Raw genomic sequence first — 143607 nt, forward strand, 5'->3', positions numbered from 1 at the left:
CAGCGTATAGCGCTGCTGCTTTACTGCGCCTGCATGGTGCAAGAGGACAGGGGTTTGATCGCTGCTCAGTCTGTGTGGAGTTTTAATGTTCTCCCCATGTCTGTGTGGGTTTCCTCCAAGTGCTCTGGTTTCCTACCACACTCCAAAGACATGCTGTTCAGGTTCACCCGTAGTGTGTGAGTGACAGAGAAAGTGTGTTCCACTGATGTATGGATGAGTGACCCAGTGTAAGTAGCGTATCTAGCAGTGTAAGTCACCATGGTGAAGAAGGTGTGTGGGCTCAGAACACTACATAGAGTTCATTGGAAGTCACTTTGGAGAAAAGTGTCTGCCAAGTGAATAAATGTAAAATTTCAGTATATAAATGACTTGACTCTTGAGATCAGTGTACATTTCCAGTAAAAGGTCTAACAGCAGTGCTGTATACTGTAGGACACTATGATGGGGCAATAAGGCAGAGCCTGCTATACAGTCATGGTCAGGTAGTAAAGTGAGAGAATCGAATTGGCGAAAAGCGTCTGCTAAATAAATAAGCGAAAAATTGCAACACTGCTCCTCCCTATCTGCCGTCCTGTCAGCTTTGTGTTGTAAAGTTTACTACAAGTGGGTTCTCACTGGGGTTATGGTTGGGGGGTGGCTGGTACTGTAGTGGTTAGAGCTACGGCCCTTGCATCAAAAGGTCGCTGCTTTAAATTTCACCTCCAGCTGTAGCACCACTGAGCAAGAAACCCACCCCAAACTGCCCCAGCAACATTACCAACCCATATACCAACCCAGGTAAATACTTGTTGGTAGATCAACATTGTAAGTCACTTTGGTGAAAAGCCTCAGCTTACAGAATAACTGTCAGTGAACTTACCCTTATCTTGAATCTCTCCCTAATGCCCACACGCATGGCAAACGTGGACCCAGGGAGCAGCGGAAGACACAAACACTCTCCATACTGGTGCGCCAAATTGAGGTCCAGGCAGCAGGGGACAAAGGCACCTAGGAGGCCTGAAAGACAACATCAAAGATAAGTGGAGATGTACTGAAACACTCTGAGATCACTTTATACGGAATAGTTTGGGTTTTTGGGCACAGTTATTAACATAAAAATAAATATGTGGAGTGCTATTTAAAGGCCGCAGACTTTTACATTACATTTATTTATTTAGCAGACACTTTTGTCCAAAGCGACTTCCAACGAACTCTATGTAGTGTTACCAGCCCACACACCTTATTCACTGCGGTCACTTACACTGCTAGATACACTGCTTACACTGGGTCACTCATCCATACATTAATAGAACACACACACACTCTCTGTCACTCACACACTATGGGGGAACCTGAACAGCATGTCTTTGGAGTGTGGGAGGAAACCAGAGCACCCAGCAGAAACCCACGCAGACACAGGGAGAACATGCAAACTCCACATAGACTGAACGGAGATCGAACCCACATCCTCTCACACCACCCGGGCGCTGTGAGACAGCAGCACTACTGGCATTCGTATGTTGTGCCTAATTAGGTTGATCTCGCTCATCATTTGTAGGGAAATACGGAAAATGTGAAGTTGGCCTCTTACATGTGGTCATGTCCCCACACACGTTAAAGAGCCCCGTGCTCCAGCCACCTCCGGTCTGAGTTATGGTTGTCATGGTTGTTGTGGTGACTCCCAGGCCAGGCTGCTCAGTGACGGTTAGGTCCACCTTGCCTCCCGGTTGCTCCTGCATGCTCCCTGTCTGAGAAGCAGCTTCTTCAGCTGCAGCGCTGGTGGGGAAGTCACCCGAGGTGCTGAGAAAATAGAGGTCTGGCTAAGATTTCCTAAAAGCAGCATTTCTAGACAAAGACTTTCACTGTAAATAAAAATGGCGCAAAGAGAAATGTATAACACGAGTAAAGATGAGCCAGCGCATAGACATAAATACTAAATCAAAACTGCATTCTTCAAATATGCCTGGAGACTAATAAATAACTGAAGAACAAAGTATATTGTTTTGCATAAAACGATGGTTAGTGATTATACGCTATATGAAAAATGCACGGCTCACCTGATGAATCTTAATAAACAAACAAACTTACGCCATTATTGCCGGGATGTCTTCGGTGTCCTGCATGTTCTCTCTCTCTCTGAGGGCTTCGGAGAAGAAGGGTCCGTTCCCGAAGGCGAGGGGGGTACTGCACCAGGGTCTGCTAGTGCTGATAGGGAAGGGATGCGAGGTCGTGCCGGAGCCTGTCTTACACAGATATCACGCTCGTCTTGCCCTGTCATACTCCGGCCCACTGCTACAGCACACCAGGCCGTACCTTCCTGGCTTCCTGCCCAAAACGGACCTAAGGAGGACAGCGCTGAAGGCCTTCTATATTCTACACGCACATTAGCCGAGGCCGCTCGTCCCAAGCGGGGTCGCTGTGAGCCGGAGCCTAACCGGGCAACGCAGGACGTAAGGCTGGAGAGGGAGGGAACACACCCAGGACGAGACGCCAGTTCGTCACAGGGCACCCCAAGCGGGACTCGAACCCCTGACCCCCCAGGGAGTGGGACCTGCGCCCCCGCGCCCCCGCGTCCCCCTTCTATATTCTAGTGTTTATATTTATTCATTTATCTGACACTTTTCTCCAAATGTTACAAAACTATTACATGCGGTAGTATAGTGGTTAGTACTCCTGCCTTTGCTCCAGAGAGTTACAGGTTCAAATCCCCCCTACTGTTGTAGTACCCTTGAGCAATGTACTTACTGTAGAAGTGCTGCAGTACAAATTGCCCAGTAGCATAAAGGGGTGAATAACTATAATACCAACATTGTAAGTTGCCTTGAAGAAAAGCATCAGCTATATGAAATCTACTTACACAGTGGGGTAATTTCACTGGAGCAATTCAGGGTAAGTACCTTGTTCAAGGGTACTAGAGCCAGAGATGAGACTGAAACCTGTAACTTTTGGGTCTAAAGGTAGCAGCTCTAAGCACTACGCGACCAGTTCTACTACACTCTAGACATGCTTCGGCACTGAGGGCTGCCCCACGTGATCCCTAAAACAGAATTTTTTTTATATTCACTGATTATTCATGTAGTAATATAACAAAACACAGTCTTTCACAGTTTCACTCCAATGCAGCCCAAACATGGTAAGACACATTAACCGGTGAAAAATAAACACATAAATAAATGGTCGCATCACCATCACCATCACCATCAAGGCCTCCGAAGGGCCCTCTTTTAAACAATGGTATCCCGACGTCGTCACGTTTCAAACAGATAACAGGATGAAGAGCAAATCATTTCATTGTCATCGGTGAGATTTGGAGCGTTTCGGACTTTTAAATAAAACGTTGCCTGCTTACCCCGAGCACGGGCCGTGGTTGAGCGCGACACACAGACAGAAGACACAACTGCTCTTTTTCACTTTGTTGCAACGGTTTCCCCCCCAGATGCACGTACTCCTGTGGTTGCTCTCACACACCATTTCCTCCTGAGGCGTGTACACTACGCATAAAGCTCGTCCAATTTTGGAGCGCAGTGTCACAGTCGGTGGCAGTCAGACCCACAATATAATGACCTAACTTTTCTTTTTTAAACAGCTTTTATTTCAAGACAAAACACTCCGAAAAAAAAAAAAAATTGTTGTGCAGACAGAAGTTTGTCTCTCTCGCATTTTCCAAAATAAGTGTTCTTTGCTGGAGCTCCATTCAATCCCAAGATCATGGCACAGGTGTCCCCAGCAGCTTGGTGGTGTGAGAGGTCATGGGTTCGATCCTTGCTGTCTGTGGAGTTTGCATTGCTCTCCCCGTGTCTGCATGGGTTTCCTCTGGGTGCTCTGGTTTCCTCTCACACTCCAAAGACATGCTGTTCAGGTTCACCCATAGTGTGTGAGTGACAGAGAGTGTGTGTGTGTTCTATTAATGTATGGATGAGTGACCCAGTGTAAGCAGTGTATCTAGCAGTGTAAGTCACCATGGTGAATAAGGTGTGTGGGCTGATAACACTACATAGAGTTCATTGGAAGTTGCTTTGGACAAAAGTGTCTGATAAATATAAGTATTGGGGAAAAGACACAGACAGTCGTTTAAATCCGCTGAGTGGAATCAGAAAAATGTGTAAGGAGTACATATCGGGAGCATAGATTATATTTACAACAATGTGTGACATCGCAAGCAAAGCACTCAGGTTCTCTTTCTGTCTGACTGAACCGTTCATGACTCATTTTTCAGTTCCCTCACTGAAAAAGCTAAAGAATCCCATAATACTTTAGTTTCTCATTTGACCTGGAGAAGCAGAAAAACCTGTTAAAAAAAAAACGGGAAGAAATAATGTGGCTCAGCTGATGATTTCATCAACTTGCCTCTTTTATTACATGCGCAGAAAGTAAGTTCTATAATGCATATATTGATCTTAATTACTCTTAATTCTGGCAGCTGTCTAGTTATTATTATTATTAATTCTCCATTTATCTGACATTTCTTTCCAAATGAGCTTAGAGTGTCTACAGCAGCTCTCTCGGATATCAGTCTTGGGGAAGAAAACCATCGACCGGCTGGAGTTTAGCAGCAACATGAGGACACAGGCCTTTAGAAATAGCCTCAGAATATAGAATTAAAGCAGTCGGCTCGAGCGCTCGGACTGTTCACCTTCCTCAGAACAGGAAATGGGCCGCCTTGCAGACAGGGTCAAAGTTATTTGCCTTTAAACTACGCAGATGGCTCGGTATGAGTGTGAGCTTCAGCTAATCCAGTGGTGTAAAACCATGAATCAGAGTCAGCTGGCTGCCTTTCACAAGTCAGCTTGGCAAAAACAATGCAGGACATAATTGAAATAAAGCACACTTGTTTTCCTGCCACTGAAGGCGATGAATCAGATGTCAAAAGTGAGACAGGCTTTCATGGCAGGATGAGGGCTGAAATGAGGGCTTTGTTAGTAATTACTTAGAACAGTTTCCCTGGGCAACAGACCTCCTTTATTTTGTCATCTGCTTCTGATGAAACACAATATCTACGTGATGCAACTGCAGAGAGAAAGAGAGAGGAACCACTACATTTTAAAGACACTATATAGTATATTTATTCATTTAGCTCAGACTTTTCTGCAAAGAAGCTTAGAATTTTAGTCTATTTACAATTATTTACCCATTTATATAGCCGGGTAGTTTTACTGGGGCAATTCACGTTTATTCGACACGTTTCTCCAAAGCAATTTACAATGTTAAAATTGTTACAAGTATTTGCCCAGTTCTACAACTAGGTAATTTTTACTGGAGCAATTTATCATAAGGACCTTGCACAGGGGTACTACAGCCAGAGATCAAACCTGCAACCTTTAGAATCAAAGGCAGCAGCTCCAACCACTACACTACCAGCTGTCGCAATCAAGGGTAAGTACCTTGCTCAAGGGTACTATAGCTGGAGATGGGATTTGAACCTACAACCTTTGGATCCAAAGAGAGCCACTCCAAGCACTACACTAACAGCTGCGCCACAACCAGGGCAAATTAGAAACAACATGGCAAATTCAACATGAGAGACACTTGATCGATTGACTGCTGCAGCACAGGGCGCAGAGGGTTCATCTCGACAGAATTATCAGGTATGAAAAGAAATCATTTAGAAATGATACGGCACAGGGACTTAAGATGAGAGCGCTGTGAAAATGATTTATGTTGGCTGTCTCTGTGAGATGCTGGGAGGATCTGATCACGTTCCGGTCTGGCAAAGCAGCAACAGGCTGTGAGACCACCTTGGTGTTCAGGGGAAGAGCGACACTGAGCGAAGTGCAGGTTCAACCAGAAAGGCGGTAGATGGAATCAACCACGAATGACTCCAATCGCAACGGGTGCTTGGAATTTCTCCCAGGCCAGAAGAAGCTCATGGTGATTGCTATTAGCTCTGACTTCACAAGGAGAAGGTATGAGCGAGACAACCCTTTCAATAATTCACTGAACAGAAAGATGAAGAAGCACTTTTTCATGCTGCCAAGGAGCTACAGCTTCATTTACAAAAGCGCCCGGAAATATGTTGCTTGGGGAGCTGCAAAATCTGTCCGATTTTCTGATCAAAATAAAAGCTGAAACTTTATAAACTCTTTAGCCGCATGCTGTATGGGCATGCAAATTTAACACATTGAAAGGGAGGAAACAGAAATGTTTCTGACATTTTTTAAACCTTCCAAGGATGTTTACTGTTCTTCAGTCATTGACCCAACACAGTTTAACAGGCAAATACTGCAGAGCGGTGCCACACTGCCACCTTCTGTACAGCGCAGGTAATGATAGGACTCAACATCTTGGACAGGACTGCAGGGTTTTTTTTATTATTATTCTGTGTGCTTTTATGCAACGTATGAAGGTGAAATACCATTTACTACCACGTAACATAAATTGAAACAAAATGTCTCTATTTTTACAATATTTGACATGCAGGCTGCCGTGCAATTGAATGTAATCAGAGGCAGTTGCTGTCACAGTGCCTTTGGACCCGTATATGATTTATACGAAAAAGATCATTTTATTTTACATACTTGAAGACTTTGTTTTATATTTAGACCTTTGTTATAAGTATAAAATGCAAGAATGCCCATTTAATGAATGCGTATTTGCATGTTCGTCCGATTGAGGACTCTGATTGGTCAATGAGAAAAACGCCCCTTCCAGAAAGGTAGCTGATTGGCTGTTGCTGTGGCACGCTCTGCTCCACGCCCCGTTTGAATGCAGGTCCGCGCCGAGGCGGAATGCCGGCGGTTTGCGAGTGACGGGGACCGCGGAGGTGTCGCTGTGGACACGTGTCTGAACGTTACCGACGATGCGGAGTCACCGAAATCCGGGCTGCTGGTGTCAAGCTTCTTGGGATCCATGTGGGTAGGAAGTGAACAGAGACGGAGACGTGCGCTGTGCGTGTGGACAGTTGTGAGAAGGACTGCTGTGTGTACCGCGTTTTACACCGACGCTGCCGGTTTTGTGCACCTTTTTGTGAAATTTAGTGTCGAAAGTGGTTTCTGGTGGTGGTTACGTGGTTGGATCGATTTGCCGAAGTTACTTCCAGGTGTACATGATTACAGTCCCTGTGTGGTACCTGCCTGGTTGCGCGCGTGAGCTCCTTTTTACTATTTGCGACTCGTGCGAAAAATTGTCACCCTGTAACTGTTTAACACCCGGGTTTTTGGATTTTTAAAATCCAGGAAAATATGTTTTTTCGAGACATTTTTTCCCCGGATCGATTCAAACAGAATCTGGCAACAGACAGTTTATGATCATTTGTCTTCAAGTGTTACATGTGTTATTTCCATGTGACGTGCTGAATAATAATGAAGTAACAGTTTACTTTTCAAATAAGAGTTGTGCAGTAATAGTCCTAATTAACAGACGTACGCGGGGAATGAATCTCTTTCATTATTATTATTATTATTATTATTTTTATTATTATTATTATTATTATTATTATTAACATTATTATTGTTGTTGTTGTTAGCCACATTTTAGACTCTGTAAACCCCCCCGTGCTTGTCAGTGACGCAGCGGTTGCCATGGGTTACGGCGGGATCATAACAACTTGTGAGGTATTGAGGGGACCAAAAAATAGCCATATACACAAGTTAAAACACAAGTGTCTGGGGGACCCGAGGCTGCAGTGGAGGGATTGCACTCACATACTGCCGCTTCTGCTTCCATATCACATCTGCATCTTGAAACACTTCACACAAGGCCAGATGTTCACCAGCAGATTTCATGTAGATTTCAGAATTTTATTATAGAGTTTCATCACTGGAAGGACCGGGTTTCCTGGTCAGGGCTTGCCGTGAGTTTCCCAGTTTTTTTTTTGTGTGTGATAGTTGGAGGATATATTTTGTAAAGTGTGCCAGTCGTGTTTGTCCTATAAGGTGCTTGTGTATTAACTTTTTTTTTTTTTCTCTTCCATAGAATCGCTTTTGGGGGAAAAGATCAACCAGAAAAACATCCGAAGGCTCCGTGTGCTGATCAGCTGGATCCCTTCTTGCTGAAGGGTAAATAACTGGGTCCTTATTCAACTTTTTTACTGTTTTTTTTTTTGGAGGTCAGTTCATTTCTCTTTCCGGCACCACTGGTTTTGTTGAAATTCTTTGGCAAATGTTCAAAAAAGGTGTTTTAAGAGATTCCAGAAGCGGAGGCGAAATTCTCAGCGCAAAATCCATAGGGAAGAAAGGAGGTTCAATCTCTCCATGCTATGTGCAAGTATTTGAAATGACTCACGGAACTCCCTACTGCCTTCGCGTTCGAGCTGCATAGAAAAGCGACGAAATGATAATGTTTAATGCTGGTGATGTGTCTCTGTGGCTCAGGTCATCTCGTCACCAATATCGTGCCTTGTTTTCTCATACTGTAGATATGGCTGAGGGTAGAGATGACAGAAGAAGTCGTCCTTCGAGTAAAATGTTTGACAATGAAACGAGGTTCGTTTCCTTCCTTCTTTCTTTTTGCTCTTTAATTCATCACACTATGCAGTTACATTTACATTTATATTTATTCATTTAGCTGACGCTTTTCTCCAAAGCGACTTACAATGTTGAGGTTACAATTATTTACCCATTTATACAGCTGGGTAATTACAGTCCTACTTTTTATAAGGTGATCTTTCTTTTAGCATATGCTTGTGATATGAAAACAGAATAACTGAAGTGTTTAAGACGTATGGATGAGTGACCCATTGTAAGTAGTGTATCTAGCAGTGTAAGTCACTGTAGTGAATAAGGTGTGTGGGCTGATGACACTACATAGAGTTCATTGGAAGTCGCTTTGGAGAAAAACATCTGCTAAATATGCACACACACTGGCTGAAGCCGCTTGTCCCAAGCGGGGTCGCGGCGAGCCAGAGCCTAACCCAGCAACTCAGAGCACAAGGAGACACACCCAGGATGGGACGCCAGTCCATCGCAAGGCACCCCAAGCAGGACTTGAACCCCAGACCCACCAGAGAGCAGGACCCAGCCAAACCCGCTGTGCCACCGCGGCCCCCGTGTGCTAAATAAATAAATGTAAATGTAAAATGTGTAAGCAAGAATGTTAAGTTACTTTTATTATTTTTAATGTACAAACCGTACTTTCTGATGTCATTCTCAAACTCACGATGCTACTTGTGTTTGAGTGCATCAAAACCATTCTCAAAAATGGAACGTAGGATTATATTGGAAGTGCTGGTGTCCGATACACACCTTCTTTCTATTGTGAAAATTATTCTTTTATAGCAGAATATGCTTATGCTATGTGGGAAGGAAACAAATGTGTTGGTACCCCCCTCCTTTCCACACACACACACACACACACACACACACACACACACACACACACACACTCACTGTCTGAAACCACTTGTCCCAAGCGGGGTCGCGGTGAACCGGAGCCTAACTCAGCAACACAGGGCACAAGGCTGGAGGGAGAGGGGACGCACCCAGGACGGGATGCCGGTCTGCCGTAAGGCACCCCAAGCAGGACTTGAATCCCAGACCCGCCATACTGTCCACAGAACCCAGTTATATGAATTTCAAAACAGTTAAATTGTATGTGTAAAAATACCTATTAAATGGGCAAAACCCCCATTATATTGGGCCAACGGCCTGTTTTTGAGACAGAGGATACTTGTTTTCATATGCTGCTACAATTCTGCAGGGAATGAGTATATCTATGAATTATAATTCATACATAATTATGTGAGAATACACTGCAGTGCTGATTAATCTAAGGGTTGCGTGGGTGCATAGGGCTCTCTGCAATTGGAAGAGACTTGACCGCAAAAGAAAGTGCCACAGGAAGGGCAGCAAGGGGTACAACCAGCGCAAGGGCGTTTGTGGTCCGACTCGGAGCAGGAGCAGGAGCAGGAGCCGAGGCAGGAGCAGGCGCAGATGCAGGAGCAAGGGCAGGAGCAGGGGTAGGAGCCGGGGTAAGAGTTCAGACCGGGAGAGGACTTGTGGGATAATTGAAAAAGCCCCGGGGGACCAGCACCACCACTAATCCTTCACAAGACAGTTACAGTAGCTGGTGCAGGAATGACAAACGCGGTACAGGTTTCTCTTGCATAATTCGCATAATTCATTCCTGGTAATTTGCCCGTGAGGTGAATTGTTGGCTTCCCCCCAGATGCTCTGGTTTCCTCTCATCGTCCAAAGACACGTTTCACCTTGTGTGCTGCTCGATGTTATGCAATGAGTTGACAGCTTATTACGGTAGTATAGTGGTTAGAACTGCTGCCTTTGGACCCAAAGGTCACAGTTTCATATACCACCTCCAGCTGTAGTAGCCTTGAACAAGGTACTTATCCTTAATTGCTCGAGTAAAATTGCCCAGCCGTATCAATGGGTCAGTAACTGTATTTTAACATTGTAAGTCACTTTGACGGAACGGTCAGCCGAACGAATGTAACATTTTACATTTGTTAGGGTACAAATTACATGTGCTTGTAAGCTTGTGAATTTTCTTAATGTGAGAAGGAAGTCTATCTGGGGAGAATGAAGGTCTCTTCTGGACATGGTAGCCTGTAAAGCAGAATGGTGAAGCCTTATTTCTGCTCTCTTTTCTATTAAGTTTGTGTAGAAAGTGCATTTTGTGGAATGTTCCTGAAACAAACCAGCACTAAACAGGGCTTGAATGAAATGTAAATGTTTTAGTACTACAATAGTGTTCTGGGGCTGCAGTACAGGAGGGTATAGATTTTTTTACGTTTCTTTTCTGAGTTTATACGTAGGTTTTTGTGTAGCGCGTGCCGTTCAACAGGCAAACTATTTGCAGCGTCTGTTGGCCATTTATGTGTTTGTTCTGCAGAACATCGGTCCCAGACCAGCTGGAAGAAAAGGGATCCAAAGGGCCGTAATCCCCTGAAGCCTCTTCCAGCCATGCCATCCACTCAGTCCTGGGTCTCCTCGGTGGGGCTCACCGCAAGCAGCTCCGCCGAGAGCCGGTCTCGTAACCACACCGTTCCAAACGGGGGCAGGAAGGCGGCGCTCAAGCATTGTTGCCGTTACTATGATGGTGAGTTCCAGTGAACTCTATGTAGCGTTATCAGCCCACATACCTTATTCACCGTGGTGACTTACACTGCTAGATACACTACTTACACTGGGTCACTCATCCATACATCAGTGGAACACACACACACACACTCACTCTCTCTGTCAGTCACACTATGGGGGGAACCTGAACAGCATGTCTTTGGACTGTGGGAGGAAACCAGAGCACCCAGCAGAAACCCACACAGACACAGGGAGAACATGCAAACTCCACACAGACTAAGCAGGGACCAAACCCATGTTCTCTCGCACCACTCAGGCTCTGTGAGACTGCAGCGCTACTCGCTGTGCCACCGCTGCCCCTCCAATGGATTTGTTTTTGTGGTTTTTCTTTAGGTCTTTCTGCCGTAATGTTATGACACTAAACGAGTTTCATTTTTTTTAGGTGCGTGTTTGTGCTCATCTCCATTTTTATATTGATTTTCCTCTCTGTAGTGAAGGGAGTCAGTGTCCATGATGAGCTGTGTCCTTTCGATCACGGCAGTGAGTCCATAACAGTGGATGACAGTGCATCGCCCGTGATGAACCCTTTACTGCCTTGGTCCAGCATGTCCTTGCCACCCATTACCACTCTGCCTGTTGGGGTCAGGATGCCAGCAACTCCTCACAACCAGCCCCTACTGCCTGACCCGTTTCCTGGATCTGGTGAGCAAACCCTAAACATCCCACTTTCCTCCCAGAGGAACGATTACCATTGTGCATCAATGCCAGATTCCTTATTGCCTCCCAGTGGGGAAACGCCTTCACATTTATTTAATTTATAAATGGGGTTCGAACCAATGTTTTCTCCGTCATTGGAGACCGAACGGGGTGGTATAGTGGCATGGTGAGTAGTGCTGCTGTCTTCTCTAATGCAACTTCCAACAAACTCTATGTAGTGTTATGAACCCACACACCTTATTCACCACGGTGACTTACACTGGTAGATACACTACTTACACTGGGTCACTCATCCATACATCAGTGGAACACACACACACTCTCTCTCTCTCTGTCACTCACACACTATGGGTGCTGAGCAGCATGTCTTTGGGCTGTGGGAGGAAAGCCACACAGACGGGGAGAGCATGAAAACTCCGCACAGACTGAGCAGGGATTGAACCCATGTCCTCTCACACCACCCAGACACTGTGAGACAGCAGTGCTACTAGCAGTGCTACTTGCTGTGCCAGTGTCCCACCATCCCTCCCTATCTCCTGTATTCCCCTGAGCAAGGTACCTATGCTGGAATGATGCAGTAAGAATACCCTGCTGTATAAACTGGACAAAGGTATCAGTTAAATAAGTGGGTGTGATGGCACAGCAGGTTTACCTGGGTCCTGCTTTTTGGATGGTCTGGGCTTCGAGTCCTGCTTGGGGTGCCTTGTGACAGACTGGTGTCCTGTCCTGGGTGTGTCCTGTCCCTTTCCAGCCTTATGCCCCGTGTTTCCAGGCTAGACTCCAGTTTGCTTTGGCACAAGCAGCTGTGTGTATGTATGTATGTATATATATCATTTAACTAAAGTTACGTACTGTTGGAAGGATGGCAGGCAGTTAAAATTCTTGCTTTAGCATCTGAATAAGTGGTTGCATCCCATGCAGTTTTTTTCCAGCTGTGTAACAGCTCCTTTCTCTGGATATTTTAACTCGCTCCGAAAACTCGGAGGTCAGGAGTCCACGTCTGTGGCCACACCTCGAACCACAACAGCAGGCGGAAGGGCGAGAGGAGGCCCCTAGAGACCCCCGTGCACTTGCCCCTGGAAAAGCTTTGGATGGACAGGTATTTACAGCCCACTTTCTGGCATTTTAATCAAAAATCCTGCACGTGAGCAATATCGTAAATGTCGCTCATTTCCTGAAGGGTGTCAGAAAAAACTTGCTTTGTCTGATTTGATGTTGTTCCCTTCAAAGAGAACTCAAGAGCCAAAATGTAGACTAAAAAACAGTCCTTTATTGGGCTCTTTGTGACACACAGATAAAAAACATTAATCTGCTGATTACAAAAGGCAGGTGCTGTATAGATGAATTATTTTTTTCTCTGAAATTATCCAATGAATATCTATAGGGTGCATGTGTTATGCCTAACTACACTACATAAAGATGGTATTTGTTTTCTTTGTGTAGATTTAAGTAATTCATGTGATGTTTAAATTTTAACTCTGGTATGAGTGTGCATTTCATTTTGGAAAAAATCCCCAGCAATTATGCAACATTTCTAACGTAAGGTCAGCAACAGAAAAAAAAAACAAAAACTGTGTTCTAATGTCATTCTGTGTAGGAAAATTAATTTTCCTCCCCCCCCCCCCCCACATTAGACAAAATTTCAGTGATCAACACATGGACAAGCATCAGAAGCATCGCTGTACGAACACGAAGCTTGAAATCTGCGGAATCCCAAGAGATCTCAACAATGTCAAAAAACTAAATGAATACTTCAGCAAGTTTGGTACCGTCGTCAGTATCGAGGTATGGTGGCTGCCCGTTCTCGCATTGAGTGACACACTCCCAGTTGGTATTTGCAGACCAGTGGAAAGTTGGCAAACATTTTCCTGTTCCCTGCAAACATTTTTCCATCACTTAAATCTGAGATTTAACACAGCGCTACGGTTTGAAAAATGGTCGGATTGCGACTTTATTCAGCCCATACCTGCACCGCGTGGCAATGAGAAGACATTCTGCCTGCCTTTAAAATGAGAGACGTGTAAAAAGTAAACTTGAGGGCAGCAGGGTGGCACAGCAAGTCTCACAGCACCTGGGTGGTGCGAGAGGATGTGAGTTTGATCCTCACTCAACCTGTGTGGAGTTTGCATGTTGTCTGTGTGGGTTTCCTCTGCGTGCTCTGGTTTCCTCCCACACTCCAAAGACATGCTGTGTGTGTGTTCCACTGATGTATGGATGAGTGACCCAGTGTAAGTAGTGTATCTAGCAGTGTAAGTCACCACGGTGAATGAGGTGTGTGGGCTCATAGCACTACACAGAGTTCATTGGAAGTCACTTTGGAGAAAAGCATCTGCTAAATAAATAAATGAAATAATAATGATATGCATATACCAGGTAATGCTCGGTGGCAACCCAGAGGCAGCGCTCATCGAGTACGCAGCCAACGAAGAGGCGGGCCGGGCCATCTCCAGCACAGAAGCTGTGCTCAACAACTACTTCATCAGGCTCCGCTGGTACCAGGAGGACAGTGAGCAGTTGTTTCTGCTGCCACAGCAGAACGTTCCAGTGCCCTGCAGTAACTCGGTCGTGGAGGTGACTTCAGAGTCATCTGGGGAAACTGTTAAAGCTCAGAAAGCCAAGAAGAGGAAGCAGGTAGGTTCCGAACTGTGAAGCTTGGAATTTGTGCAATGCGTTGTATTATTGGCTATAGGTGCATACAGAGAGTAACGTGTGCACACGAGTGTACTTAGCAGTACCAAGACAGGTGCTGAAAGGGTAAGTCCTTAACAACATGGCCTAGTTGGTAGTGTAGAGGTTTGAGCTACTGCTTTGGACCCCCAGGTTGCAGGTTTGATTCCCACTTCTGGCTATAATACCTGTGAGCAAGGTGTTTACCCTAAAAAATGGCTCCTGTAAAATTATGCGATTGTATCAATAGGTAAATCGTTGCAAATTGCTTTGGAGAAAAGTGTCAGATAAGCGAAGTTCTCTTAATGCAGATGCATGGATGACCTCACTACTACATGGATACCATTTGTGCTGTTTAACGCCTATGACAGTTGGTAGAGTAGTGGTTAGGGTTGCTGCCTTTGGATCTGCAGTACCCTTGAGCAAGGTACTTACCGTACATTGCTCCAGAAAAATTACCAAGCTGTATAAAGGAGTAAATAACTACAACTTTACCACTATAAGTTGCTTTGGAGAAAAACCCCAGTTAAAGGAATAAATGTCAATGTTTAGTTACGCCCTTTCACTTGCAGAAATGTGCGTAATACTTTCTGGTGACTTTATCTACTATTCTTGTACTGCAATAAGTGTGTTAGAGAGTGGTTTTGGTCTTGCTTCAGGACACATTAAAGTTACACCAGTACAGGACGAAGAAGAAGCAGGAGATGCTGGAAATTCAGATAAAATGTCAGAAGGTCAGTGGGCTGCGGTGCGGATCTTGTTTAGAAAGGACACTGGAGTCATTTTTAAGTCAACGCAAGTTATTATTGTGCACTTTTGCCCTTCGTCAGCTCGGTTCCTTTTCGTGTCACTTTAGCACGTGTGTTTCGTTCCGCTTCCCAGGCACTTATTAATAAGCTGCAGAAGAACAAGGACATGACGCCAGAGGAGAGAGCCAACGTCATGAAGACGTTCAAGGAGCTCATGGACAAGATTTCCCTGTTAAAGGAGGAACTGAAGCAAGCAGCCAAGACGAATGTAAGTCTCTCTCTGTTCCATGGCATCGCTGTTTTTTTTGTGATCAAACAAGTCGAATAATTTTGCTTTTATAATAAAGGCGCACGGGAGACAAAACTCGGGTGGAGGGACATCCCAGCTTTTTGTCCCGCCATCAGTTTCTCCCACTGCCATGGTGCACTGTGCGCATTTTGGACAGCGTGTTTTTTAAATGCACACTTTTTATACAGGTGGTGCCCGACTTATTATTACGTTCTGCGAAACCCGTCGAAAACATCGTAAGTCGAAAATGCATTCGATACACCTAATGCACACCCCTGCGTGACAGACTGGGAGATGCGAATCGCTGCCGCTGCCCAGCATCATGAGAGAGTATCGCACCGCATATCGGTTGCCCAAGAAAAAAATCAAAATTCGAAGTAGGGTTTCTACTGAACGTCTATCGCCAACTCAACGTCGTAAAGTCGGAAAAATCGTAAGTCGAAACATCGTAAATCGGGGAGCACCTGTACTTTTTTACTATTTTTTGATGATTATATTTGTTTTCCACTAGGCTACCGATGTGAGAGTGAATCCTCTGGGCTCCAGGAGGGGCACGACAGGACAAAGCGGGGGAAATCCTATGGTTGTCGATCACCGTCCTCGTGCACTTACCGTCACTGGAGTGACCGAAGAGGAGCGGGTCGAACTGATAGCTCACTTTATGGTAAGGCCAAACTTTGACGTCGGTTATCATTCATTCTTTATCGATAAGCGCTTTTCCAGTGCGGGGGAGCTGAGGTTGAGGTTCTCTGAGAAACACAGTGACTGAGATAGGCTGTACCCTGGAGGGAGACGTTCTTATTGGTCGTTACGTACATAGTTGCAAGTTATAATTTGTCGTCTAAATCGCGAGCGTTCAAACGGCAGCGTTTTACACGAGTTAAAAGAGGTTTCATGAGTCCTTTGTGACAGGAAGAAATATCTACCTGAAGGACTGATTGCCGAGGTCTTGTTAATCTATTGGTGATAGACAGTGTTTCAAAAAGATGGCTTTTCGTTTATTTGTTTAGTGGATGTATGGAAGGGTTTCCAGCTTTTGTCCATTACGTGCTTCTCTATCGTTTTTTCAGCAATTTGGTGAGATGGAGGAGCTTCACGATCATGATGCCGCCAACATTGTAATGATCTTCAAAACCAGGAACGAAGCAGCGAAAGTATGTCCTGCGAAATGTGAACCTTTATGTAGACAGTGTTTTATTATATGTAGTATGTGTTACGTAAAATAAGAATCGTCCATCCAAGAACTGAGCAAAGAAATATGAGCCTTAACTGTAATCTACCTAAATCTTTTAAATAATTTTATGTCCTTACATATATTTATATGTCAGTGTGGATTCATAAGCTATATATTGTCTCCCTTCTACTTTTCATTCTTTGTTAAAATTAAAAGGTCTAGGTAACTGTAGGGGGATATAAGACTTTTTTTTTCAGTATTCATTCAGAAATACCACACACACACACATACTGTATGTATGTACATATATATATATATACACACACACACACTTTCAGAACCGCTTGTCCCATACGGGGTCACGGGGAACCGGAGCCTAACCCGGCAACTCAGGGCGTAAGGCCAGAGGGGGAGGGGACACACCCAGGACGGGACGCCAGTCTGTCGCAAGGCACCCCAAGCGGGACTCGAACCCCAGACCCACCGGAGAGCAGGACTGTGGTCCAACCCACTGCGTACACACACACACACACACACACACACACACACACACACACACACACACACACACACACACACACACACACACACACACACACACACACACACACACACACACACACACACACACACACACACACACACACACACACACACACACACACACACACACACACACACACACACACACACTACTGACAGTCAGGCCTTATGAAACTTGATAACTGGACCTCCTAGGAAGTAATTTTTAATACTGTATAATAATATCACAGTTGTTCATGTTTGGTTCACTTTTGAATGAACTAGCATTGGCCCAGGAAAGCATTATCTCCTGTAAGAAATAATGGGAATAGCTTCACTGGTATCCAGACACCCGCCTTACAGATGAACTATCAGTACCATATTAGGTTCTGATACCCAGAGCAGGGAATGATTTGAGAAATACAGGCTCTGCAGAAATAACACCAGGTTAATCAGCAGAGGCTCCTATTAAGGTGAAGTCAGAAAAATTTATAAAATAAAATCTTTTGTTTTTCCAGGCATTAAACCAAGGTGCAATGTTCAAAAATCGCATGCTACACATTTCCTGGTGCAAACCTGAAAGTCCACCCATGCCTACTGCACCAAAGGCAGAAGCATCAAAAGAAGAGGTTAGCAATTTTGTAAATTCCAGTATTCTTTAAGTTATAGAAAAAAAATCGATTTCTTTTCCTGTATATACAGATTTCCCTTAAGGCTCGTTTTACAATTATTTAGACTTAAAAGCAAATGTAATTTGCACCATCAAATCTGAACGACAAGAAATCAACTCACACTTACAAGTAACATGAGAACAAAAATTTTAATCCAAAATATGTGCCTTTGTGACATCCAGCACCAGACAAGGAGAGCAGAACCCCCCCCCCCACCCACCCACACGCACACGGGCTATGACTTTGTCTGCAGTCTTTGTTTCTTTGTAAAACGACATTTTCATTAGAACACGAATTCAGAATTTTAGACCATGCAGCTTAGTATTCTTGACGCAATGTCTGTTTTTCCTCTTTGACTGGGGTTTGGAGTAATTTTTTTTTACATTTACATTTATTCGTGTAGCTGACGTTTAACTCCAAAGCGACTTATAGTGTTAAGCTATTTACAATTATTTACCCATTGGTACAGCTGGGTAATTTTACTGGAGCAATTTAGGGTAAGCACCTTTTTAAACTTATATAAGGACTAGAATGTTTATTATCAATGCATTACTTCCAACGGGGGGGGATGCAGCAGGCTTGGCCAGGGCCTGCTCTGTGGTGAGTCTGGGGTTCGAGTCCTGCTTGGGGTGCCCTGTGATGGACCAGCGTCCCATCCGGGCTAGGCCCCAGCTCATCGCAACCCCCTTTGGGACAAGCAGCTGCAGACAGTGTGTGTGTGTGTGTATCCAGAAAATCCAGTTAGCGCTTTAACATTTTGCTTTATCTCTGCTCAGCTTATCTCTGATGTTTTTATGTCTTCAGGAGTCCATCAGATCAACCTGCTTTACTGAGGAGGAGGAAGATGATGAAGATGACGATAAAAATGAAAGCCGTTCATGGAGAAGATGAAATAATTCACATTTTATTTATTTATTTATTTTTTTTAACTTATTATGAAAAGACATGTAATTTATTTAGAATGGATAGTACTTAAGAACTACTTAATTTTTCTCCATTTCTCTCCTATTGTCCAGTTCATGAACTTTAGACTAATTCTTTCCTCCAGCAGGTTTGGCTGAATAGGAAGGATTTAATACCACGACGGAAACGTGAACTTGAGCAAGAAGTGAGAACATGTCCTTGAATGGGGTGCTGTCAGTCCTCTTAGGCAGGATCATTGAAAATAACCTTTAAGTATCATCAACATAAACTGCACTTTGTCACCTTTAGAGGGCAAAATGCCCAATGAAACTTAAAGAAACTACTTAACAGAAGTTTTACACAGGTTTCCCCCACTTAACAGGTATAGTTATTTCTGTGAAATCACCCCTGTTATGTGATGGACTGTTATCCATGGCTCACTGCCATAAAAATAATGTATCCATAGTCCTATGCCTTTAAATTGCAGCTGAAAATTATTAAAACAGGAAAAATAAAAAAATGCAAGCAATAGTAGCACTTTATACACACTGTTCTGGAGACACATACTCTGGACCATAGTTTAAATGGACTGTTTAAGTGAAGTGTCACTTTTGCACATAATAAAGACAAAATGTGTATAAAAATCATCATGTACTGTCGTGAAATTATACATATGCGCATTAACACATACCACTTCTTAAGCTGGAAGTTGTAAACATTAAGGAAAGGCCCGCCTTTGTTACTTCTCTATTTTCAAAATATGTGTGACAATAATTATTGCACGGAATCCTTGTTTTTGCATTGCCAAGCAGTGTAGCTAATGTGCGGTATTTTTACCATGATAGCGAGTTGAATGCACTAGTCAAAATCAGTGCTGTAGTTACATCTGCATTTACTCATTTGATGCTTTTCTCCAATGCAACATGGGTTTTACATGCAGGGTTTTAGATGCAGACAAGGAATTGTAGAAGTACAGTCAGTATCCAGTATCGCTGTTTCCCCACCATACATTGAATAAGCAACTGCCTGTAGCACTGATACGAAATACAAAGGTGATGTGATAGATTCTGTAAAAATTTCTGAAGCTCTCAACTGTTATTTACAAGACGTGCTCATCCGCTACACCCCAACTAGACCCCTTTGCTCGTCTACTTCTGCTCGCTTGGTGGTCCCGCGCACGAAAGGTAAAGGACGGGGCTTCTCGGTTCTGGCTCCGTTGAGGTGGAACGACCATCTCCTCTCACTCAGAACTGCCGAAATTCTGTCTGCATTCAAGAAGGGCCTGAAAACTCACCTTTTCCAGAACCATTTCGCCCAAGATCTCTCCAGCTCATGTGCGGTGTATATGTTTGTGCACCATAACTTTATGAGCATCACCAGATAAAGCCTTTATTCAGCCACTACTCCGGCATTGTTTTTGCCTGCTTGTGTATTATTTAAAAAAAAAAAAAAATGGAAGGAGGGTATCAGGATTTGTCTATCCTGTGTTTTATGCACCTACTTGAACGATGAACCTCGGTGCAGCAAGTGGTAGGGAACAAACTAGGTTTATCTGAGTCACATGTCTGTAGCTATGTCTCCTTCTCTCAATGTAATGCATAAATTGTACTTTTGCTGGGATGTACATTGCTTTGGACAAAAGTGTCTGCTAAATGAATAAATGTAAATGCAGGAGAGAGGATAATGAGAAAGAGAGAGAAGTGGAGCTAAAAGAAATGTATCTTGAGACCTGTCCTTAATGCTGAGAGAGGTACAGCAATAAAAAAAAAAAAAAAAATCCCAAATGGTGAAAAAATCCTACTACGTTGAGCCAAAGGACTTTTCTGTGAGCCAACAGGTACCTATTTTCATTTACCGCTCTATGACATTTTCATTAAGTTAGACCCTGTTTCAGGGTGAGGAGTGAATCTTAATTTCTTAAAGACCCTGGCCGTACTAATAAATAAGCAATACAAACAAAATAGTAGAATCAGATTCTGGGTCAGTGTGGTACTGAATGAACAATTACAAAAATATGACTAACATAATGGTTTTTATTTAAAAAAATTAAATTTGTCTTTCTTTCACGGTAAACTTGTAGGTTTGTGTCAGACTACGGATAAACTGTTTGGCCTACAGACTCTGTACCAGGCCAAGGTGGTGAAGTCGGACCTGATTCCTCTGACTCAGCTCTCAAATTTGCCGGTCAGTTTACATTCCCATCCTCACCTGCGACCGTGATCTTTGAGTAGCGACTGAAAAAAATAAGACGGCAGCAGGGATGATGTTCCACCGCAGTGTAGTTGGCCTCATTCCAGGATGCAGCAAGGAGTTCAGCGACCAAGGAGACTATTCTAGAGTCAAGCTGCTGCCCATCCTGGATGAGAGGAGCCAACTGAGATGGGTTGGGACCATAGTGAAGATGCCCCCTGGGTTCCTGCAGTGGGAGGGGTACTTGTCACTGCTGGAAAGAGGCCCTCTATTATTAAACACTTTGCTTTGATTTAATGCAAAACTATTAAGTTCCACGTGAAAAAGTTTCTATAATAAATCCTCAATTTATCAGTGCAAAAAGTCTCAGACGTGTTGGTAAGTCAATTGTTCATAACTTGAAATTTACTCATTGCTGGCAATATACAAAATACAGCGATATAAACAGGTGATGTCTGCAAATTTGTCACATTGCCCAATGTTTTTATTTATACATTTCTTTTTGTAACATTGTGTCTCTTATTACATCTACTATCAGCACTTTTCAGACATACTGCATTAGATTAAGCACAAAAGAGACACCGCAGGAATAAACACCAAGTTGCAACAACTGGTGGATCTGCTACAAAATGCTGTTTTTAATAACAAAGGTGAATTTATAAAAGGTACAGGGAACTGAACATACATCCAGGTTTGTTTGTGTCTCTTAAGTGTGCAAGTTGAAAGTTTGTAAGTTCAGCACTTACTGTACTTTTTTTTCCCCCTGTATCTTATTTGTTGTCTTGAGACATAAGTGGCCATTGAGATAGATTTGACATTTTTTCACACTTGGAAAGATGTGCAGATTTTTATTCTAGTTTTCTTATGTTTTGGATTGGTTATCTATGTAATAGGTTTTCCGCTTGGATACAGCCAGCGGCCTAATTCTTCTGATTAATAAGGAAAGAGAACAAGGTAACGGATGCCTGCCACGTACCTGCTGAATTATTCACTGTCTGGGGAACTAGAAACCTCACACGGATCAAATGGAACAAGCTTGTCACGGACCTAACCGCCTTCTCTTTCTGCACCGCAGAGCATGGAAACTACTGTAAAGAGGTGTTTACTTGAATCCATCTCACTTCTGAGAGTCAAACTATGATCTGAACGCATTAGCTCAGCCATCAAGACTAAGTGACCCTTCACAGACAGCAAGGTCTGGTTATGATTTTGGTTGCTCAGCTGATGCTTTTATCCAAAATGACTAAACGATTTAACCCATTTGTCAAGGTAGATCTTTAATGAGAAAAAAATGGATTAAGGTCATTGATGAAGACATAATGTTGTTGTTTTTTTTTGGAGGAATCACTGATACAATTGAAATGGTCCGCCCCAGCTGTACAGGTGCCCATTTTTAGTTTTTGAACCAACAGCACTTGAACTAATTAATATGAAGAAAAGTTACATGAAATCACCCAGATTAATTATTGGCATCTCTTTGAACGGGGAATCTAACTAAAGCACAAAGAATTACATCTTCTGAGTATCCATGTTACCTTTTATTTTCAGTATATTTATACAGCATAGTATGTACCCAAAAGTGGGGCAGATGGCAGTGTAGTGGTGAGAGTTGTTGCGTTTAGACCCCAAGGTTGCAGGTTCAAATACCACTACTACATGTAGTACCCTTGAGCAAGGTACTTACCCTAAACAATCCCAGTAAAATTACCCAGCTCTATAAAGAGGTCTATAATTGTAAGGAGCTCAACACTGTCAGTTGCTTTGGAGAAAAGCATCAATTGAATGTATATTTACCAAACTGTCTGTAAATGTAATGAGTCATTTCAGTGTGGCATGGTGCCATGCGAGTAGCTCTGCTGTCTCACAGTGCCTGGGTGGTGTGAGAGGATGTGGGTTTGATCCCTGCTCAGTCTGTGTGGAGTCTGCATGTTCTGCGTGGGTTTCCTCCAAGTGCTCTGGTTTCCTCCCACAGTCCGAAGACATGCTGTTCAGGTTCACCCATAGTGTGTGAGTGACAGAGAGCGTGTGTGTGTTCCATTGATGTATGGATGAGTGACCCAGTGTAAGTAGTGTATCCAGCAGTGTAAGCCACCATGGTGAAGAAGGTGTGTGGGCTGATGACCCTACACAGAGTTCACTGGAAGTTGCTTTGGAGAAAAGTGTCTGATAAGTGAATAAATGTAAAGTTTCAGTATATAAATCACTTGACTCTTGAGATCAGTGTACATTTCCAGGAAAAGGTCTAACAGCAGTGCTGTATACCGTAGGACACTATGATGGGGCAGTAAGGCAGAGCCTGCTATACAGTCATAGTCAGGTAGTAAAGTGAGAGTCGGTTATATGGGTTTAGATCGTCAAAATGACTCTCCAAGGCACACACACACACACACACATTTTCAGAACCGCTCGTCCCATACGGGGTTGCGGGGAACCGGAGCCTAACCCGGCAACACAGGGCGTAAGGCCAGAGGGGGAGGGGACACACCCAGGACGGGACGCCAGTCCGTCGCAAGGCACCCCAAGGGGGACTCGAACCCCAGACCCACTGGAGAGCAGGACTGTGGTCCAACCCACTGCGCCACTGCGCCACCGCGCCCCCCCCTCTCCAAGGCAATGCATTATTTATTAATTTGATAAGGTCTTATTCTTTCTCCAGTCGTCACACTGACTGTAGTTTTTTTCTCTCTCTCTCTCTCTCTCTCTCTGTCCAACTGAATCAGTGTTTGTGTCCCTTTCCATCGCAGGTCATTATTTAGTGGACGCAGTTCAATTTATGAAAGAGTTCACCAAATCCGTACATCAAAACAGGCGCGCGCACGCGACGAATTTGTCACCAATGTTTGCCGCTGTCCGTTGGCCGGGCGCGCGCGCTCGCGCGCTAAATATTTCAGAAAGTTCGAAAGTTAATATTTATTCATCCATTAATTACCGCCTCCGAGCAAGAAAAGGCGTTAAATATAGTTGCGCCTCAAATCAAACTTTCATGGTACTATTTAGACTTTATAAAATATAAATGGTGTAAATATTTCATGCATAATCAGAGCCCGTGGGAATGTGAGTGGACGTCGGTCGCCTTCCGACGTGACTGGAGCTCAGATTCAAGCGTTTAGTTCCATTTCAACTTGTACGGCTTAAAAATCGGCGCTCAAATGGTTTCAATACCAATAGACTGTAAAAAAAGTGCGCGACAAAACACGTCACGTGTCACTCACTGTCATCCCATCGAAATATTTTCCAGTATTTTTGATCTCGAAACTTTAGATCAGTCTGAACTCACTTTTCTAAGTTTGTGTGTGAAAATTGAGCTGTGCAAGCACTTATGAGATTTGTAAGGAGCACTTCTTTGCGCATTTAAAATTTTCACTCATTAAGATTATGATGCCTAGAATTAAAAATCAGCTGCGTGTAATTTGCATAAGAATTACATGGATTCTCAGGGGTTACGGAATAAATGCAGAATAACGAGAATTAGTATAAATACTCTACGCAATCGAACAGAAGAATCAAAAAAAAAAAACTGCTGGTCCTCGTTGTTCTTACGAAACATCCAAGATTCACGTGCTTTGAGACATGGATGGATTTTTTAAAATTTTTTTAAAATCATAATTACAGGCAACATGAGAAGAGGCACGGCGCACGAGCACGGCCACAGGTTCACCAATTTGCACACGAATACACAACACAAAGTGTAAGAGACCACCGAAAGCCACGACGATTTCCGCAAGCGTGCAATGTGCGAAACCCGCGCGCGCGCATGAGAGCGCGCAGACCGCGCGACAAAAGTTCCTGAAACCAAAACTCCCGTTGGCTTCGCCTGTTGCGGATGCCGCGCATGCGCAGTGCCGGCCGAGCCGTTCCCGGTGCGAGGTGCGCGATGCTCAGTTAAGCGGCAGGTGCGGAGCAGAGCGACGCAGAGAGCGGCTCTGTAGTGTCCCCGAACGGAGCGTCACAGCGGCCCCGCGGGCAGAGCACCAGGTGTCTGTGCCAGGGCCCACCTGGGTTCAAGGTGCGCCTGCGAAATGATGTCCATGAACGGCAAGCAGCATTTCTCCATGCACCCGGTGATGCAGGAGCCCAAATACTCCACGCTGCACTCGGGTTCCGAGGCCATGCGCAGGGTTTGCCTGCCGACCCCACAGGTATGTATGTGCGTGCTGAACTGCTACTAGGCACAGTTTTATGTGGAACAACATTGATGGATCAGTCATCTTCTGCTCCCCTCGCTCCCCCTTCTATCTTTTTTATCCACTTCTATTTCAGAACACACACACAAACACACACACACACACACACACACACACACACACCTTCCATATTAATTTTTATGGCCTGTGCTTTGAGATCTTTTTTTTTTCTCTTCTTTTTTTATTTTGACTAAATTCCCCCTTGATTTTGTTTTTCCCTGTGTGTGTGTGTGTGTTCTTTTTATGCTAACAGCTCCAGGGCAATATATTCGGGGGCTTTGATGAGAGTCTGCTGGCGCGTGCCGAAGCACTCGCGGCCATTGACATTGTCTCCCCCGGCAAAAGTCACCCTTTCAAGTCAGACGTGACGTACCACACCATGAGCTGCGTGCCTTGCACGTCCACTTCCTCCCCGGTGCCCATCTCCCACCCGTCCACGCTGACCTCCCATCACCACTTCCACCAAGGCTTAGACGGGGACCTCCTGGACCACCTGTCCTCGAGCATCGCAATGAGCGGAATGGGGGCCCCGGACCCATCGCTCATGTCACAGCCTAGCCACCAGCATCACCTCCAGACCGTGGGTCATCTACACCAAGCCGTGGCCATGGGACACCCGCCCTCGGCACACGGTGGACTGTCCGCCGTTAGTAACGTGGAATCCGATCCACGGGAACTGGAAGCGTTCGCGGAGCGTTTCAAGCAGAGGAGGATAAAGCTCGGGGTCACGCAGGCGGACGTGGGGTCGGCCCTGGCCAACTTGAAGATCCCCGGGGTGGGCTCCCTCAGCCAGAGCACCATATGCAGGTTCGAGTCCCTCACCCTGTCTCACAACAACATGATCGCTCTGAAACCCGTCCTGCAGGCCTGGCTTGAGGAGGCGGAAGCGGAGGCGGCGAACCGGGAGAAGAGCAGCAAACCGGACTTGTTGAGCGGCAGCGAGAGGAAGCGAAAACGCACGTCGATAGCGGCACCCGAGAAGCGCTCCCTGGAGGCCTACTTCACCATCCAGCCCCGGCCGTCGTCGGAAAAGATTGCGGCGATCGCAGAGAAGCTGGAGCTGAAGAAGAACGTGGTTCGCGTGTGGTTTTGCAATCAAAGGCAAAAGCAGAAGCGGATGAAATATTCGGCAGCGCATTAGCTTCATTCCCTGACCCTCAGGAAAAGATAGATAGATAGATAGATAGATAGATACTTAAAATTTATATTAAGTATTTCATACTGAAAAATTGCGTAGTTGTGCTTGTGTTGTGTTTTCTGCGCATATATTTTCTCAGACACAATTTTAATATCAATAAAATATTTACTGTGCACTAAACTAGTCTACTGGTTACTTTAAAGTGGGTCAATTCTAGATACTTGATCCTCTAAATGTGCTGCACATAGTTTTTTTCTGTTTGTCTTAAATTAAAATTGAATAAATGGATACTTTATTAAAAGGTATTGCACAATCTAAGAAGGATCTTAAGTTCTGTCACCTATTTTACAAATAAGTTTTACTGTAGTGAGCACTGGAACACTGGAAAACATTATTCTGTACCAGAAAAGTTCTTTTAACTCCATATCTCCAATAAAAATACTGTATATTGGAAATTGCTTTATTCATTAAAATATAGCCTATGTTGCCTTACCTTGATATTCACCTATTCAGATCTACACAGATGCTTATCTGAAACATACATATCACTGAAATGATGTTCTTCTTACCAAAAAATTGAGTTTGAAAATGTATTTAAACAAATAAAAATAAATAATTATAGGTGGGACCATGGTCTGTGCAAAAGGAACAATGGACAAGGATTCACTAAAATGACTGTGTTATTATGTGTTTTATTTTTCTTTTGGTATAGAATATTGGAGCTGAATGTATAACTTAGCCAAACGACATGACATGTATAACGTTCGATACATTTTGATTTTAATAAGATATCTCGTTTTGAACATATGATTCTCATGTATGTTTGTCATATACAATTTTAGTTAGACAAGTCTGCATTACTTACCCACGCAGCAATTGTGAAGAAAAAGGTTAGAATAAATACTGTCCCAGATCTGTATGTAAATCTTGTAGTTTGAAACTGAAATGCATGTAAACTGCCATACTAACATGACAATTGTTAGAAATATGGAATATGTTTATTAATCCTAAATTGTCATTGTGATGAGAAATTTTATATGAAAATTTAATAATTCACTACTTACCTTTATTACTTACATTTACATTTATTCATTTAGCTCATGCTTTTCTCTAAAGCGACTTACAATGTAAAGGTACTTACAATAATTTACCCATTTATGCAGCTGCGTAATTTTACTGGAGCAATTTAGTGTAAGCACCTTGCTCAAGGGTACTACAAGAGTATAGTTGCACCTATCCATGTATTTCTTAATATTTCAGTGTACTTGATAATGGTGTCTGCAATGTTTCTGTTGTTCCGTGTGTAATATATGTCTACAGTGACTAAGAATCTTTATTTTGACCGAATTCCAGTGGAAGTTCCCTACATGGGCCTTAGCCACCGGAATATTTCTAAATTGCTTTATGTGAAGGAAAAGAGTTGATGTGGAGAAGAGAAATACAGAACACATGAATGTCTCAATTAAATCCAGGCTAATGAATTAGAGTAAGAGTTTCCCTATATTATACATAAAGATATAAAAATGATATTGATGAACTACTCTAAAAAGCATCCACCTAATTCACAGGCTTCAGATTATTTTAAATAAATATTTAAGAACTAGGTCTCTCCCACTTGTTTATGTTAGAATCATTAAATACACTGTGGAAATATGGACACGTTCATTAATTTATACTCGCTGCTTAATAAAAACACTAGTTACAAATCTCATAAATTGACTGCATTTGGTTATGAAAGATACACGATCTGTATAAATCCCACACGGATGAGCACAAGGATACATAGCGTATTAATTTATGAAAATGGCTCAAACAGTATATTGAGCATGTCTTTAAAATGACAGAAAAATAAATACATCCCATACATCTTGTTGCATTTTCTTAAGATATACTTGGGACATTAGGTGCACATACTGCACCGTTCAGTATTTGAAGTACAATTCACGTTTCTCCTTTAATATGACCATATCTTCTGGCACAGTTGAGACAACCTTATTCTAATTATAAAGATATTACATTTTAATATGATATTTTTAGGCAGGCTACATCATGCTCCACATCTGACTCCAATGAACATACAATAAAACATCTATGAATCCATCTAACGCTATAATATAAGGCACTCTAATAAATGTCAACTTCAAATACGATGAAACGGCCGAAGAGAAAACAGACAGGAAGGTGTACAAACATCCTACTTTCATTTCCACAAACAACAGTACAAATATATGGATCTTTGCTTTATTTCAATGACTTCACCTCTAGAATGTCTGCAGTAAATATAGGGTAGAATGTGGAATTATTTCCCTCCCTTTTTAAATGACCAACTTGAACAAGACAGCCAGGGTAACATCTTGAATAATGATACCGATCCACAGTGCAGACATTTAGTAAATAATGCATGCCATATTCATACTTAGTGATAGGTACAGTATTTCACACAGTACAGCTCAAACAATGAGAAGGAACTGTCAAACGGTGTGGGTTAGGTCTTCCTAAACAGGTATAGACAGTCATGAAATATTTATAGTTATAATACCCCCACCGATATCGTAAAACACTTGGTAGGAGGTAAGCTGAGATGACGTTTAGCACTGACCAGGAGCATGTGGGAAGTGAGGGAAATCAATTATTCATGTCGGATTGAAGGTATTACTTTTTCACATGCAGACCTCAGCTCACTGGACACTTTGTACAAATGTGACTGTTTTCTGTTTTGTCTGACTGACATTAATATAATCAATAGTGTAGAACAAAATTTGTTTTGCAGTAAGTATATGGCAGATAGTGGTAGCACAGGTTATGAGAGAGGGTCAAAAGTTTGCTCGAGATGTTTTCTAAGGGGAAACAGCACTTGGCGGAATAGTGATGGGAGTGCAGTCTCCCTCTCCTCCACTGATGTTAGACATGTTTTGACATCAGGAGTCACTGGGAGTTTGACAGAGAGAACCAGAGATGTAAATTATTCATAAAGCACCAACAGTATAAAAAATAAAAAAAAAAAAAAAAAGAGACTGTGACCAGTATTGAGGTAACTGCTTTATTCTTAATCTTCTGTTATCAAAATACAGGTAGTCACATCAGAATGAACAATTTCTTCATTGACCATAGCCCAAGCATCCATCAGAGGGACACTGTGTGGTTGGCCTTTTTATGGTGAAATTATCCTGCTTTATTTACGGTTGTTTGATTTACAAACTGAAGTAACCTGAAAAAGTAAGTGTAAAAATCAAGGTACAGTTAATGAAGACATTGAATAGTAATGAATATTAAACATTATGCTAGTATCTGAATTTATATATTAAAAATGGCAGAATTTCTCATCAAAACATTCTATTCTAATTGTTCCTCAGAATCTTGGCTCATTATGCAATATTCTAATTCATAGCTAGTGGCTTTCATGATGAAAAGCGTTCCATTTGCTTAACTTGCTCGCTTGTAGAAAATGGTTACGCAAAAGTACATAACTGATTTCCTTCATTTTAGAAAGGAGACTGAATGTGTAAAATAATATAACTCAGAAATAAGCGATATCCTTGATGTGTGTATCATCTTTGGGGAAACTGCATCCCGTATTTGGAAAATAAAGAAAAGACGACAGCATACGGAGGGAGATTATCCCCTTCAAACATTCCTTGTGTAAAGTATGATTTGAAAAAAAATCTGAAAAGGTTTAAGTGAAACAATATTGCGGAATGGGCTCTTCCTGATTCCCACACGTCTTCAAGGTAACACTACCGGCAGCGGTTGATGGTAAAACAGTGTAACAGCAGTAATCACCCTTGGGCAGCCAGCTGACTGCGAGAGTGACTGCTGATGATTCGCTATCCATCGGCTCAGAAGCTGTCAAAAACAAAGCATGCGAGAAAATCTGCAGAGGGTTTGAGAACGTCCCACCGTAGACGCGGGAACCACACTCATGGCCATAGACTAGCAGGGTGCGTGTAGCAAAATGTTATTTTAGAAATATAGCCACGAACAATTTAATAATTCACAAACACTCTGGCAACCACCTTGAAAAAAATTGTTGCAATTTTTTGAAAGATTTAAATATATTTTAATTTCAGTATACCTTTATATGGGGTTTTTACAGAACCCAGTTCATGAACTGGTAAATATGGTGTTGTGAAGATTAACAAGCTTGTCGTATGAGACAAAGAGTATTTTTTAATACATAGAAACCCAGTTTTATAAGAGATGAGTGTATTTCCCAGGACAAGACCGCAGTCAGTGTTAGGAAAAAGAGCGGAACTGGGATGGACTGGCACCCTATCCAGTATGTATCCTCACTAGTCCTGAGGCAATTGGTTCCAGGATAGGCACCAGACGACCACTACCCTGACTCGGACAAGCTGCTAACATTTACATTTATTGTCTCTCCAGAGCAGCTTACAATTATTGGCCCATTTATACAGCCACTTTATTTTTCTGGAGCAATACAGGGGTAAGTACCTTCATTAAGGAGAGGATAGCTGGAGGCAGGATTTGTACCTACAGCATTTGGGTCCACAGACAGCCAATCGAACTATTACACCACCAAATCTCCCACAAGAGGGCAGAGGATGCGCTCCCGCCACCTGTAGTACTCTACCAATCAAGCTAATCCCCACCTAACCAGTGACAAAGGTGATGAAAACATTGGAAGGAATTAAATCACATCAGGAAATGTATAAATATAGCTGATTGGTTTACAAACACACAGTCTGAACTGCTTGTCCCATACAGGGTCACGGGGAGCCAGAGCCTAGCCTGGCAACACAGGGCATGAGGCCGGAGGGGGAGGGGACACACCCAGGACGGGACGTCAGTCCGCCGCAAGGCACCCCAAGCGGTACTCGAACCCCAGACCCACCGCAGAACAGGAGCCGGTTCAACCCACTGCACTAACCGCGCCCTTCACTGGTTTATGAACAGATTTAGAAATTCTTTAAAAAAAGAAAAAAAAAAAAACAGATTGAAAATTAATTTTTCTTGCTGCTCAATGCTTTGTATATTTTTCTGGTTTGGAAAAGATCCCCCACCTAACCAAAGTAAGTGAGAGAGAAGTGTAACAGGATTTATATGAACGTTTTTCACCAAATTGATATTTGACGAGCAGCGCAGTGTCGAACCCAACCCCGTCCGCAAGCTCATCGACGGTGGGCGGAGCCACACTGACCTCCCTGCCCTTTGTAGCTCCGGCCCGCACCGCCGATGACGTCAGTGGGCGGGACTTGCGGTTCTCCGGCGCGTGACGGCTCCGCGCCTCTGCCCGGAAAGAGAGATGCGCTGCTCTTTAAATGGCCTTTGTTTAACCTCATCTCCTTTTTTTTTTTGTGCCGTCCACAGAAATCGCTCTCGAGGCCTGTCAACCAAAAAGCAAGGCCCTTTCCGTAACGGTAACGGATGTAAAGCTACGTAGTTAGCCAAACCTGCCTGCTAGCTAACACACCCAGGCTACCTACGCTACGTCCTGGGCGGAGGACAGTCACAGGGACCACGGTAAAAGCCGCATTGGGGGGGAAATGCCGGTAAGCTGGAATTTTCACAGCGCGCGATGCGTAACTCAGCACAGCAGCGAGCGAATATCTGACAGTGTTTTAGGCGAGCGTGTGTGTGTTTTGTGCAACGAACGGGGCGGCAGCGGTTAGCTTGTTAGCTACCTCTCCCTCGCTCTTCTTGTGTTGTCCGTGTGTCGAGCTGAGCGGCGACACGGCGGACGCACCTCGTCCACGGCTTCTGTTCTGGGGACGGAACGGCGCGCGCCATAATTTGTATTGCTGGGTCACGGGTCCGACAGACAGACAGACAGACAGCTCCCTCCTGCTGCATGATGGAGAGAGAGGTATTCAGCTGCTGCCGTTCCATCCAAATACACCGGAGACACGGTGTAAACATGATGAGTCTCAGACTGGGTGGTTAGGAACGCGCGCGCGCAGAGCGTTACCACGGTACGGCTCTCTGTGTCCCCCCTCCGACTCGAGCGGGGCCCTCCCACCGCCGGCTCGCAGTCGTCTCGTAAGCAAAAGCGAACAAGGAGGGCCTGCAGCTGCAGCCTGCAGGTTCGCACCGCGTTTGTTGACGTTACCATGGTAGACTGCTGTATTTACCGGCGCCGCGTGTGTGGAGTAAGTTTTTAGAATTGTAATTAAAAACGACTCGCTTTCTTTCTTCGTTTCCGAGCGCGGCGTCGGGGGAGTTGCACATAATTAATAATTTTGCGCGTAATGATCCTTCCTTTTCCAACTCCCACTAGTGTGAATTGAATTAAAATCACAACTTGCGCTATTTCTTCTTACTACATCGCGTACCGCTCAAATGGTCGACAACGAAAATATGTGGCAGTGGCGTCACTGGGAGGGGGGGGGGCGGATGACCCATCGGAGGGGGTGACACCAAATGACTGTATAAAATTTTCAATTTTTTTGTGCAGTATTTCATTAGAAATATATATATTTTTTTAATATAAAAGTATCCCTGTAGTTGGATATAAAAATGTATTTTTCGGAATAAAGCCCAGCTGACATGTATCAGTAATATATATACCAAGGATAAAACTCTGCTCATTGATTGTTTTTTGAACCTTCTCCGCTCAGATCGCATTCTTACCCAATGACAGTGACGCTTCGAATCACGTGGCTTTGTGTACACGCGCTACGAGCACGAGCTCTTGTTTTCGTTGCCGCGGCTGTTTTTATTAGTCGCTGATTTTGTCAAACTTTCTGGTGTTTTAGCTACAATACTGTGGTAATTAGTATTTGTGAACCTATATCAATAATGTTAAAATAAACATAATTTTAATGTACTTCTTAAACGTTTTTACTTTGACTTCTATTGTTTTCTTACCACATTTCTTTTTTCACTAACCACACATTAAACTATGTAAATACATTTAGGCTGTTGGTATGATATTATAATTTAAAGATGTAATTTTAATTTTGCTAGTTGTTTATGTCACTACCATTACATTTGGTGATATATGAGAATTACGATTTATGAGTAAAATTAGTACCAAAAAAACACGACTAAGGGTTCTGGATGGTCTGGTACGGGAGGAGGTCCATAGGGGTGCTGGGCGGCTGGTGACACCATGAATTACCTCACTGGGTGACACCAACCCTAGTGACGCCACTGATGTGTGGGGTGCAATTTGATGATCCGAACGGCTACGGATAAATGTATTTGATGTGTCTTACAATCTTTTCAGGCTCATAAACATCCCGAAATGTTCGGCGGTGTGACGTCATTAACCCAGCTTCACATTGCACTGTTTCCAGAGTAATAAGATGGAGAAACCCGAAAAGACCGAGGTCAATGACAACGTCAAAGTGGTGGTGCGATGCAGGCCGATGAATCAGAAGGAAAAAATGATGGGCCACAAGCAGGCTGTCACCGTGGATGAAATCCGGGGCACCATAACTGTGAACAAGCTGGAAACGCCCAACGAACCCCCCAAAACATTCACCTTTGACACCGTTTTTGGGCCAGACAGCAAACAGCTGGATGTGTACAATCTGACGGCTAGACCCATCATTGAATCTGTTCTCTTGGGATATAATGGTGAGAGATCCCCGATATGGCAGCTGTGCATGTAAAATCAACAAAACAAAAATACACAATGCATGAATTGCATATTTTCTCTCTCTAATTCCATGAAGAAGGTGAGCAAGTAAGAGCGTGCTGGATGGCACAGCGAATAGCGCTGCTGTCTCACAGTGCCTGCATAGTGCAACAGGACATGGGTTCATTCCCTGCTCAGTCTGCGTGGAGTTTGCATGCTCTCCTTGTGCCTGTGTGGGGTTCCTCCGTGTGCTCTGGTTTCCTCCCACAATCTGAAGACATGCTGTGTGTCTCTTTCAGGGACAATATTTGCCTATGGACAAACAGGAACAGGAAAAACCTACACAATGGAAGGTATCAGGACGGTACCTGAACTAAGAGGAATTATTCCAAACTCCTTCGCTCACATCTTTGGCCACATTGCTAAAGCAGAAGGTGACACCAGGTAAAATATTTTATTTATTTATTAAATAATACACTGATTTTTGTTAAAACTGTGTTTTTCATTGTCAGGATAAAATTCCTTTCACTATTGTGACATGTAGGGATGTTTCCAGTCCAGGTGGTGGTTTAACAGATGTGGCAAAGGGTGAACTTAGAGTATTCTATTAATTTTTGCCCTTATTAAGGGCAGCTATAGTAACGGTACTACAGCTTAGTTGGGTAAAGTCACCGTCTTTCCTGACTGGGTTCGAATTCCCAGTCGGTCAAATTGTATGGAACGATATGTCAAATGTACAGGTTAAGTGTCTTGTAAGTGTAGAGGAAAAGAAGAAATATGACAAATGACACTTTACTTTTCCCCTCCTGAGTACTCTGTTCACAGTGGTGTTAAATATTTCTGCTCTCAGGTTCTTGGTTCGTGTTTCCTATTTGGAAATCTACAATGAAGAAGTTAGGGACTTGCTGGGCAAGGACCAGTTACAGAGGCTGGAGGTGAGACAGGGTGGGAGGGAAAATGTTGGAAGGAATTAAATGACATTCCTAAATGTAAAAATATGTTTAAATATAGCAGATTGGGTTACAAATTTTAGAAATCGTTAAAATACGTTGAAGTTTTATATTTGTTACTGCTGTATGCTTTGTATATTTTTCTACATTAAAAAATTGGCAAGGTCCCTCCCCCTATATTCAGTTGCCGAGTAATGTTTATTGTTTAACACACCTTTATTAATAATCCTTCCTACTGAGCTTGAATATTTACCTGCACTTTCTGTAAAATGTCTTTAGGTGGCATGCGAAGCACGGCACAGGCATTTCAATTTATTTTATTTCTATACGGTGCTCATCTCACGCAGTGACACTGAGCACTTGAGCAAAGGCATAAGCCAAAGAAACAAATACATCAGGCAATGAAACAAAGACAGTTGACTACAGAATAATTACATGTAATTTTTCTGTGTATGTAACGTAACAGGTGAAAGAGAGACCTGATGTGGGAGTGTACATAAAGGACCTGTCGGGTTACGTGGTTAATAATGCAGATGACATGGATCGTATAATGACACTGGGGCACAAAAATCGTAAGTGTATCTTTGTCATTAATTTCTTAGAAACAATCGGTCATAAACATTCTAAGGGCGGCATGGTGGTGCGACGGGTGGCGTTGAGTCCTCAGCTTCTGGGCCGTCAGTTCAGACTATTCTTCGAATCTCACTCAGTAGAGCAAGTATTGGTGTTGGATGGATAGATACTAACAGCTTTTCTAAGCCTGCGGACATTTACTTCTGTTACTCATCATTACATTGTAAAAACTTATTCTCGTGTCTCTTGAGATTCTTGATTTTTTTTACTCTTTGTTCTCAGGGTCAGTTGGAGCCACGAATATGAATGAGCACAGTTCTCGCTCCCACGCCATTTTCACGATTACTATTGAGTGCAGTGAGAAGGGCGTTGACGGGAACCAGCATGTCCGCATGGGCAAGCTACACCTTGTAGACCTAGCAGTAAGTACTTAAAAAGCATGTAAGTGATGCTTTTCATTGTAAACGTTCCTGCAGTGTTCCTGGTACCTTCTTAGTTTCCCTGAAGGGACAGGATATGTTTGCTAGTGAGCAACTGTGAAAAGCTGACTGTACTTCTGTACATATTAAGCTACCACTAGTCTTTCACTCTTGATATTGCTGTTTTAATGCAAATCATCAGTGTAGATACTTCAGTTTGTAGAATAATGCATTTCAATAATTTGGGAGTTTACACAGCCACTACTCCTGCATTGTATGCAAATGTCTGTGTTCCCTTAATAAAAAAAAAAAAAAAATGTAGGAAGGTGATCAGGAATCATCTGAGTTTTAATGCACCTACTCATGTGATTAACATCGCAAGTGGAAAGAAACAAGCAAAGTTTACTTAAGAATCACATGTCTGCAACTATGTCTCTTTCTCCTAATGTATTGCACAAATTGTATTTCTCTGAGATGTACGTCACTTTGGAGAAAAGCATCTGCTAAATAAATTAATGTGAATGTAATGTATGACTTGCTCCCAAGGGGTCAGAGAGGCAAGGAAAGACCGGAGCTACAGGTCAACGTTTGAAGGAAGCCACAAAGATCAACCTGTCTCTTTCCACCCTGGGCAATGTGATATCGGCACTGGTGGATGGCAAGAGCACACATGTGCCGTACAGGAACTCTAAACTTACTCGACTGCTCCAGGACTCTCTGGGAGGAAACTCTAAAACAATGATGGTACTGTTACAGAAAGAACACTCTTTTATGTCATACATGTTATTTATATATGAATATTATTTTAATTTATTTTAAACTTGAACTCTCTTGGTACATTTTTGAAAATAAAATGGAATTTTCGATATTTGATAAAATGATAAATCTGGAAAAGCAAGGAAGTCTGCTGTTTTAGGCTGCAGTTTTGGCTATAAAGAGTAAAAAATAAATCCTTTTTATTTTTTTAACGAATTAATCATCGAAACTAAAGTGTGTTAAGTTTTTAAAATCACCTTGGCACAGCAAGTAGCGTCGTTATCTCACAGTGCCTGGGCGGGGCTAGAGGACGTGGGTTTGACGCCCACTCAGACTACGTGGAGTTTGCATGTTCTCATCATGTTTCCATGGGTCTGCACCGATTTCCTCCCACAGTCCAAAGACGTGAATCGGTGACTCTAACTGGCCCTGCGGCGTGGGTGTGGGTGTGTGTGTGTTCCACTGGTGTATGGATGAGTGGCCCAGTGTAGGTAGTGTATCTATCATTGTATCGCACATTGGGAAAGGTGTGGGCTGAAAATATATAATCATTAGAAGTTGCTTCGGCGAAAAGTGTCTAAATTAATTAATGTGAATTAACAGTATATTGTGTATTGTATCATGTGAGCAAACATACACTGTATAATACCATTAATGCCATTTCTTATGTTAGTGTGCAAACATTGGACCAGCTGACTACAACTACGATGAGACCATCAGCACTTTGCGCTATGCCAACCGAGCCAAAAACATCAAGAACAAAGCCAGAATTAATGAAGACCCCAAAGATGCACTCTTACGTCAGTTTCAGAAAGAAATTGAAGAGCTCAGGAAGAAGCTGGAAGAAGGTACTTGTTATCTTTGAGGGCTTTCCTCAGAGGCAGTTTTTTTCTTTAAGTTGAATAAACTTAAATCGGTTTTAATTAATATTCATACATATGAATGACTCTGATTGGGGCAGGTGGTAGCCTAGCAGTTACAGCTGCTATCTTTGGACCCAAAGGTCACAGGTTTGAATACCATTTCCGGCTTTCGTCCCTTTGAGCAAGGTATATACCCTAATTTCTTCAGTAAAAATTACTCAGATGTTTCAATGGGTACATAATTTTATGTACTGTATTTCTCCTAATTATCGCGCCCGGGCTTGTCGCAAAGTACGGGCAGGGCGCGTCTATTTCAGGCCTGATTGTGCAAATTATGAAGTTTGCCTAATTCTCCCTAGCATGTAGCACGTGTTAACCATGCGGCCTGAGTGACGTCATTTTGTAAACGCGCGTTAAATATGGTGAGCAAAAAGTCGTACACAGCTGCTTTTAAGTTGAAGGTTATTGCAGTGCTGAAGAAAAAGGAAGACATTTCGCCGCAAAAGCTTTCAGTGTTCACCGTCGGCGAGTGCGAGATTGGTGCCAGAACAGGATTACAAAACGCACCTAAATCTGAGAAGAGAAAGTCGAGAGCTGGTCGGCCCGTCAGATATGAAGATATTGTAACTGCTCTGATAAACTGGTTTGAGGAACGACAATGTGGGGTTCGAGTCGCCGACGTTGACAGCGACGAACGTTAGGTGTAGGCGTCCGCATCGGTTTTTTGGCCAGACGGCTTGAAATCCGTTGCAGTTGTTAAAAAGAAAACTGCATTCTCTAAATTAAGGTTTAATCATTGATAATTTTCAAGAAGCTAAAGTTTTACGTATACGTGCACAAGGATATTAAAAATCAACATAATCGGCAGAAAAATATTAGCCGCGCCCTGGCTTATCGGGTGGGGGGCGCTACTATTAGAGCGGGAGCGTGAAATAAGAGAAATACGGTAGCTTTACACAGAGTTGCTTTGGGAAAAAGTGTTGTATAAATGAGTAAATGTAAATACAGTATCAGTTGTAACTGTGAGCATCTGGACAATTGTAAGGGACAAATTAACCCAACATCACTGAGAATTTCTGCAAAGGTAATTTGCTGCTCAAACTTGTTCATTGAGTCCTTCATGAAAAATTCTAGTTTCTAACAGCTGGACTCAGTTTTTGATTGGTAATGTATGTTGTTTGTACTGTGTAATGTGTATTTTCATGAAGGGCGTTTCTATAGTCTCATCATAGTTAAGTACAATTGACTTCACCGACGCCCAAGAAGTGGATTGCAGATACATTTTGAGTATTTTCTAACATTATAGTACACACACACAATGTCTACAACCGCTTATCATAAGCGGAATCGTGGCGAACCAGAGCCTAACTAGGCAACATGGGGCGCGAGGCTGGAGGGGGAGGGAGGACGCACCCCAGGCGGGACGCTAGTCCGCCGCAAGGCACCCCAAGCAGGGCTCGAACCCCAGACCCACCACAGAGCAGGCCCCAGCCAAACCCGCTGCACCCCCCGCATGTTATAGTAACTACTTCTAAATGTATGAAAGGCAGGACTAATGATCTTAGGACCGGTGCTTCGGGTTTTCTCATCCTTGTATTTCTGGATTGCCCTAAAGCAGTCGTTATTTCTTCTTGATGTTTTGCATCATGTAAATGAGCTCTTGTGTAGTCTGGTGTGGGGATGAGTTGGGGGCTGTTGGCATTCCTACATGGGGTTTCCTCTGGGACTTATGGGAGTTTTTGAATATATATTTCTACTGTGCATATATATATATATTCTGGAAATTTTCTTGTGTATGTGGGCCTTAGTTGACAGGTGTGAAGTTACAGTCATGACATGGCTGCATGAAACTAAAGGAAATGGGTGTAGGAGGCTTTTTGTTTTGAGGGTTGCAGTTTTTATTTTAAGATTGTGCTAAAGATTATTGCACCGAAGTCTCTAAGCGCACATATCTGCTCAGGATGTGATATGATGTTAGTTATCAGGCAAGGACATGAATCCAACGGTCTGTCTACTGGTACAAATGTTTTTAGGCACTTGTTCCAAGTGAGCACTTGTTCAAAAATGTAGAGGATGGTTTAGCAAATGGAGGTGTTGCCTAGAACAACACAAAGCTGACATATTCCTGCTTTCTAGTAAAATCAAGATACCGTATGAGAGAAATGTGTCACTTTTCTGAACATTTGAAAAGTCAATCAGAAAGTTCCTTGAACAGAATGAACAGCAAAGTCGTGATAAAATCACTTTTAAATGTACAGTGCAAACATGTTTTTCAAATATAAGCTTTGTTTCCACACCGATACTGTTGAACTGTATTCTTCAGATAAATGTGCTGTGGAAGGATTGCCTTGTCCCACTCAGAACTGCTGAATTCCTCTCCACGTTCAAGAAGGTTCTTAAAGTGAATCTCTTTCAGGCTCGTCTCCGGCTCTCTTGTCTACTCTATAAATTTACACGTCATTTCTGACAAAATGACTATTTCCTGTCAAATGCATTCGCTGCTACTCATAACGTTACTGTTAATGTTACCTGTTTTAAAAACTGTACTCTTGCAGTTCTGTATCCACCTGCCTGTGTAACGTGTACCGGTTTAAATGGTGGCATTAGTCACCGACTACTTCGAGAATCACGTCTATCGGCTGGTGGAAAACACTTGTTTTCAGTGACTTGTGCGACTTTTGGATAAAAGCGTCTGTTAAATGAATAAATGTAAATGCCTACTGTATATATGTGACTATCCAATATGTGTAAAAGGACCAAAAATTGAATATGTGCATTAAATTAGCATTTTTGTTTTAACATTAAGATACTTATGAACTTCTTTCCCTAAAGCAATATTTGCTCTCATGTTTTTTTTTCTGGTGTTTTTGTGATTTCGATCTTTGGACTGTTGCAGACATGCATCCCCAGTCATGGCAGCAAGCACATTAACAAAAGTGTGTGTTAGGGTTTATTTACCATCTAGCAGTGTTCCGCTGAGAAAGCCAACCTACTGAAGTCAGTAAATCAGTCAATGACAAAGGAATCTTCTGTTTTTTTGTTCTTCCCCGATTCTTTTGTGTGATTCTAGAACATCATGCCTATATACTTGTGTGTCTATCTGTTATTAAGGGGAAGAGATCTCAGGTTCAGAAGGCAGCGGTTCTGATGAGGTGGATGAGGACGAAGTGGACGGCGGAGAGGGAGGAGAGAAGCACAGAAAACGCAGAGGTATACCTTCCTTCTGGGCAGCCACCTCCACCGTGTCTCGTACAGGTGTTTGTGTAACCAGTGGTGATGCATGGGGCCTCGTGGCCATAACTGTCCAGGGATTCTTTGCTCTTGTGTTGTAAGAGACTTGTTGGGCAGGTAAGTGTTTTCATACATAACTGTGAATTTGGTTTGAAATGCATCCTTTCTGGAATATACTATAAATCGGAGCAAACAGGTTTCTTTAAAGTTATTATTAAAATAAAGTTTTAACCAAAGCACAGCCGTTGGTTTTCTCTTAGAAAAAAATACATTTTAAGTGGCCAAAATCAATTACTGCCATGGCAACTTGGTATAGATCTGCTGTGACTGATGCTGTATTTTACATTGATACCAGTCTGGATTGTAATGCAGTGACTTTAATATTTAATATTGGATGAGATTTTCTGACATTCTATGTATGGTGCTTCCATAATTTTATTTTATTGTAGTTTGAAATCTACTGCCACAGGTATTTTGGGTTACCTTAAATATCTACCTGCTCTTTTTCTCGATTATGTCATGAAAAAGTGAATCTTTGCATTGCCCTTGAGGGTATTAGCTTTTCAGACACAAAAGGTATCATACAATCCAAACATACGGTGTCTGCTTTGCTTCCTTGACTGGTAATGTACCGAAAATTGTGTTCAGGTGCAAAAGTGTGCTTTTCTGGTGCTAATAGCCTTGCCTGCCTGAGTAACAGGCTTCTCTGCGAAGAGGAAGACTTTATGAACACTCATGGTTGTCTTTTTGACTCTGACGACAAGGAAGCGGTCCACGAGAAGTGACAGGAGCCCAACTGACGTGATGCATTGGGAAATGTATATAAAGACCATGTTTTCCCGGGTTGAGGCTCTATGATTCTGCGATGACTCCTAAATCTGCGCTCTTTACCGCCTCCCGTTATGTCCTTCCCTCCGCTGTCCTCGGCTAGCCGCAGCGGCGCTTGTCTCTCTCTCTTGCAGGCAGCAACAGCAGCTGTAGCTCAGACTCCACCTGTTCTGTTATTCAGAGATCTTTGGGGAAATCTCAGACTAGTGAGTGGGAGCAGCGCCCGGTCAGCCAACCCCTCTTCTGATGCCTATTTCTGTAACGGTCCCCCTGCCCCCTGCTGCTTTGGCCGTTCGTTTCCCCCTCCCCCCTCCCTTCGGATGAAGGCTCCCCTCTTACGTTTGGTCTTGTTTTTAACCGTTAAAGCAAGCGCACAATGATTCGCTGGATGCATGAGTTTTCTATCTCCTTGCTCATCCCTTTCCACTTGCATGCTCCTCCCACTCACCACTGTGTGTTTTAACGTGTGTGAGCTCATGTTTTGTGTTCGATGAACCAAGTCAGAGATTGTATTCCATGTTACAAAAAATTCTTAAAAATTGAATACACTTGTCCTTTACATAACGGGGTTAATTCAACCACAAAATTGGTTCCTGCATAAAAAAAGTCATCCCTAAATGTATAAAAGGTATTTTAATACCTGAGCATGATATCCAATATAATACATTTTCATTCATTCATATATTATCGATAATCACTTGTCCAGTGCCATGTCACAGAGGTCTGGAGCCTAGCCTGGAAGCATAAGGTGCTGGGAGGGTGTGCCATGGATAGAGTCATGCTGTGTAGTATTAATAGCGTGTTTCATGCTAGGTGGTGTTGGTTCGATTGTGAAATTTCAGCTTTACCTTTAATAATGTAGGGGTATTTGTTTTGTAAATGCTATGATTTAATTAATTGAGTTGATTGTTACCTGTTTTATAGTTTATGGAAGTTACTACTGAGGGGCAGCAGGAAACAGCAGTTAGAATCTTGTGCTGAAAGGACCAGGATTTGAATCCTGCTGTGGCCTGTAAGAAAGATACTTACCCTGAACTGTAAAAATGACTGTGGTGTATAAATACATAAATATTGTAAGTATCTTATTATTGTAAGCTGCTTTGGAGAAGAGTATTGGGTAGATGAATTAATAATAGCATTGAATCTACTCGATCAGTTTCAGTTTTAATGTGGTTGAGGTTGTTAATGTTACAGAAAGTAGGAAGTATAATACAGCAGCTGGTTTTATTATGGGAGAAGTATGATCATGGTGAAGGAATGTTGATCTCCATCCATTGCCGATGTTAAAAGAGGAGTCCCACCACCACCTTTCGAACCCCACTTGTACCTTAATGCTCATCATTTTTAGGATGTGATATATAGGTTTATCCAGAAAAGCATTCTTGACCTCCTGAGGGGTGGAGGAAAAAAATGTTTCTCAAATGTTACCTTCATCCCAAAACATCAAATAAAAAGTACAGAAAAAATTCTTATTGTAGAAGTAAAATGACCACGTAACAAAAATGCCATTGTGTTGAATAATAAGCCCATTATATTAAAAAGTATATATTTTCATAAGTCACTGCATTGGATTTTTGTAGAGGACCCCGTTATATAAGGGATGAGTGTATTATTAAACACTGAATCAATTATTCGGCCTACATGTCAGATTAGTTGTATGAAGAAATGAATATCTTAAAACATTCAAAGTATAGTAATTAAAGAGACTTTTAAATTTGAAATATAATCGCTGGTGTGACATTACGTGTGTCACGGTGTTGGGTTTATCACCTACTGCTTTCTGAGATCTTGTTTCAGGGCAATGTTCATTTTTATGAAAGAAATGATTTTCAGCTGTAAAGAGGGCACTCTGTTAAAGAAGTAAATTAGCTCAAATCTTAAGTTTGATCATGTTTTCATTCCCATTTCACCATTTAGCTAAGTGGGACTTCCTGCAATAATTCGGGCACATTGTGGGCACCGCACGTAATCTGTGCATTTCCTACATTCTCTATGGTTGATGATGGGAAAACTGTACTTCTTTCAGCACCTTGGCACCTACTGACGTTTTCGTTTTGCGTTGTCACCTCACCTCCATCTTCCACTGTGGTGTTGCCTCATTTTGTGTCAGTCCCGATTCTTTAGTGTCACATGAAATCATGTATTTTTTGAAAAAAGTCTTGGACCCCAGGTAAAAAAAAAAAAAAAAAAAATAATAATAATAATATGTACTGTTGTCTTTTTTCCTTTCTCCTTGATGCAAAATGCTGCTACTGATTTCCTAAACACTTCTTAATTCAAGGCCTAACAGGTTGGTTGGATGTAGTGACACACTGCTTTCTCCTACAGTAAGGATAGGCTTCTGAAATGTGCAGTTTTATAGAACAAATGAAAATGAGAAATAATACTTTTTAATGTCATGTCTATTGACCAGCATTTTAATTTTTCCATGTCTCCATTATTTTTATTCCTTGTGTTTTTAAGGCTCATGTTAAATCCGGTATGCGCTTGTTACATGCTTCGTAAAATACAAAGAAGGCAGATATTATTATAAGGGCAGGTCTGCATGGGTTCTTGTTTTCTTTGAAAATTTCTGTAAATTTTCTTGTGGCTTTGTCATCATTTCAAGCCCAACAACCTTACAATGCACAGTTTTTATGTTGTATTGCTTGACAGTTTAATCGTGTAAATATATTGTTAGATATTTTGCTCTAATTTTTGAAAAATCCTGTTTTGTATTTCTGTTTTACAAATGGACACTATACAGTTGCACTGCCTGCGTTAATGTGGCATATGGGGGGGGGATTTACTTTTGCAGTATTGTAGTATGTAATTACACTGCAGTATGAGTAATGGTCCTGGTGGGAGGTGTCTTATGGTTTCTGTTTGGATCGAGTTTGCGGTTCATTAGTCTTGACTGAGCTGTTGACTGAATAACTCATGCAGTTGATATCCTATGATCAGGGACCAGGCATAATATCTATATTTTTTAAGTAATTTTAAATTGCATGTGTCTTGAGGCATACCTGTTGGTTTAGGAATTATTGCAGATTATTTAATTCCACAGTAAAGTTTATTTTTCCTCAAGTGAAGCAGAGGAGTATGAATATATTTTGTATGATTGATCAGATTTTAGAATAATGGAATTCATTGACTCATTTCTCATTAAAAATGGAATTCTGCATTTTCATGCATCTTGAGATTTTAGCATATTCACAAGTCCCTCAACTAGAATCGGTTTAGTAGTTATTTGAACAGCTCAGTTATGGGCACATATTTCCAGACTCTGTTCAAACAGAAACCACAAAAAACAGTATATACATAGCTCTGCCAGGAGAAGAGTATTGGTCCAGTGGGTTTGTAATGTTAAGAAAATATTCTGACTTATGAAACCCTTTTAAAGTGTGTGTGCATTGTAGAGTACAAATGTGGTGTTTATTTTAGGTAAGAAGAAGGTGTCACCTGATAAAATGGTGGAAATGCAGGCAAAAATTGAAGAAGAGAGAAAGGCTTTGGAGGCCAAGTTGGACATGGAGGAAGAAGAGAGGAACAAAGCTCGTGCAGAACTGGAGAAAAGGGAGAAAGATCTGTTAAAAGCCCAGTAAGCCCTGCTGACCATTTGTGCATCAGTCAGATCCTTACTAATAAATCTTTTAAGTTCTTTTACAGCATAATGGTCAGTTATTAGATTAGACTATCTTTTTGTCCACGATTGTCTTTAGGCAGGAACACCAGATGTTACTGGAGAAGCTGTCTGCTTTGGAGAAGAAAGTGATTGTGGGAGGTGTGGACCTCTTGGCAAAGGCTGAGGAGCAGGAAAGGCTGCTGGAGGAGTCCAACAAAGAGCTGGAGGAGCGCCGAAAACGAGCTGAGCAACTGCGCAGAGAGCTGGAGGAGAAGGAAGTAAGGGAGAAGCTGGTCTTGGAGAAGGAATTCTTTGACATATGTCTTCCTGACATATGTTTACTGCTTTTTAAAGTGTTGACACATCCCCCCCCCCACTTTCTAAATGCAGCAAGAACGTCTAGATATTGAGGAGAAGTACACCAGTTTGCAAGAAGAAGCTCAGGGAAAGACCAAGAAGCTGAAGAAAGTGTGGACCATGTTGATGGCAGCTAAATCTGAGGTATAAAACATAGAAGTTAACAGGTATCTGGGTCTTAAAAAATCAACTACTAAGGAAAGGAAGTAGAAGTTAGTAGTTTGAGATCCAACAGCTCTTTAAGTTCTAGGCTCAGTTAGCATGAGCAACGTGATGGGTACGTGCTCCCCCATACATTGACAGTGGTGGGATTTGCCCGTCTGTCCTTACAGATGGCGGACCTGCAGCAGGAGCATCACCGGGAGATAGAGGGGCTCCTGGAGAACATTCGGCAGCTGAGCCGTGAACTGCGCCTGCAAATGCTCATCATTGACAACTTCATCCCACAAGAGTACCAAGTGAGCACAGCCCCATCGAAAGGGAATTGATGGTTAATCTTGCACATGATAAACCTGCAAAACCATTGATTTCTTGAGTGCATCTATACCATCCCCAGAGTTTATGAACACAGTTGTGACCTGTAGTAATTTTTAAGCATAGTTCCAAAATCACATTTACTACAAAGTCAAAATAACACTTCATAACAATTCGATTTGATTGCAAATCAGGTTCTGTAAAAGTTTTTTGTTCTAATCTAACTTCAAGCAACAATAACATTAAAACGACTGAAAATCAAAGTTTGTCTCCACCCCCATTTAGTGCCAGTTGCTGATTGATTGATTGATTTTTTTCCTGTAAGCATTTGCAATATTCATCTTATTAATTGCCAACACTCAGAAGCTCCAGACAAGGTTGTAAACATGACATTCAGCTGGGTTGTGATCAGTGTGCTGTAGAGTCTGAATGTTCTCCGTGTTCGTGTGAGTTTTTGCCAGCAGTCCAGAGTTTTCCCATGAACTGGTGACTTAAGGGTTGCATTGGGTTAGGGTTGAACTGACTGAGTATGTGTGTAGAGAGGTGAATTTAACATTGTAAGTTGCTTTGAACAAGGCAATCAGTGAAGTACTAGTTCTAATAGTCATTGGTCTTTCCTTTGGAGAAAAACTGTCTGCTAGATGAATAAATATGATTCAAGGTGGTCTCAGTGTCCTGTTCTGTCGGGCTATTGACTGGGTGCATTTGCTCTGCTACAGACAAATGTTAGAAAACAGACCTGTGGGGAAAAATATATTTAAAAATAAACCAGAAAATGTGTTTCTGAAAATTTACTTTATTCTTGTTTTATTTATTATAAAAAAACTTCATTCTAAAGACCAGCAAGTGCATTTCAGTATGGTTCTAAAGAAGGAAAGAGGCTGTATCACTGTATGTCTAAACTGCTTTGGACTTGACCATCTTTTTCCCCTTACAGGATATGATAGAGAATTATGTGCACTGGAATGAGGACATTGGTGAATGGCAGCTGGTTAGTAGAATATTAACAAAATACAGTTGTTTATATTTAATAAAAGCAACACTCATTGAGAATACTTTGACATATCTTGTTTTTCTGAGTGTTGTTGTTCTTGTCTGCAGAAATGTGTCGCGTACACTGGGAATAACATGAGGAAGCAAACCCCCGTTCCTGACAAGAAAGAAAAAGATGTAAGTTCTACTGACAGCAACAACTAAAGAAGTGAATTTTTTATGTTAAAAGGCAGTGGAAATGACACAGCTAATACTTCAGTTTTCAGGAAGGTTACACTCCTTATGAAACTACAGGACAAGTTTCACCTGGCAAATAATTGTGATGTAAAATACTTGCTTGCTTTGTTGTCCTATCAAATTTTGAGTCATTAAGAGCAACATCCCATGGTGACCTTATTGAAGACACTCCAGTGCATATTCCACTTCAAACTGTTGGTGGAGGTCAGGGAGCCTTGACCCTCCCAAAAATGTCACTTGTGAACCTAACAGTTTTGATATTGGCTCTTAGAATTCCTGGAAACTATTCTGAGATATTTTGCCCTGCAGCCATTCGAAGTGGACCTTTCCCATGTGTACCTGGTCTATACAGAGGAAAGCATGAGGCAGTCCTTGATGAAGCTGGAAAGGCCCAGGACCTCAAAGAGTGGAAGGTCGAAGCTTAAATCTGGGAGGAGGTAGCGTCACTGTGTGTAAATGTGCAGAAAAGTCTCTTCATTGAAACATCTAGATAGTGACCTATTTGCAGTCTTTAAAATAGTAATTTTGGCTTCTGCAGTACTCTAGTTGAATTATTACATTAACTAGTATGTTACTAGTATTAACTAGTATTTCTTTTTGACATGTAACAGACTTTTGACTTTTATATTGCTATTAAAAAATATAAAATTAAAATGTAAATGTACAAGTATATATGAAGTACATGATGTTCTCGTTCCAGGAAACGGTCTTCCAGACCAGAGACTGCCATAGAGTCCCTGCTGCAGTGAGTCGCCAACACTACTGAGAATGCCTGTGCGCTACTGAAGTTTTTTTTTTTTTTTTTTTAATATATTAAACGTGCACCTTGTAGAATGTTATGATACTACAATAGACTGCAAAAATGGAAGTGATCAGTGTTGAAAATATGCTTAAGTCTTAAATTATTGGTTTACGTGGAAGTGAACAATATGGAGGGCATTTGTCACAAAATATTACGGCATTAAACTACACAACAGTAATTTAGGAAATATAATTATGAAAGACTGTAGGGTAAATATTAATTTTAGTCTACTGTAATGGGGAGGTAGGTAACATAGTGGATGGAGTCATCCCTTGCAATCCAGACCAGGACTTTACCCACCTCCTGCGGTAGTACCCTTGACCAAGGTACTTACCCTGAATTGCTCCAGTTAAGACTACCCTGCTGAGTAAATCATTGTAAGTAGCTTAGTGTACAAAATTATCATTGTAAGTAACTTTGGAAAAAGGTGTTAGCAAAATGAACAAGTAACTGTACCTGTGATTAAAGAGTACCTTCAGTTTTGCTTTTTTAAAACATCACTTGACAAATAACCAATTACTCTGACAATGTGCAGTTAGCTGAATTTTTTTTTGTACAGCTTGACATTTCCTGCTGTAGTATTGCTCCTTCGATAATACACCTGCCAACACTAAATTCTTTGTGGTTTGTATGTAGTAACGCTTGTCAGTATTGTTTACAAATGCTTTGGTTCTTGCATGTCCATTAACTAATAAATTTCTACATCACACACTGAAAAGCTTGATGTAGACTCCCTATGACCAACTGATTATGGACAAATCTGTCCTTAGATGACACTGAATATTGTTCATTTGTGTTGCTGAATTGCCACTAACCCAGTGATTGTATTGTTTACCTCAGTTTTATCACACCTCTTGTATTATAGTACATATTTTAAAATTCAAAAAGATACTGATTTTTTTGAAAGATTAAATGGGTGTCAAACATGGAGCTGGTCATAAGGATTTGCAGCTGTTAGCGTGACATACTTATGTACACAAACACCATCTGTTCTGCACAGTGGAGTTAGTCTTGGGGGGGAAAAAAAAAATTTTTAGCCCATGTCTCCATCAAACTATGGCACAGGTTCAAATAGGCCAGGTGCCCTACCCCTTGCTTTAGTGCTGTCCAACTCATCTGGATTCAGCACTGGACAGCTCCCCTTAAATGTGTACTTGTCTTCAAGCTGTCCTCTTTCAGTAGAGTTGCCAAGTACTGTACCAAAAAACTCCAAACAAAACCCTTTGCTACAGAATAGGAATACTGTGAACATTTAATATTTTAAAGCTACATTGGTTCGCTTGCATGATAAACCAGTTTTCTTGACCCATATCCTTACAGTTGTCACTTATACACCTTCTGTACCAAAAGCAATGCAATATGTACATTATTGAAGACAAATTAGTGACACGTATTCAGCAAAAATACACAAAACCTGGCAAGTTTTCCCCTTTCCTGTAAGAATCAAACCATTAACACAGTGAAAATAATTACTGTAGTGCTTATTTCAAACAAAATATTAACCCAACCCTGTGAAAACACCCACAACTGCATACACAAACATGACAGACTGCCTCAATTACTTCCGGCAACAACTTGTGGTTCCAGCTCAGCTTGGCAACAAAGTGAGGTTGTAAGGTTTGAAGGAAGCAACACGGCTGAAGGGTAAGTCTGCGAAGTTAGTTCAGATGGGAAGTCAAAGAGGACACGCTGCACTTTGAAATCTCTGAGCACTGATCGATGTTCTTCCTGATCCTGTAGAAGTGCTCCACATAGTTAGAGCGACCAAGGAGCTCCACAAAGTCTTCATCGTGGGTTATGATGAGTAGCTGGAAGTTGCGTTGTCGGGAGCGGCTTTTGATAATCCTGTGGGGGGGAGACGGAATTTCAGTACACAAAGGAAGTGGAAATTATTTTAAACCACTGGCAAATACTACACTTGTTAGTTAGGGCTGCAGAAGTGTACAAGCAGACATGGTGTATGCTGGTAACAACTCAATTGCATATTTATTTCCAACATTTGTTATTTTTTACAACTTGTAAAGAGTACTTACTCCACTAGGGCATGGGCCAGGGACTCAATGTTTTCTCGGTCCAGATTGGTGGTGGGCTCATCCAGAGCCAGGATGCCGCAGTTCAGACAGAACGCCTCAGCCAAGGCGAGGCGGATGATGAGCGATGCTAGAACCTGGGGGCAAAAATTAAAAATCAGAAACAGCTCAGAATCAAGATAAACTCATTAGATCTCCCAATATCTGGTTTTTCCACATATCCAGTCTGAAATATTCCCCGTATTAATAGAATAAGCAATTTCATTATCTGGTTTTTTGATATTTGGTCAATTTTCAGGAACGTATTATGACTGGAAATCGGGGTAAGTGTACTCTACCCTTTATTTGCGAGCTGATTGATTAGGAAACATTGCAGGCGTCTAAACGCTATATCTTCCAATTACCTTTTGTCCAGCACTGCAGCGTCCCCTCATGTCCAGTGCTGTGTCACCTTTCACCATCACGACGCGGTAGTTATAGGTTCTCCTCTTCACGCCCGCTGAGGCGTTCTCATCCACGTCAGAGCGGATCTCCACGTATTCGATGTCTGATAAGGTGGAAGGGAGAAATGGAAAGGCTTATACTCATAATCGCAGCAGGCTGCCATAACATCATGAACGAGAAAACAGCACATTTTTAGTACAATTTTCTTACTTTAGTACATTTGCATAATTCAAACTTTTACGAAAATGTTAACGCAACTTTTTTCGTACAGTTACAAGTGTGGTACAGTCTAAGGCCAGTCACAAGTTTTAGTACTTTTGTTAGAAACTTGTTACACATTTGACCGATGCTGTACCTATTTGTGTGTTACAACGGCGTGCTGTGATTTACTTTGTTTCATTTATTCTTACTATAAAGCATTTTATCATTAAGCAGGCTGCACACCTTGTCCACGATATGTGCTACGCCACAGATCTCGGATGATTTTATTAATCTCCTCCATCTTCATGCTATGAAACTTCATTATGGTTCTGTGGAAAAATGAAAATAATTCTGTATAATCTGAATACTGGCAAAATGCAAAGAAGAGCAACACCCCCAAGACCTCCGTTTTAATGGCATGTAAACACAGAAACTTTCCCTCAAAAAATCCAATGAAAAACCTTACTGGTCAAGAGCCTTATAATAGATGTCCAGGTCCTTGTTGGCCAGCTCTGTAGTGCGCATGACGATCATCTTGTCTCTGAAGCGCTCCTCGGCCTGGCAGTACTGCTCCTCCCGCAGTTCCTTACGGAAGCGCATGATCTCCTCCTCGAAGCCCTTCTGCCTTCCCAAAGCTACGCTGCGATTCTTCTTGAGGTCCTCTACCTTCCGTTCGACCTCCCTGCGCTCACTGCATTGAGGAGGAAAATATTCGTAAAATATTCAAAATATTACCACACCCTTTATGCATGAATGAGGAAACTGTACAAATTCCCCTATCACATAGTTATGACATATTGTACAAGATATATTACTGCATATCAATGTACCGTTCAGGAGTTTGCAGAATACAGAAAAAGCATTTCGTATTAAGGATTTCCATGTTCATGATCACACCACACTCACTTTCGGAGCTGCAGAACCTGCATATCCCCCATCTCCTTCATTAAGGCCTTGCGCTTCTCGGACACCTCCTGCAGCTCCTCCATACGCTTTCTCAGTGTCAGGTTGTCCTGAAGCCAGCGCTCTTGGACCTACCGCAGTACACCGCATATAACCTGGTTCCTCAGGTGAACACACTGTTGCCTGACTAATTTTCTATTGCTGTTTTATTACTAGCAGAGATTTCTCAATCATGAAACATTAAAAATCTATTCTGAAAACAAAGGACACATTGAATTCTTACCTTCTGCGTGTCAATGTCCTGCCTGATGTCCCCCATGTCTTTATGGATCTTCTCACGCTGCTTCTCTGCCTCATGCAGCTGGGTGCTGGTCTCTTGCAGTTCAGCCTCTTTTTGCTGGAACGCAATGAGTTCGTCTCAGCAATCACCCCAGAGATGCTGTACACAGCACAAAGTAGGTAAATGACAGGTTTTACCTCCTTGTACTCGTCCTTGCCCTCTGTGATGTACTTCTCAATCTCTTTCTCAAAGAGGGTGATGTTTCTCAGCCTGTCCTTGACAGCATTTATCTGGGAGAGGAAACAACAGCAAACTAAAAGTTGGTCTCTTCACATGTCAAGAAAATGTTCCAAAAAGGACCTTAGATGGCCTGAAGAAGAAAGACGGCTGCTTAAGTTCTGGCTCCACTCTGGCTTTTGGATCTCACTGCATGGACCTCCTAACCGATTTCATTTTGGAGAATTAATCTGGTTGATCCAGGTATCTGATACATTTATTTTGGGAATGTGATAAGGTACAAGCTTCCTGGAACAGTGTTCTTTCAACTATTCCAAGGTGTTCAACAAAAAGCTTGTTTTGTCCCCCTCTATATTCTTCCTAAACCACAACCTGAATTCTGTTTTTGATAGTTATGAAACTTCGGTTGATTATTCTTGATTACACATTTGGCAGGGAAATGCATTTTATTGCTGTGATCCCCACTAGAAGCTCCCTGTACAAATACGTGACTGAAAAAACTGTATAACTTTGTTCCACTAGAAAATTTTACATCTTAAGTGCATGATAATTCAAATGAATTCTGCCATCTCAGGTTACCCTTTTGACTCGTATTAACATACTTTCTCTTGCCCCTCCTCCTGCTTCTGCTTCCTGCGATCTATGAGCTCCTGTTTCTCCTGCTGCAGCTTTTCCAGCATGGCAGACAGAGGGTACACCTGCTCTTTAGCTTCCTGAAAGGAAACACAAACAGTGACATTCATATCAACTTTACAACATTACTCATTCACCAGGGTGGTTCCGATCTCATCTTGGAAGCACAAGGTGCTTAGGCTAGACAGGGTGCACAATGGATAAACCCCAAGACCATCGCACGATGACCCCGCATTGTTCCTAATACAATTTGAAGGCAATTTAGAGTCATCAGTTCACATGTTTGGACTATGGAAGGAAACTGGAGTACTCAGAGAAAGTCCACACAAACAAAGGGAAAACACTGAGGTGCCATACAGACTATCCAAACCCATACCTCAGGAGTGGTGAGGCACTGCTGCTATCCACTGCGTCACAAAAAAAAAAGGACACACACTGTCTGAAAGTGCTTGTCCTAAGCAGGGTCGTGGCGAGTCGGAGCCTAACCCGGCAACACAGGGCGCAAGGCTGGAGGAGGAGGGGACATACCCAGGACGGGACGACAGTCCGTCACAAGGCACCCCAAGCGGGACTCGAACCCCAGACCCACTGGAGAGCAGGACCCGGTCAAACCCGCTGCGCCACCACGCCCCCCCTCTATGGACTTTCTGCAGTCTTAAAAGTTCTAAAGGTAAGAAATTACATTTTAATAAATTTATGCTACAAACAGAATACAAACGCTATTAGGAGAGCTGAGTGAAAAGTCTCTCTAAAGTCTACAGTGTTACCCTGATGTCTCTGTACAGGGACTGGATCTCTGTGGAGAACTCCACACACTGGCTCTCCAACTGCTGCTGCTGCTGCATATTGCTGGAGATGAGCAGCTTCTCCGCCCTTGTCTCATTCACGTTACTTTTCAGAGCTTGGATCTGGTCCTGCTGGTCTTGAATCAGCTTCCGCTTCAGCTCTATTTTGCTGGATGCTTCACGTGATAAAGAGAGGAACAGTTTCAAAGAACTTTGCCACCAACGAAAAGAGTCGGCAAACTGTTGCATACAGTGTCGGCCAAAAGTATGCAGGATACTGAAAATATCACTTCACAGTGAAGTGTTTGGCACAGAAACAAGGAGAAGGTTTTATGGACGTACTTGTGTCTATGCGGTGCTGGGTCTCTTGCTTCTCCTGCCTGACCTGCTGGACTGTGCGGCTCAGGTCCACTCCCTGCAGTTTCGCAGCATGCTGGGCAATCTTACGCTCCACCTCCTTCAGGTCCAACTGGACATTAAAAGAACAAATATGATAAGCGGTCCTTCCCCTTGGTATAACTAAAGTGACACCATCAGCCTCCATATACATATATACAAACATATTTACACACATACATACAGACTTACGCTACATGTATATATTTCTGCAGTTTAATAGTAATTTAATGTTAATACTGTTTCAACACTGTTTGGATTACCATCAGTTTTAAAAAGTGGACTGACCTGGTACCTGTCCATCAGGGATATGTCCTGCAGACAGGCTTTGGCTGTCTCCTCCTCAGATATCAGCGTGGACAACAGGGTCTCCTGCTCCTCCACATCATTCTTCAGCCGCTCAATCTCACGGTTGATGCCCTGCAGCTTGTTCCGCAGTTCCGGTAATTCACGCTCTTGAAACTCAGATAAAGATTGCCTTTAACAAATAAAACACATCAGGACATGTTACACAGCTACTCCCATGCTAACCTGTTGTGAAAAGTCAGAGTGCATCAGGTGAAGCCATAGGAGCTATAGGAGAAATTATGGCAGTACCTATTAAAACATGACACCATGACAGTGCAGTATAGAGAACTGTTAAGTACTAAATAGTCATTTATGTTTATTAATAGCAAAACATTACTCAGGGGATTTAGAACTGTCACACAACATGAAATCACTACAGACCTCAACACAGCATGACTTCACAAGTTAACGCTGTATTAACTTAGCTAAGGTCAAGGCTGAAAACCAAGTTCCATAAAACACAGTGGGAAAGAAGGGTAATGCACTAAAATGCAATTCCCCCCCCCTTAATTTCACTGCAAGTGTAGGCAGATTGGAAATCAACACAAAGGCAGAAACCGCAATTGAGCACACAGCAAAAAAAAGTTCTTGTAAACTGTGTATTTGTATAAAAAGGGCATGTGTCGTTTATAAAGAAACCGCGACCCTGAAAGCAGGTGAGCAGTGAAATCCTGACCCAAGTGTCGTCTCACCGTATGGGTTTAAGTGCCATCATCTCATCGCGCTTCCTCTCCTTCCTCTTCAGCTCCAGCTCTGTGTTCTTGAGCTTATCAGGAACTAGCCGGAGCTTGGACTGCATGTCGTTGATGACATCCTGGAGCTCAGATTCTGACGGGAAGGTGCGCTGACACACGGGGCAGCAGGGCTCACCTTCCTCTGTCAGCTGGCTGATGAACTGAGTGTATACAGCCGTGGCACCCGCTAGCATAGCTGAATGCAGGGAAGGTGTCAAAAGACATAAGCTACTTTAAACTGAGGTTCGATTCAAGTTTAAGCAACTCATTTTTATGTTAATTGCTCAGATTGAAAGTGCAGATTTCCCTTCACATGAGGAAAATTCATTCCTGAAAATCCACATTATGTGAATTGTCATAAAATAAAAACTCTTAATTACCTTTAATTTAAATGAGAAAAATGTGTTCCTGAGCCACAAAAGTTTCATCAATTTTTCCACCAGACATGCAGCATTCCTGTCGTACTTTTTTATCACAGAGAAAATATCAGAACTGCTGTGGATCCCTTTAATTGCAAGTTTATGCATAACACATTTATGGTGTTTCATATCACCTATCATTTATGCTACTGTTATTTTTTTCACTCTTTATTTTCTTTCTTTGGGCAGCAGGATGGTGTAACAGGTACCTCACGGTTCCTAGTTCAGTCTTTGCACTTTTGCTTATTCAAGTAGGATTGCTCTGATTTTCCTCTGAGTGCTCTGGTTTCCTCCTATTGCCTTCTCAACTTTTTAGAACTTAACCTTTTGCTTTAGGGCTCATTATTTGGTGACATCATTGTGACTAGCAGCTTCTGGGCTACAAACATGGGTTATGTAATGTCTTATTTTCCTTTGCCCATGCCAACCTGTCTCTGCCAGTTTGGATGTTACCTCTCTGCTTTGAGCATTTCTCCAGGTCGTCCTGCAGCTTGGTGAGGTCACTCTGAAAGTCCTGGCTGCCACACACATTGAAAAGCTGCTCCTCATAGTTGGCTACCTGTTGCTCCTTCTGTCTGATCAGCATGCTGCAATGGGTCTTGTTCTGCTCACTGGAGGCCAGATCCTTGCTGTAAAACACACATTACAATAGACAGTAATTCTCAGAAGTAAGTAAAACAGAAAGTTGAAAAAGAAGACAAGCATGCAATTCAGCTGCAAAGCCTTGCAGAGAAAAAGAAATTGTAAAAGAACATTAAGTTTTGCCAATCATTCATTTGTACACTTTCCTGAGACATCAGCAGTACTCACTTAAGTTTGAAAAGCTTTTCCCTGGTGGATTGGATCTCTTTATTTTTAGTATGGATCCAGTCCTCCAGCTGTCTTTTGTTGGGAAAGTAGCCAAGCAAAGAGACAAGGTCCTCGTTGTGCCTGGACTTGATTTTCCTCACTTGTTCATCTTTTTCTGCCTAGTGAAGTAAAATTTTAAATTTCACAATTCACCAAAGTACTTACACTTTAACAGACAGGCCCACCAGTTTTATCTACCTTGTCCTTCTTCAGCATTTCCATCTGTGTCCGAGTCATCGTGTGAGCGTTGAGTGTCTCCATTTCCTGGTCCAGCTTGCGCTGCACTTTGTCCAGCTCAGCCTTCTCTCTCTGGAGTTCTTGGACTTCTCCCTTCAGCTCCTCTACATTAGAGGCCTGAAGAGCATTCTCCAGCTCTCGCTCCTTTGGCACACAGAGACAGATCTTGTTACTCTGAATGAAAAAGAAGTTAAGGATGAAAAGGAAAGCTGGAGAACCTTCTCACCGCTTTGACCAGCTCCAACTCAAGCTCCTGCAGGCGTGAGGAAGATCCTTCTAGCTTCTGCAATTCCTCCTTCACATTCTTCAGCTCCTGTTGCTTCTTGGTCTGCAGATCCATTTTCAACTCAATAGTCCGCTCCAGTCCCGTCTTCTTGTCTCGAATTTCGTCAATGCTTTGTTGTTTCATTGTTTCCTTCTCTTGCAAATCTTTCTGGGAGTAAAATGTTGTGCGTCAAAATATTCCCATTATACATGACATTTATAGGTGTTCGTTGATATCAAGTGTTACGTTTCGGTGAAAATTCTGGAGAAAATTTTTAAACTGACTTATCTACCACACACTGGCTCGTATATTGTCTAATGCCAGAAAGTCATCCTCACCAAGACCTGGCTGAGTGCCTCCGTCTCCTTGTCCTGCCTCTCTTTCACCTGCCGGTGGAAACTTTGCAGTTGCCTCTCACTGAATGGTGTCCTCTCATAACCATCCATCTCAAGAGACATAGCCAGTGCCTTCACTTGCGAGTCACGGTTTTTCATATTCTGGGCATGGCGGTCTGCTTGCAGCTGGAGACGACCTATGGTGTTAGATAAATTAAGATCAAGCAAAAAAAAATAAAATAAAAAAACACTACTTCAGCATTTTAATGCCATGACTAAAAGTTGACCGTGTTACCAAAAGATGCATAAAATGTGTGAGGTGATTAATGGACACACCCTGTTCCACCAGCAGCTCAGATTTGAGGCGATTCAGCCTTTGGCACTCTCGGTTGGCACGTTCTATGTCACGCTGACACTCTGCTAGGCGCCGCTCTTTCTCCCGTACAGTTCTCTGATGGTTTTGGTACATTTCCTGCAATTTCTCATCTGAACCCTGAAAAACCTGAAAGGGACGAAATCAACAGTGCACAAACCATTCAATGTATAGCACTACAATATGCCAAAAATAAGCATAAAGTTATCTAAAGAGGGACTGCATGTATTAATATTAAGCACAACATACAACGTAATGTTTTCATCATGGATGCACTTATCTTAAAAAAAAAAAAAATGACAGAACATTTCGATATCTACTCTGATATGGTTGGCTAAATATGACTGTGAAAAGGCAGCAGAGCAGGAAAGATTTATGTTGAAGTTAATCTACATCCTGTTTAAATTACCACCACAAGTTTCTTCTCTGTGTAACCAGTTGATTTTATCTTACCACTCTTAACTTAGAGGCTTTTCACTTTACCTGCATCTCAGCAATACCAAGATAAAAACTGAAATTAAAAAAGATGTTAACATGATACAAAAGATATTGCTGCAGATGCTCATATTAGTACTGCTAATGTCCAAAGACAAGACAGCACACACCTGTGAGCACACCTTTTCTGTTTTAGATTATGTAAAAATCTCTCAAGTCAAGTAATTTAAATATATGGAATGACCACTAGCTACTTTTAACATATACAGTGATCACACAATAAATGTCACCAGTTACTACAATATGTCCCCCGGTTTATACAAATGCATTTCTGCCTGTATTACACTGAGTTCAGACTTGCATGTTTCTCAGGAGCCCCTCAGTTGCTATTCTCCAACTGTACCAAAGGGACACAGAGAAACGGAGAAAGCACAAATAAAACCTACATATGCAGCATCAAATTTGGATTCATTTTAATATCACAAAACCAAACATTTTTTGTTTACACTAATGAGCAAAGATGCTGCTTCAAATGTCAAATACCCTTATCCTACTTCCGATCAGTAACTAAGGAAAACATTTCAACCTAATGAACGACATAAAAACTGAAATATTCAGCAAAATCTGTAATGGATACATTAACATGACTAAAGAAAATTTTACTTCAAGTTAGAGACACTAAAATACTACAAGCTATAAGCTGTCAGTACAATTTTAGCTTTACATTTCTTCAAGACTGGTCATTTAGAAAGACCCTGTATTGTAAAAACCAATGAATTAAAGTACCAGATGTGTGGAATAGATGTGTGAAATGCATTTATTTAAACGTACAAAACATGGTCGCTTTTTTAAACATGCTAAGATCGCAAATAAAATATTTGTGTTACTTATAGTTATTCATCTTATGGAATGTCCTACACTTTTATGTGCAATATTTACCTTTGAAGGATTTGCACACACTCTCAAAAGTGTGGTGTCTTCGAGGTGACTGCCTTCTTCATAATTTGTGAATCCCACGGATAATGGAACGATAATGGAATATTATGGGGAATTTAAGTGTACCTAAAGCTTTCCTATATGAGTTTTACAAAATGTGGAAAAATGAGGCTTTAAGACACTCGTATTGAGGGTGGATTCTGCTCCAATTACACGCAGTGAAATAATAATCATGAAGTTATGACAAAGTATAATTCTCTTCACAGCACAGAAACACTTGCTGTTAAATTTTATCCAGCACCATCATTTAACACCATTTTTTGTCAGATTGTGACTGCAGAAGAGAACTGCCACTCGAAGGAAAAAGGAAACAGCACATTTCTGCCTCAGAAGGCAGGCTAATTTGCGTGTAGGAAACAGAACCCCGCTGTGCTAGACGTAGTTAAAACAGAAAAATACCTTTTCACGTACCTTCCTTTTTTTTTCTTCAGTAATTTAAGATTATTATAAAATACCCAGCAAAAAATTCCCTTACGCAAAAAAAATAAAATAAAATACAAGCAGAATATTTCATTCAGAACTGTAAGAGTTGTGAGTAAAAGGTTCTAATTTTTCCAGCTGTCATGCCCTCGATCTGTTCATAGCAGGTGTGAATTTTGCTGGTTTTCTAGGAAAAGTCACATGGGGGATGCTTGTTCTGAGAGGAAAAAGTATCTACGGGATTTAGATGGGTGCCGTGGAAGACGAGAAAATCCCCAGTTCACACCTTACTTACAGACAGACCATATCACTACATCATATCTCTGACTGAAATGCCACGTCAAATATTCAATGTGACAAAGACGTCAAACCAGCCTGCTTTTCCAACCTATTAAAAATTTACTCTCATAACCCTCAAACTGCACATCAAATTAGCATGTTGCTATTAGAAGTCTACCAAATGGCTAAGTGGCAAAGCTGACCACTTCCTCCCCACATAAGCTAATTTGGTCTGTAAGTGTAGTGATGTTGCCTCCGAACTTCTCTCTCTCTCTCTCTCTCTCTCGTGTTAAGTAGTGACAAGAGGCTCACCCTTGAGCCTTCTGATATTCTCGTCTATCAGATCCCTCGGGTTGTCAATTACCAGCTTTCCCCATGCTGAGGATGCCTAACCTTAGCTTTTTTGTGTCCACTGTTAAGTTAAACACAAGGTACTCCGCCATCCACGATGCATTTCCTATTGTAGCTAGGCTGCTACCTGGTCATAGGTAAAAAAACATTTCAAAGCCACCACTTATGCTTTGTCTTACAATTACCTGCTCCATTTTCTCTTCCAATTCCCGATTGTCCTCCTCCATCTGTTTCTTTCTGCTCTCTAATGCCTTTATATCATTGTCCAGCTTCATCACTTTGCTGAGACTACTGTCAATGTCCATCAGTCGATTCTTAAGAAAAAAAATTATTTAAAACCATGTTAAAGACAGAAAACAGCAGAAAATTCACATGCCCAATACAATAATTAGCATAATTAATGAGTACCATTACAATAAAACACAACTCTTATGTTATTACATATTTAGCTGAAACCTTTGTCCAAGGTGAATTAAAATGTTTTGTGAATAATTACATGAGCTGTTTGTGTTCTAATTTGCCTATTTAGTCATGGACACCGCAAGGTTTTTTTTTTTTTTTTTTTTTTACTCGGGGCAATGCAGGGATAGTGCCTCATTCCGTTGGAAGCAAGGATCCAATCCAAATTTAAATATTTCAAAATTCTTTTTTTTTTTTCCATACAAAACCCAACCACTTCTTATTCTCCTTAGCCAAGTAGCTCATTCTTCCACCCAAATGAATTGACCAATTTATAAAGATATAAACATTCCACAATTCAGGCTAAGTAAACACATGAAGAGTACATCATTAAGGCCCTTTTTGGGCCATGAAACAGCAAGTCAGGTTACACCCTCACACTCTTTACCCTGGCTGTGACATATTTTCGAGAAGGCTTAGATTCAATGATTTATGAAATTGTGCAACTCATAATGCAACACTAGCTGAGTTACTGCAGTTATGCCCACACTTGCCTCCAGTGGCTCTATCTGGCCCTCAATGCGCTGGACACTTTCCTTGGAAGAAGCCAGCTGTGATTCCTTGCTGGTGAGCAGGTCTCGTATCTCCTGGGCCTTCTCCTTATTCTGTTTCAGGTACTTCAGCTCCATCTGGCAGGATTTCACACAGTTGGACTGCTTCAACCGCAGCTGCCGCAGAGTTTCCAGCACCTTGATGTACCTGGGAGTCACATCCATTCATTCTTAGACAGTACAGTAGAATTAAATCTGACATGGGGTTAGGGGGATTGACATACTGCATTCAAAAAGTCAAAAACTGTTTATAACTAGTTCACTGTATGAACCTTATGCCATGTGGTACAGAAAGATTGCAAATATTTTCTAGTTTGTGTTCATTTACTTTTAAAAACATTTTCTGCACCAATTGTTCCCTGTTTCTTATTTTTTCTATCTGCTGCGGAGCAAAAGCAGCCTCCATTTCTGCATCCAGCTGCTACCAGTAAAATAGAAACAGAACAGGGGAGCGAGACACCGTTAAATCTCACCTCCACAGTGTTCATAGCTCATTCTTGGTATTTCTGAGAGTTGGTGATCAACAATAACATGAAAAGTACATATTTAAGAGATCATTTGGTCAACAATCAACATTAACCCAGAATTTGTATTTTCAGCCAGCTTTTTCATTTTTATGAAATTCTTTTGATAAAAATTAGTTTTACAAAGTATACTTACAGATATTAGAATTTTTTTTCAAAATCTGAGACTAATAATGTTATATATAGCATACACTGAACATATTTAATAAAGAAATGTGCTGCGTCATTTAATCTGGTCCTAAGGACCCTAAACAGAATTTAATGAAACTTAGAATAAAAGAATTTTACTTCTTATAACAACATTAAATGTAATGGTACAACCATAGTCTTTTACAGCATGTATGATAACGTAAGTTTAAAAAAGGGACTGGATGTGAGCTACTGTCTGGCACTTCACGTTTCTTATAAAAAATAAGGGAAGTTTAAAAACCTTGAAGACCAACCTCCAGAAACAATTACCAAAAAACAGTGATAATAGTGCATTAAACATCCCTTAACCCTTAGTTGCTTTCATTAGACTACAGCTTGTCAGTTTACCTTGTTGCAGAAAAGATCTCATCAAACTTTTGTTTTAGGGCTTTCCCTTCGCTCAAGGGCCAGTTGGATTCCTCTTGATGGCAGAAAATAACGTGGTTGAGGACGGCCTTGGAAACTCCCAGCGCTGTGATCATCTCTCTGTCGATCTCCGCACATTTTGAACTCAGGCTCACTTTCTCCCCATGCCTGGGGGTGGGGGATAAAAGTAGTAGAGGTCACAAATAATGACCCACTGGGGAGAATATCAACTTCCTCAAAACAAAATATCGTTGTGAATCACAGGCCATAGATAGGAATCAAATATCTGCACACAGTGACATATTTCAGCAGGAAGTACTGCACTGCACAGGTTCAGGGTTGCAGGTCTCAGACTGGCCACAGCTCTGACAGCCACATCTCTCAGAAAACAATACTAATGGAAGTCATTACAGAGATGGTTTAAACGTATTAAGTGGTTTACTCTGAATGCATTAACTATAGCCAACATCCCCGAAGAGCAGTGCTAGGTGCAAAGAATTATAAATGTAATATTATTTCGTAATATTTCTTTTAACAAATTAACACATTCCTGGCGCAAATTAAGTAATAACATCACAGATGCATTTTCTGTATATGTACATTTACATTCATTTATCTAGCAACACTTTTCTTCAATGCAACTTACATTGCTGTGCTATTTTTCACAATTACTTATCAATTTATACAATTTGAGTATAAGGACTTTAATCATGGGTACAATGGTGAGATTCAAACCTGTGACCTTTGGGTCCAAAGGCAGCAGCTCTAACCACTACGCTACCAGCTGTCCCTTGTAACATGTAACATATTACATACCATGTCTAGTTAATGAGTGCTACAGGGAGTGAACACAAAATTCACCTTTTTCTTTTTTTTACATGCACCAATGCAACGTCAACTACATTTTAGAAGAATTCAGCCTAGTGTCTTCCATATGTATGCTGCAAAATAGAGTAAAACAAAGCATTACTTTGAACACAAAGTAATAATTTAATATTATCATTACCATTATTGACTATTATTGAGTTGACACCTTTGTTCAAAGTGACTTATATTGCTACCCATTTACAGAGTGGCTTAAATTTTATTGGTTTAATTCAGAGTAAGTAAATTCCTCAAGGATACTATAGTATGAGTGGATATTCAAACATGGCTCCCTGGATTGCAAGGTGACAGTTCAAAGCACTGCACTATATATGTTACATTTTGTTGAGAGGTCACATTTACCATCGTGTAGGAACAGAGAACTTACTTGACCCGGGTTATGACCCCCTCCAAGGTTTTGAACTCAATCTTTTTGCCCTTCTGGGTGCACTGCATCGATCTTTGCACAGCCACCACGTCTCCATTGACATCTCGGAACTGCAGGCGGATCTGGGCCCGAACATCTGTCTCATGAGCATCCTGAGTATTATTTACATAATTTAATTAATATACTGTTATGGATGTCCTTCACAGCTCTTTTTAAACAATATGAAAGAAAATATCCTTTCTAAGCCAATGCTTCAACTTGGTGATATGATAACCGAGTTATGGCAATGTGTTAATATCAGCCATATTTGCCAAACATTTCAAACTGACACCATGGTGTGGTGGCACATACTGTGTTACTATATTAACTGTGGTCTTACTATATTAAAGACAATGGTTTATCAATAATTAACAATGACTCTGGTTAACTCCAAAATTTAAGAAAAAAGATTACAGAAACCAACGAGATGTCAGGAATTACCACCAATTATATGTTTTTCAGCTGAACTTTTTCATTTTTATTTACATTTATTTATGTGAAATTTTTCACCAGCCACTTAAATAATTGGAATTATAAGTAGCTTAACAACTTATACATCCCATCCATCACCAACAACCGTTTGTCCCGAGCGGGGTTGTGGCAAGCCGGAGCCTTGCCCGGTAGTGCAGGGCCAATGGAGGAGGGGACACACCCAGAGCGGGATGCCAATCTGTTGCAAGGCACCCCAAGCAGGGCTCAAAGCCAAGGCCCACCACACAGTCGGCACCGGCTTAACCTGCTGCGTTACCACAGCCCTCTACCAATTTCTATAGCTGGGTAATTTTATTGGAGCAGTTTAAAGTAAGTATTTTGCTCACAGGTGTTACAGCTGGAGGTGGGATTCGAACCTGCATCCTTTGGGTCCATATAACATAATTTGTAAAACTCGTTCGGTTAGGGCATCTCCCAAAAAATGGCTTCTGCAGGAGATAGCAGACTTACTCTGTTTTACTATACTGATCTACATTTTCAAGTTAGTCATTGCACACCTTACTTTTCCCTTGGTTCCTTACCTTTGGATCATGAACAAAAGTGTTGCCTTTACTCCCTGGTGGAAAGTCGCCTGATGTAACATATTTTAAACATTCAATGATGGTCTGTGATTCAAAGACAGAAAAAACTGTATAAAAATTACATATTTGCACTGAACATTTAAAAAAAAATAGAAGGAAACAGAGGAGACTTAGTGGTTTACAAACTGCCCAAAAATGTCCCAATGAATGATATATAACAAAAAGGGCTGAGCTGTTAATTTTCTCTGGTAGTCTGGCTATTCCCCTCCTTCTTCCTCAAAGTGACTAATCCACAAATGTCACAGGTGATTTTTTTTTTTTTTTTTTTGCACTCATGACATTCAAAACTTTCGAGAACCAAAAACAAAGTTCATTCCTACCGTTTTACCGGCCCCATTGGGCCCAACTAACACTGTCAATGGACTGAAGAATGATATCACTTGTTTGTCTTTATCCTCCACTCCAAAACTCCTCACACCAAGGATGCTCATCTTCTCAATTTTGGACATCTTGATTTTTTTTACTAAGAATTTGAAGGAATATAATTGATTAAAATAAATATTATACAGTATATATATAAATACATAATTAATAATTGATTATTATAATAAAAAAGACTGCTTATATAAACAAAGTAAACACAAACTAGGAACACACTGCTTACTAATTATAGAACTTATCGTTTCATTTGTGAACTGTTTAATGACTATTATAGTTAATTGACAACGCAGTAAAGGCTGACAGAAAGTATTACTGTTGTTGTTGTTGTTGTTGTTGTTATTATTAATCAGTTGTTGAGCAGCAGTGCAGCACGAAGCTAGCTGCACCACAGAAAATGGTTCATTTACCCCATAAGTTTAAATACAACAATTTTATAACGTTTAAAGTGCAACTTCTAAGTAGCAGCGCTAGCGCAAAATCACCAGTTTCTGTAAAGCAAAAGATGTGTGGGGAAAAGTACAGAAAAATGATAATTACAGACCAAATTTTCTTTAGTTTGACAGCAGCGAAACACACGTCTGTTGGCGCGCTTGGAAACTTGTCCGACTTGAGTCACTTCCGTTTCCCGCAACGCTAACGCGGATGGTTCTGCTTCCGGTTTATGTTTCCATTCAAAATCGTGACATTTTGCACTTACTACTCTTTGCGAAGAAATTTTAAGTGCGAGCCAGTGTCCCTTTCGCAGCTTGCTTGCCCTTTTGTGGTTTGGAGATTGATGAACGTGCAAGGAAGTGGACAGCTGGTAGTGTAGTGGTCAGAGCTGGACCCAAAGGTCGCAGGTTCGAGTCCCACGTCCGGCTGCGTGGTACCCTTGAGCAAGGTACTTACCATAAAATTGCTCCCGTAAAATTACCCAGCTCTATTAATGGGTAAATAATTGAAAATACCTTAACATTGTAAGTCACTTTGGTGAAAATCATCAGCTAAATGTATCATGTGTACATTGCAAAATCTGTTGGGGGAGTTTCACAATAAACACTCCTTGAAGACAAATATTATTCATAGTACACATTGTAACAACACTTTTTTTTCACTTTAATATGAAAAAAGTGTATTTACAGCATAAATGTTCAATTTAGTTCAATTGGTTCATATTCTGAAGTAATTATACAGCTTGTAGTTTTTGTAGTTGCTTTACAGAAACACTGTACTTAGCATTGTTTGATTAAACACAATATTTATATCATCAGTATGCAGTTATGGAGGATTTCTTACTGGATTAAAAAAAAAAAGTATCGCACAATGCATAACACAGTAAGTGCCATTAAATGGAAGAGCATGTTCACTATGACCACTTTTAATAGGAAAGTAGAGAGGTTATAAGAGGGCAAATATATATATTTAGCAGACACCAAAAGTAAGAACAGCGCTCAGATAGAGCAACATTGCTCATGGTAGAATTGCAACATCATGACCTTGCATCACCCCATTAAATCATTTAGCGTGTAAGTAAACTAATAAAATTTCATTCTGAATGTTTTGCAACTGTTTGTTGAGCATTTCCCAAATGCAAAAGAAGAAAAGAAATACCAGTTTCAGTCTGTGTGTAGATGAATATGTCACATCCTTTGGTTAAAAAGTTTCATGTGGGATGTGGGATATAAATAGATTTATTTCTGAATTCAATTAGTAACACTGCAATATTTATAAATACGTGCAGTAACTACCTAGTATCATTTTCAGGTTGAAAGCATTTTTGTCATCATTTTAAACTGAACTCAAGATAATATATTTTAGTTCTCAGAACCTGTGAAAACAGTATTGTGGTTTCAAAGGGCCTAAAATAAACACAGACTCAATAAACATTTTATATTAACACAGCATTAAAACATATTACACTATTAACTTATAATAATAACTGTTAAATCAAATATTGATATACGTTTAATTTGAGATTAATATAGAAATGAATTCATTCAAATACCTAAATGAATGTCCATCTTGGATTGTCTGAATGTGATTTCATATTTCACATTTGTTCTGCTCTTTCTCACTTTCTCTCTCTTTTGCTCTTTCTGTGTGTCTCAGCGTGTGTTTGTGATGATAACATGTTCATTTAAAGGGAGCACATTGAAAGATTTCTCAAACTAACTGAAGAAATACATCCACTGCAAAACTTCCTATGAAACTTTCAAAATGAAAATATGGTCATGGCATGTTGCTTTGAAAAACTATTTGTGACAACCTATAATAATGTTATTTTCACAATTTGTGCTGTGTAATACCTAAAACTAATTCCACTTTGCTCTTGACGTTTCTCGGGATTCCCTTGACCTCATTGCAATTTTTTTCTGACAGCTCCGCCCAGACTTCCTTTTCAAGCAGCTTAAATAAGATGCAGGCGGTTATTACTATCATTACAAGCTATCTCTTCAGACTCAGACACGATGAAATACTTTGTGATTCTCTGTACCTTGTTTCTTTTGGGCAGGGGAGCCGAGGATGAAATGAAAAGCAAAGTGATGCAACAAATTGTACACAACCTTCGGAAACTCCAAGATCAAGCATCGTGCTTTAATTATGTAAGTAATAGTTTTATCTTCATATAATTTGTGACAAGATAGCGTAGACAAGCGATTCAAATGAAGTGTCCTGTTTGCAGCCAATTAAATGTAAAATGTTGAAGATAGTACTTATACGCTTTATAAATTATTTGATAGATGAGAGAAAATCGTCCTGTTTGGATGTATGTAAATATGTTTTGGATCTCAGAAACAACACATTCAAACAAAAACTTATATATCACTTAAGAAATATAATTATACACACATCATCATCATCATCATCATCTGAACCGCTTGTCCCATACGGGGTCACGGGGAATCAGAGCCTAACCCGGCAACACAGGGAGTAAGGCTGGAGGGGGAGGGGACACAGCCAGGACGGGACGTCACTCCGTCGCAAGGCACCCCAAGCGAGACCTGAACCCCAGACCCACCAGAGAGCAGGACCCGGCCCAGCCCACTGCACCACCGCGCCCCCCGAAATATAATTATAGTATTATATAATTATAGATATTTACATTTTATATACTGTGTTTATATATACAGTATATAAAATGTACACACACACATATATATATATATATATATATATATATATATATATATAGTAAATAGGTGTGTGTAGGCAATGGAATAATAGCTATATATGGATTTTCTTTCTCTTTTTCCTTTCAGCCTGGGGGATGTCCTGAAGTACTTGATGTATCTATGAGAGAGAATTGCGTAAGTTCTGCTTTTTCACCAGAATTTCTTATCATTTTCACCAATAGTTTTCCGACAGTAGCTTCAGTATTATTTGCGTAGGTCCAGATTGTTAGGAACTGATACGAAATTGTGTCAAAGTGTCATTTTTGAAATTGTATTTATTTCTATCACAGTGCAGCTGTACCGCAACGTTTGCTGAAGTACTAGAAAAGATGGTGAAAAATCTACGGGCTACAAATTCCCCTAATTGCACATCACTCTCAACCGTCTCAGATGTAAAGATGATGCTGCAGGCAAACAGCCATTCCCTGAAGAAATTATATCCCAGGGTAAGTGTTTGACATTTATATCTATAGTTGAACAAATATGTCAAAAATATTTAGACAGCTGACAAGAAGAATGTGACACATTTGTGCTGATAGTTCTCCTGTGCTTCTGCTTGAGGATCATAATACACGACTCCACACGTATTTTGGATGCATCTCAAATTTGTTTATTTGAAGCTTTTCATAGGCAGCCCTATGAAAACATACCTTTATACACACAATAGGCGGACTGCATTTTGTAACTCGTCCAATTTCAAAATTGTCTTGATATTTGTAGTCACCGTTCAGGTTTATTAAACCTTGCAAATTGTTCCATTTAGATTTATAAGGTTAGTTATTCAGTTGAGTAATGTGTAATTATTATTTGCCAGATGACAATTTAAAAACAACAAATTCAGCAGCAACAGTAGAATTTAAAACAGTAATAGGGGGCATGAGGTAGCGTAGTGGTCAGCGCTGCTGCCTTTGGATCTAAAGTTTGCCAGTTTGAATCCTGCGTACTGCTGTACGGCCTTTGAGTTACTTACTCTAAATTGCTCCAGTAAAAATAACCCAGTTGTATAAATGGGTGAATTATTGTGAAGTTCCTTTGCAAAAGAGTGACTTACAATATTAATGTAAATTTATCTATTTTGCTGACACTTTTCTCTAAAGCAGCTTACAATGTTAAGCTAGGTACAATTATTTTAGGGTAATTTTACTGGAGCAGTTTAGAGTAAGTACCTTTATCAAGGGTACTGGAGCAGGAGAGGGAATTCAAACCTGTGACCTTTGGGTCCGAAAGGCAGCAGCGCTAAGCACTGTGCTACCAACGTAACGACAATGATGATAATGGCCTGTGGTTGGGTCTTGCTGACCTTTTGAAACCATAGAACCTAACAGATGTGTCCAAGGGAGAGTGATGAAGAGGTACTATTGTACTATTGTACCATAAGATAGGAACCAGAAAAAATTGTTTTCCTTTATTGAAACTTAATAATCAGCTTTCAGATGCTTAAATACAAATCGTTTGACAATTGCCCTTAAACTTTACACGCCTACCAATTTCTTCATTCGTTTTTTCCCCCCTGCTATTATGAAGGGCTGTGCTAATATTCAGATTTTCCCTGAACTTAATGTTTTCTCTGTTGTAGGTGCTTTCACAAACCATTGTTACTATTTGTATGTTGGTTTGTTCACTATGTTTAGTGAAATGTAAAAGTATTGTGCCATCATATATATTTCCTTTTTCTTTCTAAGGAGAAAGATGCTTGCCCAGTGCACAATCGAGCTCGTGATGCAAAGAGGAAAACTAGATCTCTTCAAAAAAAGAAAAATATGTTAGAATCATACATCAGATTTGCCCAATGTGTAAATGAAAGGTGTTTTGTTTGAAGATTTTTCTTCAGATTTAATTAATTCCCACTAGTTAATGTCACAAAGAACAATTTGTACAAAGAAAAAGTAGAAAACACAAACAGAAACAAATAGCTGTTGTGAATTGAAGGGAGAATAGCTGTTTTCCTTGTTCTGTCCGACATTTTTATTTCAAATTTTATTTCACTTGTTTTACAAGTCCTCAGGTGCCTGTTTCAATTCGTCTGTTGGGTCATGTGACCCGGCATACTCTGTGTATTGCATTGTGGGAAACTGAGTCCAACAGCTGGTGTTCGCAGCACTTCTCAGTAAACGGTTATATTTTATTTATCTGTATTTGTTTATCTGTTTATGTATTTTTCTATATTTTATTTATCTATTTATATGCTTACTGATGGATGTATTTATTGAAATATTTATTTATTTATGTTCTTAGTCATTTTTGAAAAAATGTTTAGAACACATTCAGAGTGTGCCGGAATGTTTTTTTTTTTTTTTCCCTTTAAATTTAAAGCGGGTTAAAAAGGGTGTGAGAATACTGTTTATTGTCGTTGACTTGTTGCCTTCTGGACCAGTTATCCCATGTCACGTTGTCGTGTGTTTGCAAGAACACTGGAGGGCAGTGCTGACCAAAATGACATTCTGTGTTTTCTTGTTATGATGGGGTCAGGATATGATGATATAATATCCTGTGACCAGCAACATTAATGTGATCATTTGCTGTCACTGACTAGCAGGTGGCTGAGCTGCTAAAAAAGTCAATTCCTTTTGTGTGGGAAAAAAATGGCTTATTTTTATTAAGCCTATGAAATTTAAAAGATGGACACCTGGAAATGATAATAAAGATGCATTTTTAAAGCACCACTTTTCAAAAATGTGTTATTTGGAAATTTCCATTACTACCGATGTTCTATAGATCTTCTTTCAGGTTTGTCTAAAGGAACCTGGTTCCAACAAGTAGTGTAGCGCCTGGATACATCTCCTTGCAAAGGACCCAGGTTTGTATCCTGTCCTTGCTGCAGTACCCTTGAACGAGGTTTAAGCTCCAGCTTAAACAAAAACTTACTCAGCTGTAGAAATGTGTCAATCATTTCAAGAAGTTAACAAAAACCCGTCATTGTGAGTTCCTTTGAAGAAAATCGTCAGCTGAATGAAAAAATAATTATGACACCAAATTCATACGTTGCTTTGAATGTTGTGGCATACGGCCACGCAGTAAACAACGTTGCCAGCGTAAGCACTCACAAATAAACTGGCAAATCCTCTTTAGTCATGCAAATGTGTCTTATGACATGTTCTCTCAGACAAAGTTTAGCAAAGCGGTGTCCTGTTTGCCCAGTAACAGTGAAACACCGGATGCAAAAAGCATGCTTTGTGTTTCACGTCCCAGATAGAGTTCTATCCCGAGTGTCCCAGGAATAGCTCTCTGCTGCGTGTCCCAGGATGATCCCTGTACTGCACATCCCAGGATGAGTGCTGCACTGCACATCCCATCATAAGCTTTGTACTTCCCAGGAGAAGACTCTGATGTTATTCCACAAAAAAAAAAAAAAGAAAAAAAAACTCAAAGCAAACATTCCCCTTTAGTCAGTGCTTTATCAACTTTTCGATATGCAGGAGACGGTCTGCTTTCGGAAATTTGGATTACACCCCATCTCTCAAGTGAGTCGGCTGGAGGGGGATGCAGCTGGAAATAGACAAAGAATAAATTAGGGAAAAAAATTGCTTGGAGGGCAAGTCCATTCTTGAAACATAAATTTGCCAGTTCTGCCCATCATGGAAAAGTGTTGAGTCAAATTTGATGACCTTGTACCCAAAATGATTCACACACCCTTGTGTTTTAACAAGTAACACCATTATTGTACCAGCCTGTGTTGGCATATGCAAAATAGTGAGGCAACATTCTGGGGAATACCAGATGACAGAAGTAGGGGGAAAAATGAAGAAAATAGACACTGTGGCCACTTGTGGGCTGGATGTGGTTACATGAGTGGGACGGAGGCAAAACATGATAGATTTTCACAAAAAAGAGTTTCACTTACACAAAACAAAATCTAAAAACACAAGATATTTGGCCCTTCATGGCAGAACACAGTCAAAGACTAACTCGTGCGCGACAAACCCAGTACCAGGAAAACGGCCATCCGAAAGTACCTCCCGACACATCAGCTAGTCGGAGTTCTGCTCAATCTTCTCTCTCACCCCAAGTCTCTCAGACCAGCAGGTTACAAGTCCATGCTGACGAGTCCTCAAGTGTGAATAGTTAGTCATCATTCATTTGTCTTATCAGGGTAAGTAGTGGAGAGATGTCTTTCACAGTCTTTCTCACACCTAGCTTGTGAAATACCCCGCTCACAGTATTTTTTCCATCTGAAACAAAAAATACGTATATCTTGCTACACTGTTTGGGTATTTAAGGTGTTGCTGTGGTTTCTGTGGACCGTACACTCCTACATGTCCTTTTGGTTATCGTGACATATTATCGACACACACCTACATGACTCCCTTTCTTGCAGACCTGTATCACATGCTCTGTATCCACGCGCAGTGAGTAACAAATCCTGTTTCTTTCTTTAGACGGCATCTCAGACACATACAATGTCAAGTTACATGTTGGAACAAATATGCTGAAAGGGGCAGCTCGAGAGCAGGCGTATCTCCTCTCCCTTTCAACCCAGCTGACTCCCAGCATCAACTGCCGCCGGATGACCATTGTTACCTGCAAATATTCAACACGAGGACAGGAGGAACTCCATGACGATGGCACCGGTGGCTTCCTAGTCCTGGAAAAACCTCTGGTTAGTGCACACACTACCTAAGAATGTTATTGAGTCCTTTGAATTGCTGCACAGATACCAAACGTGATCGAATGTGTTTCCCTACAATAGTGTCCCTTCATTATTTTCCCATGAGCCCATCCACTCCAATCTGCCTCTTATGTGCATGCCATACAGCCTGGATGCACAGCCCAAACCCATCTACCAGTGTTGACTGGAATCAGGCTGCCACACTGCCCTTAAATGTCATTTAGAGTGCTGAGAAAGAACAATTCTCTATGACACAGAGCTCTAATGATCCCATGGGGGACGCCAATATTTCATTAACAGACAGCCATATGAGAAAGGCCCTAGGAAGAGAACGGTATCGATTCCTGCCTCGGATGTTATGTCTGGGCGTTGTCTAGGAGTCCTAGGAGTTATGTCAAAGAGGACTGGAGGATTTCTTGTAAACAGCAGAGTAGTCAGGGAGGACAGGCTTAGCTGACGGGAATCTATGAGCCCTGCGTTATCGAAATGCTTTGACGAGATTTGGGGTGCGGCAGCTCTACAGATGTGGAGTTGTAATATGACATCAGAGATGTCAGTGTCAATGCTGAGCTCACGCTGACCTCCGTGCTCTGTCCGGGAGAGGTATCAGCTCACTTTTCTATTGCGCACTGCGCATTGACCATAGGAATCATACACTCTGAGCTGAACAAAACCTGTAATAAACATTTTGTTTACTGGTGCAATTTTTGTTCAGATGTGCACACTTCCAGTGTACATTTTCCGTCAGGCTAAATATTTTTCCGCTGTATGGAAAAAATAATGACAGTAATGATTAATGAGTTGGGCAACTTGGGTTTTGACAATGATGACTGATTCCTTTTGAAGTTAGCTCACTGTTGCCTCAAACCCGGTCATTTCCATGACCAGAAAAACCCGAGACAAAGAGGGGTACTTCCCTAGATTGCTTAACTGAAATGTTGCGCTACAAACAGTGGAGAGACTAACTTGTGTGTTGTTATTTATTTCTCATGTCATGTCATTGTTTTCCCTAAATTCTTATACTTCCTCCTTTGGCAACCCTAGTACACATTGGTAAAATGTCAAACTTTATGCAGCATATACTTAGAAAACATGGGGACGCACAGTGAATACTACATAGAGCATAGGTAGTGTACAACCGAGTAAATACAGCATTAAAAATATTGTGACTGTTTTAGCCTGGGGGGGTACGATGGCACAGTGGGTTGGACCGGGTCCTGCTCTCCAGTGGGTCTGGGGTTCGAGTCCCGCCTAGGGTGCCCTGCGACGGACTGGCATCCCATCCTGGGTGTGTCCCCTCCCCCTCCAGCTTTATGCCCTGAGTTGCCAGGTTAGGCTCTGGTTCCCCACGACCCCGTATGGGACAAGCGGTTCAGAAAGTGTGTGTGTGTGTGTGTGTGTATGTGTTTTAGCCTGTTTTTTGTACATCTAAATGTCCGTGCTTGATATAAATGCTTTATACTACATAGATAACGTCGTGTGTTGTGATCAGCCCATATTAAGGTAATAGAGTGTCCATTAAAGGTTGGCTTTATATCAAATCATGTAAAAAAGTGTATTCATTTATCTATTGAAGGCATTCTTAATAATAACCAAATTTGACTTTGCAGCCTTTGATGCAGTTGTGTCATTGTAGGCATTATTGCTCATCTGATGAACTTAGTTAGAGTTTCAAAAATTCCATTGAAAATGTGCAGTGAATCACTGCCGAATCTTGTCTTCTTTCACTGTTGGAATTTTCCCCATCGGCTTTATCGTGCCTTTTAAAAGTTTAATTAAACACCTTCTTGTTATGGTTACTCCCATGGCATCTAGCAAGAGAGATTTTAACTACTGCCGTTCCTATCTACCAATCTGCTCCACTGAAATTATATTGAGGAATTACACTCAGATCAGAAAAACACTTATGAAACTTTTATGAATGATCCTGAAGCATAACAGAGATCCTCACTGCTTGGCACGTGCATTTCTGTAGGCAGTGAACAGTTAAAATCACAAAGCTCTTATAGCCATCAGGGAGTGACACAATGGCAAGTCCCCTTACCCAGTATGGCTGGACAGGCTCAGTTGTCCACTGGCACACAGAGGACTGATGCAAACCTCCTCATCCAGGTAGTCAGTTACACTCTCTGCCCATGTGATTGGACAGATTCATTGCTGACCTGGCAAGCCATCAGCTCTTTTCCCCATCCGCAGTGCACTTTTGCTTCTAGAATAACTTGCAGAGCGACTCCATGGTTCAGAGATGCTTTGGAAAACTAGTGGCCACACGCAAATTGCCTGGTGTGATCCTTTTTACTTCCTACTTGCATATGTATCACTCAGCCACTCTGTATTTGCTTGAAAATACACTGACATCAAACAGAAATGCTTATATATTGAAAGAATAAAAAAAAACCATTTGAATTAGGCTCCAAGATCATACATGCTGAGGTCTATTTCAACCACAACACTCAGAAGCAACCTCTTGCACTAAGTAGAAGATAACCATGGTAATAAATAGATATAGAGATAGAAATAAGTTGATATTCCACATAAAAGTATTGTGACAGTCCTATGACATTGCAAAGAACTTTTTTCAACCTGGAGGAGGCAATTTTGATTTTCTTTGCTATGGTATAGTGTTTGTATTCCCATTACATTTGGTCCTGTGTATTTATTTACTGTATTGTACTCTGTTCTGTGTTGCACCATGGTCTCCGGGGAAACGACATTTCGTTCCACTGTATACAGGCTACAGAGAGGAATGACAATAAAAACAACTTGAACTTGAACATGCAGATGCTTCTATTTAATGAGGTGTTACAAAGCAGAATATTTTATTTCAGAAACTATGAGGAACTTAATCTGGATCCCTCCAGCTCAGTGGAAATTATGTGATTCAGCTGGATAATAAAACATGCACTGGTCTAGTGTTTAAAAAATAGAACATTTTTTTGAGCACATCACTACCCTTTTCAAAATGCTGACGACTACGGACCATAAACTGGTGTTATCAATGGAATCAGTACCATGGACAGCAGCACGTTCTTTCAGTCCTCGACGTCAACACAAAAGCATCAACTTTTGTCAAGAATCTGTTCCAAAATCTGCTTTGGTCTCTGTGTTCACCCAGGCATTGCTTTTTTCTCTTTTTGACCACTTTACCTTTATTCACGTTTTGGCAATTAACCTATTACCTTGGACTGCTGCGTTTTTACAAACACAATGTTATCATTTATGTACAAGGTGCAATATTGCACTCTCAGCCAACATAGAACTCTGTTAGGATGCATTAAATATCAACATGATTCATCTCATAAGTTCAAATGTCGAAAGCAGACTTTGATCACGTGTTCTTTGACCATAAAACCTGAAGCATCATGTGTATGGAACCGTGACGCCGCTTTCTTGGCTTGAGGTCATTCAAGAGATGCCAAAAATAGCGGTAGCTTCTGCTTTATTTAGCTGAAAACACTCACTGCCTTATGCATTTCACAGTCAGACAAGCCAAAGCAGCAAGTGGTTACCCCAGCGCGGATTTAAAAATCGATCACATGACCATTTCGTCTTATAGCACAAAAGAAAGAATGTGTCTGTCCCTGGCTCCGTTGGACACCAGCCACAATGATTAACTTCAGTTAGTTGTGGCTGATGTTGAGGATTTTTTTTCCTTATCCACATCAGGGAGATATGAGTGAGTGGGAAATGCATTAGTGCTGCAGTCTCTTCCTCCTGGATGTCACGCTACATTAAGTTCTTATTCAGACACACTGGCCCACTTCCTCTGCTTGAATTATTAATAAACAAATTGGACAGCTTTTATATAATCACATATTACTTGTCCTGCACTCCATGAGTAAAAGAGAACAAGGAATTGTGTCGGAGAATAGGATGGTTGAGCTTTGATTTATGAGATTTGTCACATAGTCTCAAATTGGGTCTGCAAGCAAAAGTGCATGTCTGGGGTGTATATGTGGAATGACACACAAAGCGAATGCTGAAAACTTCTATTTTTGCTCATCATGTATTCCTAATGCTTCCTCAAATGAGATGTTCAGAGCTATTGTTAAAGGACCCCCCCCCATGCCATGCTATGGGGTGGCAGTGCCAAAGATAAATGTTTGCATTAATATATAAACATTTTTGTTGGGTATGAACAGATCTGATATTCTGGATCCAGCAAGTCTCACCACACATTCTGTTTCTAAGAACATACATTTTTTTTTGCCTCCGAGCTCATATCTTGTCCCCTTTGGGTGATATCAAGATTTGGTGCAGAGGGACAAATCTTAAACGTTCTTCCGATGCAGAGGAGGATGACACGTGTGTTTGCAAAGACCTCTTCAGTGGGAATGGTGACTGAACTGACATGTCACTGCTCTCCCATTATCTCCCTCACCTCACACACTTGCCTACCCAGCCACACACACACACACACACACACACACACACACACACACACACAGACTTCTGTAATAGAGCAAATTTTCCCTGTGTCAGCGCTACAAAAATTGCATTCATAAAAACTTGACTTAACACATCATTGCTGGGCGTCCTCCAGTAGACACATCACTTAAACCCATGTGCTCTGATAAAAATAATTTTTAAAAAAATCTCAGAAAATCAGAACATGTTATTAAGTCCCCAAACAAATGTCGCATATACCTACATAATTTAACCATCCAGTGTAACTGGCCACGGGGCCCTATAAATAGATGCCGCGATTTGGTAGATCATTTATTCATGGATGGTTCCATGTACCGAGCAAAAGTGAATAAATACATAAATAAACGTCCGTTTTATTTCCGCTGGGTGGCCTCAAAGAGCCACTTCCAAAATAAATCACTCGGATCCTAAAACTCGTAATTCCAGGACACCTTTGATATGTAAGTAATGTAATACTGTCAGCACGCGCCTTTTTTTTTTTTTGCAGCTGAGCATATTATATATAATAGATGCCGGAGAATTAATTTTGGAAAAGTCGCAAATGACGCCAAATGTCCTGAAAACGTCCCATGACACTTATATGAATGCATCCGAACTACAGCTAATGAATAAAAAAAAGGACCACATCTCAGTAGAACAACTGCACTCAGTTTTTGCCCGTTTTATTTGTCCGACAGCGCAGACGAGCGAAAGTGTGCGCGCGCGAGCGCGAGGGGGAAAAGGGCGATTTATTCATGAAACGCTCGCGAAACGTAGGGTCAGCGCTCGCGCTTGCGCTCGCGCTCGAAGGACGCGCCACAACGCGTCCTGTCTTCGTCTCCCGCCCCAAACTTGGACCGAGTAGTAGACAAAACCCCAGAATGGAGCTGAAGGAAGCCTTTGCATTCGGCTATATATATATGCATTTTTTTTTACTCCGTTTATGTCACTGAACAGTAAGGCGAGACAGCTGTATTGGGGCTATATATTATATATATATATTTACTGTACATATGTGTGTGTGTGTACATATATATATAAAATATACTGTATAGTAAAACGCCCGATCTCCTGCCTTTCTATTCTAAATATTTGATAAAGCTTTTTTTTTTTTTTTTTTTCACCAGCAAGACATAGTAACCAGTGGAGTTAAAATAAGTGAAGATGGAAAGGAATTTCAACACTGTGATGAAAACGTTGCGCTCAGGAATACTTCATATGCGCGCTTAACACGCGTTTTCTCCGCCTCCCTATGAATGGAAATATGGAATAACTGGAGGGGACCGCGAGGACAACGTTTGCGCGCGAGAGACGGTCGACGGGAACGATTAAAACCCGAGGCACCAAGATCTGTTTTGCTCTCAGGAAAAAGAAAAAGAAAAAAAAATTAAAAGTTCTCCAGGGTCACAGACTGATCTGCAGGGAACTGATGCTCGGCTGTACCGACAAGAACGTGGGGAATATTATGAAGTGACGGCACACCGCGCGCTCACATATTAATAAGACGAATCGTTATCAGTAAGTTACAAGCCTCGCCCGACATATTTAATAGATCGGATGTAGTTTAACTAAATATACTCGGTACCTACAGTATATGACATCGGGCCAATATGCTTCTTAGAATAACGGTCCACTATGTTTTTTGCAGCTGAATTTCAAGGAGTGATCTGTCAACGAGACGTTTTTACTTTGGTTTCCAGCGCTTCTGCACATGATAATTCCGGCTCGCGGTGACATGATGGACACGCCTAGGCTTTACAGACCTGGACTGGAGCAAATCAGACCAACGGATGATCAATAAGCTGTATCAATAACCTTATATATAAGGCTAATGATACGTTTAGCTGTTGTATACAGAACTTTTTTTTGCCGGCATCAGCTGTGGAAGTTGGATAACGCCGGACCTCCTCGTTCAGCAAAAGGGATAAATGGCCAAGGAAAACATTGTTTCCTTCCTGGGACTGAGAGATGTTGGTGCTTAACAGTGAGTATTAACAATGTCGCTGGAGATCAAAATACAGGATTCCTAAACATAAGGGAGAAGTGCAACGTAAAGGTACTGATGAGCCTTAGTGGTGTAAAGTTGGTGTGCCAGTCAATGGCTTCGGTAAACAGGATGTCAAAGGTTCCAGACCAGCTGGTCCTCAGTGTTCCTGCGCTTACTTTATTTTCTGGGAAACTGCACCTGCTTCGATCTGCTGAAATTATGAGGTGAGCTCTGCCACCGCAAACCGGGGAGGAAAAAAAAAATGGATTTGAACTTCTCTACGGTCCTCGACAGCGGTTTGTCAGAGAGGGACAGATCCACTCGTGTTTTAACGGGCTGCTTTCTCTCCCTTCTCATCCTTACCACCCTCCTGGGGAACACGCTGGTCTGTGCAGCTGTAACCAAGTTTCGCCACCTGCGCTCAAAGGTCACGAACTTCTTTGTGATCTCGCTGGCCATATCGGACCTGCTGGTGGCCATCTTGGTGATGCCGTGGAAGGCTGCGACAGAAATCGTGGGCTTCTGGCCCTTCGGTTCCTTCTGCAACATCTGGGTGGCGTTTGACATCATGTGCTCCACAGCTTCCATCTTGAACCTGTGCGTCATCAGCGTGGACAGGTATTGGGCTATATCCAGCCCGTTCCGCTATGAGCGAAAGATGACGCCCAAGGTGGCTTTTGTGATGATCAGCGTGGCATGGACCTTATCGGTCCTCATTTCTTTCATCCCTGTGCAACTCAATTGGCACAAGGCTCAGACCACCAGCTACGTAGACCACAATGGCACCTACGGGCCACTTTTACCCGATAACTGTGACTCCAGCCTCAACAGGACATACGCAATCTCGTCCTCCCTCGTTAGCTTCTACATACCTGTAGCAATAATGATCGTCACTTATACGCAGATTTACAGAATAGCTCAGAAACAAATCAGAAGGATTTTAGCTCTAGAGAGAGCAGCAGAGAGTGCCAAAAACCGTCACAGCAGCATGGGGAACAGCTCTGGCGTGGAATCCGAGAGCTCTTTCAAGATGTCTTTCAAGCGGGAAACCAAAGTCTTAAAAACGCTCTCAGTTATAATGGGGGTGTTCGTGTGCTGCTGGCTGCCGTTCTTCATCCTGAACTGCATGGTTCCTTTCTGCGAGGCGACGCTACCAAACGGGAGGGCGAATTTTCCTTGTGTCAGCTCTACGACATTCGATGTCTTCGTCTGGTTCGGATGGGCAAATTCCTCGCTCAACCCCATCATATATGCCTTCAACGTGGACTTCCGTAAGGCTTTCTCCATCCTCTTGGGCTGCCACAGACTTTGTGCAGGTCCTAATTCCACAGAGATACTCAGTCTCAACAACAACGGTGCTCCACCACCATCGACCCACTCCCAAACTAAGGGGCACATCCCGATCGAGGGGACTATGACCTACGCAATTCCTCAAACCATCCTCACTCAAGATGAGGAGGTACAAAAAGAAGAAGAGGCCAGCACTGGAATTATATCTCTGAAAAATAATTCCCCCGCCTTGTCAGGGAATGTGGACAGCGAAACTGATGTTTCTTTAGAAAAGATTAACCCTATAACTTCAAATGGACAGCATAAGACATGACTGGAGGTGAAAGTTCCTCTCATGCAAGTATCTTATGTTCTCAATTTTGAATTTAATACATGTATTCAAAATCAATAAAAAATTCACAGATTGACTTGAATATTACATTAGCATGAGCAAATTCAGTATATTTTAACTAAGATTCACTGAGTACCTTTTATCCTGCTTACTATTATAAACTTAACAGACCTCTCCAGAATGTTACAACGGAAGGCACTTTATCCTGAATAACTATCTGCAAAACTCTTTATATATATATATATATATGTATTATACATGGAAAATGCCAGAAAAGTAACAAATAACTAGTTTTAATGCTATATATAACCCAAAAAGCCTTTGAATACATTGTCTTCATTATGTAGGAAATAGAAGCTTATTTAACATAAGGCATTGCAAATGCAATTTTATGTTGGTAAGTGAGATACAAATGATTATAAAACGTATTTTGTATACTTTAGTATACTTTTTGTATGTGTCTGGCTTCGTGAACTGCTTCAAAATGTGCCGGTTGCTTCGTGTGCCGAATCGTTATATTTTTAGTTGAGATTTTGATATAATGTTTCCATGCAGATGGGAGCTTTATTTTATTTATGATAAGAATGGCTTCTATGGCTAACACGGTCCTTTTGAAATATTAATTGAAAATCAGAAGTAGGAAGCGAAATATTGGAAAGCGTATATATTAGATTTGAGCGATGGAATTGAAAAGGTTTCAAAGATGATGTCACCAGAACAATCCTAGTCACACGGTCCCAGCAAACCGAAAACATGCGTATGCAACGGCCTTTAGGGCAGGAGTCTCACTATAAACACGTTAAAGGGAACACCACTGGAGCTGAAGCAGAAGTTGGCTTAAGCCAAGGATGCTCAACAGTTGACATCCTTGGATGATGTTTTGCTCAACAGCTAAGGAAGTTGCTGCTAAAGCTCTTAGATGTCTACAGACTCCAAATAAAATATTACTGACTCCAGCTATTTGGAGAAGCACCTTCATCAGATCCCAGGACTAGGTAAAGGCATAGATTTTTTTTTCTTCTGTTTTTGAGCACTTGAACAAAAGAAAATAACTCCCAAGACTCACATGTACTTGCTGTACACAAATAATTGGAAAAAAAATCATCACTGTCTAATTTAAGTACAACCAAGTGTGATAGACCGCTATTAATCAGAAATCACATTTCATAATTTCATTTATTATTTAGTATTCAAAGCTACAAAGGAGAATGGCGAGATCAGTAAGCTCTTCTGAAAACAGTATGTGGCTTTAGATGCGTGATGCTCGTTCATCATGGACAGCGTTAGTGAAGAACATGCTGATGCCACAAAGCAATCAACTTATTCCTTAACACCATTCCATTTAACACGTGGTGTAGTTGCAGAAGAAAAAGGATATCCAGATGTCAGTTTACCATGCTCCTTAGAGCTGAGTGCCCATAAAGAGTTTGACATCCATATTCTAGCATCTATAAATTTGTTAGCATGAGCAGCTCTGAAGAACAATGTAACTAAAGATAATCTGTTAATAGCGGCGTTGTGAATGACTGTAAAGAAACACGTTGTGTCTCCTGTAAGAGGTAAAAATCAAAGGGTATTTCCAGGGTGGCTGTATAAAAGTGTTAAAATCTCTTACTTTAGAGGCATTCAGAATTTCTTTGCTCGAGACTCTCATGTGATTTGAGTAAGTACCTGCGATGCTGGATTGGCAGTGACCGAGAATACAACAATAGGGAACCTTTCCTCCTTTTTTTATTTTAAAAAAAAAAGACAAAAACTATACAACATATGCGTTCTCTGTTTTTCTGAGCAGTGACTAAAGGATTATAAATCCACATAAGTTGCCTTTTTTTGCAAAGTGCTGTGAAATCAGTGGTGCTTCAATTTTGACCAGTTTCGGTATTTTCTCATTATTTGCATCTTTCAGCCATCTAAGCAATGAATCCCTTTGAGCAGACAGAGCAAATTGCAGAGGAACATAAAGCGCTAAAAATTTGAAATAACCTCAAACTGTATTCATGGAAATGGACAGTGTTGCCCATTTATGCTCGGCTTTGAATTTGCACCAATGTGGATTTATCTCATTCTTGGTATTTTGATTATTTTTATGACACTTTGATGTTTGTTTCACATCCACAGTTGTGTAGAAATCGTAACTGTGCTCAAAAGATGGCACTGCAGGTCTTGAACAGACTTCCATGTGAAGCCATATTTCCAGAACACTGTTCTGAGAGTTAAATAAACAAAGTGGTTATTGTTTTAGCGTTACCAGAGAGCATCAAACGTCAGCACTAAACCTGAAACATATTTTTGCAAATTTATGAGACAGACACACATATTGGGAAGAGTTTATTTATACACAGAGACGATAAATCAATTTTTTTCACAATGAATTCCAACAAATGAGTTCTAAAAAAAATTAAATACTGTCTGTATTGCTAGAATTACTGTACAATTCAATCCATTAAAGAGAAGGAAAAATTTATGAAGTATGTTTACTGGGACTGTTTTGCTAGAACATATTAACTTTATAATCCTGAATGTCTAAATTCATGTGGCATCTCTACCTTACGGCTGACCAACAGAATTCTGATGTTTCATTAATAAATATTGTACAGTGTTGCATCGTGGATGTGAGCACAACTGCTTGTGTCTAGAAATCCTTAATAATGTTTATCAACCCTAATGCGCTGTTTTACGTATGGGTATATTTAACATTGATGGTAATGATTTGAATTTCATTAAATGCCTTCAATAACTGTAATCAATGGGATTAATGTCAACCAGTGATTTTGTGAATATAAGAACCAGTTTAAAATTAAAGCTTGCTATAATACTTGATGAAGGGTGTATGCGTATTTGTCACTGGTGCATTTGCTACCCTCCTGTGATTCATGTTAAGGCCACTCTGGTGCAATTTAATGTGATATTAGAAATTTTGTTTTGTTTTCGGGGATCACTGGCAACTACAGTATATGCCTCAGAAAATATTTAGAAAAATGCTATAAACAGCTGTCAAATTAACTTTTGAAGGGGTTTTGTCATGTCTCTAGTTCAAGTACAGTGTTTAAGATATCAAATGGAACAGCAGATGTGCGAATTTTAACACTGCCAGCACAATTAGAAACTTTTATCTGCATCAGTGGTTACAACACCTTAAAATATAAAGTTGGAGTAGACTGAAGACTTACCATAAAAAATGAGAGGAAATGTAATAATTAACTGCTGACATGAACTGGAAGGTGGGGAACTAGGAACTGGGGACTGGAACTGAAGGTGGGGAAACGTAGATTGTTACAGCAGAACCAAACTTTTTTGTTTACTGGATGAGCAAAAGCCTTGAACTGGATTGATTTTGAATTACATTTTACACTTATTAATGTATCAGACTTCATTTCGGACTCAGTAGTTATATTATTGGTCATTGTGTCATTTTCTTATTTAACATAAGTCCATTAGTAATCATAACTTATCCCATCTGCTCAAAATATTATGATTTATTCAAGTGGAACTTCTTTATTAGTGAAATTACACAGTTAAAAATATTAGTAATTGATCCTGTATTTAACGGTACCTAGTAAATGAATATTATTAATATGAATATAATTAATTAAAACAAAAATATCAGTAGTTACAAGGACCTTTGGAAAAAAAGGAAAAAAATAAATAAATCAGCCTGTAAAACAGACTGAAGGTTACAGTCAATTGAAGTGCATGAAGAATGTGTGGTCTGAGATGCAAAGTGCCACGCTACATTTGTGAAATAATGAGATAATGGGTAATGGTCCCTTTCTCTAGTTTTGTAACCATATGCATTTGAAAAGCAGTAATGTACTGAATGGTGATGCTGAAAGAAATCTCCCTTCAGTGAGACTTCAAAGCAAATATTTACAGAATGGTTTTCGAAAAGCATAACTGTATGAAGCGTTAGTGCCGCACCAGTGAAGCGCTTTAACTCATTTTTCCAGTGTAATGAATGTGGGTTTCAACATTCTGAGCACCTCATGATCCCTTATAGCGAAATACATAGCATAAAATATAAAATCAACATCTGTTTGGGTAAATATTGCAACAAATGATGAAATGTAGGTTGTTTCTTTCTGACAGCAGAAAGCAGGTTTAAATGAAGACAACGTGACTCTCGTCCATCAGCGTTACTCATAACGCGTGCGCGTCACTGTGGGAGCCTGCAGTCAAGGTTAATGACGGGCCCTTGGCGTCACTTTGCTTTGTAAGAGGGAGGATGTAGCGCTCGAGAGCCATTCAAGATGCCTTATGTAACCAGTCCGGGTGTGTGACTTCGTTCTGCGTCACAAACATCAGCGTTGCCGCTTACACGACTCCGGCTGGAAAAACCACCGAGGCACCAGATGGAGAGCATGCTGGGTATTTTGATGTCAGAACATAGCTCTGGTCTTAGTCATCGGCAGCAAACGGATTTATCCTGAAGGGGCTCATTGCCTGTGCGGTAGAACAATTCATTGCTTCTTCTGCAAGGCCGTGTCTTTGCATGAAACTTTGCAGAGATCCTGCTCTTAAAAGAAGATCTGTGGATAAGAAGCGGATCGATATTTATAGTCTTAATAGAAATAAACATAATAAATGATAAAAAAATAGACATCACCTGTTTTTCTTGGATGTCACTGTAAACATTAAGGTTACCAAGTACGGAATATGTTAAAAATGGAATAGCTGTGAAAGGACTGAAGAGGTTAGGAATTCTAGTTATGTACAAATATAAATGAATTTTATATTCATTGTACTGAATTAAGACACTTATGATGGAATATACACACACACACACACACACGCATTTTCAGAACCGCTTGTCCCATACGGGGTCGCGGGGAACCGGAGCCTACCCGGTGACACAGGGCGTAAGGCCAGAGGGGGAGGGGACACACCCAGGACGGGACGCCAGTCCGTCGCAAGGCACCCCAAGCAGGACTCAAACCCCAGACCCACCGGAAAGCAGGACTGTGGTCCAACCCACTGCGCCACTGCACCCCCTGGAATATACATAATGTAAAAATGGAATACATGATTTTGAAGTGATTGGTGTACTTTGATACAGCATGGATTAATTCATGATTTTACAGGATTTCTCAGTTAAGTGATGCTAAATGACAAAAAAGAAAACATACAGTTTAGGTCAAAATCAAGTTTAAATTAACCTCAGAAATTTTTTTTGAAAGGGAATAGTTATAGAGATTTCTTTGAAATCTCAGACTGAACACTGACGATCAATAAATGAAACAAATAATATGAAAAACGTAAAATATTTTAAAAAAATGAACAAAATTAGTCTTTGGTCATTACAATTTTCTAATAATAATTATATCCTTTAGGTTTAATTAAACAAAGTGAAGTCTATAATCTGAGCAAGAACACTTTTAATCACCAGTCCCAACAGCAGTAGAGGCAAATTTGGTCCTGTTCCTCATTCCTCCTTTAAATTCTACTAGTAGTTGTTAGTTCAGAGATGAAATTGGCTGCTAGTATCATCAAAAATCAAAATGTACACTTCTGAGCACATATTTTTAATTGTTGTCTATTTTACACCTAAACACTGTGAGGTGATGTACTATTTTTACATCACATTAATTCCTTTAGCTGAACCTTTTCACCAAAGAAACTTACAGTGTTAAGCCACCTACAGTTACCTACTCATTTACACAGTTGGGTATTTCTACTGAAGTAAGTTGGGGTTAGTACCTTGTCCAAGGGTACTACATCTGGAGGCTGGATTCAAACCTGTGACCTATGGATGCAAAGGTAGCAGAACTAACCGCTACACTGCCAGGTACTTTATATTTATTCATTTAGCTGACACTTTTCTCCAAAGTGATTTACAATGTTAAGGTTACAAGCTTACAATTATTTACACAGCTGGGTATTTTTACTGGGGCAATTCAGGGTAGGTACCTTGCTCAAGGGTACTGTAGGCGGAAGAGAGGATTGAACCTCTAACCTTCAGATACAAAGGCAAGAGCTTTTGCCACTATGCGAGCAGCTGTCCCCCTTTGACTGCATTAATAATCACGTCTACAAAAGTTTTTAAATGATGAAGCAGAACAGTAGTCATCTTACCCTGTGGCTCTTAGGAATTTCAAACCGATACCTTGGTAAATCAGTGGAAAGTCATCCCTTCATTCGATATCCTTTAGGCGTCTTCTGCAAAAACAGATGGGCTGTGTGACGTGTTACATGCATCACAGGTCTATGAGCACACCGCGAGAAGGAGACAGAGGCACATTATCGCCTTCAAATATCAAGAGAATGTATCCGTACAGCCTAAAACATGAGGCCGTATGTTGCATATCCCTATGAGCCCTACTGACAGCTTCCTAAGCGTGTTTTTCTGTCCTGGCTAGTTAAGAATAAGTAAGAGATGAATATTCTTTATGCCAAATTTCATAAAACAATTTTATACGGAGAGGCATAGCTATAGCTGTCACTATTATTCGGACGGTCGCGCCTGTTTTCTAAATTACGTCAGGAATTTACGGGGAAGAAGGACGCCGCTATTATATTTACTTCCAACGAGACGTGACGACGACTGTACCGGCGAGAGGGTTTCCACACGCTCTTTATTTTTTTCGTTGTTCATCACATCAATATCAGCACACTGGAGCGCCGTGCATCCAACTGGCATCCAAAGGCTGGTGTGACAGAAGCATCACCGCGGTAGAGTCCTTCACACACTAAAATACTAAGGCAGACAGCATGGAACGTACCGTTTTCTCAAAGCTTAAACGCGCTCCAAACGTGGACTACGCGCGCAGTTTCGGATGCATGATTCACACAGGCACCGATAGCCTTGCTTCCGTAAGGCTCACTCCTCTTAGAGCATCTCCAGTTGGATCACGAACGCTGGCTATTTACACAATGTGGCAGAGGGACTGAGCCTTCGGGTGGAGTTTGCGCGAGAGGCACACTTTATTAAGCCATTTTGCAAAGAGTAACATTTCGAAACATGTTTTCAGAGAATTGTCTCCCTTCTCGCCCATCAGATTAAACATCTGGGTTTGCGATAAAGATCTAATGAGGTGAATGAAAACCCTATAGGCTGCGTGAATGCAAGCGAAATATTTCCATAATTGCAAACGAAACCGGATCGTAAATTCACATATTCCTTTGAAACTCAAGTCCCAAATGTCACATGTCAAATTACAAGATGAAATTTTAAAGTGAGAACTTTAAGCCTTGAGCGCGGAGGTTCTGCATCACTCACATTTGCTAAATTCAAATCAAGACTTGAGGCTCAAATGTTTGCACAGGCCGCGATGACCTTGCTTGTGAGTTCAAGCATGTTGAGTGAGTTACGCAACAAGGTTATGTGGAAAACCTCAGGGATTGTCTTGCTCTTCCGCATTTTTTCATGTGCCAAGCTACCTCACAAAGTCACAGCACCTCAAAGTTTGCTTCTGCAAATTCTACGTAAGAAAGAAGATATTTTGCATTACACTGACGACAATTCGTGTTAGTTTGGTCTATCAATACTGTGGAAAAAAAATGCAAATCTGACATTTGGCCTGGGAAGGAGATGTTCAGTGAGTCAAAAATAAATATTTTACAAAATGTGTTAGGTGAATAAAAAAAATATTAGAAATGTACATGAGGGAGTTTACATTTATTTATTTAGCAGACAGTTGTCTCCAAAGTGACTTCCAATGAACTCTATGTAGTGTTATGAGCCCACACACCTTACTCACCGCAGTGACTTACACTGCTAGATACACTACTTACTATGGGTCACTCATCCATTCATCAGTGGAACACACTCTCTCTGTGTGTCAGTCACACACTATGGGGGAACCTGAACAGCATGTCTTTGGAGTGTGGGAGGAAACCAGAGCACACAGAGGAAACCCACACAGACACTGGGAGAACATGCAAACTCCACAAAGACTGAGCAGGGCTCGATCCCACATCCTCTAACACCACCCAGGCGCTGTGAGACAGCAACGCTACTCTCTGGGCCACCATGCTGCCAGTTCCTCTACCTCTATATGTTCTTTCAAAACAGTGTCTAGAAACCAAATCAATTTCATTTACATGTTCAGCCAAATTTGATTTACAGGATGGCAAAAGATATTGACTTGCTATTAGTGATTTTATTACATACAGCCTCTCTCAGGGGGATGTGGTGGTACAGCAGGTTTGGCCTGTGCCTGCTCTCTGGTGGGTCTGGGGTTTGAGTCCCACTTGGGGTGCCCAGGGACAGACTGGTGTCCCATCCTGGGGGTGTCCCTGTGCCCTGAGTTAGGCTCTGTGTGTGTGTGTACTATCACTGTATACATAAGTATTCTTCTATAAAATTCTCCAGTTAGCATGGAGAATGTGAATTCTCCAGATTCACTTTGCCCATCATCTCTTAAGTTCATGCAACGTATAAATCTTCCTGCACTATAACGTTAAGATAATGCCCAGATAAACGTTCATGTTGCTACTCCTGTAATGTAACATAAACGTTTATATGTATCGCAAAAAAAAAAAAAAAAAATTACTTGGAAGATGATTTGGAATATTGGATGTTTGGATAAAGTTTTATGCAGCTACTTGTGTGATGAACATTGGTTCATATGGTGGAAAGAAACAAACGAACTGCACTTAAGAATCACACGTCTGCATCTAAGTGTCTCTTCCTGCTAATGTAATGAACACACTGTATTTTCTACGAGATGTTCGTCGCTTTGGAGAAAAACGTCTGATAAATGAATTCATGTAAATATAAATGAAAAACAAAAACTTAATATCAATGTATGCTGTTAGATGAAAGTAAAACAGCTGAGACTTGAGAGGGATATATAAGTTTATAGGGGAAGAAGCAGTCAGAGAGAAGACTGATGTGAAGAGTAGAGAAGAGTTACTCGATGTGTATCGGTCAGCGGGCTTTATGACTACATGGAGTCTTCCCAGTGGAAAACAAGTGGGGATCCATCGCTAATCTATTCCCCTTGGTAAATATAGCATACAGTGGCATGCTGATTTGTTCCCATGTCAATATCCCCAGGGACAGGGGACTAAAAATGGCAGAGCTCTGAATCGAAACAATCAGCAGATGCTGTGAGTTGAAAGGGAGCTGCAAGGCTCAACTGAGCCCGAGTTATGCAATGAGCCCCACTTTCTGACGGATGTATTCTTTTTTTTTTTTTTTTTTTTTTTAAGTGAAATGGATGTTGATGTGAATAACACCACTTGGGAATAGATAAGCAGTTAGGGGAGCACCCGGACAGGCATATGTAGCCACAAGTGTAAATTAATGTAAAACGTAGCAAATTTCCCATGCTGATGGTAACCTCTATTCTTAGGATTCATTTCACAACTGTTGAGACAACTGAGTGCTGCAAACTACAGTTTTATTAAATATCATACATGGTGCATAACTGCAGATCTGTGAAAGTATTGTAAAGTCAATGCAATTGTAGGGTGTTTAGGACAACATTTCGGAGCTTGTCGTTATGTATTCCCTCGCCTCTCGTTATTCGTCACGAAAATTTGTCATCAAAGTTGACATTTCGTGCGTCGGGCACACGGAAGTTCTGCATTCAGGAATCTTCCGTGCGACTGCAAAGCTTCCCTCTAGATACGGTTAAAAAGTGTTGGCTACTAGCTGTTAAACTTGCGCCGTTTTCTGTGTCAGTGCCTCCCTGAGTCAGCAGCAGCTGTGCTCATCCCAAGTGTTACCAGCTGGCAGTGTTTTTGCGGATAGGCCAGTGAAAGAAGACAAGCTACCGAGTTGTCGATCCCTATCTCTATCCATGTCAACGTGACGTGTGAATGACACATGATTGGCACTCTGATGAACTGCCAGAAAATTGTCTTTGGTTCCACAAAGCAAATCAATGCCTCTTATTTCATGGTTTCACCCTTTAAGAACCTGTGAAGTACCAGAAGAGCAGAACCTGGGAGACTTCACTTGGTATCCTAGAGGATAGAAAACAAAGTTCTTTAAAGACATGGTTTCTGCAGCTCACACGTTGCAAGAATTTTCACTTCTGTGCTACCTGTTGTACTGGAATAAGTCTTAGATTCCCGGAAGTATCCTATTGAAAATGCATCACTGTTACACCGACTCGCACACGTCTACATTTATTTATTCATGAGATGCTTTTCTCCAAAGCAACTTTCAATGAACTCTATGTAGTATTATGAGCCCACACACCTTATTTACCACGGTGACTTACACTGCTAGATACACTATGTACACTGGGTCACTCATCCATACATCAGTGGAACACACTCTCTACTCACTGCACCACCATGCCACCCCACACCCTACCATGAAGCTCTAAATTTATTCATTCAGCTGATGCTGTTCTCCAAAGAAACTTACACTGATAAGTTGCCTACAATTATTTACAGCTGGGTAAATCTGAGTACGTTGCAAAAGGTAATGACACTTGAAAACATGAACTCAACCTGCAACCTTTAGGTCCAAAGGCAACAACCCAAACTATTCCACCACCTGGTACACTTTGACAGCTTGGTACAAAACTGCTGCATCACTTATTTTCTAGGATAATTTTCTAGGCTCGCATTTCTATGGTCATTTTCACAGGTCATACAGATACAGACTTTTGTGAAACAAATAAACATTTATATAATTATATACAGTATATAATGAATAAAAAATTATGCAATGATTTTAATAAGAATAATTTTAAAATGATCAATTATAATAATATATTAAAGAATATATAAAAGACTGCTACTGAGACAGTAAACGGTGAAATGTTCACATTGGCTGCATTCCTTAGTTAAAATTTAGTGTAAGAAAGGATGGATTGTTGATATCAGTGCCTCTGGGGCTGTTCTTCTCAGCCTATCAGCATTTTATTATCACATGCTGAAGGCAGATTAAAATGCTGATATGTAATCCATTTTTTATTTCTTATCCTCAAAATTAAAGTCTTTTTATGTAGACATGAGTAAGCTCTTTTACCCCATCTTTGAAGGCCCAGGGAGGCTGTAAAGTGGAACATTTTAAATCAAAAATGACATCTCTAAACCCGACCACTTAACAAGTGCATAAGAATTTACAAGAATTTACACTCATGGATGAAAACATTCATCTCAGCCACAGCTTATGCTAAAATGGGATTTTAATACTGACACTTACAGTGCTATTTCTGGACCTCATACATAGAAAAATTCAGTTTAATTTTTTATTACTTTACGGGTTCAGGTGAATAGAAGCAGATGCATAACATGAACCTCTGTGTTTTTCCACCAACTGCTCTGTACATTTTTACTCACAGTGTAAACTATTGATCTAACTAGCAATCCTACTATTGGATTTTACAGCAATCCTTCCTTTTAGAAAAGGGCCATGGTGGCACAGCAGACAAAAACAGTGTCTTACAGCTCCTGAGGTGCTGAGTGGGTGTGGGGTTTGAATGTAACTCAGAGCTTGCAAGTTTTTCCTGCTTTTTGCATCGCCCAGAAGAAGACACTAGCAAACCACTTCTACTACTCACCCTTGGGTGGCACAGTGAGTAGAGCTATTGTCTCATAGTGCCTAGGTGGTGCGAGAGGATGTGGGTTCCATACCTGCTCAGGCTTTGTGGATTTTGCATGTTTTCCCTGTAGTTGTGTGGATTCCTACAGGTGCTCTGGTTTCCTCCCACACTCCAAAGACATGCTGTTCAGGTTCACCCGTAGTATGTGAGTGACAGTCTCAGTGTGTTCCACTGATGTTTGGATGAGTGACCCAGTGTAAGTAGTGTATCTAGCAGTGTAAATCACCTTGGTGAGTAAGGTGTGTGGGCTCATAACACTACATAGAGTTCACTGGAAGTCATTTTGGAGTAAAGCATCTCTTAAAAAAATGTAATTCCCTCCCTTGCTTTGGAAACGAGAAGAGTGGTTGTTATGAGTCAAACTTGGCTTTGTGGTGGTTTCCACATTCGGTTCAGTTTATGGATAGTTTCTTCCCAAGGAACTGTAAGCTTCAAGAAGATGACTTGCTTTGAAGGGAATAAAACCAGAACCAAGAAAGAGGAATGAAAAATTAGAATAAATAGGGGAAACTGAGTCAGACAGAAGTGGATCTTCAGGGGTTGGATGTGCTTAGGTAGGCTGAGTAAGATTCTAAGGAAACTGTCTCTCCTCTTTCCTCATTTGAAGTCCTTCTTTATTAGCTCATGTAGAACCATGTGCTGAACAGCAGGCAGGTGCCAGATGAGCAAGAGCTCTACTTGACAGTTACAGACACAAAATTCACATCTACTGCAATAGGACAACAACAAATAGATTCAATTACATTTTCCTCTGAAATGATTTGGAAATGCTCTTGGTCTTGGACCCATGACTGCTGTTTATTAATAAAAAGAAAGCTTCAAATATTCTTATTGATCTCTAATTAAAATAAACTTGATAATTAGGATTGAAAGGATAAAGAATCAAATGAATATATGTGAGAAGATATAAAGATATGCAAATACACGCTGTCTGAAACCTGCTTGCCCCAAGCAGGGTCACGGCAAGACAGAGCCTAACCCAGCAACACACAGGGCATAAGGCTGGAGGGGGATGGGATGCCAGTCTATCGTAAGGCACCCCCAGCAGGACTTGAACCGCAGACCCACCGGAGAGCAGGACCTGGTCAAACCCATTGCGCCCCAACCCCAACCGTTGCATGCAAATAGTTTGGTATTTTACAATATAACCAGTTTTGGTGATGAGCTTGCAGACTCAGAGATGCATTTGCAGTTTGTTTGGAGCTTCCAAACACTGTAATGAAGAATAAAGGTAATCCACAGTTAATACAAATTTCTACTTTTTTTAACTGTAATTTATGTTCCTATGTCATGTCCATTCTTTGAAGTTGTCCTCTCTTTTCCCATCACTAAAAGGCAAAGTTTATTCTATTACAGTTTACTGAACATTCCAGAACATTTTACTGATTATAATTGGAATATCCTAATTTATAGTTGAAATCCAAGATTGGTTGATTTTAATATAAGGCTTTACCTTTATTATGCTGTACATACTGTAAATATACATTGGAGGTTGCTGGTTTTTATAGCATGTTGCAATTTTTTAAGATTTTTATATACTGGACCATGTATGATGTAAATCAAAAGTTTGCTGCATTCTAACCAGCTCTCTATAAAATACAGCACACCTAGTAGGTAATGCATTTGACATCCGTATTTATTAGTTATTTTAGAAAACAGAGAAAACTCAATTTCCATGGAGAGAAAGATTTGGATGTCCACTTATCCTGCCGGATAAAAATTTTAGGCTGAATGAACAATTGCGCCTTGGAATGGAAAAAAAAAAAAGCAAAATCGAAGAGTTCACAAAACTAGGGTCTTTGATCATTCCAACGCTCATCCTCCATGTGTCAGGCAGACAGTTAATGTTGTTCACGTAGGAAAATGGATATATTTTTTAACAGTCTCTTGGTGAAAACAGTGTGTGTATTCTCAGAGTTGGAGACACTTTCTCTCACACATGATAGGCTTATAAGGTGAAATTTAATAGCTTTGTTCGACATCAAGGACCATTTGTTTCCTTGTGACCTCAGTCTACAGGCTAATAAATTACATGAGCTCTGTGGGGAAATTAAACCAAACTTGTTCCATTACCTTCAGTCCAGTGGATTGTAGTCTTTTTGTGTATTTCTTTTCCTGTTATTCAATATTATGTTCCCACTTAATTGTACAGGGACAATGATGCAAGAGAAAAATTAAGTGGGCATTTCAGCTATTACATGATTGCACATTTCAGAATGATTAGCTCATGGAAATTACATGACATCATATTCATTTTCGGTCAAAAACTTCTCAGTCATTAACCATTTCAGGATTATTCCATTTAAATTCATTTCCTTTCAAACCGGTTACAGTGTAGTTTAGATCTCAACTGTCTACTGAGATATTTTACAGTTAATTTCAAAAAATGAATTATGATATTTAAGCAGTCATTTTTTCATTCCTGTGTTTGCAGTTATTATTTTATATCAAAGTTGTTTCGCCAAGTGGAAAATAAATGAATGCACCAGTGTTGGTAGACATGACCTATGTTGACATGACCTGTGTTGCATTTTCTGTGCAGTTATACCATAAATAAGAAGTAGCTGCAACATATTCGAAATCAGCCATTCAGAGCAGCCATAAACCTTTCAATAATCACAATATTATGACATTAGGCTAATATACCTAATAAAATGCAATGATCTTTGATGAAGACAGCTGGGGTTCAATGAATGTCATGTTAGAAGAGAAAAGGTCCATGGCAGCCCCAGTGGGCGGTTAGGGAATCAAAGTCTGTCTGACCCCAGCAATTCTGTCACCTCTAGTTCATCGTAAAGAAGGGTATTGAGGTGTCATCATCTACTGCTGAAAGACAAGCCTGTGAAACTGTAAGTCGCATGAGGTTTGAATAAAAAGAACAAGTAAGAACATAAATAATGGATAAATATTGAGCAGCGTTACAATTTGCTAGAAACCGTGCAGTGTCTGTCCAGCTGAAACAGGAGAAGAGGTTGTTGTAAGATGTTGACCTGAGCTGTTGAATCCATCAGAGATCCACGAACGGCATGCTGCATAATCAGCTAGGAGTAGGCCACTGGTATCCTTGAGAACTGCGACAACAAGCTGGGTGTTCAGACCCGGGTTCAGATCGGGCGCGTGGAGCTCGAATTTTCTCCTAGCGTTGCAATCCAAAGACAAAACCTCATAAGTGGTCACCGTGAATCGAATTTGGCTCAACAGCATATGAGGTACCCGTCAGTGATACATATTTGTTACGTCAAGCATTATAACAGAGAACTAGAAAATAGATAGACCCCTCTCACACAGGACACAGCTTTTTCAAACTTCTCCCATCTGGCGGGCGCTACAGATCACTGTGCGTCAGAACAACCAGATACAAAAACAGTTCCTTTCCCTACACTGTTAAATCCATGAATAGCTGATTGTTAGTTTTTTTTTTTCTGTGCAATACTTTCTCCCTCTTACTTATTCTCTCCCTCATTCTTTATTTGATCCCTCATCATTATTTATTTGATCCCTCATTATTTTCCTGATATTCTCTGGTACTGTCACTGCATCTTTGCACTGGTTGCACGTATGTATCTATGTATGTATGTTAATATGTGTGTATATGTCTTGTCTACGCTACACTACGAGCCAATGTGAGCTGAAACCAAATTCCTCGTATGTGTGTGGATACTTGGCCGAATAAATCAAATTCCGATTCTGATTCTGATTCTCAACATGGTAAAATTTAATTAAAAAAAGAGGGAGAACAAGAGAACAATTGACGGATAGTGGTTAAATTGCGGGCAGAGGTAAGAAACTGATTATGTAGGATGCATTAAGCCTTCGAATGGGCAAGTGAAAAAAAAAAAACACCAATGTTTGTAGCCACCTTGATAGGAAAATTTGGCATTCGAGATATCTGGCATCACTTTCGTGAAGTTTGGAGAACAGAAAGGATCTTCTGGCAGCCTTTGTGGTTTCGACTAGGTTCAATTTGAGTCATCTTAGCGATCAGGTTCTGCATTTTGAGTGACTTAGATGCAGACGTGTGATTCTTAAGTACAGCTAGTATGTTTCTTTCTACCATATGAACCGATGTTCATCACACGAGTAGCTGCATGAAACACTATCCGAATATTGACAGTTTCTGATCACCTTCCTAGATATGACAGGAGTAGCTGCGTAAAGGTTTATCTGGGCACCATCTTAAAGTTATGGTGCACGAACATTTACACCTTACGTGAACTTCAGAGATGATGGGCGAAGTGAGTCCGGAAGAGGTGAGTTTTAAGACCCTTTTTAAAATGTGGACAAAGATTCTGACCTACCCTAAACTCTAAGAAGCCCAGTGGTCATCTCTCTCCCTTTCCCTCAGTCTTTTCCCTTCACTGTTACCTCGATGCCCATCACTTCCAACTTGAAGGCAAGATCCGCACCTTATTCAGAAGACGTCAAGGTGCTTCTGATGCTCGCCTTGGAGTGTAAGAATTCTTGAAATAAAATTTGAATTTTTAAGATGGCTGGAAAGCTGGTTGTAAAAAATACATTATAGAACTATCTATACCATTCTTATTCTTGTACTATTCTTCTAAATAGTATCTGTTACACCTACAACAGTGATGTGCACCGACATGATTTTGCTGCATTCTGGAGAGCTCAGAACTTTTTATAAAAGTAAAACAAAACAAAAAAAAAAAAAAAAAAAATATTGCCATGGAGGGAGGCGTGGTGGCGCAGTGGGTTGGACCGGGTCCTGCTCTCCAGTGGGTCTGGGGTTCGAGTCCCGCTTGGGGTGCCTTGCGGCGGACTGGCGTCCCGTCCTGGGTGTGGCCCTCCTCCTCTGGCCTTACGTCCTGTGTTGCTGGGTAGGCTCTGGTTCCCCGTGACCCCGTATGGAACAAGTGGTTCCGAAAATGTGTGTGTGTGTGTATTGCCATGGAATAATATCACTGGCACAATGTAGCCAAAGATCAATTTCATTGTTTATTTTTCCAGGACTGGGTATGTTTCCCTTCTAGTCTCATGTGATTTTTCACTGTAAAATACAAATGTCTTTGGGAAATAACTTTCTCGAAGTCAAGAAGGGCAAGTTATTAAAGACAGTATGCTCAGCAGCACAGGAAAAATGTTCTTGTGTAAAACATGTACTGCTACAATCTGCCAATAAAGCCTTACTTTGCAGTCAATGTATATTTTCTTTTCTCTTTTGAGAAAAGTCTATTGCTGCAAAAATATCTTGATGAGAGCAAAGGGCAGCTTCTGCCTTAAGGCCTTAGATGAAACCGGAAACGCCCCCACCCCCACCCCCACCCCCCCATCTTTTTACAAGCGACACAGATTCCTTGGTTGCCTGAATGGATAATCTGCTCTCCTGCTGTTTCTCTCTGATGCTGCACTGGGCCCCATCTTGCCAGGATGCTGATGCAAACAAACAGTTTAACACACACAAACACTCACTTGCACTGCATTTTTAAAAGCCGTTCTGCTGTATTAGAATTTTGCTGTGTTCAAACTTATACATCCATACATGTTTGAAAAGTCAAAACCATGAAATGTGACACCTTGGCTGCAAATATTATACCTGAAACTGGAGGTGGCCATTCATTCCACGTTCAACGGAATAGCCGTGTTTTTGTTTGCATTTTACATGGGCAGTGTAACAAATGATTTGGGCATATTTAACTATTTATATTTTTCATTTAGTTTTTCCCTAAAGTGACTTACAGTGTTAGGCTACTGCACATAATTTACCGGTTTATACAACTGGGTCCCCTGCAGGTATTCACTGGGTTGCCATGAACACCACTGTCAATTTTTGTTCAGTCAGAACCATAAGGTTTGAACGATAAACAACAGCACAGGAAGAAAAAAAAAAAAAAAACTGTGGCGCAGATTGCCTTCTACAAAATGTATTGTAAAATACATCTTGCAAATAAATAAATCAAGTATTAACCGTGTCAGTTTAAGGCTTCTGTATGTAGGGATGTAAGTGGGGATGCATGCAGGGTTTGCTGTCAGACTCATTCTGTTAAAATGATGTGACAGCTGCATAAATTTGATGTCAGCAGCTGCCTGAAAAATGGCTATGTTACTCAGGAAAAAAAAAAAAAAAAAAAAAACAATAACAAAAAACTGACATCCATGAAGTGGCCAGTGTAAATGTGGCCAGTGGCTAGTGTAAACATGGTGGCATGGCGGCACAGTAAGTAGCGCTGCTTTCTCACACTGCCTGTGTGGTGTGAGAAGACATGGGTTTGATCCCTGCTCAGTCTGTGTGGAGTTTGAATGTTCTCCCCATGTCTGTGTGGGTTTGCTCTGGGTGCTCTGGTTTCCTCCCACACTCCAAAGACATGCTATTCTGGTTCACCCATAGTGTGTGAGTGACAGAAAGAGTGTGTTCCACTGATGTACGGAGGAGTGACGCAGTGTAAGTCACTGTGGCGAATAAGGTGTGTGGGCTGATAACACTACACAGAGTTCATTGGAAGTCACTTTGGAGAGAAGCATCAGCTAAATAAATGTGAATGTACAGTAGTATAAAAATTGTGTAATAGAACAAATTGTGTGCTGTGAAATTCTGTAACTGTATTAAAGCACCAACGTGTCATATTAATTATTATAAAGTTTGTTTTTTTTTTTTTTTTTTAATCACATGTTCTGTTTTGGGTGTTGCTGGAGGTACCTGTCATATAATCAGTTCTCACTCTTGTTTTGGGTTTTAGCAACAGGCCAGTCTACATAAAAAGGTTACACTGGCACTTCCTTGGCTGCTTAGTGCAAATGCATTGCCTCCCTCCCTCTGGCTTTCTCTCTCCTACACACACAGAGGCGCACACCCGCAGTCATCTACATTTCCACACACATACGTGCAAATAGGATTCATCTGCAGCCCTCAGTCAAGCTTGATGGAATTTGGGAAAAAAAAAAATCTGAGGACTCAGGAAAAAAAAAGCCATTTCAGAGATGAAAAATCCAGAAACGAAGACCCAAAGTCATGAATGCAATTAAAAACGTTTCAAGGATCAGCTGCACAAATGACAGCACCGCAGCTTTGAGTATCATAACTACTTGCTTGCTCTCTAGTCTAAGGTCAGTCTTAGTTAATTGCTTTTAAATCAGTATCCAATATCCTTCACATAAAACAGTCAAGGCAATTGAATAATGAAACCTTCATCTCAAATCAAACATTTCCATTTTTATTTGTTTTGCAGTCAGGCAAAGGTTCCAGTTCTTCTAATGTCTTGCTATCCTGTAATATTGCTTCTCTTTCTTTAATGTTGCTTTTCAAAGTACAGCTATGATGCATCTTTTTCCTCTTTTTATTATACTGAAATTTACACTTGGGGGCGCGGTGGCGCAGCGAGTAGCATGGCTGTCTCACGGTGTCTGAGTAGTGCGAGAGTTTGCATGTTCTCCCTGTGTTTGCATGGGTTCCATCAGGGTGCTCTGGTTTCCTCCCATAGTCCAAAGACATGCTGTTCAGGTTTACCCATAGTGCGTGAGTGTGTGTTCCACTGATATATGGATGAGTGACCCAGTGTAAGTAGTGTTTCTAGCAGTGTAAGTCACTGTGGTGAATAAGGTGTGTGGGCTGATAGTAACACTACATAGAGTTCATTGGAAGTCGCTTTGGAGAAAAGTGTCTGCTAAATAAATGTAGGAGACAACAATATCAGGAAAAAAGTTAAAATCACTACTGTACAATGTTGGGAAATTCTATTAACACTTAACAGCATTCAGCAAATGAAAGTAAGAAAGTTTTATTCAGCAGATCATCGAACAGCAGTTCAGCATTCAAACCAGGGCTCCCTGAACCAAAGCAATACACTCCTTAAACACAATTAGAGTCGGTATCAACTACTAATGATTTCTCATTGATCACATCATACTGTATGTTTACGTACATGAATGTAGTCATTAAACATTAAAACAAAGTTAACGAGTCGCAAAACAAGGTCCTCAGGATGAGGACATGGCGCGTTTCTGAGGACAGAAGGAAGACATCGAAACGCGAACGTCTTGTATGGGACAGGGGCACAGGGTAAAAGACACAAAAGAGCGAGAGCTTCTGGCAGCAGGGGGTCACAGTGGCCCTGAGTACATGACCTCCATCCACAACAGGCAACATAAATTATTCTCTCCCAAGAGCACTTTATAGCATAGGCTGGTAATTCTGTATTTGAACTGGATGCTCACATAGTTTGCTATAGATCAATGTCACACACACATCATCTGAAACCACTTGTTCCATACAGGGTCGCAGGGAGCCAGAGCCTAGCCCAGCAACACAGGGCAGAAGGCTGGAGGGGGAGGGGACACACTCAGGACGGGACGCCAGTCCGTCGCAAGGCACCCCAAGCGGGACTCAAACCCCAGACCCACTGGAGAGCAGGACATGGTCAAACACACCACACCATGCCACCATGCCCCCCTCTAGACCACACACAGATCATCTGAACCACTTGTCCCATACGGGGTCGCGGGGAGCCGGACCCTAACCCGGCAACACAGAGCGTAAGGCTGGAGGGGGAGGGGACACACCCAGGACGGGATGCCAGTACATCGCAAAGCACCCCAAGCAGGACTCAAACCCCAGACCCACCAGAGAGCAGGACCTGGTCCAACCCACTGCACCACTGCACCACTGCACCCCCCATGAATGTCCTATATCTATAATTCCTCAGTAATAGAATACGGACATTACCGCCAAAACAGCTGTCAATTCTGTAAAGGAAGAAATGAAAGTACATTGCACAGCATCAGAATCGTTGAACACATCCGCAGCCCGGTATCTGACTTACAACCAAGTGTGATACCATTAGATTTACATACCAGATTGGTAGCTGGTTAGTGCCTCGCTGCTAAAGAATAAGAAGTATAAAAGTACAAAGAGAACAGAGGGCATGAGAGCATGAAAACAGCACAGCAAGCAGTCATAATTATCAAATGCCCCATCATTTTTTCCATAAAAGAATCAAAAAGCAAAATAAGTAAACCAAGCACACTGCAACAAAAAGAGATTTACCCTAAACACCACGGGCAATTTAGAGTCACCAAATCCCATGAATCTGGACAGTTGGGTCAAACCTGTTCTGTGTTGGACCCACAGTGACCTATTGTTGCATTACAGTGTATCATACCAGCTATTATATTTACATTGACATGTATTCATTTACAGGGGGCGCGGTGGCGCAGTGGGTTGGACCACAGTCCTGCTCTCCGGTGGGTCTGGGGTTCGAGTCCCGCTTGGGGTGCCTTGCGGCGGACTGGCGTCCCGTCCTAGGTGTGTCCCCTCCCCCTCCGGCCTTACGCCCTGTGTTACCGGGTTAGGCTCCGGTTCCCCGTGACCCCGTATGGGACAAGCGGTTCTGAAAATGTGTGTGTGTGTGTGTGTGTGTGTGTGTGTGTGTGTGTGTGTGTGTGTGTGTGTGTGTGTGTGTATTCATTTATCACTCTTCTCCAAAGCGATGTACATCTCATAGAAAATACAATGTGTTCATTACATGAGCAGGAAGAGACACTTAGATGCAGATGTGTGATTCTCAAGTACAGTTTGTTTCTTTCCACTATGTGAACCAATGTTCATCACACGAGTAGCTGCATAAAACTTTGCATAAAAATATCCGAATATCCACAATTTCAAATCACCAAATTTTTTTTTTTTTGAGACATGTATAAACATTTACGTTAGATTATATTATAAGACGGAACAGTGCTGTGCTGTGTGAAAACGGTGGGAACGAGAAGCAGAGCACCATATCATAAAAATTCGGAAACATTGTACCCTGAATTTCCCTGCTGCGTACAGTGCTGATGACTCATAGGGACAAGAATGTCAAAAGGAATTTTCTTTAGCTTTTTAATTACCTTGGCACTGTGGGATAAATGCATTATTCAAACCTTACTATTCACTTAATGAGATCTACACCTTTACAAATTTTCTGCACTTTGAGCAGCAAAAATCTGGAGTGACATTTATTTCTCCTTTGTAATACAGTTTTTATGAGGAAGGTGCAGGTAATGGATATGACGAATTTTCCTGGTATGATTTATGTGTAAATTTAGACCTCATTACAATATCTACTAGTTATGATGAGGAACTCGACATCAATTGAAGACCTTAGCCTTTGTATCTATACAATGAAAGCCATGCATCTACAGCTTTTCCTCAATATCTATTTAAGGCAGGAACTATAAATATCTCTTTTTGAACAGCAGAAAGCGATAGAATGTATTTTGAATACAAATGTAAAAATACATGTTGAAATGACATTGTAAAAGAAAGGTAACCTGCATGAGGAAGGAGAAAGGTTCTGAGATTACACGGTGTTATAATAGTGAGAGATGAGATACAGATGATGGTGAGTTTATTCGCTGAGCACTGAGTTCGGCATGTTTGGTGCAAAGGTTTCATTACGAATCAAGGTGACATCGAAAGCATGTAGATGGTTGACGATGTTACTTTAAGTGGAAACTGAAAATTTGCCCCAAACATGCTTGGAGCTCGTTTAATAAACAGAGTAGAGCAACATACAGATAATGATGAGAAAGAATATCATTATTGTAAATGTGACACAATTTGATTGAATGAGTAGAAAAAAAGAGGGGGTGCGGTGGCGCAGTGGGTTGGACCGCAGTCCTACTCTCCGGGGGGTCTGGGGTTCGAGTCCCGCTTGGGGTGCCTTGTGACGGACTGGCGTCCCGTCCTGGGTGCGTCCCCTTCCCCCTCCGGCCTTACGCCCTGTGTTGCCGGGTAGGCTCCGGTTCCCCGTGACCCCGTAAGGGACAAGCGGTTCTGAAAATGTGTGTGTGTGTGAGTAGAAAAAAATGGTGAGATACCAGTGCAGCATATTATCAGTTTCCAAGGAAAATGACAAGGTTGCTCTAACTGGACAGTAATGGAATTCCCTTAGAGAGGTAAAGTACCCCGGTACTCCCTGCACCTTCCAATTAATACATTGCTGTGTCCATAAATATTCAGTTGCTTTACGTTCAGCTCAAACATCCATCTCATTTATTCTTCGAGTCATACAGTATATTTAAGAGCTGAACATGTAGAGAGCTTAATAACAAGGGTAAATATCTGGTTGTCTTGTACAATAACAAAATTACAGTTGTTACCCAAAGCAGCTCCAAAAATGGAAGACAGCCTATATCAGCAGGAAACATGGTGTTGATTTTCTTTCTTTAGGTCATGCACAAATAGTGGGAGCAGTGGCAGCAGTAATGCGGTCGCTGTACCGAACTGTGGTGGTGAAGGGGGAGCTGAGCCATAAGGCAAAGCTCTCCATTTACCGGTCGAGCTACGTCCCTACCCTCACCTATGGTCAGGAACTCTGGGTAATGACCAAAAGAAAAAGATCATGGATACAAGCGGCTGAGATGAGTTTTCTCCGGAGGATGTTGGGACTCACTCTCCAACAGGGTGAGGAGTTTTGACATCCGGGAGGAACTCAGAGTAGAGCCGCTACTCCTCCGCATTGAGAGGAGCCAGTTGAGGTGGTTCGGGCATCTGATAAGGATCCTTCCTGGGCGCCTCCCTTTGGAGGTATACCAGACACGGCCAACTGGGACGAGGTCCCGATGGCTCGGGGATCTAGCAGTGTAAGTGTCATCCCTCGAAGATCCCCCGGGATGAGCTGGAGGAAGTTGTGGGGAACGGGGCCGTCTGGGCCTCTCTGCTCTCCCTATTGCCACCGCAGCCCTAGACGGACAAGCGGGCGAGAGAATGGATGGATGGATGGATGGATGATGCACAAATAGTTATAAATTGTCTAATAAATTGTCCATTTGAGCTGCCTTAGAGGTCATTCCCTTCATGAAGTCCGGGGTAACATGTCATATGGCATCTTTATTTTCCAAATCAAACACAAATTCTACCATCCAGCACTTGGAAGTTTCACAAGTAGAAAATTTTTGCATGACAGATGAATTATAGGCATCAACAGCAAAGTGCAAATCCTTGTTTACATAACATGAAAGTAATGGTTCTTGACATTTAAGGTACATCTGAGATAAACAGGTCTTATTTTAGTCCCTAGAAATTATACTGCATTTTTACGCAAATGTGGCACACTGCACAGATAGGAAACTCTGGACTCTTGTCCATCTCTTAATAAATTACACTGGAACACTTCATGCTGATTACTTACAAATTGTTACAAATTTCAAAACACATCACATTAACAATTAATAATGCTATCAGACTTTAATCACACTTTTGCTTACACCGTTGGTAGATACCATTTTTGGCTTTACATTTCATTGCAAGATAATTGCATACAAATTTTGCAAGTTTTTTCTGGCGACTTCACTTTCAGCTAATATTTAAAACAAAGAGGATGCCTTGACTAGACAGCGTCTGTTTCCATGACACCAGCCCATATTTTCTTGACACAAGAGAAGCCAATTTTGTACAGAGGACAGAGAACTACAGCTTTTGGCTTTGAAGACAACGTGTACTGTGTATCTCTTAGATATCCATCACCTAGATAAGTACCAAAAAAGGAAATCCTGTTGCACCAAAGTGATAAAACTGTACAATATTCTTTTTCCAATATAGTAAAAAACTGATAAATTTAATGTATAGTGTGACAGTGGGCACTGAATTAAGAAACTAAGCACTTTTTATGTGTATTTGGCAGATAGGATTGCTTCATAATGGAGCAGCTAAAAGCTTGGCATGACAGCTTCAGTGGGGGTGCCTGCATTTGCCATGCCTTGGAGTGATGGAAAATGTAGTTAAGCGACCCACCATGTCGCATGGGATGTTGTGCTGCCAATACTTTTTTTTTTTTTTTTTTTTCGCTCCTATGGGGAATCAATGGCTGAACATTACTTATTTATTCGCTGGAGTGACATCCAGTCTAGGAGAGTTTTCAGTGAAACTTTCAAGGTCAGCCTAATTTTGTAAATAAAATGTAACTGGATCAGATTTCAAGCTGATCACAGCATGTTCAGAAAAAAGTGTTAAAATATAATAGAGATATACATAAAATGAATGGCGTACAATAGAAAAATCATGACATAACATCTTATATGGCCAGGAATGTCATCGGTGGTCTGAAATCTTGACATTTTCAACTTTACGTGCAGAGAAATCAAAAACATTCAGTAGAAGAAAAAAGCTTTAACTTCTCGTTCCTGTTTGAGGTGTGATGTGTTCAACATTTAGCCGCATGATTAACGGTGGTTTCTGGCCATTAAGTTTTACTGCTCATTGACATTTCACCCCGAGGATAAATAAATCTTTTTCAATGGATTACTTTTGCGTCTGAATGTATTGCTGTACATTCCTGACTTGTCGAACAAAACAATGCCTCTGAGAGGTGCTTACAGTTTGAACTGCTCCTGATACTAAATAATCTGGTGATGATCCAATTTAATTTCCCTAGAGGCCTGCATTGTTTTTATGAAATATCAAGTTTATATTCAGCTAAACATTTTCCTACAGTGACATGACAACAAAGGTCTCCTTTAAACTTGAAACTTGAACATATCTGAAATAATCAGTTACCTGAACCACAATGGAAACAGCCCTTTACTTCTATCAGCATCAGTATTAGCATAATAATTGATGGAAAACCCTTAAGCACGGCACACAGCTACCGGTAATCGAAGACATTCATCTGCCCAGATGTCAGAGCAGGGCCTCCAAAATTATCAGGGACTCTCTCTCTCTCACACACACACACACACACACACACTTTCAGAACCGCCTGTCCCATACGGGGTCGCGGGGAACCGGAGCATACCCGGCAACACAGGGCGTAGGGCCGGAGGGGGAGGGGACACACCCAGGACGGGACGCCAGTCTGTCGCAAGGCACCCCAAGCGGGACTCACTGCACAGCAGGACTGTGGTCCAACCCACTGCGCCACCACACCCCCTTATCAGGGACTCCACCTCTTCAAACTGCTCCCCTCTGCAAGGCGATACAGGACAATTCACAAACACACCACAAGGATGAAAAGCAGCTTCTTCCCCAGAGCTGTGAAACAACTCAACACTGCCTGATTTTTACCGCCCTAATACATGTAAGAGGGGACGTGGTGGTGCAGTGGATTGGACCGGGTCCTGCTCTCCGGTGGGTCTGGGGTTCGAGTCCTGCTTGAGGTGCCTTGTGACACACTGGCATCCTGTCCTGGGTGTGTCCCTGTCCCCTCCAGCCTTATGCCCTGTGTTGCCAGGTTAGGCTCTGGCTGACTAGAACAAGCAGTTCAGAATACACATAAGAAATTCCACTACACATGCACTTTCTTGTCTGTCTGTCTTTCATTTATTTGTAAATCTTTAATTATCTGTTGGGGGAGTGCAGTGGCGCAGCAGGCTTGGCCAAGTCCTGCTCTGGGGTGGATCTGGGGTTCAAATCCTGCTTGGGATGCCTTGCAATGGACTGGCATCCCATCCTGGGTGTGTCCCCTCCCCCTCCAGCCTTGCGCCCTGCGTTGCCGGGTTGGGCGGCTCCGGTTGCCTTGGGACAAGTGATGTCAGACTGTGTGTGTAATTGCCTGTCCTATTTGTCTACTGTATTATCTGTTTAATTTTATGTTTTTATACTTAAGTGTAAGAACTCTGGGAATACCATCCATCCATCCATCCATCCATCCATCCATCTTCTTGGCTTTTTTGGCTTAGTCCTACTAGGGGCGCAGCGGCAACAGGTAGAGCAGAGCAGCCCAGATGCCCCTGTCCCTCGCAACTTCCTCCAGCTCAACCCGGGGGATCCCCAGCTGCTCCTAGGCCAGCTGGTAAATATAATCCGTCCAGCGGGTCCTGGGTCGACCTCGGGGCCTCGTCCCAGTTGGCCTTGCCTGGTATACCTCCAAAGGGAGGCGCCCAGGGAGCATCCTTACTAGATGCCCGAACCACCTCAACTGGCTCCTCTCAATGCGGAGGAGTAGCGGCTCTACTCTGAGCTCCTCCCAGATGTCCGAACTCCTCACCCAGGAATACCACTACAATTTCGTTGTATTGCACAGCAGTACGAAGACAATAAAGTCTTTAAATTCAATTCAAATGGAAAAGTTTGGAAGGCTGCATTAAACCCTTTGTAAAGTGACCTCAGCTTTTTAATTCTAAAGAGAGAGGCACACGATGAGCTGACAGACAACGCAAAGACACAAGTTTCCTCATTGATTTGTGTTTTGCTTGCATTCTCCTACTTGCTTGTGCCCTTCAGTTAAATAAGCATTTTTTATACAGCCTGCCTTTCGATTCCCATGATTTGAGCATGGGAAGATCTGCACTAGCAGAACCTTCCACTGTATCAGCATCTCCCTCTTATGGTGCTCAGCTGCCACTGTGGTCAAGTTCACAGCGACACTCTAAACTGCGGCAGTCAGCAGATGAGTTATTCCTACAAAGAACGTGCTTATTAATCAAGCTTATTAGTATAAGCAGCAGACAACACTGAATAGCCCCCACCCCGAGTTAAGTTATATTGGCAAGGTCATAATTATTTCTGTATGTTTAATGTGTCATAATTTTGCTGTTAAAACATGATGGCATTTTAAAAGACATATTTAAACCATATTTAAATGAGAATTGCCAATACACACAGTGGGATACTTTGTGAGCTTTCACTGCAACATACAGCTATTTATGGCCACAGAAACCTATGCTTCATTTACACTATTTAGCAGACACTTTTCCCAAAAGCAACTTCCAATCAACTCTGTGTAGTGTTATTAGCCCACACACCTTATTCACCGCGGTGACTTACACTGCTAGATACATTACTTACACTGGGTCATTCATCCATACATCAGTGGAACACACACACTATGGGTGACCCTGAACAGCATGTCTTTGGACTGTGGGAGGAAACCAGAGCACCTGGAGTAAACCAACGCAAACACAGCGAGAAAATGCAAAATCCACACAGACTGAGTGAGGATCAAGCCCACATCCTCTCGCACCACCAAGGAACTGTGACGCAACAGCACGTTTTTCTGTGCCACCCCATACTGACACTTTCTGCCCTTTAAATGTTATTTCTTTGAAACAATATTTTAAAATATGAGAAGCAATTAAATGAATGGTTACAACACAGGGGGGGACATGGTAGTACAGCAGGTTTGCCCAGGTCCTGCTCTCTGGTGGGTCTAGGGTTCAAGTCCTGCAGCAGACTGGCATCCTATCTGGGGTGTATCCCAGGTTAGGCTCCAACCCAACTTGGGATTTACAGTTAATCATTTAGCTGACACTTTTCTCTAAAGCAACTTACAGTGTTGAGGTTACAATTATTTACCCCTTTACACAGCTGGGTAATTTCACTGGAGCAATTTAGGGTAAGTACCTTGCTCAAGGGAACTACAGCCAGAGGTGAAGTGCAAAGCTGTGACCTTTGGGTCCAAAGGTAGTACTTCTAGCTACTGTCTCTGTGTGTGTGTGTGTGTGTGTGTGTGTGTGTGTGTGTGTGTGTGTGTGTACTATATTCAACTGTAATGACAAGGAGTCATGATACTGTTTTGCAAAATACCGAGAGACTGCGCTTGGATAATGCAGTCTTAAAGTGCATAAATTAAGAAAATGGAAATAAAATTGTTAGTGTGTATTTGGAGATAAGGGTCTTTAAGCTTCCTCCTAATAGTTTTTCAGAACTTTTTCTCCTTAATAGTTAAAGCATCAAAAAATGTAATGTGTGTAAAATTGTTACAGGATTTAATAAATTTTCTTGCTTTGTTGGCAGCTATTGGAATGGACTAGAAAGGATGTTGCCATGGGGGGATTAACAAATGCTATCACTAGCAGTATTCTGCCCTGTCAAGAGGGAAAGGAACTTGTTACCAACCAATAGGATCACAGCTCTAATTCCCATAAGATAAATATTTTGTTTGAATTGCTCCTGCAAGACCTCAGCTAAGTGGGTTCGTAAATATGAAATATTATGCACAGTTTATGCATGGCTAAGCATTATTGTAACACCCAACTAACTGCGTAGAGTTCATTTTAGAAATGCTATCATGAAAGTTATTCAACATCCCAGTAAATACATAAACTCCAGTTAGGAGATTTGATTTTTCAGGAGTTTCATACAATACCCCCACTTCGATTTATCTGAGACATTTTTTGGTGTTCACGAGAACCAAATCTGGATTTGGCGCACCTCCCGACAACTGAGCGCCATGAGATATTTGCCGTTATTCATTCAGCAGACGCTTTTCTCCAAAGCAACATACTACTGTTATGTAGTGTTTAACTGATACCTTTATCTGTCGTGACTTACAATGAGAGTTGATGACGGACGTGCCATCGAGTCAACCCCTCCGCCGGAGCGAAGAGGGGGATGGAAATGGTTTACCAGTCATCTTAGGTGTAAACACAACAGACTCCGAGCAGAACTCAAACCCCAGATGCACAAGGCAGCCCAAGAGTTACACTCCCCTTAACTCTCCATAACAATTTACACAGTTATAGAGCAGAGTAATGTAAGAAATAGAAAGGCACATAACTTAGAGTGACCAATCTTCCTAAAACACCTGCCTTTGGATTGTGTGATGAAACCTAGGCAAACATGGAAATCCTACACACAGAGGTGGGTTCAAACCCACTCCCACATGAGCAGCCCAATCATGGTAAGAGACCACTGGTACTCTACAAGTTGCCTGTCAGTCTTATTAGGCTTTTGATGATGTAGTAGAGTCAACGCCCATAAAGCTCAACGCTAAGGAACAGCATCACAATGCAGAAGTACTGGGGTTAGTGGCTCGAAATGTTTAAAATATTCAACGCTACGAGCAGGATTTGAACCTGCGCAGGGAAACCCTATTGGATTTCGAGTCCAACGCCTTAACCACTCGGCCATCGTAGCACAGGACACTACCTTCTTCATAGGCCTAGTCGTTTCACTAATTCACATGAGTTTGAATGAAAGATAAATACTCAAGTTGTGCTCTGTAGCACAATTTTATTTATTACAGTCATAGCTGAGATTTGTATTGAACATTGTACTATGAAGCTTTAACTGACTGTGTAGATGAAAAAATTAAGTTTCAAATGGCCAGAAAGTGACACTGGACACGATCATGTGAGAAATCCGTCACACTTGGGGTTTTGAAGGTGATATATTTCCCAGGATTTTAAAACTAAATTAAAAATTAATTTCTCCTTCCCCACAGCAGCTTGGGTATTTGGTGGTAGGTCTGAGCCCAGCTTAGTCTGTGGGGCTTTGCATCTTCTCCTTGCATGTTTCTTCCAGGTACTCTGGCAGAAGATGTGGCTGTTTCATTTGCAACATGATGAATGAGTAACCCAGGTTTGAATAATGGTAGGCTGGAGAACATTTTTATAAATGTGCAAGGTTTTATCATGCACCCAAAGGGTTGCAGGGATGAAAATAAACTAAATTAGTGTGAAACAATGTGAGGCTTGGGAAAAAAAAGTCCCGTGAGAACTTGAGACCCTGAGAATTGTGAGAACAAGGAGGGACAAGCAGATGAATCTGTTGTTCATTCATAACACTGATTAGGACAGGAAATCTGTGTTCAAGGTGTTTGGACACACATGCCCTGTGAGGGAGGTCATGCTTGGGGAAAAAAAGGTCTGTTGATGATGCCCAAAGAGGGAAACAACGGACTTGAAAATACTGCTGAAAAGCATTATGGGAAACTAAAACTCACTATAGAGACTGATTCACTTGATTCCAGTTGGTTCAAAATATTCTCCAATTGAAAAATAAAGCATGTCTATTTTTTGGCTCCACATCTCCACTACTACACCTGAATCCAAGCCTTGAAGACCAAATGTCCTATAATAAGGTCATGAGCGTGTCAATCACAACACGAGGTGAGGCTGATCTGTACCGGCAGCTCCTAGGACCGGTCCCATCCTTCAAAATCGAGGACGAAAGGAAGATCGTCTGAAAACAAAGACCAGCACTGTGAGCACTGATGACACTGGAAGAAGGGATCCCTGTCACAGTTGGGAGATTTTGACTTTACTTTTTGAGACTTTTTGTTTTTTCATCGAGCGCTTTGGTGTCTGAGATTAATGGGACCACATACCCAAGTTTAAGAGCCATTTGTGGAAACATTGACATGCATGAACTGCTTTAGGTCCAGTATTATGAGTCAAAACAACTTTAAGGAGAGAGATCAGTAGAAGTAAATGTAGAATGGCAATGACAAAGGCTGTGGAAACTATTTACATCTCACAAAGACTTATTTGTGATACCATATAGACCACACACACACCATTTGAAACCACTTGTCCCCTACGGGGTCACGGGGAGCCAGAGCCTAACCCAGCAACACAGGGTGTAAGGCTGAAGGGGGAGGGGAGACACCCAGGACGGGACACCAGTCCACCGCAAGGCACCCCAAGTGGGACTCAAACCCCGGACCCACCAGAGAGCAGGACCCATTCAAACCCACTGCACCCCCATATAAACCCAAGAGAAGTAAATGAACAGGGTGGCACAGTAGGACTGCTAATACCTTGTAACCCTTAAGCCCCTTGCTGAGTGTTGAGTTCAAGCCCTCCTTAGGGTGTGTGAAGGAAGAAAACAAACTGCTTTTTTTTTCCCTCGATATGAGAACCGCGCCAGTGGTTGCTATGAGTTGGAATTGATTTGAGGGCAAATACGTACATAACAGAGGGAATACAAAAATAGTGATGAACTAGTTTTGAAATCAAGGTAAAAGAGACACAGGAACGCAGCAAAACATCAATGGCACTACGGATATTATACTGTGAAAAGTGATGAGAAGAGGATTATCCTACTGTAACGAATCCAAGCATTACTTTTCTTAAAATAGAGACGCTGGAAATGACGGACACACAGAATATAACATATTCATCATACCATTATGTATACAGCGATGGCATATACAGTTCATCTCTTCTACTTGTGTGACACAAGCCGTGAACTTCCACACCGTCATCGACATCACGTCAATATTCCCTTTGCCGATTATACTGTCCCCGATTCAGCTACGCCAGGGTAACTAACAGGACTTTCAAGTCAATAACATAATAAATGCAGACAGCAGCACTGAGATGTAAACAACAGAACACCAGCAGAGTTCCAAATTCCAAAGAAGGACAAAGCATTAAAAAAAAATTAATTACACTGCACAAAAATTACTTCTTAGAAATTAGTGACTGGTTTCTTTGACAGTTTTACAATCCATTTTATTTTTTCATTAGAAATGGTCACCATAGCAACTGCACAAGCCAGTCATGAAATAGCCCATGGGTGTGATATTTAAGCTCATGACTCTTCATGACCTGTAGCGTTAATTTGTTGAAAGCTGTAACTTGATCTCTTCCTGTTTTCTTTCCATCTCAATGAGTGAAGCTGTTATTACATGAAGCACATCGCATTTCCTCAGTCAGTTTAATTCAGCAATGCTTATTCATTTGCAAAGCCCTTAAAACCACCCATTGTTTAACTGTCAGTTAAGTGATGCCTTAAATAGACCTTTTTTTCTATTTTAAAACACAAAAATACCAGTAATGAGAATAATATATGATAATGACATGCTTAAAAAACATATAGTGTAGTGTATGTACAGTATCGAAAGAAATCTCGACGGCTGGCTGACATATGTTGATTTAATGCGTGTTCTCATAGATGTGCTTCATTTTCAGTGATGCATTAATGAAATGCTCCATCCCAGGCTGGGTAAACCCCTTTCGACTGGTATTCTGGTGAGGAGTGGGAATGGGGGATGGGGGATGGGAAAAGGGGCCGTTGCGCGCCTGTCAGAGCCATGCACCGCAGGGAGCGAGAGCGTGGGGACCAGGGCCACACGCACAGCCGTGCACAACCATAGCATCGCTGAGGACCTATATTTAGCACAGCAACAAGAGGCGATCCAGGCGTGAGAATCTGTGCTTACAGGCCACAGCGTTTCAGTGTTACTATTCCGTTCACAGTTCTGTCCCCCACTTACCCACGTTCTCACCCCTCCGCCTCGCTCCTTCTCGACAATTTTTCAGTGTCTGCACTACCTGGTTCAATTGAGAACTACACCATACGATCAAATGCAGTGCGGTCTCTCCACTGTAAAGGTATGTGCATTGCTACGGGTATTATCTTTTTTATTTTGGAATATGAGCGAAGAGGAGAATTGCAGCTCTGATGCCATTTTAAATGTGCTTATATATCAAAACGAATAATTCTGTTATGCATTTCACATTTTTAACATGTTAAGGGAGAATTTAGGAAATCTCACCGTTGTGCTCATTTCCTGCCCAAGATTTTTTAACAATAAAATTTGAAATTATCCCCTCCTGATGTAGCTTATTAAAGAGAAGAGGTGTTAGATTTAAATGAATTAACACACGAGATTTTTATTCATTCGGTATCAATGGAAAACTCAGTGTGAGAGAGCAGAAAGAATCATTTCAAAGCAGTTACACGTAAAGCAGAAAATTCCTAAGGACGTTGGATGCACTGCGAATGGCTGTCATTGGCACTGATCTAAAATCCTTTTTAGACTATTATAAGAAAAGGAAGCATTTTAGTTTGGGCCATTATAAGGTATACATAGCAATGGTCAAACACAGAATTTCAAATCTGTAGTCATTTGGTCTCAGTCACCTGTGTATAAACAGCTGCTTGAAAGCAAACAGACCAGAATAATACAAACTGAAATTCTTTTGCGGTGTTTATTTTGATTCCAAAAATGGTTAAAAATGGTAAAATCAAGCATTCCTTAATTCTGAGAAATTAGAAGAAAATCTTACATGGAAATGTCACAGTAATGTTTTGCAGAAAAACGAAAAGTTTCATTCCTAATTTTCCTTTTTTTTTAAAGCATGGTTAAAGGATCTCAGGAGTGCATCTGTGCTTAAGGATCTGTAAGAGAAACTGTACTATTTTACTATATTACAAAAAGGCAGGCTCAAGAAATATGGCACACTTTCGATATTTGCATTTTCAAGCATTCTTGTTTTCTATGTGTAATAGGTAGAAAATATCTTTTTCTTTTTCTCTATAGCTGTGAATTTTTACACTGAGAAGGTTAGTTTGAGATTTGCAAGCTCCGTTAACTGGTGCAGTATTCTCACATCACATTCCTTCTGGTTGAAGATATGCCCCCAGTCTCAGTACCTCCGCAGAAATGTAGGACTCATCAGTAGTGCGAGGAACGTCGTTCAGAGGAGTTCAGACTCAAGAGAGAATCGGAGAATGAAACAGCAGGTCTGCAGCGCATCTAGACGCCTGATTTTTGATGGACTGTCTGTAAACTAAGTCACAACAAAATATTTCATCTACTGTTGCAGAGGTTTCACAGCAAATCAATCACATTTCCTTTTTTGTTGCTCTTTTCCAAAGCGATTGTCAGAAATACTGTGCACTTTTCAGGAGAAACTCTGAAAACTTTCAGCTAACTGGAGGGGGGAGAAAAAGGCTCCTCAATTTACTAGCTGAACAAAAACTTACTATTTATGCTTTGCAGTGAGTACATTTAGGTGCAAATACTACAAGAACCAGCGACAAATCATTGCTGATTGCAGTTATCTAATCGTTTTACCTAATTTTGACAAATGATAAGAAAACAATGTGCAAGAACACGAAGTCCGTAAATTCAACTTCTGCCTTTTGAACGGTGCATTTTAAACAGCTTTGCACAAAACTGAAATTGAGTGACAGATTTACACTTAATGCTTCACTCCATAAACAGTCACTGACAAAGTGATAAATCCCCCTGTTCCAAATACCTTGACAGGCAATTTTATTCTTACTTTGTGAGGTGGAGACACGTAGTTCCAAAGTTCTTCCACGCATTTTTACTTCCAACCATTCTGAAAAATTTCCATTTTAAAGCCTATGAAAAGGCTGAAGCCTATAAACAAATATTTCGGGGGGGGGGGGGGGGGGGAATATAGGGCGAAGGTCCACAAACTGAATCATTCATTCTTTTAGAAATTATCATTAATAATTTAAGAATTATGGCATTATTCATAATATGTTGTGGAATTGTCTTTTTATAGCCAGTACTTTTATATAAATAAAGTTTTGTCCTTTTGCCTTTACTTTTATGCAGCAGAAAATGCTGATAAATGTTTATTAAACTAGTAAATATAAATATAAATCAAGACTTCTCTTAGAGTTGCACCACACATATTTTCCTTAGAATTGTCAAAACATTTTTTGGGAAATTCCAAAAACTGCATGGCACAATGTAATCAACCGACTGAATGTAATCGAAAGAAATCCTGAAGATGCCCTAAATACGATGTTCTTTATTACACAAAAAAAAAAACAATGTAAATGATAAAGTGAACATTTTGGAGTAATGCCATCATCTGCACATTTCAATTCATAATGAAATCACAAAAATCACAAAAAAAGATGTATCTGAAGGGAGCCAGTCACTTACTTCATTAATACCAGTCCCAAACAACAGACAATAAGATAATAAAACAGACATTATACATTTACATTTATTTACTTAGCAGATGCTTTTCTCCAAAGCGACTTCCAATGAACTCTATGTAGTGTTATCAGCCCACACACCTTATTCACCAAGGTGACTTACACTGCTAGATACACTACTTCCACTGGGTCACTCTTGCATACCTCAGTGGAACACACACACTCTCTCTGTCACTCACACACTGTGGGTGAACCTGAACAGCATGTCTTTGGAGTGTGGGAGGAAACCAGAGCACTCGGAGGAAACCCACACAGACATGGGGAGAACATGCAAACTCCACACAGCATGTTCCTCCGGTGATGTTTTCATGTCTGCCTTTTGGCAATTTATCTTAACGTGTTTGTCAGCTTTAAACATTGACATCTCAAGAGAAAATATGTAAGAGATTACCTCTGAGTTGCATAAGATCTGGGGGCAATATCTCTAGTAAGAGGGGTATTTAGGGCCTACTGTTTGTCTCGGTTGTTAATCCAAAAGCATTGAAACAGTGAAGCATTCAGTATTCAAATATTCAACCTCAAGAGAACTGTAGTCACATTATAATAGCGAGCGTGATTTTCATTTTGGTCATTCATCCTTTGAAAACAGACAAATCACCAGGGTTATGAATTATGAAAATTTATGCATGTATTACAGGAAACACATTTTTAATACTTGCAATATACAAGCTTATATTTTAAATTTTTCTCCCAAGGAGGTTTAAATAGAATGGGTCTAGATATGTGAATTTCAGGGCAAACGGTAACAATTTTTGTTTTGATTTTTATGCTATTCATGTAACGATTACTGTATGAATCTCTTAGATGAGGAAATAATTATTCATGACTTAGACCACTTTGGGACCCTTCTCAGGGCTTACCTCAGCGATGTAGCTGTCAGATGATACTTGTCTGTTCACTAAGGCACCTTGAAAAGACACTTTGGCTGTAATTAGCTTCTAACTGTCCGCACTTAATCTGTGTTACACCCAGAACAAGCACATTTCTCAAATGTTTGACAGCAGATGTGTATACTTTGATTACAGCTCTAACCACTGTGCTACCTGTGCCCCCACAAGCATTCCCATAATTAGCCAAGTCTAAGATATAAAGTACAAAAAACATTATATTTTACTGTTTTTGAAATTTGAAAGGTAAAACCATATATATACTTAAACGATGTATTTATGACTTGCAAAGCATATCATTCCTGAAACTCACTAATACTGCTGTAACTTCACTTAGGGATAGTGAATGTTTTGTTGTGTACATTATATTTATTCATCTTGCTGGCACTTTTCTGCAAAGCAGCTAACAATGGTAAACAACTTACCCTGTTTACCCATTTATACAGCTGGGTAGTTTTATCGGAGCAATCTAAAGCGAATACCTTGCTCGAGAGTGCTACAGCCGAAGGTACGTGTGTTAAGACACATTTGTGTATCCTTTGGGCTAAGCGTTGTCATTTCTGAGGAATAATCAAATTTGACACAAAAAAATGTACAATGTTTTAAATAATGGGAAGACATAAGTAACTGAAAGATATAAGATTTTAAAACTGTAACTAGGGTACAGCCAGTAGTATAGTAGTTAGCTGTACTGCCTTCAGCTCCAAAGGTTGCAGGTTTGATCCCCATGTCTGGCTGTAGTACCCTTAATCAAGGTACTTACCCTGAATTACTCCAGTAAAATTACCCAGCCGTATAAATGAGTAAATAATTGTAACCTTAACATTGTAAGTGGCTTTGAGGCAAATCATCTGCTAAGAGAATAAATGTAACAGCCTGGCCATGCCCTGTATCTACTTGGTTTACCATTTAAGACCAACTGCCATGATGGACAAGAAGTACTATGCTGAGCTGGGGATTCAAGCTACCATACAGCAAAAATATCATCGTTACTTAGTCTAGAATGCCCAGAGGGTGTGAGCAGCCCTTGGACCCACAGAGGTTTTTTTTTCCTCCCTCGATTTTCAGTTGGGAGTTTTAGTTCCTTTCCTCTGTGGCCGGTAGGCATACTTACAGCTCTATAAAAGTATTTTATGATGATAGTCAGTAGTCAACCGTCTTCTTTGTTTCTTTATCTGATGTATTTGTTTTCTTGCCTTATGCCTGTGTTAAAGTATTCTCTGTCACTGAGTGAGAAGAGTGCTCTATAAAATTGAATTGAATTGAATTGAATTGAATAAAAAAAAAAACTGGCACCAGGAAGAGCAACACACAGACTCTTCAATAAGACATGAATACCCTCCCAAGAGACAAAGGACTGCTGGAGAAGACACTGTTTGACCGGGTAGTGAGTGTCAGGTGTTGACGGTGAGAGTAGTGATACATACTGTGATGGAAGAAAGTTTGTGCTCTGAGTTTGGAGGGATCCCAAACTTCTTCATTAGTTTCATTTTGTAGTAATTCTTAAGAAAAAAACTGTTTCTTAAGCCTATGCTGAGAGGCTAAATTACTCTCTTACATGGCATTATTTATTTCTGTTAGCTTTTTTATTAATTTGTAAGAAAATGGAGAAAAAGGAAAACATTCTTATAAGTAAACCGACAGCCGTGTGAAGGAACAGTTGCTCCACACATGTTTCAAAGGTTAAGTTTATAAGAACACGTAAAAATAAAGAGAATGGGATGTAAAATATGCAGCGGTATTGCACAACATGGAATATTGTAACTGAAAATGGCTAGAAATGTTTTTACAGTGAGAAACAAAGAGATGCTTACCTTGGATTAAAATGGAACCTATGGACAAGAGGTCAAAAGGAATTATGGGAGATGGAGTTCTTCAAATATTACTGGGTAGAGTCCATGTGAAAACAGACAATAGAAATGGATACATTAGGTTTATGTTACCTGAACTGCGCTGCAAATGTTTGAAACACTGTTTGTAAAATGTTATAGTATTGGATTGTTACTTTGTTTTACATTGAAATATAACACAAATATTTGTCAATGGGGGGGTGCGGTGGCGCAGTGGGTTGGACTGCTGTCCGGTGGGTCTGGGGTTCGAGTCCCGCTTGGGGTGCCTTGCGACGGACTGGCGTCCCGTCCTGGGTGTGTCTCCTCCCCCTCCGGCCTTACGCCCTGTGTTACCGGGTAGGCTCCGGTTCCCCCGTGACCCCGTATGGGACAAGCGGTTCTGAAAATGTGTGTGTGTGTGTGTGTGTGTGTGTGTGTATTTGTCAATGTTAACAGGTCAATGGAATGGCTGGAGGTGGAGCCTACTGTATATAGTTCCTTCCGTTGTTGGGTCCCCTGTTGGGTCCCCTTCAAACCTCATGTTCACCTCATTACTTGGTCAACTGCTTTACATTGTTCCCCACCTGGTCACTCCTTGAACCACACCTTTCTGAGTGCTACAGACATAGCAGAGAAGCAAATAATTAAGATGACTAAAGCTGTAAGGAAAAATAATGGTATTTGTATTACCTGCTTATGTTGTAAACACTGCAGGGCATGTAACCCTAACCCCCTTCATGGCCTGAGCCAGGCTTTCAAAGATATGTTACAATGTGAACTCAGCTGTCCGCTATGGCCGTCAACAGTCATCTGGTTTACCACAGTGTCACACATCATATTGGCATCTCACAAATGAGATTACGACCAGTTTGATTACATGAATGCTGGGTGTCTGCAACTGCATGGGAACAGCTGCCAATTAGGGACAGGGTGCATCAGAAGTTTATGGTATTTTATTCCCCCAGAGAACAGCCTATAGAAGCTATTTAAGTCAAACATATTTTAGAATATGCTTTTTATAGTGTTTATTTTTTGCTTTATAAACACATTGAAGTAATGCGCATGGTACTATCCCAGTCTTTCTGGTCTATGCCAATATAATAATCTGACTCACCCAAAACTCAAACATGTAAACCATCGTAAACACACCATTTTTGTCTCAAAATCATATTATGATTGAAAGCAAATACGTTTTCAAATTCTTAAATTTGCTCTTTGAATCGCTGAAAAAATGTAAGTAAATGTAAGAAGGTATATGCAGCTATAGTTAGTTTTCATTGTACTCTGTTTTGCATTGTACCAGCAAAGTGGAGTAAGATAATGAAGTAGACTGGAGTCCAGCTGATTTCAAACATGCTGTCTCAGCGGGAACCATTATTCTGTGCTGCCGTGAAAGATAACAGTTGACAATATGGACACGGGCCTTGCAGGTCCATCTAATTAACTGTGCAACCCTATTGCCACTAGGGTTGGGAGGAGATCTCCCGCAAGTACCCAGCACTTCTCAGCCACCTCTCCCAACGGTGTCTTGGGATATTTGGCTAATTTCATTTTAACAGTTGTTTGATTAAGTAGCTCCAGGAAACCTTTCAAAACTAATTTGCAGTTCTCTTGGTTTGGGCCTGTGGTTTTCAGCAGCCAAAAACCGTACCCAGGGAGGACGGCGAATTTCCCTCAGCAGTTGAAAGTGAAGTTGCTGCATCTGTTTTCCTTTCTGCTGTGGAGACTTGAGGAAAGTGGACTCCTTTCTCCATTTCTTCTTGGTATACAAACATGTGTCACTGAACGATGGGGATGCCTTCTGAGAAATACGTTGTTAGGCTATCTCGTTGTTGTGCAAACATCATAGAGTGTACTTATACAAACCTAGATGGTATAGCCTCGATCATAGAGCGGATTTATACAAACCTAGATGGTATAGCCTCAATCATAGAGTGTAATTATAAACACCCAGATGGTATAGCCTTGATCATACTGTGTACATATACAAACTTAAACGGTATAGCCTCGATGATAGAGTGTCCTTATACAAACGTAGATGGTATAGCCTCGATGCCGTCAAGAGACACAGTAAACACAACATGACGCTGCTGCCGGCGTAACGGCATACTGTTTTACAGTGGATTTTTTTATACATAGAAAGAGTACACTGTAAAATACGGAGAAAAAGTACAGTATAGTAAATACAGAAACCAGTAACATAGGTGTTTGTCATCATTATCAAGTATTATGTACTGTACATAATTGTATGTGCTATACTTTTATATGACTGGCAGCGCAGTAGGTTCCTTTACAGCAGCAGCACCACGAACATGTGAGAAACGGGTTGCACTACAACGTTACGGCGGCTACAATGTCGGTAGTTGATAAGAATTTTTCAGCTCCATTATAATGTTATGGGACCACCGCCATATATGCAGCCAGTCGTTAAGCGAAACATCATTTAGCGGCACCTGACTGTATTATACAGTATATTAGGGGGCCTTTCACAAGCAAATGTAATCAGTTCTATTTTATTCCTTAGCTAAAATGAATGACAAATACACTTTTGTTCACTCCATATAGTCTATAATTCAACAGCTTAAATTATTTGTAATTAAATTCAATGGCATGATGTTAATGAGTTTTCAGATGTGTCAAGGCAGAATTTCCAGCTGTTTTGAAGAAAAATGTGTCCAGAGATAAATACTGAAAATTTGTGCTAGGTTCTTAATTCATGAATTTTAATGAATTCTTTATCTGGAAAAAAATAGAACCATCAAAGGAATATATAGGAAGGGTACAAAATGCAAAAGCAGCACAAAAAAGATATAGAAGCAGGGCAGAGTCAGAATGTATAGTTTATTGAAAGGAATGGATCATAAATTACACACACACACCATTTGAAACTGCTTGTCTCATACAGGGTTGCAGGGAGCCAGAGCCTTGCCTAGCAACACAGGGCGTAAGGCTAGAGGGGACAGACCCAGGAAGGGACACCAGTCCATCACAAGGCACCCCAAGCAGGGCTCAAACCCCAGACCCACCAGAGCACAGGACCCAGTCAAGCCCACTGTGCCACCGCACCCTCCATCATAAACTATGCCTTCTGAATTATATTTAAAGACCTAAAAATTTAAAGCAAACATTCATACATCCATATTCAAAAACCACTTATCCAGTTCAGGGATGTGCACTGTGAGTGGAACACCATGATATTGTTCACTACTCTAACAGGCATGCTGAACATCAAGGGCAATCCAAATTTGCCAGCTGACCTGAAACAATTTACTTGATATGGGTGGTAAATGTTGATTAGATTTTGTTGATTTAAACAACAACAAGAAAAATTCAGATATTTCTTCACCAGGGATTATTTAAAGAATAAAGGAGCATATCTGGGATTTAGTACTTAAAATACTGTCCCTTGCATATCCCAAAACATTATACCTAAATGATCAAATTCCTCATATAAAGTTGCCTGAAACTTGGTGTAGATCAGCCTACAGGCCATTTAATTTATATTTATACAAAGAAAAAATCTTCAGGTTGCAATACTGAGCTACCAAATGGACTCGGATTAGTATTGATCCTGTAAGCAGTAAAGGTGTCCTGACATTACTTTTCACAATAAAATAGACATCTTTAGTGTGTTGGAACTCAACAATATTTTAAGGAGAGCATGTAAATGGCTGAGGAAAAGAATCATCAGGTTTTTATGTTCTGTCTTGTAACAGAACTTTTGCTGCGCTTGAGTTCATGACTTCCTTGCTGATTTAGTGAACAAATGTTATAACCTCATAATCTTCTGATTTCAGGATTCATATTCTTGTAGAAATAAGGGATTTCCCATGAGGGAAATCCTTTTTGTCTGAGCATTTTATGAGTGCAACCTACCACCATCCTCTTCTGCCAGATTTTCTCATCTCGCACGTTAGTATCTAGTTTTTTCTTCCCTAAACTGAACAATATTGGCTCACCATCTCACTGGCTTTTTTTATTTCTGCCTGCTCCCCCTTGCTGATATTAATCGCAGCCAAGTTACAACACTTACATTTATTTATTTATTAGACACCTTTCTCCAAAGCAACTTCCAATGAACTGTGTGTAGTGTTATCAGCCCACACACCTTGTTCACCACGGTGACTTACACTGCTAGATACCCTACTTACACTGGGTCACTCATCCATACATCAGCGGAACACACACACTCTCTCTGTCACACACACACTGTGGGTGAAACCTGAACAGCATGTCTTTGGAGTGTGGGAGGAAACCAGAGCACTTGGAGAAAACCCACACAGACACAGGGAGAACATGCGAACTCCACACCGACTGAACAGGGACAGTATCCACGTCCTCTCGCACCACCCAGGCGGTGTGAGACAGCAGCGCTACTCGCTGTGCCACCCCACTTAAACAGCCAAATTGTCAACCGGTTAGCAGAGTTGCTTGATGCCTTCTCAGTTTTGCTCATGTGATAGTTCTTCAGTAAACAAACTTGCCAAGAATTATAATGTTTTTTCAGTGCAAACCCTTGATGAGCACTTCTTAGACCTAAAGTCGTCACAATAAAAAAAAGCAATGTCTGTGATTTCACTAAAGAACATATTTGCTCAAAACAGTGTTGCAAACTACAGTGTAAATGGGATCAACGAAATTACATGCTCATCATCAAGGGTGGAGCTACTGTCACCTGCATCTGTCTATCTAAGAAAAACACATAGTTATGGATTGGTTGACATGTTCTAAATTAATTAATAAGGAAGAGTAACAATCTGTGTTTTATGTTCCAAACGATAGTTAAGATGACCAATAACGGTAACAATTGCTCTACCACAGTTAGTGCTCCTTGGGCTTAGTAGTAGTGACTTTCTAGATTATTTCAGTTCCAAAATGTGTAACAGATTCTCTGGATACTTGCTACATCTCCTCCTTTCCATGTTACATCTCCTGTAACAGTACTAGATGTCTGTATTACCGGTACAGGATATCTGACAAAATAATTCTACTTTCCACTCATACATCTGTGTTGCACAGCTGTACTGGTCCATGAAGCCATCAGACAAGCCAGCTACAGCTCTGTCTCATTCTCTGGTGATGTCAGTGCATGGATGGGCGATAATTATGTTGCATTAAACCCTAATAAAACTCAGATCTTGCTTACCCAGCACCATACTGTCTCAGGTGAACCTGAAGGGGCTACATTTCAGTGTTCTCTGCAAGGAATCTTCACGTTCTCTTCAGACCAGAGCTGTTATAGAACTTGGTGAAGTAGAGCTGCTCTCTGCATAATCCTCATAATCATAAGAAATGCTACATAATCTTCATCTGAAGGTGAACTGGTACGCCTGGCAATAAAACAGAGGGCAGGGCATTGATCTCTTCATGAAAAACATCCATAACCGTCTTGGGCCGCATGCTATCAGTTTACACCTTGTCCATATCTCCTACCAAAGCTCTTTCCTGAGTGTGCTGTGAAAAAAAAAAAATCGGTATTCCTTGTCATGTTTTAACAAGGCATCGCAGGATCTATCAAAAGTGACTTCATAAAATCAGCATTGGGAATATCAGATTTGTGGGTCCCTATAGAGTAAAGACGAAATCTAAGTGGCCATGTGAGAAGGCCATGTGAGCATCCGACAGTTCTGGGCTTTCTTGGGATGGTCAATAGCGTCACAGTTAGCGATAATGACTTGTAGCCTTAAGGTCGTCCTTTTGAATCCTGTCCACGGACAATAGCCCTGCAATGGATTGGCATGCCATCCTAGATGTAAAAGCCTTGCTCTTTCTGCTTCCAGGAGAGGCTCTGATAGCCAGCAAGTGTAATACCAAGCAGACTGCAGTCTGGAGTGCTCATGTTGACTCCCTAGCTCTTATTACAAACTTGAAAAATGTATGTATATTAAGCATACCAGCGGTCTGAATGAGACCAGGCATCCATTGCATGTGTTGGGCATCCTTTTGTTGAGATTTTCACATGGATTTATCACACTCAGAAAGCTGTGCTGTGATCTGGTACCCTACGGATTGTCAAAACTAATTGTTGGGTCAGCTGGTAGTGAGGTGGTTAGCACTGAAGCCTTTGGACCCAAAGGTCACAGGTTTGACTCTCATTTCTGGCTGTAGAACCCATGAGTATAGTATTAACCCTCAATTGTGCCAGAAAATCTACCTAGCTGTATGAATGGGTAAAAAAATAGTGTGACATTATAAGTCACTTTGGAGAAAAGTGTTAAATGAATTATGTGAGTTAAATGAATAAATGTGAACTTTGCAGTGGTTGAGTAAGAGCTATGTTTTGCATCACAGCACCACCTAGATGTTCTTAAGCAAATATTTTAGTATTTTTCCATCATGTCCTGTATATGTAGTCTTATTTGAGGTTTTGTGTATGGACATGGTTTTTACTTTATGACAAAGTCTCTATGTGCAGAAAGCAGGTCCTCAGGGCCCTCTAGTGTCTTAAGCCTCAGCAGGGGTCATGGCAAGCTGGAGCCTAACCTGGCGAGGCGGGGCATAGGGTTGGAGGGGGAAAGGGAGACACCCAGGATGGGACACCAGTCCATTAGAAGGCACTCCAAGCAGGACTTGAACCCTAGACCCACCAGAGAGCAGGACCCAGCCAAGCTTGCTGCACCACCGTGCCGCCCTGGACATAATAGCAAGTATAAAATTAAATGTATTGAACTGGTGTTTTCATGGAACAATAATAATGAAAACACTTACAAAGATTTTTTCCCCAAATGAAAACTATGGCCAATATTTCAATTTTTATGATGTGTCTAATGGCGCTTAACTTCGAGGCAGCAGTAATGGTTTGACCTGCTGCCTTAAAGCAGAAGGATTCAGATTTGAATCCAACTTTCTGAGGAAAAATTATGTATAAATGAGTAAATTATTCTAAGTTGCTTTTCAGAGGAGCAGGAATGATAAGTGAAAGATTCTTCGGGGGGGGAAAAACTTCACATTTTTTAAAGAAAAATATTTTGCGCAGTTGAAAGAAACCACACCAAATCCTCTCACACTTCAGACTGGACAAGAATTAAAATGTTAAGGTACCAAATTATTTATTCATTTAAACAGCTGGGCAGTTTTACTGGAGCAATTTAGGGTAAGAACCTTGCTCAGTGGTACTACTGTACAATTAAAGGTGGGATTTGAACCTGTGACCTTGAATAAATAACAGTGTGAAAGAATTAATCTATTAAGCCATCATTTGTTCACCCTGTTGGACAGATTCAAACATTTTTAGTATTATTTATTAATTTATTCATTGTCTTTTCTTCACTCACCAGTTTACCCAAAATTTTGTCTGTTGCAGGGTAAAAGCGATGTGCTTTTCCTCACCTACCTGTTAGCTGGCAGTCAAAAAATACCACCACAACAGTGCCCTCCTCCAATTCGGTCCTCAAGCTACTAACCGAGTTGGTTCTGTAAGAACGGACATGGAATCAAGGTAAGTGAAGAAACCAGTTGCAGGGTTTTATGGTGAGAGTGTTGAAAGTGCAGCGGGGAAGGTCTTGAAGCAGTGATGACTTATGAGAACGAGGACCATGTGTAGTTTGTAATTCTGTCAAAGCCCAACAATTCATTTGCACTCCATGTTCCTTAAATTAATTGTTTTCTTTAATCCTTTCCCAGCTGTAGGATTGGGTCACCCAGCAAAGGCAGGGAAAGGGGAAAAAAAATAACAATAATAATATAAAATATCGCCAATAAATGCTTTACGTTTACCTAATGTCTGCTGTCAGTCCTGCACTGGGACAGAGCCACTCTGTGACATACACTCATTTCCTGTCCCCTTGAACTCGTCATGCGTTTGTTGATGCGGCCAGAAGGATCCGCTTCCACACAAAGACCAAAAAAACCATGCTGAAGCCAGTGCTACCAGACTGGCCTTAATGTTTGTCCACTTTTCTTTGACTTTAACCCATCCCTTAGAGCTTGAGTCCTTCCCAGCTATTTAAAAGTGAATTAATCAATGAAATAATGAAGAAAATGAAACAAAATAATGTATGAAATAAGTTTTGCTATGAGAAACTGAATGAATGAATGAATGAATGAATGAATGAATGAATGAATTGTAACTAGAATAAAATAAATTAAAATAAAAGAAAAAAAAAAAGACATTTTTCAATTGCAAAACACAACCACCAGATGTCAGTCATTTCCTACTTGTTCCACACAAAGGCTCTGGAAAACAAAGACACAAAACACTGAACAACAGCCAGTTTAAAGGGCTGAAGGGAAACAAATGCAATTATTTGCTGAGTATGAGGAAAATAATGCTTTGTAATGAATAATTCTCCATAGACTTACTAGACAAAACAAAAGTTTAGGTGCTGGGTGATAATTACATACAGATGGATTGAAGTTAAGAGTTTTATTAGTAAAATGAATTTCAGAAACAGTCATTTGAATGACATATGAACACAAAAGCAATGTTGTAGATTTCCTACACAGATTTCTGGTGTAGCACAACACTGTAACTGAAAGGTACATTTTTTTTATTATTTCAGCAAGCGGGTCTGAAATATTCATTTGAAATAAATGGTTTTCACTTGGAAAACAAAACAGAAGGGGCATCTTTCACATCGTTTGGTAGGTCATTCCACAATTAAGTAGGGCTGTTGCTAAATATCTTGCCATGTATGGTTTTCATTCAGGGCTTGGAAAGTGTAAGCAGGCTGCCACCTTGCAAGCAAAGAGTGGCGTGTATCTGGTGTGTATATAACAATAAGATGAGCCAGGCAGGATGGTTAAAATCCCGTGAGTGCCATGTAAATTACAAGAACTGTTTTGAAATGACACCTTTAAGAGATGGGTAGGTTCTGTAGAGAATAAAGAGTGATGGAAATAGGATGACAGTGATTTGAAGCTGTGGGGAGGAGGATGCTGGACACAAATGAGTTGCGGAAATGAAGCTGTCTGTAGGAGAAGATGTGAGCTAACTTTCTGGTGTCACATGTGGAAATGCTTTAATTTAGAAATATTCCTTGGGTGCAAATTTGGAGTTGCACACTACCTATTCTGGTATGGAAGTACGTTGTAGCCTAGCAAGTCGTTTCAGCTGAACCAAAGGGGAGCGGCAGTGGGAGAACGTTTTGTTATTTTTCAGCCTAGATGAAGTTTCATACAGTAAACATTTACACTTACTGCATTTATCAGACACTTTTCTCCAAAGCGACTTCCAGCGAACTCTGTGTAGTGTTATCAGTCCACACACCTTATTCACCGTGGTGACTTACACTGCTAGATAGACCACTTACACTGGGTCACTCATCCATACATCAGTGGAACAGATGCTCTCTGTCACTCACACACTATGGGGAACCTGAACAGCATGTCTTTGGAGTGTGGGAGGAAACCAGAGCACCCAGAGGAAACCCACGCAGACACGGGGAGAACACGCAAACTCCACACAGACCGAGCAGGGATCAAACCCATGTCCTCTCGCACCACGCAGGTGCTGTGAGACAGCAGCGCTACTTGTTGTGTCACTATGCCACCCGTAAACATAAATTAAGTTACAGAAACATGAGTTTCCTTAATTTTGAGCAACATGTCGACTGGGCAACGTATCTAAGGCATTTTAAGAGTGGCAGACTCATCTCGGGTTTCCCTTAGTACAGAACTGTAGCTATCGCCAATCTCATTCACAGTGCAAACACCACTGGATTGCAACTGGAAGGTATCCAGCACCTCTGTAAACCAAGTTATTGTGGGATTGTTTAAGTATGGAGTGGTAATAACTTTGCTGTGAGTGATCCTCGTGGGTGGAAAGCCAAGATCAAAAGTAATGAAGTGGTGGTGTGATACTATTAGTTCTGGGGAACAAATTGCCAGATATATACAGAACATGCCCCAGGTAATAAGAAGATCTTTATGATTATGAGAGTAGGTAGGGCTGACTACATGCTGAGCAAATCCTTGCACAGTTTCTCAGCTGGGGGGGGCTTTGGCCTTCGGCAGGACCTTAGTGAGCAGATAACCGAAGAGACGGCTGGCAAATATTTAAAAAAAAAAATCACTTATTATTTCCTGGTAACACTGATAACACTACATAGAGTTCGTTGGAAGTCACTTCGGAGAAAAGCGTCTGCTAAATAAATAAATAAATGTAAATGTACATTCTCATGCTAAAATAAAAATGGATTCAAACAAGAAGAACTGAGGGAAAAGGCCAAGATGACAGGAAGACTGCCAGTCTTACACTCATTGAGAGCACCATTGTAGACAGTATAATGATAAAGACAGTATGTCTCTATTAAGTCATAGAAAAGTGTGACTTAATCATGTCATCTCATAAAGCACCAGGCTGTACAGTCAGTAAAACACAGTGTGTGAATCTTGTGCTGTAAGAGAGCAGAGAAATAAATTGTTCAGGTCGGGTAACAGGCCTTGGAGTCCTTCCCCAAGGGTTAGCTTTGCAGCCTGTGCTTCCAGGATAGGTTCTGGACCATCATGACCCTGACTTGGAGAAGTAGTTACCAACAGTGAATGGATGAGTTTGTACAACGAGACAATGTAACACACACACACACACACACACACACACACAGACACACACATACAGCATCACACTAGGAAAATTTTAGATTTAGATAAATGACTTTAGATTGTAATAAATAAATCTGAAACACATCTTTGAAGCCCACAACAAAATGAGGAGGATACATAAACTCCAAATAGTGAACCAGATTTAAATTCACATACAAACCAGCACTTCAGGAGCTGTGAAATACAAGAGCTACCTGCTGCGCCACCATGCTATGATGTAGTATACACAGAACGAAGGTGTGACGCATACTACATTTGTCTGAGGCTTTTCTCCAAAGCAACTTACAATGTTAAGGTGACACTTACAAGCTTACCGTTCTTTACCCATTTATACAGCAGGGTGATTTTACTGGAGCAATTCAGGGTAAGTACCATGATCAGGGGGTACTACACCTGGAGGTGGGATTAAACCTCCAACCTTTGGTGCCAAAGACAGTATCTGTAACCACCACACTATCAGCTGTCCGCAGTGCTCACCTATCTGTTAAATTTAGAATTAAAGAGAAACAGAAATGGCTACAAATTAAAAATCAAACAAATATATATATATATATATATATATATATATATGTAGCAATGCACCACACACATCTTATTGCCATACACACACTACTGAGAGCTAAACAAACCAATTCCTTTAAACTAGGTAAGTACTTTTACCAATTGCATGACAATACCTTGACGGAATACTTTCATAAGCAGCACTGAATCAATTTGTAGCATCATCATGTTTCTTGCTCTGCATGAGAAATTTAATGCTGCTTTTTTTGAGCAGTGTGACCCACATGCTACACAAATCTCATAGCACGTCCTCTTTGGACGTCTGTATTCGCTGGCCTGTTTTTCTGCCCTCCACTCCCAAATTTGTGGAAGATCGATGATGATCCGAGGGCCTGGCTGCAAGCGGAACTCTCACGCAAAGCCGAGCCATAAAGCCTCAGCGGGAAAAAATTAAAGGGGGACACCTTAAATGGAGATGAGGAAGCCTGATGAGTTGACAGCAACCAGACAGTTCGACAACAAATCACAATCCTTGGCATAGACCCCCAAGATACACGTCTGAAATGGTCACAGAAAGGGAAAACGTGTCTTTGTGTCACAACTACCAGAGATTGCAGAAGTGAAGCCCCTCGTGGGGATGCGGAAACGTGTGATATAGAGGGAAGAGTCGGATCCCACAGTCACAAACCCTGGCCTGGGAGCAATATCTACACAGTAGTCACTGGTAAATGAATAAACGTAAATATATGATCAAAGACTAATAAATGGGAAATCAGGCAGAAATCAGAGCGTTACTTAATATACTCACAGGGAGCCAGCTCGTTTTGAGTTCGTCTGTTTTTAATCGGAGATGTACATCGCTTTGGAGGAAAGTGTCAGATAAATGAATAAATGTAAATGTCAATGTAAATGTAAATGTTTGGCACAGCCTGCTGAGCTCCACATAATAACGACAGACTTTCTCTCCCTTAACGGTCAGAAGTTAACCTGAAAGAGAGACGGTTGTACCTTCCCACTTCGTTAGTTGGACTTTCCGTTAAAACTCTCCCTCCTCCACAAATACATCCTTTTTTATACAGCTGATCCCCGACTTACGATGGGGTTACATTCCGTGAAACCCATCGTAAGTTGAAAATATCGTAAGTCGAAAATCCGTTTAGTACGCCTAGCCTACCGAACATCATAGCCCAACATACGTGCGATGGCCATCACGGGCTTCCCGCCGCTGCCCAACATCGCGAGAGAGTGCCGCACTGCATATCGCTTGCCCGGGACAAAATCGAAATTCAAAATTCGAAGTACGGTTTCTACCGAGTGTCTATCGCCAGCTCACCATAGTTGAAAAATTGTAAGTCGAACCATCGCAAGTCGAGGAGCGTCTGTACTGGAAATGAATGCCTACAACACGGTGCATCTGAGCAACCAGCCCATTCCTGCAACACAAAACACTCCCCACTCAAGCCTCCCGTGTGGCTCATATTGTGCTGCACTTGTGAAAATTCTGAAAACTGTTAAGTGCAAATACACAAATGAACTCAAAACATTTCCCATGCTGTCGACAGGGTACAAAGCTGAGTGGTGGACAGAACAATTTTACTCTAGAAGGAGCAGCTTGTATCAAAAATGAACATTAATATTGAGACTGACTGTTTTATTGCCTTTAATTTTGTTTAGAAATTGTTTCCATTTCCTCTAATCAGACTCTCTCTGGAATGATGCGCATGGACACAGAGATTCATAAGGCCGGATTTTACATTTTTCATCCCGCTATTCAGCTCTCAATTTACTGAGAGATCCGTGCACTCAGATCTATTATTATAGAACCTCCCGTTTGAATACTGATAATGGTATCTTGATTTTAGTTCTGACAGAACGATATTATGCTTTTGTAAAGATTTGACTGTCATACCAGCAAGACAGTATCATTTACTTGGATCCAGTGAGGGATTTTCAATTTAATTTTAAATGCATTGAATTAGAATTTTTTTGGTGAAGTCATAAGCTTACTTTTAATTGGAATTAGATTCAATATCCTTGGCCTGCCCCAGTGGGATCTAGGTAATAACAATATGACAGTGCAGGAGAGACCTGAAGTTTTCTAATATCTTGCTCGTAACAAATTAATATCACTATGTCATCGATATCATTGAAAATTCTCAATGCCATCACTCATGTGAGGGAGCTTTTTTCCAATATTTGCTAGTTGACCGCTAGTTCTACGTGCAACTACAGATGCTCCTCGACTAATGATGGGGTTACGTTCCGATAAACCCATCGTAAGTGGAAAAATTGTACGTTGAAAAAGAATACAGTACCGCACCTACCGAACATCACAGCCTGGCCTGGCCTACTTTAAATGTGCTCAGAACACTTACCATAGCCTATAGCTGGGCATATTTAAGCAGGACACACATGGGCGTTTAGTAGACATGATGGGATGCAAAACCGCAAAATGAAAAAACGTTTTCAACACAGTATCGGTTGTTTACACTCGTTGGCGTGATCGATACAGAGACTGCGAGTGTGGTTGAGTGGATACTGCGGCTCGCTACTATCGGCCAGCATCAGGAGAGAGTATCGTAACCGCATATCGCAAGTATGGATTCTACCCAATACATATCGCTATCGTAACTTCGAAAAATCGTAAGCCGAACCATCGTAGATAGAGGAGCATCTGTATTTGTGCAACGTTCGCCTTCAAAAATGGTGATTTTGGACCAAGCGGCTATACTTTGCGAATTGCATGTAACTGTAACTCCATCTCTCCCTTGATGAAATTTATTCTTGTTTACTCAGTTGTACACCGCTTCCGAGAAAAGTGTGCGCTAAATAAATAAACGTAATAGATAAATGCATACGTACATTTGTTTATTTGCATGAACCACTATACGGTGGGATCAAATTTGCCTCCACAACACTGACCGCAACCCTGAAGGGACCCTTGAGGTTCAGTTTTCCATAGAGGATCAGCCCATTGATTCACATTGGCTACCGCACAATAAATTAATACAGCAAAGGCATGGAATGCAGCTTCTTGGCTCGCTGCTAATGGAAAGCGGGGTCTTATAGAATGATTGAATATTAAAGTGTTGTAGAATGACTGCGGAAATTAAAGGACAACATTTGGTGTGCCCTGTGTAATTAAAAGTGCAAATGCAAATGAGATATGCTGTAATGTATTAAAGCCCATTCATTTTATCATTTCAAAAGAGAGCAGCTGTCAGTCATCATCAAATAAGCCAAGTTCTTTTTTTTTCCTTTTGTTTTTCGGTACGTTTGGATTAGTGTTTTAGTTATTTTCTACACTGAGCTCGGCAAAGAAAATGATGAGGACCTCGCACCCAGGACCGCCTGCAGCAGAAGCATTTGTGGTCAAGTAAACAGAGATTCTGGCATCCCTGGACAATGATGATGTGACAAACAATGATTCAATTAAGTTCCTGTAAAAAATAAATAAATGATAGTAAGCAACAAAATTTATATATTTTTTTTTCTTCACACTTTTCACTGGAATAATTGATTTAATAGCCAAAAAAGCACACACTGTTTTATTCTTGCTTCACGCTGCTTATTTCCAGTTCTGAAGAACAAATTTAATCCGAGCTGAGCGGCTGATTTTCCCGTTACTCCTTTGAAGTGGGTCGTGCCTGCTGTCCTGTACAGCATGAAAGATCAAATATTATATCAAATAGAGAACCAGACAAATGACTGACAAAAGCCATTAACAGCCTGGCCGCTGCAAAGGTACCACTGGGTACCTGGCAGTTTTATGCTGTGCGCCCAAGATATGTGTCATGCAGTCTGACTGCTTGTGCTTCCAGCCTTCATTTTTCTTCAAGGCCACTGGAAGCCATGTCACCAGGATGGCGCTGAGATGGACAACCCTGCCAGAATGAATCAGCATTAAATAAAGTATCTCACTGTTACTCTGTCCAGTTCGGCGTAATATCAGATTTTCACCAAAGTAATATCAGAGATTCACTAGAGGCCCTGCTCCAACATGAGAGCCTTTACTGCGAGTGATGGATTACCGTAATTATTCCACTAGAATGGTGTTCAGTTTAATCCTAGCAGAAAGGAAAGAGGACACTGCTCTGAGACGCGGGATGTATACGATATCCATGCAATATTTGACAGCTTTGTGTGATATTTTTGGTGCGGCTGGAGAAATAAGGCTGATTTTTGCTTTCTGTGCAGCACCACGCACGCCACATTATTCTGGTAAGTAGCCGTGCCTGTCAGTAGCCGTTGGGCGAATCTTCTGTATTATAGCTTGAGTCTTTCTGCATTGTCACCAGTCGGTATGGTGGCACAGCGAGTAGTGCTGCTCTCTAACCACCCCTGGGTGGTGTGAGGGGGTGTGGGTTTGGTGTTCACTCAGCCTGTGTGGAGTTTGCCTGTTGTCTGCCTGGGTGTGCTCTGGTTTCCTCCCACACTCCAAAGACATGCTGTTCAGGTTCTCCCATAGTGTGTGACTGACACACAGAGAGAGTGTGTTCCACTGATGAATGGATGAGTGACCCATAGTAAGTAGTGTATCTAGCAGTGTAAGTCACCGCGGTGAATAAGGTGTGTGAGCTGATAACACTACATACAGTTCATTGGAAGTCGCTTTGGAGAAAAGTATCTGCCAAAAAGATTAAGGTAAAGTGTTTCAAATACACAGATATAGGATACCCCCAAAGCCCACCACCTATTTAACCAGTCTAAAATGTTTTAACCGAGAAGTGTGTGCAGGCCTTTGTCGAGTTACAAATGCAGAGATATGGGTTTGGTGGTGAACGCCTGTTATGTCAGAAGAGCCTCAGACTGAGACGGAGACAGTGTACTAGTGTGGTGAAATGAATAAGGGTCACAAATATGATGGTGACACACACATTTCTGTTTCGTGAAGATAAAATGATGGTCAGAGGTGAGAACGTAGGTAGAGGCGGGAGACTTCGGTGAGGTCCCATGAGATTTGCAGACAATAAACAGACTTGGATAGCTCTCTAGTCATCAGCAGGTTTACCCACAAACAACAAAATGCGAGATCAGAACGGCAGAGCAAGAGCAGGAACCGAGAGAGAGCAGATCACATAGATTGCTGAAATCAAGCTGGATCATTTTAAGGAAATAATTTTGCCTGCCAACAGAAAGAGGATGATGAGCGTTGGAGGTTCTGTCCGCGACCCAGATCAGCAATGAAAATGCTGAGATTTTCGTTCCTTTTTGCAAATTATAGCCTCACTCTCAGCATACAACTCAATGAAGAGTCTTCACTCCAGGCAGCACCAGTGCGCAGGTGAAGTCCAAAGGACACGGGTGATTTTAAAGCGCCAAACTGAACGAAACAGGGTTCAGGACTCTGGCACCATCCAGTTATGCCTTTAGGGAACCTGATTACTGGAGAAAAAACCTGCTACCCTCAAATTTTGCTGAACCCAGTCAGTGCCAAGTGGGGGTTTTGGTGGGGAGCAGAAAAAAGGAAGCTCGAGCTGCACAGACCAACAAAGTAAGAGTGTAAGAAAAGCAAATGAGTTTCATAGTGGTAGTACTTTCTGCAGAGAGCCACACACACACACACACTCTGAAACTGCTTGTCCCGGCAAATCACAGCCTAACCCAGCAATACAGGGCATAAGGGACACACCCAGGACGGGACGCCAGTCCATCGCAAGACACCCCAAGCAGGACTCGAACCTCACACCCACCAGAAGGTAGGACCCGGCCAAACCCGTTGCGCCACAACGCCCCCCTGCAGAGATTCGCTTCGATTTCAATAGATGAAACGAGCAAGAGAGGAGACATCTAACAGTAAAGTCAGCAGTTTAATGTGGGGTCCTCCACTGTGTCCTCGAGAGGCGATGGAGGAAGTAACGAAGAAAACACAATCCATTACCTAAACATCAATAAGATGTAAACAAAAACTTTAATGAAGTGCGGTTACAGAGAACACGATAGAGCTAAATAGAGCTGTGTTCTTTTTAACACATTGACATAAGTGCATTTGTGTCAGTAAAATGTTCCATTTACATAAATTCCCGGGAGAAGCACAACTTACTTGAGCATTCATGAAATAAAAAATAGAATAAATTAGTACCAAACCCCCTTTGGAGAAATACATTTTTTTAGTTAATTGTTGAAATGCTAATGATTTAGTACATAATGAGTTTTAATGACTGATATTCTACTCTCCTCTCTTAGTCAGCCTGGGATTGAAGGAACGGCACTAAGATGGTTTGAATCCTACCTATCTGACAGATCCTATCAAGTGGTCTGAGGGGGCTCCCATTCTTCTCCGCTGCCTCTCTCAACTGGTGTCCCGCAGGGCTTGGTATTGGGTCCTCTTCTCTTCTCGATCTACACCTCCTCCCTCGGCCCTGTCATCGCTTCCCATGGATTCAAATACCACTGCTATGCTGATGATACCCAGCTCTTCCTCTCCACATTTCTGTGCGCATTTCTGCCTGCTTGTCAGACACCTCTGCGTTGATGTCTGATCACCACCTCCAACTCAGCCTCTCCAAAATAGAGATCCTACACCTCCCAGCTGGCCTGTCTTTGTGTCACGATCTCTCGATCAAACTCGAAAACTCACTCGTTTTGCCTACCTCTCGGCTAAGAGTCTGGGAGTGATGATCGACTGAAGTCTACCTTTCTCTCAGCACATCGAAGCCACAACCCAGACCTGCAGGTACATCCTGCATAACATCAGCAGGATCCATCCTTACTTCACAACCGACTCTGCTCAACTACTTGTCCAGGCCATGGTGACATCCCATCTGGACTACTGCAATTCTCTCTTGTGTGGCTTTCCTGCTAATGCCATCAAACCTCTGCAGCTGATATAGAATGCTGCGGCACGAGTTGTGTTTGACTTGCCAAAGCGTTCCCAGGTATCTCCTCTACTCATTTCTCTGCACTGGCTTCCTATAGCTGCCTGGATCAGGACTCTGGTTATTGTCTACAAATGCATCAATAGAACTGCTCGCAGCTATTTACAGGACTTGTTCAACCGCTGCACCCCAACCAGACCCCTTCGCTCATCTACTTCTGCTAGTTTGGTGGTCCCGCTCACGAAAAGTAAAGCACGATGGGTCTCAGTTCTGGCTCCATTGTGGTAGAACGACCTTCCTCTCTCACTCAGAACTGCTGAAAGTCTGTCTACATTCAAGAAGGGTTAGAAAACTCACCTTTTCCGGATTCACTTTACCCAAGATCTCTCCAGCTCATGTATGGTGTCAGTGTTCATGCACCAGAACTTTATGCATCCCCAGACAACCCTTTACACAGCAACTACTCCTGTATTGTATGTAAATGTTTATGTACCTTATATTTAAAAATAAAAATGAAAAAATTTGTAGGAAGGTTATCAGGATTCATCTATCCTGTGTTTTATGCACCTACTCAAGCGATGAACATCAGTGCAACAAGTGGAAAGAGCAAACTAGGTTTACTTAAGAATCACGTCTGCAGCTATATGTCATTCTTCTAATGTAATGCACAAATTTTATTTTCGCTGAGATGTACGTCACTTTAGAGAAAAGCGTCTACTAGGTGAATAAATGTAAATGTAAATGTAAATATAACGGAAATGACTAAAATAGTGATGATGGTACTATTAATTTTAGTCATGAGAGAACTAAAGTTACTGGGAAGCTCTTTGAACCACCAGCATGTGATCTGATGACAGTACTTCTCTATGTCTTTCTATTTTTTTCATTTTACTTATTAATTTAAATACCTCTAATTTTAATACAGCAAAGCAGAGTAGATCATTGGAATAAAAATTTAAGTAATATGAGTTCTGACCTTACAAGCTGACACTGATTTCTGTAGCTGCCAGATCGATCAACAATGGACTGTCTGAATATTAACAGTTTGGCAGCCTTATGGAGTCATTAAGGGATTTTATTAAATTGGGAAAATATTAATTTCTCAGCTGGGAGATATTTTGGGATAAATTAGAAAATGAATAATTACATTATTATATTATTGTGCACTGGGCAAATGACTCTCGTGCTGGACTTGTCACATATTTTTTACACTGCTACAAATAATTATAACACATTTTTTAAATTTTGCATATATGTTTCATTTGTGTCAACACATTAATAATTTGCAGCTAAAACTTTGCTACTGGGACAATGTTTTACTGAGGGTCTTTGAACAGACAATTTGGACTCAGCTGTTGCAAGTATTGGATCGACAGACTTGGGTCTGAGATTAATTGTGTTTGAAACCCTTTTTTCTTGGTCTTATTAAAGTAATCAGAAAAAAGATAATCATATTTCAACCTTATTGATTCATTGCTCAGAAACAGTACATTCTGTAATAGCCTGGTTTACTCAAGTCCGAGCTTCAATTTGGCCCTAAAGCTTTTGAAATTAATTTTACAATTTAGACGTAGAACTCTTTACTGGAGAAGATATGAGAGAATGTTATCCCTTAGATTACATTTCTGCTGGTCTTTAGTGTCAGATATTTAATTTAGTAAATACCACCTTTAGGGGTTTATGAAACCTTCTGGGTGTTTATTGCTGCAACTAAAAAAATTGCACTCAGTCCAATTCACTTCTCCAAATTTTCATGGGTAATTCAAAAAAGTCACCTTGGGTAAGAGGGTGTCGGCTAAATAATACATAGAATTCATTCTGGGTGGTTTTGGAGAAAAGCATCTGCTAAATGAATAAATATTAAAGTAAAAATGATAGATAAAGCAAAATTAAAACCTATGCCTTCATCTCAAGTAGCCAAATGAGAAATTATGAAATGCTCAGAAACAGGTGCAATTCTGGGTAGAGATGAATCTTTTGTGAAGTGGAAAGTGCATTCTATTAGAATACACTTACCAAAACTACTTGTTCCAAGTGGGGTTGTGGCAAGCTGGAGCCTAACGCGGCAACACAGGGCACAAGGCTAGAGGGGGAGGGGACACACCCAGGATGGGACACCAGTCCATTGCAAGGAACCCCAAGCAGGACTCGAACCCCAGACGCACCCAAGAGCGGGACCTTGCCAAGCCTGCTGCACCACCACATCCCCTCTATTACAATACAGTTCTTCAGAAATGTTCCTAATTTGCCAGAAAAACATTTGAAATGAAATGGCCTGCTGTAGGAAATACAGAGAAAGGTGTTAACCAACTAGACTGACAAAAATAACAGTATTCAGCTAAACTTGCCAGTTGTTTAATTCAGCTTCAGGTGAAATTGTTGACAGTTCTCACAGCATGTGGCAAACCTTGTGATCCTAGCATATTTATGTTCTATGGAGAACATAAAAAGGTGGGAATTCCTTTTTTTTTTAAGTGATTAAGAATTAAAAAATATTATATGAACATCATTTTTTGACAGCACTTCAGAGGTTAGAGCTGCTGTTTTGGACCCAAAGGTTGCAGGTTTGAATCCAACCTCCAGCTGTAGCACCCTCAAGCAAGGTACCCTAAAATTCTTCTAGGAAAATCACCCACCTCTATGAATGGGTGAATAATTGTAGGTATATTAACATTGTAAATTACTTTGGAGAAAAGTGTGAGCTAAATGAGTAAACGTATTAAGTGCTACACACTAAATATGTTTAATGTGTGTTTAGCTTCTATATACTGAACAACAATTGCATTGCATCTGCATCAGTTCAGGAATCCTTAAGAGTCACCTTTATCGAGCACACCTAATCGAGATTCACGTATCACTTACACGTAGCCTTGGTCTTACTGATTAAAAAGTGAGCGCTGGCAAGAGTGGGGGAAACTAATTCAATAATATCTAATCTCTGTGTTGCAGAACAGGGCTGAGATGCATTCTGAGGATAACCATCCCTGGTGCCAGCGTATCTGGAGCCTTATCGAGCTCTAAAAGTAAAGGAGTCCTTGCAACGAAAGACAGACTACAGGACCAAGACTAGAGGACGCATTGCCCCCATCCCAATGCACTAGGTTTCCGAGCAGGCGATGACATAGTCTTCAAGTCCATCCGGAAAAATCTCATCAGAAGTCTTTAGCTTGGCAGTTGTTGAGAAAAGGCATAGAATTGTTGCAGTATTTACTTCATCTACTCAGTCCCATTGCTGTTGTCCCCTATACGTTTCGTCTGACATGAGAAAAATCCTGATTGTGCCCGAAACATTACATGGGGTTTCATTTCTCCTTGTGCTGCTTTATTAATTACATGTAGTTCCAAAAGTACCACTTACACAGAAGGCTGATGCTTTCCTCTAACCCAGCTTACAATGTCAGGATTTTATACTAAGTAATTTAAAATAATTTCTGTTTATCCAAATGGTTCATTTTTGCAAGATGGATAATTTTTACTGAAATACAGTGTAAGTACCGTGCTCAGGGATACCACAGCGGGAGGTGGAATATGAATGCAAGTCATACGACTGCAAGGAAACAGCTCTTACTGGCACACTGACAAGCATGTTTAATTACCATACTTCTTCCTATTTTTCCCAATTTAATCATCGTCACTTATGTAGTCCTTACGTCTCCACCCGTAAGGACAACAACAACAGCAGTATTATAAGCCCTGCCTGGAGCAACGTATTGACTGTCAAAGCCATCCTCTTCACTGTATAACTAATAAATATGGTGTTCATCCTATGCATGACTGAGAAAGTAATTTTTCATTTTCTTTGAAAATTGATATATTTTCATCCAAAAAGACTGGATTTTGAATGAAATTATCATCCAAAATAATAAAAAAAAATCTATAAAAGAAAACAAACCACATTTAGCCCATTTGACAAAACAAAAGATCTTTATTCTGAATTAATGTTTCATTATTTTGCTTTTCTGTGCAATTTGTTGAATCCCAAACACTTTAGAAGGTTATGCCAGTGAGACTGATTTATTTATAGCATAGCTGTAGGGTGGCAGACAATCCTAGAAAAATGGTACACCCACACACGAAGATCTGGCCTTTGTTGTCTTTTTTTTCTCAATGAGGATAAAAACATTTCTTGAAATCGGTGAAGAAACAGACATTGGATGAAACAGGACAGCTAAGGAGAAGTCCTGTCATAAACCATTTGTTCATTCAATACATACTGGGAAGCTCCAAAATTGAAGAGACTGAATTGAATTTTTTTGTTGAAAAAAACAAATTAATCGTCTTCATTCATTACTTTGCTGGAGCAGTTGTAGAAAACAGAAGGTCACAACTGTCAGTAGCTGACAGAATTTGTGATATTCCCCTAGATACTTACAGTACATTTACATTTATTCATTTAGCAGACACTTTTCCTCAAAGGATGGGATAGTATAGGATGGTCCTTTGTTGATTTATTTATTAGAGAGGAAAACCAGATCCGTTGGTTGAAAGTCTAAGATGATGCAGAGAGTTTGAGAACAACGAGGTCCAAAGAAAGGGAGGCAGCCCTAGGCGCCTGGAGAGCTTCTAACCCCGCAAGGATCTTAGTCCAGATGGGATGGCCGATCTTGAATCCAGACAAACTGTAAAGGAGATCATTGTGGACAAGGAACACAGATAACCAGTAACAAGCTACACGTTCAAGAGTTTTGGAGGGAAACGGAAGGAGATAGAGTGACCCGTACTTTTGCGCTGAGTTAAGGCTCAGAGAGGTCTTCTTCAACAACGGAGAACTGTGTGCAGTTTTAAAGGCAGCTGGGAAGCAATTAGAGGAGAACAGGAAAGAGCCACAAAAGCTGGGGGATGACATTAGGAAACATGAGGCACATTCATAGGTGACTCCAGAGCTAGAACATTCTTTCAGAGGCTCAGAGGGAAGGACTGAAACGTTTTCCTTATTCTGTCTTTTTTCTCAGTTCTCCTGTTTTTGACTGCACCATTCGGAGTAGTCGGTTAGTTTTTCTCTGCCCCGTAGTGCCTCCTCACGACAGAATTGCCTGGACAAGCCCACACATTCTGTCGGCATCGAGCAGTCGTACAAAACAACTCGTTGTCATGGAGGGTGACTGCAAGGAAAAGGCCGTGGGATGATTTATGACCTTTGTGCAGTGTGGCCTTCAGCTTTACTGTCTGCCGTTAAGGAACATTGTTTTTCAAAATTTTGTGAAGATGGATGATGTCTGTGATGGGATGGGAATACAAGGAACCTTATCTGCACAGATGGTGTTGATGCCCTTCGTCTATTGACTTCACTTCTGGGTCATTAAACTAAACCTCAACGTGTTGTTCAGACTCCAAGTTTCCTGTAATAATGTATGGATGCCTGAATGAGACAAAGGAGTTACAAATGAGATACCAGTGTTACTATAGTAAAGGTATAGTGCTCTTTTCTGATTTAGTTTGATTTTTCAATTCATACTTATGGATACTCAGCTATGGACTGAACCATTAACTGTAGATCAGTTGTATGAAAATTAACAGGCATTCCCTCTGTGTAGAGTTGTGCTATTGATAGATAATTTATTTTTAATTGTTGACTTGTTAGTCAAACTAGAAAATAGGTTCTAGTATTACCAAGGAAGGCATTTCTCGCTAATGGTAAATTTCAGTAATTATATGCTTTTCTTGTAATCAAATTAGACATTTTAGTTCCTGTACCATGATCCTTAATAATGGCATGTGAAATTAATTTGAGGGTTTATGCTGGCATAGTTTTAACATGTGCAAAAAACAGGTCTCCTTACAAATTTCTAACTGAAAGTAACTTGTGAGAAATGCGTCTTTTTTGTCTGCAGCTGTTTTCTGCTTTTATGGTGAGCATCTTAAAATGACAACATATAGGCCTCAGTTTTCTAAAAAAAAGTATACAGAGCTCATGATTTACCTTCTATGGGGCATCGAAGCTGAAATTGTGTACCGCTAATGACTGAGGCTATTTGTTGCTAAATTGCATCCCTGGATTGCATAGTATTTTTGAGATCGAAGTTCTCTTTTAATTACTAAATAGAATTGAAGTATTCTAGGGTTGGACCGGATCCTTCTCTCCAGTGAGTCTGGGATTCGAGTCCTGCTTGGGGTGCCTTGTGATGGACTGGTGTCCCGTCCTGGGTGTGTGCCCTCTACCCTGTGTTGCCAGGTTAGGCTCCGGTTTGCCGGAACACCGCTCGGGATAAGCGGTTTCGGCCAGTGTGTGTATTCTGTGGAATATAATTCAGATTAATATTTCATTTCAAGGACTCAGCTGCAGCAACGTCCAGTGTAAACAGAGATAAAAGTGTAAGTGTCGCAGTACTTCCAATGGGTTCTGCATTAACTCAGTTTTAACCAGCCAGAGGCAGTCTGTGCTCCAGAATCCAGACAAACTTTGCTGAATAATTAAGACAGTCTGGTTCTGTAGATATTTCACGCTGGGAATTCAATGTATGGTCCTTGGTATGACAGAGAAGATCAGAGGCAGCCATCGTAAATAGCCTGGGGAAGTAGGCCACACCTTGCTTAGTCAACCCCAATAAACGTCTCCGTGTGGGATTCAACAGGAAGAGCCATGCAGACCTGCAAATTTCAGTAGGTAGGTGATGTTTTGCTCTTGAGTCTGCAAGGTGTTCCTTCATTTGCACATGTTCTAGCAGGTACCAAGGTGTGAGAAAAGTAGGCTGTCTAAATTCAGCAGTGCGACAAAACTAATGTTTGTCGGCAGTATGTCAAACAGATGGAAGTGAAAAAAAACATTTTTTTTTCTTACGTTTTCATCATTTTTTATTGCATTTCAAAGGCTTTTTGCACAGTTACATTTTAATTTATAATATCGTGTTTACGTGAGTATATTTCTTGTTCGGTTTGAATTTATTTACTGGATGCCATTATTATTTCAGACCATATAATTATTAATTCTGCTGTCCTCCTATTCCTCTGACACTTTCGAACTGGCTGTTAAAAATGTGCACTAGACGCCACTCTCATTTGCTGCGCTGGAGATTAGACACTGGCCTAACACTAATCCTGTTAGAGCTCAGGCCGTTCTGGTCTGCTTTTGGTGCTTTCACATTGAATTTGAAATGCAAGCGCTCCAGCCACAAGGAGAGAGAGGATGATGCATACTTGTAAACAAAGGCCTGGGGCCCTGCTTATCCATTTTGACCTTTCAGAAGTTATATTTGGCTTATTGACATGTATGCACAAAATGCATTGATTCCCCGGAATTTTCAACACAGTTCGGAGTTCATGAACATCGCTGTGGTCTGCCGTACTAAAGACTCTAGGTGATGCAGTTAAAAAATAAATGCTCTGCCTGATCTGCTTTTTTTTCCTCTTTGAGCGCAACCAAAAATAACTGAGAACTTTTTTCTGCCCGTTCCGAAATACAGTTGCTCATTTCTGCGGAAAGCCGTCCGCGTGCCTCGTTGAGCGGTACTGCTCATCCGCGTACCTTGTTTATATTTTACGAACAAGTTCACGTTAATGCAAGTGAGCAACCAACAAACATCTCAGGTACCAACATTACTATAAGCCAGTTGGGTGGTGTAATTGATCTGATTGGAAAGCAATAGACATATTAGCCTGCTGCCAGATAAATCAAGGCTGTATTTCAGGCAAAATGCATTTTTAATGTCTTGCCAGGGACTATAAACCAGATCCAAATGAAGAAGGCGTATATAGCGTGCAAGGGCCATTTTCAGGATTTGGATACACTTTTAGTGAAGCGTAAGGAAAACAGGTCTTCTGTAATGGGGTTGCAGCAACTGAAGTCAGCATAAGGAATGATGATATTTAACAAGTTTTGTGTGGAATGTG

The 143607-nt window shown here is 41.1% G+C and overlaps 7 protein-coding genes, 1 long non-coding RNA gene and 1 other non-coding gene across 10 annotated transcripts in view; 6 read left to right on the plus strand and 3 right to left on the minus strand.

Annotated features, from left to right (window-relative positions):
• Nucleotides 1-3395, minus strand: part of plac8l1 (PLAC8 like 1) — a 3945-nt gene extending 550 nt beyond the window's left edge. The window contains exons 1-4 of the mRNA XM_018751880.1: nucleotides 3329-3395; nucleotides 2068-2184; nucleotides 1571-1779; nucleotides 860-996 (exon numbers count right to left, since the gene is read on the minus strand). Of these exons, the coding sequence (XP_018607396.1) occupies nucleotides 860-996; nucleotides 1571-1779; nucleotides 2068-2102 (381 nt within the window). The 5' untranslated portion in view covers nucleotides 2103-2184; nucleotides 3329-3395. The remainder of the gene's footprint in view (nucleotides 1-859; nucleotides 997-1570; nucleotides 1780-2067; nucleotides 2185-3328) is intronic.
• Nucleotides 3396-6775: 3380 nt separating this feature from the next.
• LOC108934159 (RNA-binding protein 27-like) lies at nucleotides 6776-12722 on the plus strand. The gene is made up of 7 exons (XM_018751690.2): nucleotides 6776-6827; nucleotides 7891-7973; nucleotides 8333-8399; nucleotides 9705-9883; nucleotides 10762-10968; nucleotides 11442-11651; nucleotides 12652-12722. The coding sequence occupies exons 3-7, from the start codon at nucleotides 8335-8337 to the stop codon at nucleotides 12720-12722; spliced, it is 732 nt and encodes a 243-aa protein (XP_018607206.2). The 5' UTR covers nucleotides 6776-6827; nucleotides 7891-7973; nucleotides 8333-8334.
• A 640-nt stretch (nucleotides 12723-13362) lies between these two features.
• On the plus strand, nucleotides 13363-15540 carry LOC108934158 (RNA-binding protein 27-like). The gene is made up of 5 exons (XM_029251117.1): nucleotides 13363-13451; nucleotides 14040-14297; nucleotides 14993-15067; nucleotides 15216-15350; nucleotides 15529-15540. The coding sequence occupies exons 2-5, from the start codon at nucleotides 14043-14045 to the stop codon at nucleotides 15538-15540; spliced, it is 477 nt and encodes a 158-aa protein (XP_029106950.1). The 5' UTR covers nucleotides 13363-13451; nucleotides 14040-14042.
• Nucleotides 15541-24850: 9310 nt separating this feature from the next.
• pou4f3 (POU class 4 homeobox 3) lies at nucleotides 24851-26156 on the plus strand. Its single transcript, XM_018751867.2, has 2 exons — nucleotides 24851-24970; nucleotides 25269-26156. Exons 1-2 carry the CDS (start codon nucleotides 24851-24853, stop codon nucleotides 26154-26156), a joined length of 1008 nt encoding a protein of 335 aa, XP_018607383.2.
• Nucleotides 26157-31366: 5210 nt separating this feature from the next.
• On the plus strand, nucleotides 31367-48151 carry kif3a (kinesin family member 3A). 2 transcript variants are annotated; one of them, XM_029251009.1, is made up of 19 exons: nucleotides 31367-31663; nucleotides 33410-33692; nucleotides 33993-34137; nucleotides 34544-34628; nucleotides 35110-35215; nucleotides 35499-35638; nucleotides 36182-36379; nucleotides 37065-37239; nucleotides 40366-40464; nucleotides 41448-41523; nucleotides 43848-43852; nucleotides 44737-44893; nucleotides 45015-45195; nucleotides 45308-45418; nucleotides 45607-45732; nucleotides 46686-46739; nucleotides 46850-46918; nucleotides 47288-47415; nucleotides 47679-48151. In XM_029251009.1, the coding sequence occupies exons 1-19, from the start codon at nucleotides 31658-31660 to the stop codon at nucleotides 47725-47727; spliced, it is 2193 nt and encodes a 730-aa protein (XP_029106842.1). In that variant the 5' UTR covers nucleotides 31367-31657; the 3' UTR covers nucleotides 47728-48151. The 2 variants fall into 2 exon arrangements, with proteins under 2 accessions (XP_029106842.1, XP_029106841.1); XM_029251008.1 differs by lacking the exons at nucleotides 41448-41523; nucleotides 43848-43852.
• An 866-nt stretch (nucleotides 48152-49017) lies between these two features.
• On the minus strand, nucleotides 49018-65165 carry rad50 (RAD50 homolog, double strand break repair protein). Its single transcript, XM_018752100.2, has 26 exons — nucleotides 65106-65165; nucleotides 64504-64646; nucleotides 64124-64207; nucleotides 63072-63223; nucleotides 61802-61987; nucleotides 60684-60888; nucleotides 59916-60044; nucleotides 57213-57378; nucleotides 56880-57073; nucleotides 56503-56709; nucleotides 56238-56420; nucleotides 56001-56158; nucleotides 55644-55819; nucleotides 54730-54967; nucleotides 53978-54167; nucleotides 53636-53762; nucleotides 53276-53469; nucleotides 52478-52588; nucleotides 51836-51928; nucleotides 51642-51755; nucleotides 51362-51489; nucleotides 50922-51146; nucleotides 50699-50784; nucleotides 50215-50357; nucleotides 49814-49947; nucleotides 49018-49625 (listed from the first exon to the last, which is right to left on the minus strand). The coding sequence occupies exons 2-26, from the start codon at nucleotides 64630-64632 to the stop codon at nucleotides 49439-49441; spliced, it is 3939 nt and encodes a 1312-aa protein (XP_018607616.2). The 5' UTR covers nucleotides 64633-64646; nucleotides 65106-65165; the 3' UTR covers nucleotides 49018-49438.
• Nucleotides 65166-67061: 1896 nt separating this feature from the next.
• Nucleotides 67062-68076, plus strand: LOC108934304 (uncharacterized). The gene is made up of 3 exons (XR_001966119.1): nucleotides 67062-67146; nucleotides 67804-67851; nucleotides 68007-68076. It is a non-coding gene; the product is annotated as an uncharacterized LOC108934304 (long non-coding RNA).
• A 10830-nt stretch (nucleotides 68077-78906) lies between these two features.
• drd1b (dopamine receptor D1b) lies at nucleotides 78907-80319 on the plus strand. Its single transcript, XM_018751836.1, has one exon. The coding sequence runs from the start codon at nucleotides 78979-78981 to the stop codon at nucleotides 80317-80319; it is 1341 nt and encodes a 446-aa protein (XP_018607352.1). The 5' UTR covers nucleotides 78907-78978.
• A 29225-nt stretch (nucleotides 80320-109544) lies between these two features.
• trnas-cga (transfer RNA serine (anticodon CGA)) lies at nucleotides 109545-109626 on the minus strand. Its single transcript has one exon. It is a non-coding gene; the product is annotated as a tRNA-Ser (tRNA).
• Between the last annotated feature and the right edge of the window lie 33981 nt (nucleotides 109627-143607).

Source organism: Scleropages formosus, chromosome 4 (assembly GCF_900964775.1).
Source record: "Scleropages formosus chromosome 4, fSclFor1.1, whole genome shotgun sequence".
Taxonomy (NCBI): domain Eukaryota; kingdom Metazoa; phylum Chordata; class Actinopteri; order Osteoglossiformes; family Osteoglossidae; genus Scleropages; species Scleropages formosus.

Excerpts from the sequence above, each read along its gene's own strand:
- pou4f3 (XM_018751867.2), top strand. The coding sequence starts at position 24,851 with ATGATGTCCATGAACGGCAAGCAGCATTTCTCCATGCACCCGGTGATG. Across the intron at positions 24,971-25,268 it reads TTTGCCTGCCGACCCCACAG|CTCCAGGGCAATATATTCGG; the intron begins GTATGTATGTGC and ends TTATGCTAACAG.
- drd1b (XM_018751836.1), top strand. The coding sequence starts at position 78,979 with ATGGATTTGAACTTCTCTACGGTCCTCGACAGCGGTTTGTCAGAGAGG.
- LOC108934159 (XM_018751690.2), top strand. The coding sequence starts at position 8,335 with ATGGCTGAGGGTAGAGATGACAGAAGAAGTCGTCCTTCGAGTAAAATG. Across the intron at positions 8,400-9,704 it reads ATGTTTGACAATGAAACGAG|GGCTCTCTGCAATTGGAAGA; the intron begins GTTCGTTTCCTT and ends GTGGGTGCATAG. Across the intron at positions 10,969-11,441 it reads TTGTTGCCGTTACTATGATG|TGAAGGGAGTCAGTGTCCAT; the intron begins GTGAGTTCCAGT and ends TCCTCTCTGTAG.
- LOC108934158 (XM_029251117.1), top strand. The coding sequence starts at position 14,043 with ATGCTCGGTGGCAACCCAGAGGCAGCGCTCATCGAGTACGCAGCCAAC. Across the intron at positions 14,298-14,992 it reads AAGCCAAGAAGAGGAAGCAG|GACACATTAAAGTTACACCA; the intron begins GTAGGTTCCGAA and ends GTCTTGCTTCAG. Across the intron at positions 15,068-15,215 it reads TTCAGATAAAATGTCAGAAG|GCACTTATTAATAAGCTGCA; the intron begins GTCAGTGGGCTG and ends TCCGCTTCCCAG.
- kif3a (XM_029251009.1), top strand. Across the intron at positions 37,240-40,365 it reads CAGGAAGAAGCTGGAAGAAG|GGGAAGAGATCTCAGGTTCA; the intron begins GTACTTGTTATC and ends TCTGTTATTAAG. Across the intron at positions 45,196-45,307 it reads GAGAGCTGGAGGAGAAGGAA|CAAGAACGTCTAGATATTGA; the intron begins GTAAGGGAGAAG and ends TTCTAAATGCAG.
- rad50 (XM_018752100.2), bottom strand. The coding sequence starts at position 64,632 with ATGTCCAAAATTGAGAAGATGAGCATCCTTGGTGTGAGGAGTTTTGGA. Across the intron at positions 57,074-57,212 it reads TGAGCTGCTGGTGGAACAGG|GTCGTCTCCAGCTGCAAGCA; the intron begins GTGTGTCCATTA and ends CTAACACCATAG. Across the intron at positions 54,968-55,643 it reads GAAATGCTCAAAGCAGAGAG|CTATGCTAGCGGGTGCCACG; the intron begins GTAACATCCAAA and ends CCCTGCATTCAG.